This window comes from Convolutriloba macropyga, chromosome 8 (genome assembly GCF_964194025.1).
Source record: "Convolutriloba macropyga chromosome 8, txConMacr16.3, whole genome shotgun sequence".
In the NCBI taxonomy this organism is placed as follows: domain Eukaryota; kingdom Metazoa; phylum Xenacoelomorpha; order Acoela; family Convolutidae; genus Convolutriloba; species Convolutriloba macropyga.
In genome coordinates, this window is record NC_134475.1 from 59,431,673 (window position 1) to 59,575,851 (window position 144,179).

A 144,179-nucleotide genomic window follows, 5' to 3' on the forward strand; every position below is an offset into this window, starting at 1 on the left:
TGGGCGTGTTGGTTGGGGTGTGGTCGGGTGTGTGTTGGTGGGTTGGGCGTGTTGGTTGGGGTGTGGTTGATGCACAAAACATGATTAACACCGTATCACATCTAATAGAGACAAAAAATCAACAAAGATTTTGGAACCTATTTCTCAAAAAAGTTCTCCTATATTTCTCCTATAGGACAAAAATTCGATTTCCAATAAACTCTTTTCTGACCACTTTTATCACTCACAAAACATGTTTCACAATTATTTGCATTGATTCAAACCAAAAAACACAAAAAAAAAATTTTTGACCCCATTTTCCTATAGGGCAAAAATTTCAAAATTTGAAAAAAATTTTTCCGACGATTTTTTTTACTCAAAAAACATGTTTCACACATTTTTACATTGATTAAAGCCGAAAAAACGCAAAAAATTTTTCGACCCCATTTTTCAAAAATTTTTGCAAGTGTCGACGCCCATTAGCGGTAAATTCTCAAATATCAAAAAACTGGATCTGAATACTTTTATCATACACAAAACATGTAATCGCAATGCTAGCAATAGCAGTGCTTAATTTATATCACTGTTCTAAACAAACAAACAGACCCCGCAGCAAACAGACCCCGCAGCAAACAGTTAGTCGTAACAAAAACTGGGTCAAGCTTGTAAACAAATTGAACAAAGTTAAAATCAACCGAAAAGTTTTCCATTTTTGGTCAAAAAAGGAGGGGGACAATTTTTGCAACCTATTAAGTGTCCCACCCCGTTGTAGATGTGCATTGCAAAAATTGTCCGTCCCCCCCCCCCCCCCCCCCGTTGAGGTTCTAGTCAGTTTCCTTTACTACTAAAGTACCTTGTGAGGAATGAAGATCCCTTTAAGATGAAGACAAAAAAGTTCTACCAATCCATATATATTTTAGACCTTTTTAGCAATGTGAGGTAAATGGAAATCTTAGTACGAATAGCTAAACGACCTTTTTTGCTATCTTGAGCAAAAATCAAAGCGTTTACCTACCAATACTAAGACTAAAGTGAAGCTAATACTTTTTTCAAAACTCAATCAAAACTTCTGATTTCAACATGAAACCATAACATCAAAACAAAAAGCGACCGAGTGAGAGAATTCGAGAGACGCACGAGACGAGTGATTCAACGAATCAAGCGATTTTACCATATATGGTTATAAAAAACAGTTCAATGATTACTAAAACAAAAAATTGGGAGGCTGACAACAGAAAAAACTAATTGATCTGACTTTTCTACACTCACTCAGTGACACATAACTAGGCATATGTGATTTTATCAACAAACTTTTGGTACTTGGGTGCATCATAAATTGAGTTTCAGCGAATTATTTTGGTCCTTTAAGCAAATTATGTTGTTGTTGAAATTTTTTGAGAAAAATCCTGTCTGTGACAATAAAAATTAGTTAGAACGGTTATTACATAGTTCCTCTAACAGAAAGGTATCTGCCATTGACGACTGAAACACTTCGAACGCTATAAAACTCTCAGACGTATCGCCAATTGGACTGTTAAATACAAAACATCCACAGAGCCAAAACACAGAAACCATTTTAGCACATTTTTCGAATTTATATAAATTTTTCATTTTCTGTTTGCTGGTATTCAACCGAACTAAAAAACTTTAGAATTCTAGAGACAGGCAACACATTGACAGGGTCAGAAAATGTATTTAACAGAATCCGTCTTGTCAATTCCTGTTAACACATTTTAATCACACGCTACAGAACCTGCCAGCCGCTACAACATGACTCTAAATGACACCAAATAAAATAAAAACAAATCGAATAGTAATTTACTATGATGCCATTTGATCTGAACAGCTTCTTAGGACAATTGGATTCACCTATAGGAAGTCGACTACCGATTTCCTTAATATTTCACTAAATCAATCCGTTTTGAGAGCCAAAAACGCGTCCCAAATGTTACTCGTACTTGGTCTGACAAATATTCCAACAGTTGGGATTACAAATTTATGGGCCTTCTGCCGATTGACCCTACAAGTGGTTTTCGGTCACCTGTCACATTTGCTCACCTTAGAATTTCGATATAAGTGTGTGAGACAAATAAACAAAACTAACCTTAAATCTAATACTCTTTGACCGACAATGTTGTCTGGAGACCTAAGTTAAGTGTCTGTAAAAATTTCCAAAGCCAGATAATCCTTTAGAAAACGTCTTTCATATATGCTATTAGTAGGGCCAAAAAAATGACATCAAGAATAACTGTAGATGGGTTTAATACAAAACCAACAGCCTATGGTAGGTCGTAGGAAAACAAAGCAAAACGATAGAAAAAAAACTGTATCAATGTCATCCAGATGTCATGCAGAACGGGTGCTTTGTTCCACGGAAACCAAGGATTTTAGGCCCAGATGCGCAGTTCCAGTTTCTGCCAAGGGGGTAGTTTCCGGTCAAAAACGTTTCAAATATGAAATCAGGTGGCAGGAGTTGTTAATTTGACCACAAAATAAATTTCCCGCTGAGTTTCTGAAGAAAAGCATCTTTTATTCAATCGTGTGACGCTTGAGGGCATCCACAAGTTGTCAGAGATTTAATTTTTTAACCACTTTTTCGTAGATTTGGACAAAATTTGGTATTTCTGAGGATTTTTTGGCCAATAAATTAAACTGTTGGCAATCATAAGCAGAATATGATCGTGTCCTTTTACTCAATAATCAAAAATTGGCTTTGGAAGCTGTTTTTGGTTCTGATTATTGAGATTAAAAAAAGAAAATTGAAGTTAAAATAAAGAAAGTTTAAGTTACCACATTCTGTGAACAGAAAATGACCTTTTCAATCGCCGGAAAGTAGTTTCTGGTAGGTCATCGCTTACTGGTTTTTGTAGGCTCAGAAATGAGTTTTGAATCTGTATGTATCTTTTTGAGAATTGATCAAATTTGGATTGATTACCTCCATCCTTCTTGCATTTTCCGTGTTTTTGTTGAAGTTTATGTGACTATTAAAGCCAAAAAATCAATATACTGCTAAATTTCCGTTGAAAAACCATCTTTTCATTTCTCATGTGATGCTTGTGGTTACATCTGAGCGTTCACAACATATGTACGTGTGACATAATAATCAAAAATGGTCTTTGGAAGTTGTATTTGTTTGCGATTTTTAAGGTTAAAATACAGGAATAAAAACTGAAGCATAAGTTTCTAAGATTAAGTTGTCAATTTCAGTATACAGAAATTGACCTTCCGATAGATAATCATTGCCTAATTTTTTGCGCGCAATCAATTTTTCGCACAAAACTGAGATGCGAGTCCATTTTAATATATCTTTTTGGGAATTGTTCACTTTTGGTTTTATTACAACCAATTTTCTAGCAATTTTCGGCTTACTGTTGAAGATTGCATGACTTTTAATTCCAGAAAATCAATTTCTGGCTACGTTTTTGTTTAAAACATCTTCTTTGTTTTTTTTCATGTGATGCTTGTAGTTGCCTCTGGGTGTCCACAAATGGTCAATAAATTTTTTTTTTCAGTCAGTTTTTTTTGGTAGATTTTGACAGAATTGGTTATTTTCTGGGCTTCTTAAATTAGTTTTAAAAAATTGTTTGCTTTCATGAGCACCATGTGCTTAAATTTTTTCAGTCAATAATCGTAAATCGACTTTCAAAGCTGTTTTTGGTTGCGCTAATAGGAGTTAAAATAAAAAAAATGCTGAAACACAAAATTATAAGTTAAAATTCTCATTTTTTGAACAGAAGTTGATCTTCAATTCTCCGACAGTATTCTCCGGTAGGTCATATCCACCTAATGTTTTGACAGTAATCTATTTTTGTGATCCAAATTGAGATTTGAGTCAATTCAATGTCCTTTTTGAGAATTATTCATTTTTGTACGATTTATTTCTGAAGTTCTTTTTTCAAGTACCGCATATTTTGAAATTGATAAGGATTTGTTCCAATCGAATAACAATTGGTGTGTTAGCTCCACCATGTGTATTTCTTCAAAAGTGCAAGCCTTTCAGGTTTAGCTTGTCCAGTAAGAAAGTTGCTCTTTTCGCCTATTAAGTAAAACTGTTCTCCTTTATAAGCAGCATATCTAATCCGCATATTTAAGCAGCATGTTTAAGTTGTTTAACTCAGTAACCAAATATCACTTTAAAATTGGTTTTTGGTTGCGATTGTTAGAGTTGAAATACGGACAAATGCTGAAACACATGTTTCTAAGTTTAAATTGTCATTTTCTGTGTCCAGAAAATGATCTGCGACCGTCCAACAGTGGTCTCCGGTTGATTGAATCCGCCTAATGTTTTGCGAGACATCAGTTTTTGAGCTCAAAAAAAAGTTTTGTGACCGTCTTAAAGTACCTTTAAGATTTGTTTACTTTTGGTTTTCTTAAGAAGTTTCTTTCATTTTTCGAGTTTTTGTTGAAATTTTTATTACTTCCAATGCCAAAAAATTAAATTTCCGCTGAATTTTCTTGGAAAAAGCATCTTTTGTTTAATTACCATGATGCTTGTATTTGGTTCTGGGCTTCCACAAGTGGTCAAGTAACCAATTTTTTAAACAGTTTTTCTTGAAATTGGTAAAAAAATTTTTTCCGGCTTTAGCGATTGAATAGGACTGTTGGAACTCATAAGCATCATATATTTGTGTTACTTCCCTCAATAGTTAAAAATGGGCTTTTGAAACTTTTTTAAGTTGCGATTGTGGAGGTTAAAATACAGAAAAACGCATGTTCCTAAGTTTAAAAATATCTGCAATTGTCGACTGTAGTCTTCAGTAGGTCATATCCACTTAATTTTCTGCAAGAATTTAATTTTTGCACTCAAGATTTGATTGATTTTAAAATAATTTTTTTAGAATTGTTTAATTTTTGCACAATTTATTGCCATATAAATTTTTTTGAAACAATGCCTTTTTCAAAACGGTGAGGTTTTGTTCAAATTGAACCACAACTGTTGTGTAACTTCCACCATTTTTTCTGTTTTCAAAATTGAAATCCATTCAGGTGTAGCTTGCCCAGTAAAAAAGTAGTCGTTTCGTGGGTTAAAGTTGCATTTAAGCGAATTATATTTTTCATACATAGACTATTTCGATCGGGTCAAAAAGTAGTTCAAACCAAAAGAAATTGTAGGAGTTCCACTATACGAGAGGGTTCTCAAACCCCAGAAATTTTTGAACTTGAAACCCCTAATTTGTCTTGGAGAGAGATTTTAAAAATAGTTTTTTAGGCTAGCTTGTCTAGAAAAATTTTTTTGTCGCTGTTTTGGAATAAATAAAACGAAAAAACATTTTAAAAAGAATTTTATCGTCTGGTCGAAGAATCGATCAGATCAATTCAAAACTCAAGTCCAAAGTTTGTCTTTATAACAGGTTTTCAATAGTCCAAATAGACCTAATCTAGCTTGTCTTTGGATAAAACCGTGCTCTCGTTAGGGTCCATCCTTGTGTACACTCTTATGAAGGATCAGCAAGGGTATAAAAATGTAAAAAGATAATATACAAGTAAAAACGTTGGAAAAAAGTAATTTTTCAGTCCACCATAATTTACATTATGTAAATAACAAGGCTGTAAGCGAATAAAAAAAATTGATACTTATCATAATGGTGGATTAAAGAGTGTAATCTTTTATCATTTCACCCTAAATTACACTCTTTGCATAGAGTGTAAAAAGAGTGGAGAAAAAAATGTAAATACAGTGTAATTTTTCGAGATTACACTCTTACACTCTTTTCCCCGATAAATAGGAGTGGAAAACTGATTACACCCTAATTCCCTCTAATTAGGGCGGGTGAAATAGGGGTTGAACTTCGGCCGGGGTTAAACTTAAGTTTTCAAAGACCATACTTTATTCATTTATCAAGCCAAGGTTGTTTAAAAAAAGAACACTTTATTAACCATAACAGTCATAACAAGTAACAAGTTTTAAATTCAGTCTCGATGATATTTTTGCATGCTGCAGAGCAGACATATTAGTTTCCATTAGTCAGATGAGGTTGTTCAAATCGTGTTTTTTTACAGTCAACTCCCAGGTCAATGTTTTAACGGGAAAATGTACGAATTGCGGTGGTTAGCCATAAAGATGGTTTTCAAGGGGGATATCATTCGTCTTAACGGCAAACGCGGTGAAATTCGTCAATTTTGAATAACTGTATTGAAATAGGCGTCAAGTCTACTATATCGTAGGCACTTATGCTGTCAATGCTGGCGTAGTAATCTGTTTTTTGTCGATTTGTTCAGGATTTAAATGAGAATCAAGTCATTGTGTGCATGAACAAAGAAATGCAGTTGTTAATTGCGAAAAAAGAATCTATTTGCCCCAACCCCAGTGTTTTTCATGCCCCCCGCCCCCTCTAATTACAAGTTATGTACAAAATGGCACGTGACTTTTGGGGGCATAAAAATTTTGCACCCATTAAATTGGGGAGTGGAGCGCAAAAAAAGCAATTTTTAAAAATTCAGTGCGTTTACTCCAGTTGTTACGTTTTTCAGAATCGCTATTCGTAATAGCCATCCGAGTAACTGCATTCATGGCACTTGCTCAGTGAGATCCCTGATTGTGTTGATAGAAACTCAAAAGAGAGCGAGGTTTGGGCCAAATCTGGTCAACAATTAATGGAAAATGCAATCAGAATCAATAATTTCATTAACTAGTGTCACCCAATGAGCGCAGAGACTGAAATTAAGTGCCAAATTACAAGATCAGGTTGGTTATGGGGATGATACTGCAGCATTGAAAACCCGAATATATGGGTTGCAATTTCAAGATGTGTCGAAATGACAATTTGATCTGTTTTTGATTTAAACTGATTATGAACTAACTTTGATAATCACTAAGATAGAGATATCTAACTAAGGCGTTAGTTTAAATATTAACTTTTCAGGAAATTAAGCGTTCGGAAATTTCTTGTATTCGATCCCCTTGACTCGCACCCCTATGTTGTTGCTAATTATACTTTTTCTCCAAAGTTTTTTGTGAAATGGTAACATTCATCCATCTAATATAAATCACGAGAAAAAAAGAGGGCAAAAAAGTTGTCAAATCAAAAAACGGAAACTGAAAACTTTGTACTTTTCGTAGTGTTCATTGCGTTCTATCAAATTTTTTCATTGATCCAACGGCCCAAACTTTCAGGTCAATAATCTACTTAAGCAAAGAGAGCGTTTAAAGAAAATTGCCTCTTGATTGCTATTGCATCTAGAAGTTATTAAACTGTAAGTTCATTTGGACAAAAAATGCAAGATCTGTTACAGCATATTATTTAAGGTCAAACTCCTTACAATACTTTGTTTTAATTTTGATTCCAAACCCGGAATTTGTTTCCTTTCCAAAATAAGACGTACTTTTTCTGTGTTCCCAAACTTGTTACTTGCTTGCTTCTCATATTAATAGGGATCTATATAGCTCAAAACTCGTAAAATTTTTAATGCTTATCCTAGATGTTGAAAAAAAACATTTTAAACTCCAGCAAAAGAAAGAGCTTTATTTAAGAAATTTAAAACTTAAAACAATAGTACGCAACATATATCTTTCTTATCACTACATACGATTCGCTTTTCTCCAGTCAAGGTTGTTGGTATTGATCAGACCCATTAGGACAACTATTAGACCAATAGAGACAATTAGCTATGATCAGTCGTATAACGACTATATTTTCCATGATCAAGCCACATCCATCGAGAAAATTTGTTGACAAAATTCACACTCTCCAGATCAAATTTAATTATTAACAGTTCAATCGGGACAAAATTAATACGGGTCAACTTTTAACTAGTTTATCATGCGCTCCTTATACCTCGTTTTCCATTTTAAGACAGCGTGACATAATCCGAGCAATCCCTGCAAAAATACGCTATGGCCGAATTTTCTGCTGGACTTGCATGCTTGGTCATTTCTACCTTGCTTTAGGATTTTAATTACAGCCAACATCTGTAAACATTTTTTAACACAAAAATCAGTGTCATCGTAGCTACTTTAATCTATCCAGTAGTTTTATTTTGAAAACAAAATATTTTCAAAATTTTCTCATCAGATTAACTTTCAACCGCCCAGTATTGAAAAATAATTAGCGAAGGTTCATGACTTTAAAAGTGTTCCCTAACTTTGACCATCTTATCAGATATAATTATACAACAAGTTGTATGCTCTAACTTCTGCTTTCTGGAGGCATTATCGCTAGCGCCTGGGAACGAATGCCTTTTTCTCGTTCAAATTTTAGTTAAAAAAATTATACTAAGGTCATTAGGCGATTGATAAAAATTAGCAAGTAATGCTTGATTTATTATTTTAAAAAGATCAGATTAATTTTCTTTTAAAATGTTTTGTTAATCATAAGTCGATGAGAGTACAACTCGCCCGTCACTAACGACCAGGCTTTGGCCAGCTAGTTCATTTTAGTTGGGCATTCTAGTAAACTAAATCCATTGCGCTCTTTTTAGTTTTTATTAATGTTAGGATTTGGAAGCGTATCCGCGAACGGTCAGAGCCGAAAACCATACCATACAACCTGCTAGAAAAGATCAGGCTAGATTTGCCATTCTTATGATGGGTGTTTTTTTGCCTTATTGTTTCGGGATGAAGTTGCATGAATTTTACAAAACCTTGTGCCCTCCGTGTTATGTGATATTAATTCAACCTTTCCGATAGAGTGTTACCACCTACACTGATGATCAGACATAAGCTGGTTAGCGGTCAGATTTTAGATCGTCAACGACAAAACGAGAGCGCGTTAACGTCCATACTTAAGCTCGTTAATGACCAGACTTTAGCTCTTTAGCGTTCAGATTTTAGCTCGATAATGACCAGACTTCAGTTGGTTAATGTCCAGACTTTAATTTAATAGTGACCAGACCTTAGCTCGTTACTGACCAGACTTTAGCAATGACACTGACACTAATTTAGCTCTTTAATGACATTTTAGCTTGCTAATGATCAGATTTCGCTCGCTGTGAGTTTTTAATTGTCCCGACAGAAACGTACAAGTCCACCTGCCCCCCCCCCCCTCCCCCGCCACTCATCGTGAACTGCTTCCATTTGCGGAGGAATTCATCATGGCTTCAGAGTTAAAACAATTCTGTAATGTTTTTACCTGGTGTGGGTCTGGGAAACGTCCAGCTGATAGTTTGGAGTAGACTAGAGATCCATTCACTTTCACTTCAAAGGAAGCTGAAAATAAATAAATAAATAAATAAATTGAATGGCGAGGAAAATAGTTGGCTTAATTGTAACTTTACATAATCCCAAAACCATAAGAACCCTCATTAACATTGGTTAAAACTACCCTAGTCATAAACCGACGGCAAGTCTTAATTATAGTAATGATTCTGTGAAATTGCAAGTCTTGGATCAGTACTGTATCAAAGATCTGATTATGTCACTTTTTAGAATTGGCACGTCTTGAATCATGTCTTAAGTCTTGGCAAGTCTTCAGCAAGTCTTGACTCAAGTCTTGACCAAGTCTTATGACTTGAAACAAGACTTAATCAGTACTGAATTGTCAATTTAATACATGTATTTCAATGGAGAAGTACTGATCAAGACTTGAAACTCGTTCCGGGAGGTTTTAATAACAGATTTTCCTACAGTGCCAAATTTCAAATTCGCAATTTTACACGTTTCAGGGAAGGTTACGTGTCTCTAACAGTGTTCCTTCAAAATTTTTGAACAAGTATGCCATGTAAATGCCGCCAGATAATTCTCCAGTCAATATGCAACTTTAGTTGAACAAAAATTAGAACGAAGATGAGAGAAGAAAAGAGAAGCAAGAAAAGAGAATGGTACCTACCTAATCTGCCGACTGAGCCTGTTACTTTAAATTTGGACTTTCCACCCATTTTCTCAATTTGACTGCGAAGCTCTCTGAACTTAGCAGAGTACCCTCACGAAGAGCTGAAAAATTATTTGTCAGTAATAATTGAAGCAGTTGATTATGGTCGTGAAAATGGCAGATTTATCGAAATATACAAAGAATTATTGCTGGGAAAGTTTTTATATAAAGAATTATTAAATATGAGCATAAGCACTCAATAACACTTGGATGTTTCAAACTAGGTGTAAATACTAACATAAATCTGGTCAAAAATAGAGTTGAGCCTATAGAGAGACATTTTCGCGTGAACCAGCCTCATGTTAAGATGTAGATTCATATCAAGTCCATTTAGCTTCTGAGTCATGACCATGGCCATTGAAGCATGACCGAATGCGGTGAGTTATAGTATCTACAACTAGGCTGCTTTCTGTACATGGTTTGAAATTTCCCGGCAAATAAGATTCGCTGAAAATTCGGATCTGTTCTGTTTCAGCTCCCAGTGTTTTTTGAGTCCCATACAATTTGTGTGTTGTCATGTGGAACTTTACTAGGTAAAAAGTAACACGTACGTCTGGGGCGTAAAAGTTATATGACCACTACAAAGAGGGCCCCCCAATGGGGAAAAAGTTGATCTTGCAAGTTCTTGCATGATTCTGGCAGAATCTTGCAAGTCGATGCATCGTCTTACAGGAATTTCTTCCTAAATCATGCAATATCCTACAAGAGAAACTGTTTCTTGCAAGAATCTTGAAAGATATACATTTTCTTGGAAGAATCTTACAAGATAAACTTTTTCTTTCCAGAGTCTTATAAAATTTTTTTTTCTTTCAAAAATCTTACAAGATTGCTTTTTTCGGTTTTATGTCTCCAGCATCTATTTGTATGACCAATACTTGATGAAAATAATACTAAACGACTCAAGATATGAGTTTACACATTTTTTGGTTTCATAAAATTAAAGCCAAAGAAAACAAACATCAGAAAACAATTAATCTAAGGCGTGAGAAAACAGTGCTCCGAAGTTCGTTTTTCGAAATTTGCCTTGATTTTTCCATTTCTTGTTTTTCTATTTTCTTCAATTTCTAATTTCTTGTGTTTCAGGGTTCCTTGGCGAAGAAGAGGGTTCTTTTAGCCTCAGAAGTACTTAATTTTCTCTTGAAGAATTTGATAACTGATTTGTCTTTGCTAGCAACTCTGTAACTGTATATAACTTATGATTTTGTTTTGGATACATTTTTTTGGATTTAAGCTTTTGTTAACGTGGTTCGTCTATTTGCAAGATTCTTGAAAGATAAACTTTTTCTCACAAGATCTTGCAAGATGAACTTTTTCTTGCGAGAACTTGAAATATAAAGGTTTTGTATGAATTTTGCAAGGTTGTTTAAGATAAACTTTTGGCGTTGACTAGGGCCAAAACAGTATAGATTTGAGATTTCTAAAATTTTTTTCTCTTCGATGAAAAATCAATGATTACTTTATTTCATCTTTAACGACAGATATAATGTTGGCTTTGGAAAATTGTACACTCATTTAGGATCAAACCCATTTAGCAACTTTATTTTAAATATAAATTTCATCCTATAAATTTTGGCAATTTGATTTACAAATAACCAAATGGCCATTACTTTTAGATTTAATTTTTACATTAAATTCAGCTGAGGACTATTTTGATTGATGATCTAAAATAACGCAAATTAGTAAAATTAAAATAACGCAAATTAGTACAAAAGAACTGCCTTTGAACATAATTTCATGAAATTAATAAATAGGAAATTTTGCGAGCACAAAATATGAAAACCCCGGCGGAGTTAAGTGTTGGATGATCAATTGGATGTGAACGATTTCGAGAGACTTTAGTCATTTTCGGCTTCCGGAATTTTGTAGCCGTAGTCAGATAACGAATATTAGACATCAGATAACGAATATCCCCCCACTCACGGTAAATATACCATAATGGGAATACCATTTTGTGGGGGTTTTAATGGCCAAGACCCCTTTTTGAGAAAAAATCATATATTCGAGATTCATTTTAACAAATGATCCAAAACGACAGCGTCCTCGAACAGAATCGATACATCTGCGATGAATGAAAACTAGAGGCTTGAAAAAATTCTGGTTTATACTATGCTTTCAACTGCTCTGTGTGCCCTTAAACTGGAATTGAGCAGTTATATTTATTCAAAAACCAAAAAAAAAATTAAATGAACGACTATTGGGGTCTCAAATCTCTTGCAGCTTGCTTCAGCCAGGGGACAGGATACAGACTTTGAACAAAATTCACTAAAAGGGGCTTCCAAAGATGGATTTTATATAAAGGTTATTATCTACCACTATAAACACTTAAAAAAAAGTAAAACAGAATAAGGCAGTTTTGACTCACTTTTCATTTGACTTCTAGTAGTAAACTGCCACCAATTGAGTTCAGCTGCCTACAGTAATGAATTATAGAGCAATTAGATCACCATAAACGCATAAAAGTTAAGGTTGCAAAAGTAACTCGAGAAGTAAAGATGTAACTTGCAGTAACATGCAGGTTCTTGCAGAACTTACAGTAATTTCTTCAAACATCGTTAGAGAGCAATTAAAAACTGAAATGCTTATATTAGATGTAGAAATACCGTTTGGAAAAATGTATGGAACTAAGACAAAATGGCGCAAATTGACTTGAGTTCACCGAATAAAATGTGGCTAAGAGAAACTGCAGAGAGAAAACTCCAATGAAGGATGTGGTTACCGGTACCCTTCTGATCTCCAAGATTAAATATTGAGCTACAAGCGTCAGATTTGGGGCCAGTGTTTTTCCAGAATTAAAATACAGACGAGTACGGAGATAGCACCCGAGTATATAGTGCACTGATGTCTGTTGAACGTTCCCGTTTTAATCCTCTAATATACGTCTGAAAAAAGCCGAAAACGTAAAAGAAGAACGTGAAGCATTATATATATTACCGGCCTTTTCCTTTTGTGCCCCCACGCCTCCAGAACATTAAGCACTCCCAGCTATAACACACGTGCCATTACATGGTATCCCATTATCTAACATAGGACAAAACCTCTTGGGGAGCACAACGAATAAGATGCACTCACAAAGTTGGAGACAGGACGGAAAAGACCCTATTTTACATATAAGATTTGCGTTTTTGATGTTGAAGTTGAGCATATACAGCATGAGTAGGAAAATGCATTAGCAAAAAAAATGAGATAGGAAAACTGTTTTCTATTAGTTATTCATTAGCCATTTCAATATTCCGAGTATTAGTTTTAGTTAATAGTACAGTCATACCACGTGATGTGGAGAAAAAGGGGAACTTAGCAAATTAATTTTTTTCATATAACTCAGCAAAATATTGCAAAATGAACTGACTTGAACAGTAAATAACAAGTTACAAAATTAAATTTACAGTTACAAAAGCCAACTGAAAAAAGAAATAAAATATCCGGACAGATTTTTAACCGCTGAAATGAACTGGGCGGTGTAAAACTCTCCTCATCACAACCGATTGGTATAGCAGCCGTTACATTTGGTTCGCCGACACACCGGACAGTGGAAATAACTACTGACTAACATAACTCTCGAAGGGCCAAAGGCATCAACGATCAAAACGAAACTTAACATCCTAATTCAAAAACGCAAAGCCAACTAGGCGAAATGCATCAAATGTTCAATGCTAAAGCTAAACTAAAATGATTAAAAGCACTTCTTTTTTTTGGAAGACGGATGATAAACTTGAGAAACCACTGGACAGAGAACCAGCTAGAGGGTTTTGAGCTCATCAAAAACCAAGATCGACCAAGCAAGCTGCAGAATGATTATCAGCAGAAACTGCTATTTGACAACAGCGCTGAAAAACTTCTTGTCAAGAATGTTGATTTGAGTCAAAAACCAAAAATTTTAAAAGAACGCGAATTCAAGAGAGAGGGAAAGTTTCGATTCAAGAAAGCACAGTTGTTACCATATATTCTTGGACACAAAAAAACTCTATCAAATCAACTAAGTCGTTCAGTTCTACATGTCAATCAAGAACAACAAGTGCCTGCAGATAAGTCAAAGCCCGTAAAAGGAAATTTTTTTCTCTAATCGGGAAATGGTAATGATAACGAAGAACAGGGATGCCAATTTTTGCAGAAAACATTGCTCTAAATCTGGAGATTTTCAAAAGGAAGCCCATGACATAAAGGACTGAGACTGAGATCATGACGCTGCTCGTCATGAGATACGTGCAGTTCAACCCAGTGTCAAGAACATTATGTCTACGACAAACACCGAGGAAGCTGTCAGAAACCAAAACAAAGTGCTTACGATTGTAATCAATTTGAATGGCCAGAGTAGTCAAGTATGTTTTTTGCTACGGTGCTTCGACTTAATATCCCTGACTCAGAGAAAATGGGCCACTTGAAAACACATTTAAGTGAAAAATCCGAGTCAGCGATATTCTGTATAGCTTAATCGGGGCCCTTCCACGCTCAAGCTTAGTCACTACTAGAACGGGAGTTTGGCCGTCCACTTCCGATTGTTGACGCTCAGCTTGAGACATTGCGTAGACGACCCTCTATTCAGCCCACGAATCACATGCACGAATTATCTTATTTATTTACTTAATAATGATTAGCAATTTCGTTAACAGTTCAAAACAAAACAATTATGACGGCCATTTACAATCAGGTGCAACACTTCACCTTACGAAAAAAAACTGGGCCAAATATGTCCAAGGTGTTTAAGGTAGACGATTGCCAGGACAAAAGACCTGATCTGATTATTCTTGGAAAGTGGTTAGGAAGAATGGCATTCGGATTCTTCCTAACCACTTGAAGGCATGAAGGATTCCCGGCGTTAAAACTTGAAGAGGAAGACGGAGGCAATGCCATAGGATAAAAAAAAACTCTGCGAGATATCGAACTTCAGTGCTTCTTCTAACGCTAACGAAACGAAGCCTACATAAAGCGGTCAATGTCCGCTAGCTGATGGCATTCATCGTATTTGGAAGTGCCCATTATTCTTGAACATTGAATTAACAACCGATAGTAGTGAGAAAGCAACGCGTATATTATGGATGCCTGAGAAAATGATATACAATAAAAGATTGCAAGGTCAGCGCCTGTTGTTTAACTGAACATTCCAAAAAACACAACCAACTGCTGAAAACGAAACAGACGAGGGCAGTCAAGTGGTTGACGTAAACGCAGCAACAACAAATCAAAGTAACAAAGTAACAAACTTTCTTCCTGTCTCGATCCACAGTGGCTGCAATCGGCTGATCTCATATGCTTTCCTCTGTATCATTTATTGATCAAAGCATTTAAAAAAGTTGAAAAATCGATGCACCGATTTTACTTTTAATATAGCTGGCTTGCATGGAACAAAAGACCTGAAGATCAAAAAATAACTCTGCCAATCAAAAAAATGCATCTGTCAATCTCAGTGGAAAGTTCAAATTATGACTACAAAAAACTACAACAAACTTTTAGACAGAAGAGTAAGTGTATTCCAAACGGAAGTTTCAATCAGATGACTTTGGCATCTTTTTTGGGCAAGATGCCTGCGAAACACAAAAGGCATTAGACTACAAGATACGTACGCAAATTGAACATGTCGGTGTATTAATTGAATTAGGATGAGTAGTCAATGAACCCATGAACGGCAGGAGAAAACAAAATGTTTGTCATTTCGCCTGCAACGAAGACGTCAAAATGCAGAAAAAGTTCAATCGTGGTGGGACATAAAAACATATGCTAAAAAATCATTGTCGTCAATCAGTGAAAAACGGAGCTGCAAAAACAAGAAGTGCTAGAAAGTACGACAAAGTTTACAAGCGATGTGTGGAACTAACCAGCGGGGATGCTATGCTGTGATGTGGGGATGCTGTGGAGTTAACCAGCGCCAAACCTACAGCAATTTATCGGGCTTGGGCAAGTCGTCCTCATTGGAAAAAAATTTCCAAAAGGTCACAGTCCCAAAGAGTTTGTATCACCGGTCAATAGATACAGACGTTGACAAAGAATTCGTGAAAATTTTGAATGAACCAGATTTCAAAAACACTACTGGAAACAAATGCCATACCATCCAGTATTCAATCCAAACAAACCCCGTAAAGCACGCCCTGTATCTAAAGCTGCTTAAAAATATAAAGAATGATGCCTGAACGATAAAGGGATTGATTTAATGAATGTGTCGATTGGAACAAAATTAAGAAACTGCTGAAGACCTATAGCCTTAACAACCGATATCGAATCAATGTTTTTGCAAAACAAAATGTTCAAGAACAAAACAAGATTCGCCTGGGGTTACTATGGAGACCCAAAATTAATGAAACGGTGCAAATTAACAAGTGTCAACGCAGAAATTTTGAGCCAAACATTTACCAACATGCGCAAACTACGCCTCCAAACGAGTCCGCATCGATAAAGAAAATGAGTAACCCATAGCAGCAAAAGTAATCGACAATAACTTATACATGTAGCATTTGATCAAATCGGTAAAATTACCGGAAGGAGCTATCGTGGTGTACAATCAGCTACCACTTCTTCTCTCGAAACATGACTTTGATGTGAAGAAATGGATCTACATCTATGATGAAGCAAAAGCAAGCATACCAGAAAAGTTAAAATCATCTTTCAAATCCAAGCAAGTTGACGTCGAGCCAAATACAGAGGGATCATCTTTACTTGGGCTCCAATGGATTGTTACTGACGATAGTTTTCATGTCTGCAAAGGTATCAACAAAGATGTTGGGGTTCCCTTTTCCCATGGGAAGGTCAGGTCTCGGGTATCTTCAATGTTTTACCCGATTATTCGCTCCATTCAGCGTTCACATGAGACATTTTCTGCAGAACGTCCGGAAAAAATGTACAATATTGGAGCAACCAAGTGGAACCCTGAGAAGTAGCAAAATTGCTAAATTGGAAGGAACAATTCCTAATGTAGCTGAAACCAGCATCGGTAGAAGACACTTCAACACACTGAAGGACAAAAGTGAACAATTTGTTTCCTGACGCATCAGAAGACACGGTGTGTGCAGAGGCTTATCTGTGTTCTCAGCTAATTGAGTGGCACTGATGAAGCATCTTTCAATACCATGTTTGGAATTGCAAGCAGTGATCATGGCAGCGAGATTGAAAGATCACATTGTCAAGGAGCACGAGATAAAGATAAACAGTCTCAACTTCTAGTCGGACTCAGCTACCGTATTGCAATGGATACTTATTTCTCGCCGTAAATACCAAGTGTTTGTGGCCGAACGGGTTGCTGAGAAACCGGACACAACTGATGTTTCACAGTGGAAGCATTTGAGCGGCATTCACAAACAAGCTGATATTGGCAGTAGAGAATTTATTGTTGATAAACTTAGCGGAAGCGAATGGCACATTTGGCCGGCCTGGTTAAGGCATCCCGAAAGCGAATGATATGAGCAAGTCAAACTGATTTTGCCTCAGACGATGAAATACACCCACTTCAGCTTTCATAACGCATGTTTGGAGTTGAGGGAAAAATCTCAAGGACAGTTTGACGGTGAGGGGAAAAATCTCAAGGTCAAAAAAGGAAAATTCGAAAAACCCGCTAAATTTGCAGTTTTCACCTTTCCTTGACAAAATGGGACTTGTCCGTGCCAAAAGAAGAATAAGCAAAAGTCATTGAAACTCAAGACAAGCACGATAAATTGTTACGTTGGAAACATCATGTTTTAGATTTATTCTTGAGTATTGAGCATAAGAACAATCAGCACAAAGGAACTGAACGTGTCAGAAACCTTGCTCGGCAGCTTTTAAGGACAATTGGTGTAAGAAGTGCTTAAAGTTCAAAACAGAAAGTATTACGTGCCGAAAAGGCACAGCACAAACAATGGCTCCAGTGATAACAGAGCTGCCTACAGAAAACCTGTACACTCTTGCAAAAGTTCGAGTAGACTACTTGGCTTTTTTTTCAGTAAAAGTTTGGCGCAGAACGGTCCTGGACGTTCTCAAGTCTCACAGTGCGAGCTGTGCAAATAGATATTGTCCCAAAAAAAGATACTGATAATCGTCTGAACGCAAACAAACAGAGTGATCAGTGACAACGATACAAATTTCGTTGGAGCAAATCGAGAGTTCAAAGTTTATGATTCGACAAAAACGTTTCTTTTTGAGCAAATATTGAATTGACACCTAAACACTTGACACCAGCCAGTTCTGACGTCAACAATTTAGGGATATTTTCCGCTTCTGCCCCCAGCATATTGTGCTCCACCCAGTTAAGGAGCATTTGCCATTACATAGTAAATCAATATGTTGAAACTTTGCACGTGTTTCGGGGGGGGGGGGTGCAAATAATATGCATCCACAAAGTCAAGCAAAAACGGAAAGCATCTCAATTTAGAAATTGTTAACACAAATCATCTTTTGCATTTTTACCAAATTATTGTCTACCATATTTACCATGCACCGACGAATTCGTCGATCATCGAAAAGACTTTCGATAAACACAAGCATACTCGAATCTCATCTGGGACAGATTCTGAAACGAGTATCTATAAGTTTTGAACAATCGAAAGAAATGGAAAAGATAATCATAAAGAAATATGCACCAAGGTGATCTGGTTTTGGTTGGTCGAAGTTAGTGATGAACAAGGAGAGAAAAAACATGATCCAGTTACAGAAGCTATTGCAGGTTTTGACGGAGCTAAAGGATCAGAAGGCCTGCGTCTACAGGAGGCCTGTTGTGAAACTCGCTCCGAAACTCCCAATTGACAAAGATGATTGCACAAAGCAAAACCGGGCCTGCGATGTTGAAGCCAAGCTTTCACAGTATGCGTGGGAAAATTAATCAGCAAAAACAATTGAGATAGGGAACAAAAATTTAAAATTAGTTGTACATTAGTCATTGTAATAGTCCCAGTTTTAGTTATAGTTACTAGTACAGTCTTAGCCACAAAATGTGGAGAAAAAGCGTGCAAAACACTAGCAACATAAAAAGACTCAATAGTATGAACCTTAGCAAACGCATTTCTTCATATAAGTCAGCAAAATATTGCAAAAAAACTGACTTGAGCAGTAAACAACCTATTGAAGTGTCTTGATTTTTAAACACTCTTCAGCAGTAAATTGTTGCTGTTTATTGTATTGAAAGTTATTCTTGAGTAGCATTATTTTTTTGTTGTTGTTTCCCGTATCTAGAATTATTGGAGCTGAAAATCAACTGTTAGGAAAACCAGCTTCTGGTATTTCAACTCGTCAGTACAAAAGGCCAGCCTAACATAATTTACGTTTAAATATTTTTGCATAAACAGATATTAGACATATATCTTTTTCTTCGATTTGTTTCCCTATCGGATTGCACAGGTATTGACACAGGGAATACGTATTGTGTGATCTGTAGCAACCCAGTCCAATTCGGTATTGAAAAATGTAAAAAAGTGAATGGTTATAAACTGAATTGTAAAGCAGCAGTAAGAATTTAGTGGATATACAGTTACAAACGCAAGTTGCAAAGACAAAATATCAGGACCGGTGATTTTGAACCGGTGAAGCGAACTGAATGGTGTAAATCTTTCTCGTTGCAACCAATTGGGATAGCAGCCGTTACATTTGATTTTAAAGCACCAAATTGATCATATATAAATAATTTCACATATAATTCCAAATTGAACCAAAGTGAACATTTAATAACATCGGGCGAATAGCTCTCAAACGACCAGCAAATGGTAGACTTTGTCACTAGCTGACCACAGTTTAGTGAGGCTCGTTTCAACAAGATTCGACTCTGCGACTTTTAGTTTTCTAGCCTTGTTAGTGAAGAAATCAAATAAAAAGCTGATAATTTAAAAATATGCAAAATATTGAAAAATTTAAAAGGAAAGCTTCCAGATTTCACAATGAAAATGTTCAGAAAACTTCCTGTCTCTGGAAATATGTCAAATAACCCGTCTGCGAGACTTGAATAGCTTGGTTGACAAGTAATGATTGTTAAACTCAAAAAACGACAAAAATTTTCAAAAATTTTGAAAACAATCTCAATTATTAACGAAATTTTGATGAAGATGAAGATATTAAAATCCTCAAAACCATTTTATTGTCTTAGAAGATTGTCCAATATCTCTATTTCAACCTTTAAACGGTTTCACTGGCTCATAAAGATCCATTAATTTGGAACATGATAATAATTTCCGAAAATTTGAAAAAATTCAAATTTTATTAAAAAATGCTAAAGCTGAAATCATTGAAAGATAGATAACCACACCATTATCTTCAGACACTATGCGACAGCTTATCATCAGAACTTGGAGGCGGTCCTTAGGGCTTTGGTGCCAGAAAAAAGTAAAAAAAATTCAAAAGATTCAAGATTCCAAAAGCTTGAAAAAAATGCAAATGTTTCAAAAATTGCCGATATTAAGATCTTGAACAACATTCCATTACATCTAGAAGCTATGCAGTAACCTATATTTAAAACCTAGAGGAGGTATTAAGCCTCTTGAGGCTAGAGAACCTTTAAAATTACCAAAAATGTCGAAAAAAATTCAAAATACTAAATTTTATTAATCAAAATGCAAATATTTGTATAATTGAAAAGTTGAAAATAGTTTCATGGCCACAGAAAATTTGCCAGCAACTTATAAATAAACCCTAAATGCTCAAAAAATCTAATCAATAACTACAAATGTCAAAAAAAGTTGAAAAAAAATTTGTTAAAAATGCTGAAATTCGTGATGTTGGAATCTAGTTTTCAACTCTAGTCAATCAAAAAATCGCCGAAAATTGTCATATTTAAAAATTTAAAGCTATTGCATGGAAGAAAATTTTTCGGTAACTAATTATCAAACACAAGGACATTTTCTTGTCCCTGCGTCCGGAGAGACGTGAAAAATGGAAAATGTCAGAAGAAATGAAAAATAATGAAAACGATCGCAAGTTTTAACAAAATCTTGCTAGAATTCAAGAAATTAAAATCTTCAAAACTATTGCATTGTCTTAAGAAATTGTTCAGTATCTCTATATTAAGCTTTAAGTGGTTCAAAAGGCTCCTAAAGATCCATAAACATGGAACATGATCATAAATTTCCGAAAATTTGAAAAACAAATTTTTTTATCGAAAACTCGCTAAAGCTGGAGTCATTAATATATTGATAACCACTCTTTTACTTCGGCAAATAGTGCAACAGCTTATCATCAAAACTTGGAAGAGGTCCCTTGGACCCTGGTGGCGGGAAAAATAATGAAAACTCAAAAAGATTTGAAAACTTGAAAAAATTGCAAATATTTTCTTAAAAATTGCTGATAATAAATTCTTGAACAATTTTCCATTACTTCTAGAAGCTATGCAGTAATTATCAAACCCCAGAGGGGGTTATGTGACCCTTGAGGATGGATAACCTAAAAAAATATCAAAAATTCAAAAAACTTGAAGATAACAAGTTTTATAATGAAAACTGCTAAAATTTGTGATATTAAAAATTGAAAATTAACCCATGGCCTTAAAAAATTTCCATTAACTTTTTTTAAAACCTATTAGAATTTTTCCGATTCTTGAGGACCAAAAACTTCAACAATGACTATAAATTTCAAAAGTTTTGTCAAAAATATTCTAAAATTCGCGATTTTTAAATCTTGAAAAGCATTCCATTAAATTAGAAAATATACTGTAAGCTATCGTCAATTACCTGAAGAGATTCCTTGGTTCTTTTGGCCGGGAAAACCTAAAAACTGACAAAAAACTTCAAAAACTTGATAAAAATTGAAAGTTTTATTAAAAAAAATTGCTCTAGATTTAGTCATATTAAAAAATTGAAAGTCAATCCATTGCAAATAAAAATTTTTCAGTAACTAATCATCGATTCCCTAAGAAAAGTGGCCTTGCGTCTAGAGAGACGCTAACAGTTAAAAATAAATGTCAAAAAAATTGAAAACAATTTGCACTTTTTGCCAACAAAAGCTAAAATTCGTGATGCAAAAATGTTGAAACCATTGGACTACCACAAGAAACTATGCAGTGTCCTATTATAAAACCCTAGAGGAGGGTACCTGATACTTAGGTCTGAAAACTCAAAAAATGACAAAAATTTTCAAAAAAGTTAAAAAAAAATCTGAAAATTAATACAAAATCGCGTATCTTTAGCGATCGGTTGTTCGAACGTAGCCACGGGGGGGGGGGGGGGGGGGGTTGCACGCACCGGGGAGTTGATGTGGAGGGGGGTGGGCAATCGTAAGGGGAGGCAACAGCGCGTGTGGGGGTTGGTGGTAATTGTGGGGAGGAGGTCAACAGTAGGGGGTGTCTTCAATTTCGAAAAACAGGTCTCCAAAACAGTTTGATCTGAAACAGAGCTGAAAGGCTCTAAGAGCACTTAAAGCACTCACATGCACATTTTATAATGCCCGAAGACTGCAGTGCCAGAAGTCAAAATGCCAAAATTTGCTACTTGAATTTGAATTTGCCACAAGTTGAATTTCGTTGACTTTTGTGCGTTTTCTGTGCGTTTCGTGTTTTAAGCATGGTTAAGTGACTCTGCATATGTCACTTCGAAATTCTTACTTGAAATCTCAAACCGCTTCGCGGTTCTCGATAAACGCCAGAAGTTTTCAGTGACTTCAAGCAGAGTCACTTCACAATTATTTAACGCCCGCTGGGCGCTACCTGTTTATCCCGTTTTGGAGGACGAAAAGTCAAAAGCGTCAGACGAAAAATCGGTAAAGCGAAAAAAAGACCCACAGGACTTATATAATTGCTACAAACTTTGTTTGAGAGCAATCAAAAAGTACAGCAAAAAAGTGGAGTCGAAAAAATAGGTTGAGTTCATAATAGAAACCGAGGATCCTTTCCGTTTGCGCCCCCCCCCAGCTTAATGGGTGCATACTATTTGTGCCCCCTAGACGCACGTGCCATGTTTTTACATGATGATTTATCTTATAATGACGCGTGCTCTAAAACTTGGGGGAGCGTAACGTACTGGGTGGTACAAACGGACAAGATCCGAAACCGATGAAAAATAAGTGTCCATTGTTTAATTACAGCCCCCATTTGAGCTATTTTTACGCTTATTGCGAATTGGGGACTGTACGTTATATAATTAATTACATGACTAATGCCGACTAATGGCCGAAAAAACAAGTTTCAGTAAATTTTGCATTTTGTGGATTCGAGTGACAAAAGTCGGTTCCCAGTTTTCTCGATTCAGATACAGTTTTAAACGATGGAGCGTAGTGATCTAGGGTCTTTCCCATTATAGCCCCCCCCCTCAACTTAGTGGTCAGATAACCTATAGCCCCCCCCCATCATGGTAATTTTACCATAATGGGGGGCTATAATTTTATGGGTGGCTATAATGGGAAAGACCCGGGATCTACTCTGTTTCCCTCCCGCTTAGTGGGCATATAAATTTTAATTTATACACCCCCAGATACAAGTGCTAATTTTTCCATAGTAGCATGCTGCATAAGAACACATAAATTGTAATTAGGGGCGTAGAAACAGTGGTGGAAACATAATAGATCCGCATATAATTACCAATTAAGCTTTTTTTTTCATTTCGGTCTAATTGGCAAGCTTGGAAAGAGTTGCTTATAGTATGAAAACTACAGCACATAAACGAATTTTGAAGCAATTTTGAACTAACTTAGCCTAGTTTAACCTGTTCCATACACGCTTATAACTGTAATCTTAAAATATGGGTCGTAAAAATGCGCAATAAAATTGTTTATTTTCGATTATTTGGACATCGGTCGCGTAGTAACAACCACTAAGCTGGGGGTGGGCTATAATGAGACAAACCAATTTCGGATCTATTCTGTTTTGCCCCCCCCCCCCGTTTAGTGGCCTTGTATTTTTTACGCCCCCCAGGCGATGTGCTTTTTTTACACAGGAACGTGTGATATACGACATAAAATTTGTAACTGGTGGCGTAAAAACACTGGGGGGAAAGCGAAACAGAGTAGATCCACAATTTCATATTGAACAAGAACCACTAACCAATATTCGACGGTGACTGTAGTGGTGCCTCTAGGAGAGTGTCGAGAGGAAGAACGAGAGTGGCTGTGATGAGAACTATGGTGGTGTTTGCCTGGCATTCCTCAAATCTGTCTTATCTGTATATGCGTATAGATACTAAACAGCAAAAAGTAAGTTAGCCCACGCAGCTATCCGAGCTATGCGTATTGTTATGCTCATTCACAATGAGTATAGTCAACTGAATTGCAAATGGCCTTGCACAAACTGAGATAGGCACTTGCGTCGCGAATGGCAGGTTTAGTTGTTACTTTCAACTAGATTCTTTCTAGATTGGGCAATCGCGGTGCGATTGACTCTAACTGAACTACTCAGTTCAAACGAGAAGTGTTTTGCAAGGATTAAATTAAACCGAGCGTTAGCGCTGCAAATTGGAGAATGAAAGTTAATGATAATACAGATTATGAAAGAAAGTTTGTTCAGGTTTTAATCATACATAAAGGAAGCAAAGTTTGATTTGTTTACAACGTGAATGAATATATATCCGGTACAGACAGGATGAACAGACTTAACTGCTAAAATGGGAGGAAATATATAGCAACTGAACTTAAATGGCATTCGCCCTTCAAAAGGAACTTACAACAATAAATTAGTTTAAAATACGGATATGGATACATGAAGGGTATCCATTGCCGTATGACATTTCCCCCTCTTGGAGAAAAATAATTTACTAAATTAAAATCAGAAAATTAATAAATATTCACCGGTTACTAAGTAATAAAATATTAAATAATAGATAGAATAAAAGTTTATGAAAGTTTTCTTTATCGAAGATCACTCGCTGTCGCTATTTTCAGCATTTTCGGCCTGGAGAACTGTCATCTCCCTCGGTTGGTTTTGTGAATACTCAGCTCCTTCATTTGACTCTCCCGCAATGCCAGTATCCTGATAATCAGTGTAACCTTCCGTGCTACGAACTTTTTCGACAATTGTTTGCGATTTTTGGGATTTCTTTTTCAATGTCCTCTTGCTTTTTCTAATAGAAGACGTGTCCGAATCCGATGTATCACTGACCGTGATTTTGCGTTTTGAAGTCTTCCGCAAGATGGGTGTAGGTTGTTTTTGAGCTGATGAAGTTGTTTGTGCTCCAGGTGGTCCTGCTGTGTTGGATGATACCACTTGCGGCGCGATTGGACTGAAATTCAATATTTGTGTAAGATCGGGTCGGTTTTGGAATGCCTCGTCGTATTTCGGGTTTCATTTTGGTACTCTCATCTTCAATGATCTTGCGACATTGCTTGCTGTAGATATACAAGATCGTCCCGACGAAACGACACTTACATCGTCTGTTTGTTTCCTATTTCGCTTTATCTTTTTCTCTCCAGTATTTTTTCGAAAAAGATCTCGTTTGTGTTGTTGAATTTTTTGTTCGAGAATTTTTTCGTTTATTTTCTTTGGGCGTCGTTCTATGTACTGTACTAAATCTGTTTCACGTTCAGCCCGCGTCCCAAATTTGGCGATGTCAGAATTCCTAACCCGTACTTCTGGTTTGTAAGGTTCTTTGATGACACTCGTCGTTGGACTTATTTTGCACACTGTGCTGCCAGGTGCTAATACCTCATAGAGGCCATCCAAGTTCTTCTTTTGGCGTTGGTTCTCATGTATCTTGCGGGCCAACTTCACCTGCACGCTACATCTGGCTTTATAAAACAATCTTCCCCGTCGTTCCTTTTCTCTTGTTCTGTTCTTGCGCGGGTACTTGCGGCGCAAATGACTCGCTCAATTTCCGTGTCAGAACAAAGAGCTCTATCCGCCCACTGTTCATCTGTAAGGTAGGAACGACCCGGGATTGTATCTTCGTATAAATAATAATTAATTATTGCATTATAGTTGAGATCTTTACTATCAGATTTAGTTGTAATATTTGATATAGGTGTTTTACATTTTCTACCGAAGTGTGCCTCAAAGGGCGTGGTTGTGATTGTTTTTTAATTTGATATTCTGAGTCGTTGTATTATTGCTTTCAGTGAATTTTCTAAATTAAATTTTTTATTTAATTGTGATTTCATGCAAGATAATTGTCGTTTAATTGTTTGAATGATACGTTCTACTAATCCGATTGCTCTATGGTCATTTGCAGGTGCATTTATAGGTGTAATATTATTTTCTGTACAGAATGTTTCAAACTTTTTTCCTGTAAAACATCTAGCTTGATCTAATCTAATAGTTCTAGGTACTCCATGTTGATATATATATATATATATATATATATATATATATATATATATAATTATTTAAGAATTTGATTACATTTGGACCTGATGCATTATTTACTATTTCTGCTGTGGGGTATTTAGAATATCTGTCTATACTAGTAAGAAAATATTGTTCTATTCCTTTCTCATTTAAAATTGGGCCACCAAAATCTAATTGTATTTCGTCATTTGGTTCACTACATTTAGGTAGAGGTGGCCATTTGGGGTGCGGAAGCACTGATTTTAGATTCTTACCGATTTCCGTGCAAGCTTTGCACTCACTGGCCTTTGCCAGTATGTCTCTGTGGATGTAGGGCCACCAGATATTTTGAGTTAAGGAAAGCATAGCGAAACTGCCTGGATGTGTGGAATGTATGTCTTCCAACACTGCATCTTTGATGGGTTTTGGGATCGCAATTCTTTCATCTAGACAGACACACCCGTGTTTCACGCTTAGATCTCTCCAATATGAGAAGAGATAAGGACTGATCTCTTGTAGTCGTTCTGCATCATTTCGAAGCACACAGTCCCTTACTTCTTTCAATATCGCGTCTTTTCCAGTCAGTATTGCTAGAAACTTCTTACTGAACACTTTATTGAGTGTCTCAGTGAACATTATGTCCTCGGCCTCGTCTATCATACTACCAGTTGGGGTTTCCGTATGAGTTGTTGCATTTGATTCGGGTGTTGAAGGTGTCGTGTCGGAGAAAGTTACTCTCGCTTTAGTAGGAGTCGATTTAGAGCGGGTTGCTTTGGCTTTTGACATCGTGCTGAGACTATTTACTGAATTTTTTGATATGAGAGGTTTATTGAGTTTATTCACAAAGTAGTGTTTCTTAGGCAGAATTTGGGCAAAAAGCGAGTGATTTTTGGGTAAGTGGTATTTATACTTGGGGATTTGTGTTTTCGCGCTTACTTTAGTGTTGTTAGGTGTATTACTTGACTTATTACCATTAATGGGCTGCATTGAGGATAATTGTCCAGATTGTTCACATTCCTTACTGTCTAATATTTGCACCTCTTTTGCAGCGAATTTGCTAATGGAATGTGAATTATTTACTTTACGGTGATTTGGTACAAATTGTAATTTTGTAACTTTAGGTGGCATTTGCGACGCAAATGGATGTACAGAATACGGATTAAGTTTAGAATTAGCATGTGTTAATTGCGGTGCGAATGGAGTTTTCAATGGTGAAAACGTTAATTGTGATGCAAATGCTTTCTCGCAATTAGTTGAATTATCACTTTGTGGTATGGTTAATCGCGATGCAAATGGTTGTGTAACTTTTAGTGAAGGCAAATTCGACTTTAATATGTTTCTAAGTTTTTTAGTTGCTGTTTGTCTATTGGTAATTAGGTGTTTCATTGAATCACGGATTCTAGAAATTGTTGCTACAACAAAATGCTCGTCGTATGTAGACATCTTTTTAGCTCTTGCAAAAGGGTTTCTAGAAATGTAGTCAACGAGTCCCATTTTTGCACCTGGCATATGCTCAATTGTGAAATTGTACGGTAGCAATCCATCTATCCATCGAGACAGTCGACTATTGTATGACTTGTTTGATCGGTGTTCTTTAAGTATGGACAATAGGGCTCTATGATCTGTCACTACCGTAAAGTTTTTCCCGTATAAGTAGTATTTAAAATAATCAATTGAGCAAACTATCCCCAATAGTTCCAATTCGTTGACACTGTAGCGTTCTTCCGTTGAATTTAGGAATCGCGACGCGAATGCTATTGCTTTCCAACCATCCGGTGTATTTTGTTCTAATGCTGCCCGCAATCCTGATCGGGAAGCATCACATTTTACACGAACGTCCAGTTTAGGGTTGTAATGGCTATTTTCTGTACTATTTGCTATTTTTTCTTTAATCTGATTAAAATGTTTAGTGTGTTCGTCTGTCAAGATGAATTTTACTGATTTCTTTAAAAGTGGTCTAAGTGGATGACATAATTGTGCTAGGTGAGGTATAAATTTGCCAATATAATGTACTGACCCTAGAAATGATCTAAGACGTTTTAATGTTGTTGGTGGTGGTATTGTTAAGATTGCGGCTGTTTCGTTTTCTAAAGGTGATATTCCAGTCTGTGTAAACTTGTAACCGAGCCATTCTGTTTTTGATTTAGCAAAATGACATTTCTGTAGGTTAATTCTCAAGTTATCGTCATCTAATTTCTTTAGACATTTGTGAACATAGGCTAAATGGTCTGCTTCAGTGCCGGTACTAACGATTATGATATCGTCCAAGAAACAATATGTGTTTTGTAAACCTATGAGAGTGTAACCCATGGCTTTTTGAAATTCTGCCGGCATATCTGTAAGTCCATAAAAGCCAGTTTTGAATCTATATGTACCGGTAGATTCTCCACATATGATGTTAAAATTACAGTGTTTTGCTGTGTCGTGATGTAGTTTTAATTGACTATATGCATATTTGAGATCTAATGTGGTGAAATATGCTTGTTGACCGTTTTGTGTATCTGTGAGGTGTTGTGATATGGTGTCAATTAACATTTCAATATTAGGCATTTGGTATTTATTTTTATGTATCGCTTTTTTAATACTTTTGAATCTAATGCCAGCTTTATCGACTGATCTTTTTTCACTGTAATTACAATCGGGGAGATGAAGTGTACGTCAGAGCAACTAGATAGCTTTTCGATATGACCTTCAGTCTGTAATCTTTCTAATTCGCTTGATACTCTAGGTTGAAGATTTATCGGAACACGTCGACATTTTTGATGCTTTGCTGTGAACGTTTGATGAAACTTTGATTTTGCTACATGTGTTTTAGATAAGCCAGTTCTCGATACTAGATGTGGAAATTGCGTCGCGATTGACTCTTTAATTTTACATGTAGAATTATTGATGTTATAAACACAATTACCAGTTTCTGGTTGTTGTTGGACAACTGCAAGTCCCAAAGTAGTGAACAGATCTCGTCCGATAATATTTTTGTGTCCATCATCTACCACAGTCAATATTGCTGCTTTGTCTTACCATTGATTGTAGACTACTGTGGTTTCCAAGTGCCCAATGACTTTGATCGGCTCATTTGAAAAAGTTTTCAAATTCCTTTTTTCCGTTGATTCTGTCCATTTAGCTGAGTTTGTAGATCGTAGGATTTTGTTTGCTAGACTTTGTGTGATGATACTGACGGCACTTCCAGAGTCAATCATAGCAGATGTTTGTATTTCCCCCATTTGCACTTCCACGTTTAATGGTTCCAATTGATGAACTGAATCCGACGAAATCTCTGCTACATAGTCGTCAGAATCGCTATCATAGTTTGAATCGTACACCTGGTCGTACAATTGTTGATAGCTCGTTATATAGTTTACTGATTCTTCATCATCACGTTTTTCCGGCGTCTGATCGATTTGGTTTACATTTGCTTTTTGAGTTTTCTGAATTGGATTCTGTGACTGTTTTGGTTTTCGACATTTTCTGGCGAAATGACCCATAATACCACAGTTATGGCATTTTTTACCATTCGCGGGACAAATCTGCTTATGGTTGTGGCTCCAGCGAAGACCACAATCCATACAAATACTCGTATATTGATAGTTTTTAGGGACAGTTGGGTAGCGAGTGAAGTCTCGCTTTGTTGAAGGTCCATTCGCGTTGCGATTGCGCATTGAGTTATTATTGATGAAATTCACAGAAGTATTACCTGACATCAAGTTTTGGTTAATTTTCTGCTGATTCTGTGCTCCCATTTCCATTTGTATGGCGATCTCCAATGCTTTTGGTGGATCTACTGTTTCCTTCAACAACTCTTTCTGAGTCTCGTGATCAAGCATATTTAGTATGAATGCATCACGAATTAGTGTAGTTTCTTCACTACCAAGATTGCAATTCTCCGCCAATTCTATGAGACGGCCGTAGAAACTTTCTACCGTTTCTCCTTTTTGCTGTTTACACGAGTAGAAAACAAAGCGATCGTAAGTGATATTACGAGCCTTTGTGAATGAGTCCTCCATTGCTTGCCACAAATCTTTAAAAGGTTATTTCTCGATCTGAAAATGAGGGTATTTGCTCTTGAAGATCCGCCGTCCCTCTGTACCAATGCTTAGATATAGCAATGATATTGTCTTCTGTTCACAAATTCCCCATGGTTTGTCGCCACAGAGGATCCCGATTTCTTCAATCTTTGCGCAACGATTTTGCCAATTTACTTTCAATTGCTGGTTTCGGACTTTACGATCTGTTTCCGTTGCCTGTGTGTGGTTTTCCACCGGTGCTTCGTAGGTAGGTTCGGGCGGGTATGTCACTGTTGCTGGGGGATCATTCAACAGGGTATCCAATTGGATCCCTTCCTTAGCAAGTAGAGCCAATTTCCATTGCTGCGTCCATTTGATCCACGTCAGAGAAGGTGTTGCTGTCGGTTTCTCCCAGAACTCTTCTATATGGAGTGGTGTTTTCTTTGAGTCCGCTGCTGACTGCGCCATGTTATGCTCATTCACAATGAGTATAGTCAATTGAATTGCAAATGGGCCCTCCCCCCCCCCCCCCCCCCCCGATTAAAGAAAATATAAATTTTACGTCCCGTAGACGCACGTGTTATTTTTTACACAGTAATCTGCTATATAACAACACCCAAATTTTATTGAGAGGCATAAAACAGAATATATCCGGTTTCTTATCATGTTTTCTGATCCCCTTTTGTGTTTTAACTCCAAACAGCCCCAACCCCCCACCCCCACATTTTTACGGTAATTGGGGTGGGGGTATACGTTGCATTAACAATAAGATGAGGGGCTGTAGAGGTAAAGTAAAGACCGGGATTGATTGTGAGAAGAAACTGAAACTAATCCAGAAAATCGATTACTCTAAAACTGGAACACGGAAATTCTTTCCATCATTAAAGAAAATGATGAAGATCGTCTCTTCTCTCCCAACCCACCCCCCCCCCCCCCCCCCCAGATCACTTGCCCCAGATAAAAACTACATGATTGTAAATATGCCCCGCTTCGTGATTTACCATTTCTATGCACTATGCATAGCGTACTAGAACGGGAGGAGGGGGGGGGGGGGGGGGTGCAAACCAAAAAGATCGTTGATTTTATAAAATGATGAATAATTAGCAATTGCGTTTACCAGCTTACTTACTCTTTTTGCTATTCAGTCTAAAAAAATTTCAGATATTGTTTCAGCTGCAGGGGTTCCAGATATCAAGTCAAAAGTCGAATATCTCCGTCAACGACAAACTCAAAAGTCAAAAGTATTGCGGTTTAGGGCCCCAGGGTACAATTTCATCGGTTACTGAAACTTCGCGGCGGAAAGCTTACTTCGAAAAATTGAACTTAGAATTAAAAAAAAAGTAAAAGTCTATTTTTTGCCCTAAACTTAGAGTCCTAATTTAGGACGCTAACTTTAGGGAAAAAGAATTAGACCTCGTTAGAAATCTATCTTTTCACACTTGAATCAAACCGCTATAAATAATCGGCTGCTCCGCTATCGGAGACGGAGACGCTTGGTTTGTTTCAACTCCTGAATAATTTTAAGAAAAAAACTTTTCTTTCTTTAATCTGCAAAATTGTTCTCTTAACTTCAGTTGCAGATGAAATTCAATACTTTGGTACCCATTGGTTCTCTAAACACGTTGGAAAAAAAATCTTAATAACCCTCCGGCCTCATATACAGCACTCGGGCGTAAGCACCTCGCGTCAGGACACCAAGTCCCCCGGGCGCCTAAGATTTTGTTCTAACATATACTTAAATTCTCTTAGAGCCTTTCGGCTTACTAGAATATAGGTATGCAATTCATAAAAATTGGGGACAAAACTTTATAGTGTGAAGGCGGTTCTTAGAGTTTGCATCCATCCCCATCCCCCCTCACCCCTACCCCCACTTGAAGCCCCCACCCAACCCATTCCAACCCACCTCCCTGCCCCTACATCAGCTCCCCGATCCCCCGCGCCTGCACATCGTTGCTGCCGTAATGCAGCTCGACCCCCGTGCCAAACCACCCCAGTCCAACCCCCCCCCCCCCCCCCGCTCTTCATTCCACCGTCCCCTCTTCAAATTTGGAGCTTGCAAGTTTAATATAAACAAGTACAAGCAAGTTTACGATTTCTTAAGAACTTTTTTTGTGTTGAGATAAATGAATTTTATTATCGTATAGAATACAATTATACTACAATTTTTTCAATTGCATGGATATTTGGCCTCGCTAACATCACAATCAAACGATTTTAGATTTATGTTCAATGAAAAATTGGCTGTTGGAATTTATAAAATTATTTTATTGGACCTTGGAGACTTTTGGTGATTTCGATCCTTTTCCTGGTTAGTTTAAGAGTCTTGAACTGACCATTAACCTGATTGTCATAACTTTGATCATCAACAAAACAGATATACAGTTTAACAAATCAAATTTCAGCATAATTCTTCTTTTCTACAGAACGTAGTTTCTTGCTATTTGTTTTTGTTCTCCTCCTTTTGGTCAGGTAAGATCAAGAGCTCGTTATCAACTCGTTATTGGAGGAATTTTTCTGGATCGCTTGAACAATTCAAGTTCTCCCCCTTTTTATCATCTGAAAACCAAAAGATGAGCACCCGTGTTTTCCGTCAGACGCCTTTGAAAAATTCTTCTTTCCTATGTGGAGCTCGAATTCGTCTAAGAAAAAAGTGATAAAAATTGCAAGCGTGAAGTAATTTGCGTTCTTTCTTATCATAGCCTGCTAATATATTGAAAACTTCACGGATAATAGCAATTTCACAGAATTAGAAATTCTAATTTTATAAATCGATCTTCTTATACTCGAATATATATATATATATATATATATATATATATATATATATATATATAAATATATATATTCTTGAAATAACGTTATCAGAATGAAAAAATAGAAATCCAAATTGTTCCAAAGTGGCTTGCATAAGAGAGTGAAAAGTAACAGTAAAGTTTGAAGGTTGGTGATGTGCGTTTGCGCAATATTTCTCTCCTCCTATCTCTTATCCAAGTAAAAAGTTTTGAAAAAACTTCAGTTTCAATTAGATGCAAATATGCATGTATTGATCAAAAAATATTGCTTCTTCCATCTACAAGAGAGTGTTAAATTCTTTTTCTAGCCCAATGGTTGCTGCTTAACTGTTGAACAATTATGCTCTTATTATATTTGCCACTATGATTGTTTAAGTTTTATTAACTTGAGTGTAAGAAACGTCAATTTTGAATTCAAGAGGATGCTACTGACTTTTTTACAAAGTAAAAAATTTGACATATGTAAACATTAATGTCAAACAAAAAAGCTTGTTAAGATAGACCAACCGAAAAAAAAGCTATTCAAAATAACCAAAAATAGCGCTCTCCTTTTAGATGATGAACTAGATTGCCCATTATAATTATATGGATTTTAAACATCTGAAAACTCGAACAAACGTGATTGCCACTATAACTTCTAATGAAAAGTTGGAATTTGAAAAGAACAAAAAAATATAAATAAGCGCAAATATTTTAATTTTTTTTTAAACTGACCGCAATGGGGAGTTTTTTGATAAAATTTGTACTCCATTGTAAATAAAGACAGGTGGATGAACTTGAAAACAGTGGATTTGACACTTAATGAAAGAGACAACTTTTTGAATTGACAAAAAAAAATTGTTCATTTGGATAACAAGTCTGAAGGTAGGGAAATTTCTTGTCAATTTTTCTACCTCATAATTTGAGTTCTAATTTTATTTTTTCACAATTGAAAAAATTTTCCCACTAACTTCCCAAAAATAAAAGCTTTTTTTCAATTAGTTCTGAAAACATATTAACAAAATAATACAAGAAAATTAAATTTACTTGAAAGGTATTAAAGGATTGATTGTAAGTTTATGATAGTAAAGAGCCGCTTTGATTTGTTTTTTTTTGAACTGTTTATAACAACTGCAGCTGAAGCAGCGAAACGAAAGACTCTGGGCCTCAACATTGACTACCACTAACCATTGATTGCACAATTGTTCAAAACATTGAATCAAGGATTTTTTGCGTTTCGGAAATATAAATACGACCTAAAAACGTTGAATTTCAGAGAGAAAAACAAACTTGGTTTGTTGCAAAATGATTTAAATAGTAATGCAAACTGTTCTATTTTGGAGCAACTAGAAAACAACGCAATCAAAATTGATTGAAGCATTATTTTTTCTTAATTATTTTTTTTAAATAAATCTCTTAAAAAGTGTTAAAATTTTCTAAAGCTTACAATTGATCAAAAAAGTATCAAATCAGCAATTGCTGTTTGCATTTCTTTTTGTTGAGCATAATCACAAACTCACATCTAAAAATTTCTCGAAAAAATAAAATTGAAAATAAAATTATTACGAAATATATTTCTGCTCGATTTGTGTCAAATTGTTTCAATATATATGTGATACTACGGAGTCGATTTTATTATGTTTGAGAGAATTTTCAAAGTTTATTTATTGTTTTCAAGAAAAAAGCTTTCAAAATGTTTTGAGTTGTTTGAGTAATAGTTGATTGGTATCTAATTTGCGTTTTTGACTTTATTGTTCAACAAGTGAGCAACAGATAGAAAACTATCGAAAATTCACTCATCTTTGGAAAAAACTGAATATCAATTTGAAAAAAAAGCCTTAACCACAAACAAATGTACAAATGAAAAAACTCATAACAGGGCCGATGAGACCAGCCATTGATTCGAAGATAAAACAAACAAGAAAACCAAATAAAAAACAACCATTACTTAGGTTCAAAACTCAATTTCTATTAATAGCTATAAAATGAGATTGCTCAATGCCTTCATTTATGCCTGCATACAAAAAGCATTGGGGTCTGTCATTGTCCAGAATATCATAAAACTACAAAAACAACGATTACAGGCAAACATTTAAAAGAGTCAATTCATTTTTGCGAGGAAACGTTGTCGAGGCCTATAAAATTATAATCTGTTCAATAACAATACTGAATGAACTTAAATGCGCCTTCGTTTAACTTCATTTATGTCATATTGGCCCCACATTAACGCGCCAGTTATGTGATGACTGGACAATACAGCAAAGTATAACCCCAAAAATGTCAAAAAATAAACAAAAACTAATGAAGATTCGAGTAGTATAAACAACAAAGACAATCATCTCTAAGCAATGAAACAGAAATGAAGAATAACAGATAATTAACATGAAAAAAATGCTAACTCGATTTTTGCTGAAAGTAATGAGAGAAAGGATTGAAAAACAAATCTAAAAAACCATTGGATTGGAGACAACAAATCAAAATCCGTATGAGATAACAACCATAGGGTTATAACTTAAAATGGTTAATAGAAAAACGCGCTACCGCTTAAAAAGCCCCCTGTTCATATCATTAGTGCAACTAAGTCAAAATACTACACATAAAAATGAATAAAGGCAGAAATCAAAATATTACAAACAATTTTATGCAAAAGTTGTTGAAACCAAAACTCCATACTCTTTTTGCTGAAGTTATTATGTTCACTGGAATTCATTTGCACGTAAACATAAATTGTCAGTAATTGAAGTTTTGTCTGAAATCATTCTGATATCAAACTAACAAATTATAAAAAAAAGGCAACAGTTTTTTTAAAGTATATAGACCGCTCCATTACAGTTTGAACAATTTTTGAAATATATTATTCCACAAATAGACCAAAACTGATCTTGCTACCTCTGCTTCTTCATAAAAAAAGTTGTAATTTTACGAAACAGCCCATTTGACCAAAAAGTCATTAAAAAAACGATGACATTTGGATACTTATTGATATACATTTTAAAACACAACAACTTATCGGCAGGAAGCACTAGACGGTTTCTTTAATGGTTTCGTTGATACAAAACTAGACAATGAATTATTTAGAATCAACAATAAAACTACAAAGAGAACACCAAACGCTGGCAAAACTGAAAAACTCAAAAAAAATTACAAAAAATTTGTCGGAGCCGTAAAAACCATGAGATTTACTCAAATACATAAAAATATATTCATTTTATTTATTCCTAATATATTCATATAACAATTTTTCATTGTTTGAACAAAAAAAAATACTTTTCTATTACATTTTGTAAACGGAAAGAAACTTGGAAATGCAAACGATTGTTTTAAAAATCACAGACTCAAATTATAATCCAAATTATAATCATTTTTCATTGCAAAAACCAATAATGAGACCAAAACTAGCCTGGCTATCGCTGCGCCGCTGCTTAAAAGTAAAGTAAATAATCCAAATAGTTGTCTAAAATTTTGCTTATCAAATGAAAATCCTAATATATCAAAATATAACTATTATCCCTTTTTGTTTTGTCATTTTAAACTAGCGAAAGACTGCAAAAATGTTTTTCCAGTAATTTGTCTGAGAACCGAAGGTACCAATAGCTCAGATCTGAGTGCGGGAAGATTGTGTCAGTAGTTTTGTTGTCTTTACTAATTGTCAAACTTGAAGTAGTGCCCCACATAGGATTATTTGTTTCCATTTTTTTATGAAAACGAAATGAAATGCTGAATTTTCAAAAGTTTATCTGATATTTTGATAAAACAGTTGATAGAAACAATTCATCAACTTCTTTATATCTTGAAACATAAAACCAATATGACTATCGTTAACAATTGTTTTTTATATTTGAGCAAAATTTGTTCAAAATATAAACAAAATTTACGAAAAATGTGAACAAAGCAACGGGAATTAGGCCAACTATCACAAATCTTTAAAACTCCGCAAGTCCACGGAAAAAATGAAGTTAAAAAATCTCTTGAATTTTACGTTTGATAAGCTGTCTAATGATACCATGCACAATCCTGTATGATGAATATATCAATCGGAGAACCCGGGTCGAGGTTTGATCAACAAATGATGTAAGATTAGCGGTGAATAGCGGTAAAACAAACTTTTTTCACCGCAAAACGCCCGCGTCTTGTAGCGTTGAATGCGGTGAATTTGTTCTGTTTTTAGCGGTGAAAAATTTATTTTCACTGCATTCTTTGGATTTCTTACAAAAAAGAAACCGCCGTAGACGAGTTCGAACCTCTCACCTTATGCAAGTCATCAACTTGTTATTCCACTATGCCACCTGTCACGTACTTGAAGGATATTTGCTGTGAATTCAACATAAGCGTTGAAGTAAAGGGGTGAATATTTGTAAAATTTTAGTGATGAAAATTTTTTTCGCCGCATTCTGCTGGTAGCGGTGAAAAATTTTATTTCACCGTTTAAGCGGTTAAACAATATTTTTCACCGCTTAAAAGTTGTTTTTGATCGCATTCATCGCATTGAACGCAAATCTTGCAATTTTACTCAAATTCACCGCGAATCCTACATCTTTTAGCGATTATTAGCTGTGAAACCTCGACCCGTGAATTGACAGAACAAAAAAAACCAGTTGAGCCTTTAGTTCTTCTCCCTTTAAAATATTATTTTCCTGAAGCTGTCGATTTAGTGCAGCAACTGTGCATCACCCTAAATATTGTTAATATTATAGGGTTAAATTTGTTGCAGAAGTTAAGAGGCGAGTCGGCCTTGAATAGTGTGTCATCCATGAGCGGGGGCAATCTATAGTGATAAGGTTTTGACTCACCCAATGAGTGGGGAGCCCAAATTTAATGAATTATCATACTAGTTGTACCTCAGTGGCGTGTGAAATGTGATTGCCCAGAACAGGAAGTTTTACCTCAAACAATTTTTTCAAAAGGAAACTATTGTGATTGCATGGATGATTGCATGGGTTGAACTGATAACAATGATCGTTTATGAACCAAGATTTTCTTATTGTAAATTCATCTTCTTTCTCAAAAAAAAGTTATATTAGACAAATGGGTACAAGTAGCCATATATGCTCGCAGTTTTCCGAAATTAATCTGCAATTTGTGGCGAGAAACGAGAAAACGGAAGCTATGAACAAATTTTAAAAATCAAATATTACATAATTTTCTCTGAAAATAGATAATCGACTTTTGTGCAAATGAAACGATGAAAAATTGGTGACAAAGAGCAAAAAGTATTAAGAAACCGGCATCCATTACATCAGAATCTAAACGTTTTTTGTTACATTGGTATTCAACAAGCTAAAGATTCCGAATTCTGATCAATCCATATTCCGGACTTTGCCTCTAACCGTCCAGACATTTGTGAGACCATTGTTCTTCGTGCCAGCATAATTCAATGCTGGATCTTAGAATTAGAATCTTGCTCACACAAGAATGCTCACGTATCACAATCTGTTTCATTCACATGTAGTTGCGTATTTTATTATTCAAAATTCTCAGTAAAAACTCTTTAATTCCTTTGTTTTTATGATCCATAATTTACCTGTTAACGGTGAGGTTTTTGTTTTTGGTGTTTTCAATTGTGGGCTTTGTTTCGCAAGTTGAGGTACCAGACCAAAAGTTTTGAACGAACAAAAATCTGGACATGGGCAACTTAGAACGCAAAAAGTCTAGATACAGGCAACTCTGAGCGACCGAAAGTCTAAGCGTAGTGACCATTGCGCGCACGCAATTTTTTTAATGGAAACAAGAATGCCGAAAACTAATGCGCCCATGTATGGCTAAGCACTCTTACTAGAGTGGTCCCTCAAGTGAAAGCAAAACGTCGAAAAGCAGCAAAACGTCAAACGCGGTAAAAGTTGCATCTAATATAATGGTATGCTTTGGACAATTTCACGCCTAAGGTTATAGAACATTGCTGAAGTTTATTTTAAAAAAATAAACCATTGATAACTGGATCCCTGTCAACCCTTTCAACCACTATATTCATAGAGCACGGTTTATTAGTTTTGAATGTACCAACTAGTTGGGCACTTCATCACAACCACCACCTTAAAAAAATCTATACTTCAAATGAATGCATTATAATAATGTTGTGTACTGGTTATATTAACAAGAATGGAGATGATAGGTATGAACACAAACACACGAAAATCTGGACGTACACACTTCCGAATGCACGAAGAACGCCCGAAAAATCTGAACGCAAGAAAGTCAGGACATAGGTGCTTTTGCATGTACGATATTCTGGACATGAATGCTCAGGTTTTCAAGTTTCGAGCGCACAGATTTTGAACAAAATAATGTCTGAGTATAGGATCCTTTGAACGCACGTGAACACACAAATGTTTTTGTATGGACGAACGTCTGGACGTAGGTACTTTCCGTCTGGGACTGTCTGGACTAAGACATGTATTGTCTGAGAAGGACCGGACAAACGGAATTTCGGTCTGGGACCTCAACTTGAGTTTCTATGTTTGTTTTGCAGGATATGTTTCCGCCTTTTTATTTTGTCTTGTATTTCAGACTGAGAGGGAATATCTTTATCGTTATTTTTGTAAAAAAATCTAGGTATTCGTTTTAAAAACTAATGGAGATCTAGCGCATTTTATGTGCGTACAATCGTTAAGTGCGTCTGATCATAGGCCTCTTTTAAGCGAAACAAACGATGTAAAAACAGATAAAGTTTGAAATTTGAGGCAAAATAATGTTTTGTGACATTTCAACGCCTTAAGTAGCATTATAAGCTTGAACAAGAATTGTGAGCAAACATAATTAAATAACATTTGTACTGAAAAAGATGGTTTGAAACTGTTTATAATTGATTATGAGCAATTTAAGTCAACTGGTAACTACCTCCAACTTTCAATTCATCAAAAATTTAACCCAAAATTTAATTTAGCATTGCGCGCTAACATATTGCCTCAGATGTAAAAAAAAAAATCGAAAACGGGACTGCAATGTGTTTCTGCAAAGTATAGGTTGGGCATTGCCTCGAATCATTTCTCAGAATTGCTTCTTTGTTTAATTTGAGGCTTCAGTGCAGCCCGAAAACAAAACACAATTTCGATCAGATGTTCAATTTACTAGATTCCTTAAAAATAGTGAATAAAAATCTCTTAACGAAATAATAACCAAATACATTTCAATTTGATGGATAGGATATTAGAAGAATAATAGTCCTTCTGTCAGCGATGATAAAAAAACGGGCACTGATCGACGGCATGACAAATCAAATAACGACACTAAATTTTGTTTCAACTGGGCAACAATTGCAAACAATTTTAATTTTAATCCTCCTTAAGTAGTCACGAGCATACATATCAACCCAAACAATTAGGAAATACGAAAAAGAATTCGCAAAAATTTTCAGTCTGGCTCTCTATGGTCATGCCCATCACACATTGCAGTATATATTCTCGGAACAACAGGCCAGTTATCGCGGCCTACAGCTGCAACGCTCGCGATGCGCGTCCACCGGCACCTCAATTAAGACTTAATTGTCAACGAAATTTGACATTTTGCATGTATTAATTTTGTATTTTTATGTATTTTTTCATGTATTTTGTATTTTTTCATGTATTTTTATTTTTTGTACATTTGATTTAAAAATTTAGGTTTTGTTGATTTAAAATTTCGTCCTGTTGAAACGTGCCTGTTAAAATGCGTGCAAAAGTCATGAACAATATGACGATGAAGTATTTGCCTAAAGTTTGGAATGAAAATTTTCCTGAAGTATTTTCAGCCCCTATTTAAAGATTAATTTAAGCTAGTTTTTCGCAGTCGAGTTTAACAGACCAAGCGAAGTGGGGGGATCTAAAATACCTGATCCATTAAAATAAATAGCGCATTCATAAATTTTGGACGCAATTTTTGCTTCTGATGCAAACTAAATTTGTGTAGATTTAAACAATTGATAGCTTTTCACTTCGTGGCTAATTGAAAGAACTTTTTGCAAAAAAAAGTGTGACAAAAAATTGATTTGTTCAAGCAGCTATTTGTCGAGTAATGAACCAATAACTCAATTTAAGGTTCTTTTCCGTTTATGCCTCCGTCCCCCTTGCCAAATTTAGTGGGTGCATATTATTTGCCCCACCTAAGCGCACATGTATCATTTTTACATAAGGATTTACTATGCAATGATACGTTCTTTGTAATTTGGGGGTGCATAACGTGCTGGTGGGCACAAATGGATAAGATCCTAATTCAATATACATTTTCTGCATCGCAGTACATAACCTTGATTGCTTATCGCGAAGCAGATATTGCTGTATCACATGACCAGCTCTTTCTAGATCACTTCGTTCTCTTCTTAGTTCATCAATTATCTCAGATTTAGTTTCTAATTCTGCCTTACCTGAGGAGTCGCATTCGCAAACAAAGAGATTTTACGCAGAGAAGAATCTGAACCTAACTTCTTAAAGCCTAATTCAGTTTGTGAAAGTTGATTCAAAGTTTAGGACAGAATGTTTTCTGTGGAAAACTTTAGGTTCGTAATTTATATATATTCACAAAAAATACGAAATAAAAAGTATCACATATTAACTTTCTTGATCTTTTTCGCTAGCGCGCTGAATATAATATGTGTCAACCAAAAATTTGATTTTTTTGGGAGGAGGGGGAGGGGAAGGTGCTAGCGGAAAGATTCAAAAATAGATTTTCCCAAAGTAGAAAAATAAATTTATACCGAAACTTTTAATCGGAATCACCTAAAGCAATCTGGTCACTTCAAACAAATTTTGAAATTTTCAGGAACAAAATTAAAAATTAAACTTTTTTGTATACAACATATGACAAATTTGGCCTTAAAAGCATCAGTCTCAAAAAAGATAATCTCAAATAAAATAATTGAATGATTTTGATGCTTAGCACAGTTAAAAAATTGAGATCGTCGGTTGAAAAATGACAGACAATAGTTAATAAAATTTAAAATAGCATTTCTGTCCATGAAAAACGTCAGTTTTTCACTTCTTTAGTCTTTTCATTTTTTGAGATAAAGGCAATTTTCAGTTTTTGTAATTCTGCACTTCAAAATTTTTTAAAAAGATAACATTTAAAACCTTAATTTACAGTGCGCTAACATTGACACAACAACACACTAAAACTTTTGAAAACAACTTATATTCAATCTCGTCAAAGCAAAAATTTGAGTTTTGTATTCATTTTTTAAAATTTTAAAATAATTTTGATTCTACGGAGGAGCACACACTAAGAAAAGTTAAGATATACCTTAATATACCTTCACTTTTTGTAATAATCTGCAATACATAGCTGAGTATTTTTAGAAAAAATATGTCGACAAAATGTTGACGTTTGCTTGACAAAAATATACACGCCTCCATTTCTTCTTTTTGAGTCGTAAACATCGATTAACTGGACAAATTCCGACCCTTATCTTGAAAGATTTTGCAACATTCTATTTTTGAGCTATGTGCAATTGCTTTTGCTTTTGTGTACATAAAAAGAACCTTGGACTTGAAAGCTCGATCAATTAGATGTAATATTCTATTGTAAAAAAACAGTTTTCTGTTTTTGGTCCACCCGCTATGGTCCGCTATGGAGTGGGGGGAGGGGGTTATCTCACTGAACAGAATTTCTGGAAAAATTTATTGAGCTTTGGCCTGTTTTACAAATTTTCATCTCTAGATGCTGAAAAATCAAATATCAGTTCATATGCTGATAGTAGTTTACTTCCAGAAAAAAAATTGGCCTACATCCTTAATATCGTTTATATTGTTGCTTTTTTGTTTTATATTGAAATCTTCAAAATTTGTCCTAAAAATTTCACTTTTTAAAATTAGTTTTTTAAAAAGATAATAATTATAATAATTTTGTTTCAACGTAATTTCAGCGGAGCAGCATTAGGCTTTTAGTCTGGAGTGCATTAACAGTAAGCTGTTTTAAATTGTCCTTTTCTACTATTCTCCACATATTCATTTTGTGAGCATGAATGCTTTTTTCGTGACTAGGGGGCCACATTTTTAGCATGAAAATTGTAGGCGAGAAAATAATCCCGTTTATTCATTTTGCAGAAATTTCTCTTGTCAATTTTTTGTTATGATGAGCAGTAGTTTCCTGTTTTAACACGAATTGACAATAGTGTTTACAGATTTTGTAACGCCAAAAATGGTGCTTTATTGTTATACCTGGATTTGTGGCAAATAATGTTGACTTATAAAGAATTTAATTGGAATTTTTATCATAATCTTTGCTGAACGCATTTTATTATCTAGGCATTTGATTTTGCTTGTTAAATATAAAAATTATTCCCCAGTTCAAAGACATACTGAACGGCAAAGCAAATCTCTGTGGCAAAATGGAAGCCATCAAAAATTTGGGAGCGGATTTTTGCGTTTCCAAGGTAATAATAAGTACCACCGGAAACTTAAACGGTGGGCAAAATTATACAGCATTGTCTGAAATGCAGATGAACAGAGGCCAAACCATTTAATACAATGTAATATTTTGAACAAATTCTTTCCTGTAGATTAGCGCGCTTTCATATTCCCGTGGTGTATATACAGAATATTTTACCGTCGGTTTCAGGCAAAAAAAAACGTTGAAAAACGAGGAAGGTTTTAGCAAAAAAGGTATATTTGAATAGATTAATAGTCTAAAACAGCACTGTTTCTGTCGCATACTGTACATCAACCTTTATATAAGACCTCCTCAAATTTCGTGTTATACAAGCGACGCTTTAGCTGAAATATTTATTACTTAAAATTGAAACGAAAATCAGGCAATAAAAATCAAAATGCGTGTTCTATTTGCGTCTCTCGGAGTTATCCTTATTTGGCAACTGGAAATTGTTGCTGGTGATAAGCTGGTTCCAGTTCGGAGAAATTTGACCTACTCTCGGGAATATAAACAGTGTTTGAGCAAAGTGGATTGTCCGCTGGAGAGGAGGGCGGATTCTGACAAGTACGATTATAGACATTTCTGGTGTTGTCAAGGCACGTGCTCACTAGAACTGTGCCAGACATGTTCGGTTAGTATTCTAGTTTCGAAGAACCAGCTTTTAAGAGATTTATATCAAGTTTGAAACCGCACATACATACACGCTAAAAAACATATTAGCGCCACCAAACACACACACACACATACACACCCACTCACACACACACACACACACACACACACACACACACACACACACACACACACACACACAGACACACACACACACACACACATATACACACATACACACACACACACGTAAACACAAAACAACAAACACGCACACTCATACACGAACACAAAAACACATAAGCTCGCACGCACATACACATATGCACACAAACACGCGCGCACACACACATAAACACATACACGCACACGGACGCAAGCACGCACGCACATACGCACACGCACGCACACACACACACACACACACACACACACATACGTAAACACAAAACCACAAACACGCACACTCATACACGGACGCAAAAACACATAAGCTCGCACACACATTCACATGTGCACACAAACACGCGCACGCAAACACATAAACACATACACACACACGGACGCAAGCACGCACGCACATACGCACACGCACACACACACACACACACACACACACACACACACACGTAAACAAAAAAACACAACACGCACACTCACACACGGACACAAAAACACATAACCGCGCGCATAAGCTCGCACACACATGCACATTTGCACACAAAAAGACAAAAACACGCACACACATATATACACACAAACACGCACACACACACACACACACACACACACACACACACACACACACACACACATTAATTCATACACACACACACGCACGCAAGCACGCACGCACATACGCACACACACACGCGTGCGCGCGCACACACATACAAGCACACAAAAAACATCCACTCAGACGCATGCACACACACAAATACACGTATACACAAATACACAAACATACACACACACACACACACACACACACACACACACACATACATACATAAATACACACACGCACGCACGCACACGCCAGCAATCACACACACATATATGAAAACACACACACCTACACACACACACACACACACACACACACACACAGACACACACACACACACACTCGCACGCAAGCACGCACGCACATACGCACACGCATACAAACACGCACACACACATACACACATATACACACAAGTCACACATAAATCGCACACACGCACGCACGCACTCGAACACACGTGCACACAAATCGACAAATACAACCACATACACAAACGTACACACCAACACTCACACGCACGCACGCCCACACGCACATACGCACACGCAAACAAACTTACAGACACATATACACACTCACACACGCATGCACACACATCTTCGCTCAGTAACAAAAATTATGCCCGTTTGCATGGACCCTACTTCATTCACAGATAATACCAATACTTTCGTAGATAGTTATGGTATAACAAACGTACTAACCAGAACAACTTTCTAATTTTTATTAGGAACACTTACAACTTTCTGCAAATTTTAGGCTAGTCTATACAAAGATCCAGCAAAGGTCAAACTTTCAAAAGTTTATATCAGTATCTGGAGCCATTTTTTTTGTCAGCGTTTACTGTTATAAAATTCAGATCGCGCAGAATTTAATATCACAGATGATATGTTTTTAAAAAAAGTTAATTTTTTGTTGGACATCTACAATCAAGTGTTCTTGTGGCTATGCCACCAAAACCTCTAAGTAGGTCTGATTTTGTTTGAATTGATGCAATTGGTTTGCATTGAAGAACAGTCGGTTGACCTTGAGTGAAACGTTGTGAGAAAACTTGAAAACTCTAAATGTTTGCTTGAAAAGAACAATCTTTCTTTGCTGTTGCAGTCTTATCGCACAAGATTCCAATTTGAGTGTTATCTTTGATTCAATTTGCTGTTTAATTTTTTAATTTACTAACTTTTTTTTATTGTTATTACACGGCAATGGAGATGGAGGCCACATCATTAACGTCAACACCCATAGCTCCAGAGGTTGTCGTGAGTACTATTCAAGACACAGAAGTACACACACACATACACACATACACACACTCACACGTAAACACAAAACCACAAACACGCACACTCATACACGGACACAAAAACACATAAGCTCGCACACACATTCACATATAAGCACAAACACGCGCGCACACACACATAAACACATACACGCACACGGATGCAAGCACGCACGCACATACGCACACGGACACACACACACACATACGTAAACACAAAACCACAAACACGCACACTCATACACGGACACAAAAACACATAAGCTCGCACACACATTCACATATAAGCACAAACACGCGCGCACACACACACAGACACACACACACACTCGCACGCAAGCACGCACGCACATACGCACACGCATACAAACACGCACACACACATACACACATATACACACAAGTCACACATAAATCGCCCACACGCACGCACGCACTCGAACACACGTGCACACAAATCGACACATACACCCACATACACAAACGTACACACCAACACTCACACGCACGCACGCCCACACGCACATACGCACACGCAAACAAACTTACAGACACATATACACACTCACACACGCATGCACACACATCTTCGCTCAGTAACAAAAATTATGCCCGTTTGCATGGACCCTACTTCATTCACAGATAATACCAATACTTTCGTAGATAGTTATGGTATAACAAACGTACTAACCAGAACAACTTTCTAATTTTTATTAGGAACACTTACAACTTTCTGCAAATTTTAGGCTAGTCTATACAAAGATCCAGCAAAGGTCAAACTTTCAAAAGTTTATATCAGTATCTGGAGCCGTTTTTTTGTCAGCGTTTACTGTTATAAAATTCAGATCGCGCAGAATTTAATATCACAGATGATATGATTTTAAAAAAATTAATTTTTTGTTGGACATCTACAACCAAATGTTCTTGTGGCTATGCCACCAATACCTCTAAGTAGGTCTGATTTTGTTTGAATTGATGCAATTGGTTTGCATTGAAGAACAGTCGGTTGACCTTGAGTGAAACGTTGTGAGAAAACTTGAAAACTCTAAATGTTTGCTTGAAAAGAACAATCTTTCTTTGCTGTTGCAGTCTTATCGCACAAGATTCCAATTTGAGTGTTATCTTTGATTCAATTTGCTGTTTAATTGTTTAATTTATTAATTTATTTTTATTGTTATTACACGGCAATGGAGATGGAGGCCACATCATTAACGTCAACACCCATAGCTCCAGAGGTTGTCGTGAGTACTATTCACACACACACACATACACACATACACACACTCACACGTAAACACAAAACCACAAACACGCACACTCATACACGGACACAAAAACACATAAGCTCGCACACACATTCACATATAAGCACAAACACGCGCGCACACACACATAAACACATACACGCACACGGACGCAAGCACGCACGCACATACGCACACGGACACACGCACACACATACGTAAACACAAAACCACAAACACGCACACTCATACACGGACACAAAAACACATAAGCTCGCACACACATTCACAAGTGCACACAAACACGCGCACACAAACACATAAACACATACACACACACGTATGCAAGCATGCACGCACATACGCACACGCACACACACACACACACGTAAACACAAAAAAACAACACGCACACTCACACACGGACACAAAAACACATAACCGCGCACATAGGCTCGCACACACACATGCACATTTGCAAACAAAAACACAAAAACACGCACACACATATATAAACACAAACTCGCACACACACACACATTAACTCATACACACACACGCACGCAAGCACGCACGCACATACGCACACACACACGCGCGCGTGCGCGCACACACACATACAAGCACACAAATTACATCCACTCAGACGCATGCACACACACACAAACACACGTATACACAAATACACAAACACACACACACGCACAGAAACGCACACAAAAACACATAACCGCGCACATAAGCTCGCACACACATACACATGCACACATACACACAAACACAGACACACACACACACATAAGCACTCTAACATACACACACACGCACACACACACACACACATACATACATAAATACACACACGCACGCACGCACACTCCAGCAATCACACACACACACATATTAACACACACACACACAGACACACACACACACACTTGCACGCAAGCACGCACGCACATACGCACACGCATACAAACACGCACACACACATACACACATATACACACAAGTCACAAATAAATCACACACAAGCACGCACGCACTCGAACACACGTGCACACATCCACACATACACCCACATACACAAACGTACACACCAACACTCACACGCACGCACGCCCACACGCACATACGCACACGCAAACAAACTTACAGACACATATACACACTCACACACGCATGCACACACATCTTCGCTCAGTAACAAAAATTATGCCCGTTTGCATGGACCCTACTTCATTCACAGATAATACCAATACTTTCGTAGATAGTTATGGTATAACAAACGTACTAACCAGAACAACTTTCTAATTTTTATTAGGAACACTTACAACTTTCTGCAAATTTTAGGCTAGTCTATACAAAGATCCAGCAAAGGTCAAACTTTCAAAAGTTTATATCAGTATCTGGAGCCATTTTTTTTGTCAGCGTTTACTGTTATAAAATTCAGATCGCGCAGAATTTAATATCACAGATGATATGATTTTAAAAAAAAAATTAATTTTTTGTTGGACATCTACAATCAAGTGTTCTTGTGGCTATGCCACCAAAACCTCCAAGTAGGTCTGATTTTGTTTGAATTGATGCAATTGGTTTGCATTGAAGAACAGTCGGTTGACCTTGAGTGAAACGTTTTGAGAAAACTTGAAAACTCTAAATGTTTGCTTGAAAAGAACAATCTTTCTTTGCTGTTGCAGTCTTATCGCACAAGATTCCAATTTGAGTGTTATCTTTGGTTCAATTTGCTCTTTAACTGTTTAATTTATTAATTTTTTTTCTATTGTTATTACACGGCAATGTAGATATAGGCCACATCATTAACGTCAACACCCATAGCTCCAGAGGTTGTCGTGAGTACTATTCAAGACACAGAAGTAAGTGTTTTAAAAAAAGAAATCGAGCTCTTGAAAGCAAAAAATAATATACAAGACGAAGAAATTACGGAATTAAAGGCAAAGCAAAAAAATATTAATGATCGTCTAAGAACGCAAAAGAGATACACGCGCAAGGACTCGTTGCTAATCGTTAATCCGCCCTTCGAGGCTCGACAAATTTTTAATGTAACACACGAAACTTTAAAATTTTTTGAGAAATTCTTGGTGGTCGAAATTACTGAGGACAGTATCAAAGCGTGTCACATTATTCCTAATTCTGGAAAAGAGTTTCAACTGCCAACAGTAATTTGCAAATTTATCTATTTTGCCGACAAACAAAGTGTCTATGAAAAAAGAAAACGACTCAGAAAAACAAAAAACAGGATAAACAACAAGTTCATCTATCTTAACGAGCCCCTTCCAGAATATGAAGCTCAGATCAAAAACGAAGCAAAAAAAACGAAACATGATCACTGCAACACACAATTGCGCAATCTCGGTTTTAGTGGAAAATGGTAGAGAAAAGGCAAAATTCGTTAAAATTAACGAGATAGAAGATTTGGACTCAATCAATGCTATAAAACGAAATAAACAGTTCGAATTATCTTCTACCGACGACGCTATCAACTCTCTTGCATACAAACGACTAAATATTCAAAAGGAATAGAACAAATGACATCTCATGAACTCAGTAACTGTAATAACAAGCTAAAACATAACTCAATTATTTTTGTTTGGTTTCTTTAAAGTGTATAATATGAGCACATCTCAAGATTTAGGGTAGAAACTTTTGCCAGCCTTAGGTGCGTAATTTTTTGATCCTATTTTTAAAACTGTTTTTTTGCTTATTTCTTAAGTTTTTTTAAACTTCATAAAGTCAGCTTATTTATGTATAAGATGACCTCAAAATCAACTAAAAGTCTTTAAAAATTGTTTCAGCACTCTTGTGATTTCCGCAGGCGGCGGCCTGTCGGTTGTGATTTACGCAACCATGCAGACAGGGCGCAGGAGAGCAAAGAGAAAGAATGTTGGTGTGTTGTTGGTGATTTCCGCAAGCAACAAATTAAAAAAAAGAATTAAGCACTGTTATATCAAAATAGTTGTTAGTTTTATGCAAGAAGAAAAAAACCAGACTGCAACGGCAGGGAATTGATAACGAAAAGTGTCTCTACGTCAACAATGACAAATAAAAGAATCTTTCATCCAAGACAGTTCCAATTTGTTCTTCAAAACATTCGATCCGTATCTAAGAACCTAGACGAGTTGGAAGTTTACATTAATAGCATGTCTCAGAAACCCGAAGTAGTTTGCCTTTCTGAGACTTGGTGAAAACCTAGCTACAACAATAACTGTTCTTCTTTGAATGGATATCAAACAATTATATCCAGCAATCGTAAAAAAAGAGGTGGAGGTGTTGCATTCTTCTTAAAAAACAACATAAATTGTCAGATAGTTAAAAAATTAGAAACGAATTCCGTTCAATTACTAACAGTCGCCATCAAAACCATAAAAGAACAAATATGGTTCTCATGTTTTTACATGCCACCAAATTGAACTAATGAAGCTAATTTCGTGACGGTTGAAAGATATATCAACAGCCTAATGATTGACCCAGAAACAAAACAGGTACTTTGTGGGGATTTTAATGTTAATTTTTTAATAAACAGCAAAAAAGCCGAAAGTTTAAAAAACCTTTTAGCCGGAAACGGTCTCAGAATATCAAACAATAATGAGCCAACGAGGGTATCAAATGGGAGAGGTACGCTCATTGACGCCATTTTTTCTAACTTTCTGATAGAAACAAAAGTTACATCAACCTGTATAACAGATCATCACACGGTAGAAGGTTCCTTTGACCTCGTTGGCAGTCCAAAAAAGTATCTTAAGGCTCTAAAAAAACGCAATTGGCATAACCTAGATAATCCAATTATAAGAGAAAAACTCGAAAAGGATCTCAGATGTCAATTTGAGGTCCACAAAGCAGTTTAGAACTCTTACCAATAGACAACGCCTTCAAAAAATTTCACGAAATGCTCACTGAAGCTTTAAACTGTCACCTCCCTGAAAAACATCGTAAACGAAAAAACAACAAAAATTGGACTGACAATGAGGTTAAAAACTTAGCGACGGAAAACGTAGTCTTAAGAAACTGGCAGATGCAACTGGAGGTCCACAAATCAACGGAAATTTTCAAAAAACTTGTAAAAACCTTAAATCGCTCATCAAATTTAAAAAACAAACATTTTATCAAAATCTACTTAAAACCGATTTAGTAAAAAAACAGAAAAACTTTTTTTCAGCTTAATAGTTCTTTAACCAGCAATTCAGAGTCCTCTGAAATTTTTTGCTCACAAAATAAAGTAGAAGAATTTAACGAGTTCTTCTCAAACATTGGGAAAAAATTAAATGAGGAATTTTTAACAAGAAATGCCCTTACAAGAGAAAACCAGAGTCAAAGTATGTTTCTAAAATCGATATCTAAAAATGACGTAAAGTACGCTATCAACAATTGTTAAAACAAATTTAGCCTTGATTGCTATAATTTGAACTATTTTTTCATTAAAAAATTTTCTGACTGTTTAACAGCTCCTTTACAACTAATGTTTAATAGATGCATAGAACTTGGACAGTACCCAGAGAGTTTGAAAATTGCAAAAGTTAAATCGTTCTTCAAAAATGGAAATAAAGACGACTCATCAAATTTCAGGCCCATTTCGTTGCTACCATTTATAGGGAAAGTCTTTGAGCGGATTGTATTTGATAGAATTCAAAACTACCTTAATGTATTTGAAATTCTCTCAGTTTCACAATTTGGGTTCGGGCACGGGAAGAGCACAGTTGATGCCATTGCAACCTTAATAGAGGAAATAAGATCAAATCTCCACAACAACAGCAAAAAACCAAATGCACCTTTCTAGACCTAAAGAAAGCCTTTGATACTGTCGATCACAACATTCTAGTGCAAAAATGTTATAGATATGGTCTACGTGGTCCAATATACAAAATTTTGAAATCATATTTGTCCAATCGAATGCAATATACCTTAATTGGAGAAAAAAAGTCCAAACTGAAGCTCATAGAAATAGGCGTGCCACAGGGTTCCATTCTCGGCCCTCTTTTGTTTAGTATCTACATGAATGACTTGAGTTTGTCCCAAAAAAATCGAATGTTATTTTATATGCCGATGATACTGCTGTGAAGAGCAGAAGTTCTGCATCGAAAATTGACGATGATCACGACAAAGCACTAGATAACGTCAATGATTGGCTCATAAAAAGTAAACTAACGCTGAACAAGGAAAAAACAAAAAGCATGCTTTTTGTAAAGAAAAATAAAAAAATGTTGTGTCGAGAACAGTCATAAAAAACACTAAAATTGAAGAAAAACAAAGTTTCAAATACTTGGGCATCACGATAGATAATGAACTACGTTTCTCAAAGCACTCAAGGCATGTGGTCCCAAAACTTTTGTCGAATTGTTCTATCTTATATAAACTGATAAAAGTTTTGAGAGAATCACAGATAATAAAACCATTTAGAACATACATACAACCAATAGTACAATACGGAGTCTTGATATCCGGGTCAACAACAATCACAACAGTTAGGGAAATAGACAAAGTTATCAAACGTATCATGCGGCTAATTTTTCATCGAAAAAAGTTTGAAAGCACTTACGAAGAAATAGTAAAACATAAGATCTATTTAGCATCAGAGTTACATGCCTATGAGTTACTTAAGCAAACACTAAAAAACATAAGGGGAAAATGTAATATTTCACCAATTTCAAAAGGGTTTCTCAAAGCAAAACTGCCTTAAAAAAAGCAGGTGGTTGATTAAACACAAAATAACTCTAGGTAAAAATCTATTTCACAGTTTTTCAATAATTGTTAGGATAAGGCGGGTCTTAAGAATGCTTCTAGGTTACGATGATGAAATAATCGAAAAGATTGAAAACATGTCTAATACCGAAACAAAAAATTTCTGTCATCAATTTCTAGATAATTATATTTTGGGTAATGAGGACATAGTCAGACTGTTGCATGAGTTTTAATATGACTACTCAAAGGCGTTCCAAAATCAGAATAAAGTTTTTACTGCTGGGTTTGGTGGTACCTTGAAAAACAAAGCTCTTTTTTTATTTTGAATCACTTTCATCCAGATAAACTGAATGAGACACTTGAGAACGGGCCATCGGCCCAATAGTGCTCTCCCACAGTCAAATATGTGATTGTATTTGTACTGGTAATTTTGAAGCTACTTAATGACTGATGGAAACAATTTATCATTATTATTATTATTATTATTATTATTATTATTATTATTATTATTATTATTATTATTATTATTATTATTATTATTATTATTATTATTATTATTATTATTATTATTATTATTTTGAGCCGAGTACGTTTGCTTTTGCTTTCGTGTACATAAAATACAGCCTTGGAGTGTAAAGTTTGATCAATTAGATTGAATATCCTATTGTAAAAGCAGTTTTCATGTTTTTGGTCGACCCGCTGTTGTCCACTATGGACGGGGGAAGTTATCCCACTGAACCGAATTTCTGGACAAACTTATTGAGCTTTAGACTGTTTTACAGTCTCTTCATCTCTAGATGTTGAAAAACCAAATATTAGTTCATATGCTAATAGTAATTTACTTCCCCAAAAATTTTGCTTCCATCCTTAATACCATTTCCATTAATTCTATTTTTACAAAAAAAAAATTTATTTTTTAAAAAATTTTACTTGAAGAAAACATAAGGATGTTATTGTTTGTGACATGCGATGAAAACGCTGGAATTAATCAATTTGATTGTTCTTCTTTTCAGATGGACAGAGATTGCCATTCGTACAACGGAGATTGGACCAACGACAACTACTACTGTTGTGAAGGTGGCACTCTGCTTATTTCGCTATACAACTCAACCGGCAGCAGACCCAAATTGTTACCGTATTTTCTAAAATATCTTGAGAAGTTCAACTTAATTCGCAAATGTTGCCACATTCTGTTTTCATGATTCTCAGAATTTGTTCCAAAATAAAAGTTGGAAAATCAATTACACGCATGTTTCACCATCAGGGAGGGGGGGAGGGGAGGGGAGGGGAGGGGATGGGAGGGGAGGGGAGGGGAGGGGAGGGGAGGGGAGGGGAGGGGAGGGGAGGGGAGGGGAGGGGAGGGGAGGGGAGGGGGAGGGGAGGGGAGGGGAGGGGAGGGGAGGGGAGGGGAGGGGGAGGAGTTCCCTTATCTTTATTAATTCAGATCAGATCCTTAAATATTGAGTATTTATCTGCTATAATACTTTTAGGAGGGTGTACTAAGAAGAAGTGCAGGGACTTTGAGCACATCCCTGATCACTGCACTAAGGATGCAGACTGTGTGCCCGGGGGAGACTACTTCGACAAATATGGATTCGACACTGTCCACAGGTTAGTTAACTCACACACACACACTCACTCACTCCCTAATCTCGATCTAGACTTATGAAAACACTGAAATCGACAAAAATTTGTCGATGAAAAGACCGTGATGAAAAATTTGTCGATGAAAAAAATTGTCGATGAAAAGACCGTGAGCTCCCAAAAGGGGTCAAAGTTGACAGTGTATTGACCAAAAAAGAGCTTCTAGACCATGTATTGACGATTGACGAACACCTTGACCAAACTGACCTTGACTCAAAAGAGAGAACTTATAATGCGTGAGGTTAGCCCATTCATGTTTCATTGCACACGGTCTCTTCATAGGGGCATTTGGGGAAAATGTGCAGTGTAATGTTTCAATTTTGCAAAATAGCTATTCCCAGAATTGGTTTTTTCCAACTTTTTATGTTTAATCATTTTTGTCATTACCTGTCACCTCTTAAAATACTCTCTCTGTTGTTTATTCTTGTCCACTAATAACAAATAACAAAACAGTTATTTTAAAGAAGGAGGCTCGGTAATGTGCGTACGCACATAAGGTTCCGACCCCGCTCATCCACATTCTTGACTTAATTGGCTACCAAATGATGAAGATAAAAAAATTTCAAAAACATACATAACGTTCCATAAACAGCCAATGGAATACAATAATGCCATCCCAGCGGGCCGATGAATGTTGTTGATAATATGACTACTAGACCATAATAAATATCAAACAATAAACATAATTTACGGCCAAAACTCGATTTCTATAATAAATAAAATCATAACAAAATCAAACTCGCACCAGATAAAATCTAAATGACACAATTTAACCTATAGATCATTAGAAAAATATCGAACCTGTACTCAATGCAAATGGTTAATAGGCCGACAAAAAAGAGCAAAGGGGTGCGAAGTTCAAAAATACGTTTCTAATTTAGAAAAGAATTAATTTCACTGAAGTCCTTAAAATGTTCATTTGTATCTCCATAGGAAGCAATTGAGACATGTCATTATCCAATGTTTAATTGTGCAAAATTTCAAAGCCAATAAGACCTATGATTATTATTATAAATTAAAAAGAAAACAGAAAAATCCTATAAAATGTACAAATACAAAAAATCTTAATTATTTTATGAAATCTCGTAAAAACAGCAGTAACAAAGGCGACATACAAATCTTCGAAGCTAAAACCGTTATAGAGAATAAAATATAATTCACTGGAAACAAAACGCGTTGTGACCTGTGTTTACAGAGACTGAGCTACAAATCGGCCAAAAAATTAATTAAAAAAAGACGAAGCTGAAAAACCCAATTATGTTTTTGAAAACAAATATTTTCAAAAGTCATAACAGACTTCAAAAAGAGTTAAAAAAACAGCGATGGATTAAATTGCAATGCCTCAGGAAGCAAATTGAGCCTGTCAATAATGAGACTAAGTCATGACCCCTCAAAACAACGACAAATATATAAAGAAGCCTAAACATCAAACAATTTTACAAGATCACACAGTTCAAGACACTATCAGAAAAAGATGTTACCTGCAAGAACATAGAAGAGTCTTCCTTCGAAAAGATTTACGTAGACATGACAAAAAAAAGATACCCAGGAATTAAACAGTATAGAAATCTTGAATTTTTTAAATGAAATTAATGGTCGAAACAGTCAGTTACAATGCATAATCAAGCTTGAAACGTATTTAAAAAACTAAAATTGACGAAAAAAAATTGAGACTTCCAATTAGTTAGATTGAGTCACATGGTTACGAAAATGAAAGCGAAAATGATAGTAGTATCAAAACAAAAGGACCATTAGTTGAACAAAAAATCGTTACGGACATTAAACCCACAGGAATTTGGTTTCTGTATGTTTTTACTGACACTGCGCCCGAAGTTGAGAGATAGGATAAAATAGTCGCAAAGTTCCAAAATTAACCAGTGTTTTCTTAAAACAAATATATTCAACGCCATAACAGACATTAGATAACAACTGAAAGAAGTGTCAAGGTTCATTTATACCTCCTGAAAAATAAATGGATCTTTGATTGAGGACAATAAGGTATTTGGCTTAAGGATTGGGCAAAAAAGAAAACAAATGAACGAAAAAAATTTTTACAAAATCAACTGGTCAGAGCCATATAAAACACGCGCTTAACTCTGAAACCATAATATAATTTCGTTGGGCCTTGTTTTTTGTAAATAGAATCTGTCATTAATTGAGCCCTGATTTGAAATTCTTGTAAGTAAAAAGTAGTATACATGAATGTCTTTTACAGAGTTGATACATTTTGATAAAAAACTTTTCAATTCTATTAAATACAAAAAAAATTCTATTTTCCAAAAAATTCTTTTTAGAATTTAAAAAATTAAATCTAAAAATAAAATTTTAAAAAATTTATATATTAAAATTTAAAAAAAAACTTTTAAATTTAATTCTGAATAAAAAATATTGTAAGGATTCATGGAGAGATCAAGATCAGGCCAGATGTTGCTGCTTTTCTAACCAATTACTCAATTGGTCAAATGATTGCAAAACAGATCAAATTTTAAAAAAAATTTCAGTTTATCAAAAAAAATGAATTTTGTATATTTAATGAGTCTAAATTTGCAAAAAACTGACAAAACTCTAACTCCAGATTACTCTCAAAAACAATGGTTGTACAAACATCTCGATTTTCAGCTAAAAAAGAATATGGCCTTAGTTTTAAGGTATTTACCTCCAGCAAATTTAAAGCAAGTCGGCTGAAAAAGTAGAATTTTAACATAGAAGAGTCTTCCTTCTCAAAAGGATTACGTAGTCATGACATCGAAAAGATACCCATGAATTAAACAGTATAGAAATTTCGAAATTTTTTTGAAATTAATGGTCAAAAAATCAGTCACAACGCATAACCAAGCGCGAAACGTTTAAAAAAAACTTTAAATTGACCAAATTAATTGAGACTTCCAATTAGTGAGATTGAGTAACATGGTCACAAAAAAAGAAAGCAAGAAAGATATAAATAAGAAAGGTTTCTTTTTATTTCAAGTTGATAGTCATTAAAACAAACAGCTTTGAACTGAACTCTTTAACCAAGCTCGAAACGTACAAAAAAAAGCTAGAATTGACGAAAGAAATTGAGACTTCCAATTAGTGAGATTGAGGCACATGGTTACGAAAATGAAAGCAAAAATAATAGTAGTATCAAAAAAAGGAACCATTAATTGAACAAAACTCGTTACGCAAATTAATCTATTACCCACAGGAAATTGGTTTCTGTATTTTTTTACTGACACTGCGCCCGAAGCTGAGAGAGAGGATAAAATAGTCGCAAATTTCAAAAATTAACCAATGTTTTCTCAAAAAAATTATTAAACGTCATAACAGACATTAGATAACAACTGGACGAATTGTCAAGGTTCATTTATACCTCCTGAAAAAACTGGATCTTTGACTGAGGACAATAAGTTATTTGGCTCAAAGATTTGGCAAAAAAGAAAGCAATTGAACGCAGAAAAATTTTACAAAATCAACTGGCCAGAGCCATATAAAACACGCGCTTAACTCTGAAACCGTAATATAATTTCGTTGGGCCTTGTTTTTTGTAAATAGAATCTGTCGTTAATTGAGCCCTGATTTGAAATTCTTGTAAATAAAAAGTAGTATACATAAAAATCTTTTACATAGCGGATATATTTTGATAAAACAAATTTAAATTCTATTAAATTCAAAAAAAAAATTATTTTCCAAAAAATTCTTTTTAGAATTTAAAAAATTAAATCTAAGAAATAAAATTTTTAAAAATTTCGATTTTAGAATTAAAATAATACTTTTTGATTTAATTCTGAAAAATAAATTTTGTAAGTATTTTTGACAAAATCAAGATCAGCCCAGATGTTGCTGCCTTTCTAACCAATTACTCATTTGTTCAAATGATTGCAAAACAGATCATTTTTTTTCTTAAAAAATCTTTCAATTTTTCAAAAAAAATTGAATTTTGTATATTTAACGAATCTAAATTTGCAAAAAAACTGGCAAAACTCTAACTCCAGATTACTCTCGAAAACAATGGTTCTACAAGTATCTCAATTTTCAGCTAAAAAAGAATATGGCCCTAGTTTTAAGGTATTTACCTGCAGCAAATTTAAAGCAATTCGGCTGAAAAAGTAGAAATTTAACATAGAAGAGTCTTCCTTCTAAAAGGATTACGTAGTCATGACAACAACAAGATACCCAGGAATTAAATAGTAAAGAAATCTCGAAACTTGTTTATGAACTTAATGGTCAAAACAAGCAGTCACAACGCATAACCAAGCGCGAAACGTTTAAAAAAGCTTTAAATTGACAAAATTAATTGAGACTTCCAATTAGTGAGATTGAGTAACATGGTTACAAAAATGAAAGCAAAGAGGATATAGTTAAAAAAAAGTTTCTTTTTTATTTCAAGTTGATAGCCATTAAAACAAACAGCTGTGAACTGAATTCTTCAACTATGGTCAGCTATACGTCCTGTGGAAATACCTGAAATTCATCGGTTTAGGTATATGGCGTGTAACAAAAAAAGAAAGACAAACTTAGGCAAAAACAAAAACACCATAAAAGTTTGCGAGATAACTGTCTCAGCCCAAAAATGATAAAGTATATGACAAAAGCAATTAAATATTCAGATGGGGTTTTTTCATCGCTGTGCATTGTCCCTACTATATTGTCCTTCAATTGCACTTGTCAATAATGCGATAATACGACAAGGAAACAAACTGAACCCATAAAATACGCAGTTATGCTCAAAAAATTGAAAAGGAGTACTATCAAAACAAAGAGACCATTAGGTGAACAAAAAATCGTTACGGACATTAATCTATTGCCCACAGGAGATTGGTTTCTGTATGTTTTTACTGGCACTATGATCGAAGTTGAGAGTTAGGATAAAATAGTCGCAAAGTTCAAAAATTAACCGATGTTTTCTTAAAACAAATATATTTAACGTCATAACAGACATTAGATAACAACTGAAAGAAGTTTCAAGGTTCATTTATACCTCCTGAAAAATAACTGGATCTTTGATTGAGGACAGTAAGTTATTTGGCTCAAAGATTTGGCAAAAAAGAAAGCAATTGAACGCAGAAAAATTTTACAAAATCAACTGGCCAGAGCCATATAAAACACGCGCTTAACTCTGAAACCGTAATATAATTTCGTTGGGCCTTGTTTTTTGTAAATAGAATCTGTCGTTAATTGAGCCCTGATTTGAAATTCTTGTAAATAAAAAGTAGTATACATAAAAATCTTTTACATAGCGGATATATTTTGATAAAACAAATTTAGATTCTATTCAAATCTAAAAAAATTTTATTTTCCAAAAAATTCTTTTTAGAATTTAAAAAATTAAATCTAAGAAATAAAATTTTTAAAAATTTCGATTTTAGAATTAAAATAATACTTTTTGATTTAATTCTGAAAAATAAATTTTGTAATTATTTTTGACAAAATCAAGATCAGCCCAGATGTTGCTGCCTTTCTGACCAATTACTCATTTGTTCAAATGATTGCAAAACAGATCATTTTTTTTCTTAAAAAATTTTTCAATTTTTCAAAAAAAATGAATTTTGTATATTTAATGAGTCTAAATTTATAAAAAAAATTGGCAAATCTCTAACTCCAGATTTCTCTCAAAAACAATGGTTGTACGAATATCTCGGTTGTCAGCTAAAAAAGAATATGGCCTTAGTTTTAAGGTATTTACCTCCAGCAAAATTAAAGCAAGTCGGCTGAAAAAGTAGAATTTTAACATAGAACAGTCTTCCTTCTAAAAAGATTACGTAGTCATGACAACGAAAAGATACCCAGGAATTAAACAATATAGAAATCTCGAAATTTTTTTATGAAATTAATGATCAAAACAATCAGTCACAATGCATAACCAAGCGGGAAACGTTTAAAAAAACTTTAAATTGACAAAATTAAATGAGATTTCCAATTAGTGAGATTGAGTAACATGGTTACAAAAATGAAAGCAAAAATGATATAGTTAAGAAAAAGTTTTTTTTAATTTCAAGTTGATAGCCAATAAAACAAACAGCTGTGAACTGAATTCTTCAACTATGATCAGCTATACGTCCTGTGGAAATAACTGAAATTTATCGGTTTAGGTATATGGCGTGTAACAAAAAAAAGAAAAACAAACTTAGGCAAAAACAAAAAAACCATAAAAGTTTGCGAGATAACTGTCTCAGCTCAAAAATGATAAAGTATATGACAAAAGAAATTAAATATTCAGATGGGCGTTTTTCCATCGCTGTGCATTGTCCCTACTATGCTGTCCTTCAATTGCACTTGTCAATAATGCGATAATACGACAAGGAAACAAACTGAACCCATAAAATATGCAGTTATGCTCAAAAAATTGAAAGGGAGTAGTATCAAAACACAGAGAACATTAGTTGAAAAAAAATCGTTACGAACAATAATCCATTACCCACAGAAAATTGGTTTCTGTATGTTTTTACTGGCACTGCGATCGAAGTTGAGAGATAGGATAAAATAGTCGCAGAGTTCAAAAATTAACCGATACTTTCTTAAAACAAATATATTTAAGATATTTGGCTCAAAGATTGGGCAAAAAAGAAAACAAATGAACGCAAAAAATATTTTACGAAAACAACTGGTCAGAGCCATAGAAAACACGCGCTTAACTCTGAAACCGTAATATAATATAATTTCGTTGGGCCTTGCTTTTTGTAAATAGTATCTTTCTTTAATTGAGTCCTGATTTGAAATTCTTGTGAGTAAAAATCAGTATACATAAAAATCATTTACATAGCGCATATGTTTTGAAAAAAAACTTTTAATTCAGAAAAATTTTCTCTCGTAAGGAACCATGGCGAGATCAAGATCAACCCAGATGTTGCTGCCCTTCTAGCCATTTACTCATTTATTCAAATGGTTGCTAAACAGATCAATTTTTTTAAATAAAAAGTTTTCAGTTTATCAAAAAAAAATGAATTTTGTATATTTAATGAGTCTAATTCTTAAATCTGCAAAAAACTGGCAAAACTCTAACTCCAGATTTTTCTCAAAAACCATGGTTGTACAAATATCTCGATTTTCAGTTAAAAAAGAATGTGGCCTTAGCTTTAAGGTATTTACCTCCAGCAAATTTAAAGCAAGTCGGCTGAAAAAGTTGAAATTTGGGACCAAAAAAGTAGAATTTTGAAAAAATTTAGAATAAATTCTAGCCAACAAAATCGGACCGAACAATTCAGCAACCCTTCTCTATCTTCAGAGCTAAAATTAATAACACTGCAGTTAACAATTTGAACAAATTTTAGCAATATTGATGAAAATTACGTCAAATATACCGAAAAAGTGAATAAAAACGGCTAAAATACGTCTGATCTTCACAAAATTTTATACCACTATAATTCCCTATAAAAAGTAAAAATTGAAAAAATCTTCTAATTCCATATTCTATGCTGGACGGGCTTTTTAATGATACCACTCACAACTCTCTACGATGATTATATCGATTGGCCAAAATTGTCTGAACAAAAAAACCCATTTGAGTAGTTCCTCCCCCCATTAAAGTGGGTCGGAACAATGATAATGGGTGGGTGAATGTATAATGGTAATAACCATAAAATTCCCCCTGACACGATATGCAAGAGTAAGGGGTAAAAGGGGGTACTGAAGTGCGGGATTCGGTTCGCGAGGGATCTAACCCGTGCCGGTATTACCCTAAATTTCCATCTAAGTCATTAATTAAGAATAGCGGGATAACGGGGGTAACATACTAAATGCTATTCCATGCACTTGTTTACAAACTAATTTCAATTGGTGGAGCTTTAACAAGCATATAATTTACACCCCCAAACGCGCGTACCGTGTTAGGATCTATTCTGTCTCAATCACCCCCTCCCAAGAATTACATTTAATGTGTTATACAGCTCGTTAATATGTAAAAATTAGCATATGCTCCAGTGGGCGTAAAATCTATATGTCCATTAAGCTGGTATGTTTACCCTCATTATGGGGTAATTGTTCCCACCCACCTGTAGAATATATAATTAAAAAGGGTTTTTATGAAATTCGTTGTTCTCCACGTTATCGAGGTTTAAAGTCTTGTTAATAATTGACTAATTTTCGTTGTTATTCAAAATTTTTAGGCAATTTTTAAGTAATTTTAGCAGTTTTTTGCCAATTTTCAGAAAATTTTTAAAAAGTTTTGCTTCTAAAGATAAAAAAGTGTCGTTTAACTCTTTGACCTAATTTTTGGGCTAAAATTGTTGATAAATATTTTCAAATTTCATTGTTTTTCGTCAATAAGGACACGAAACAAACATTTTCTGTCCCTTCTTATATATTTGCCGATCAAATACACCTCAAAACTGCTAGCACTATACTTGTTAACACCAAAATAGGGCTCTTTTTGCTTGAGTTTTCATTGAGAGTGATTTTGGTTTGAATTTGATTAGGTAATTGCTAGTTTAACTCGATAATTATCAAAAATGCATCATATAGTTTTGTTATAATGTTTGTCAAAATTTCATCTCCAAAATATTCGAGCAATTCAGTGTTCCTAAAGCTCGAAAAGTAATAACAGGGCTAGCGTTGTTCTAATAGTCACTTCTTACAATCCAAAACAATTCGGAATGCAATCAGTCGGTGCCTGTTCTAAAAGTATGTTCGCAATTTTTGATTCGTTTTATCTTATTTACAGAACAGAACAATTCAAATCCAGGCTTGCTAATGACCAGACGAATTGACTACCAATGAAGTATCAAGGAAGCCTATTTAGATTTTCGTGGAAACCTATCAAGGGAAGCTTATGTTCGATTTGACTTCTAAAAACATTTTTTTCCAACATCAATTACTGAACTTTGTTTTATTGAGCTTTGCCACTCATTTCTGGTAAAATTGTTGCTTAAGGTCAGCAAAAACAAGTTGCAGTGTCTTTATCTTGGATTAAATTCAAAAAACTATTGCGGTTCTACGTTATAAGTAATGTTTTTTTGTCTTTGATACTACGAGTTTTTCAAAAATCATTTTTTGTATTCGAACGTTTTCTCATCTTTAAGGTTTTTCCTTGTCGCCCTATTGACAGGTCAGCTACCAATTTAGTGGCGTATAAAAAGAAAGCGCATTGAACATATCAATTTTTTCATTGAATAGCTTATGGTTTTCTCGGCTTCGACACCATCTTCTAGCACATTTTAACGGCATTTGTAATTTTGTATTTGTCGTTCGTTTTGTAGTCATATAAAAAAATTGGAATATTTGCAGATCTTAGCGACTTAAAATGGATGAACGAAGTAACCTGTTAACTGATATCATTTGATAGCCATAAATTTTCGTGGATTCAAAATCAAATCAAAAAATTATAGACGTAGTTTTTAACTTGGCACTTTGCTGTTCTTTTGTCTAGATGTTTTCTAGTCTCATTAACTACAGGTCGAAAATCAGTTTTTTGTTGTTGAGGAAAGAAATTATGGAACATATCTGATGTTCATATGACATTTGTTATTGTTTTAGCGCCTTCGACGCTGGATTTTCGAAAATAATAATTTTTTTTGATTCTGTATTTGTCTATCTTTTTGTAGACTTTTAATATATTCTGAAGTATGACAGATCTCATTGGCTTTTTTAAAGAAATAAATGAAGCGATTTAATTAATGGTTTTGGTTAATAGCTAATGTGTTTATGAAAGATTTTTTCTTTAACTTTACCGTTTTTTTCTTTTTGTCTACTTGTTATCGAGTCTGGTCCCCTGTTTCTTTTCTAGTGAAGTACATTTTAATTTGTTCAGTTTAGGTTTTATTTAACGCTGTTCTCACTTTGTTATTACATATTTTTTCTGTTTGAGTTTGAAGCATTTTTTGCATACGCCAATTAATTTTGAAGAATAATTGAATTGTTGAAAGTTTTCTATCTCTTCCTCATTTGTTGGACAATCAAACCAAAAATGTGGATGAGTGTGCGAACGCACATTAGAGAGCCTCCTTATCACCAATAGACTCCATCCATGACCTGTTAAACGGCGGTGTTCCTTTTGAGGTAACTTGGAAATCATGAATTTTATAAAGCATAGAATACTCATTACAGGTGTTGTAGTGGACAGTGCAAGTTTGAGAGATGTGTGGACGAGTGGATCTTTAGTGGGACTGTGTTTGGACTGGGTCTCCCTCTAGCGGCCATTGTGATCATCGTCACCATCATCGCTGTCTCCTGCGTCAAAGTCAAGAAGAGTCAGTATCTATCGTCACTAGATTAGGGAGTGGGGTCTTTCCCCAATAATGCAGGGGGGCTATATTTTCGTGCATGATGCTATAATTTCGGTTATAAAAGTCAATGGGAAAGACCCCTTAGATTACTCGCAACCAAATAATCGCTTGCAGTTCCTTTTGCTCTGCTAACAGTACAATACTATCTACAATTTGTATTATTACAAAGTTTTTTTGACTTTGAAAACTAAGATTTGATTTTTGGGTTAGTTATACCACAAAATCTTTGAGATAAAAAAATTCAAGTCTAAATGAACGTCTCAAACCTTATGTTAAACGCTGAGTGTCATCTTTTGAGAAAAAAAACGTACTCAAGTAGCTACCCTCAATTTTTAAGCCATTTTTCAGAACTTTTAATCTGTATTCTGTTGAGAAATTACTATTTCAAGTCAGATAAAGCTCAATTCCATAACGTCTCCACCAATTTTTTTGAAGACTACTATTCAGTAATAATTTCGAGACTATACTCAATCAATTAATTTCTATTGGCTTTTAGTGAGATATCAGCAATGCTCCTGTGCCAAAATTCCAGCAGATCCAAATGACACTGCAGTCACTGGAGGCCTGGCGAACGGGGTGGGTTCTGTAATGGTACCACCATCCGCATTCGACTACAAGGAACTGAAAAACGAGGAGGCTATCAACATCTAATAACAACTTACACTCAATAAACGTTTATAGTATATTCGTATATGTACCCTTCAGACACCCAGACAACTTTATCCTCAACATAAAAGAGAATTAAAAATAGTGTACAGTAACATGCCCTTATAGCGAATTTTCAATACAGTATACTCTCGTTAATAGCAGACACTCAAGGATATTTTCCTCGCAAGATTCAGTGTTTTTATTAAGGTCACTAGCAAGTTCTTGCAATATAATTTATTATTCACGTGCTTACTTAATATAAATTTTAATGAGGAAGGTACGATTCTTGTTATCTCTTGTCAGCGATGGAAAGATTAAAAAATCCGTAGTAAAAATCTTGCAAGTTGTTGAAAATTAATTATTTTTCGTACTAATTTTTATTATTTCATTGTTGAGAAAAATGTTGTATCATGTTGTAAAGGTAGAAAGATTAAACAGTCGTTAGTAAGAAAGTTTCAAGTTCTTTATAGAAAACTATTATTCTCGATTATTTATCAAAATTTTACTTTCGTATGTACTCTGTTTGCCTTTGCATAGCCAGAAAACATAGTATCTCAATAAAAGTTCTCGCTTCAAAAATAATTGGAACTTATTTACAAATTTGAACAAATAGTTAGCATATTTTGAACAAATAGGAACAATTTTATTGGATTACTTATGTACATTCAACTGAAACTTGATGAGCCTCCTTTTAAAATCTTGTTCTAAATCTTTGTTTGATTTTGAGTTGTTTAATTTAAAATAACCTTTTGACTATAGTTCTGACAAACTGTTGGCTATTTTTGCTTTTGCTGTAATCATATTAGAGTCTACCGGAGTTTGGAACTGAAGAAATCAATGTCAAAGAAAATCAGGTGAAAAATTTGACATTATCAGATTTCGTATAGCAATTACATTACCAGCCTTTAGTAAATCAATTAGTAGTAAAAAAGAGTTAGCTTTAATCTTAATAAAAACAAGGCGGCTCGTTAATGTGCGTTCGCACATGATGTTCCGACCCGAGCTCATCTACATTTTTGACTTAATTGTCAACCAAATGAAGAGATAACAAATATAGATGTTTGAATTTTAAAAAATGCTACATTTTAAGTTAATTAAACACACTAAATTCTGCCTCGATGAAATAGCAATCATCGATTTCATTCATGTGACATCAATAACTCATCACAATAAGTCGTAAGGCAAAGAAAAATACATCAAAACCACGAAATTTTTGAGAAAACCCATAGTATCAAAGTCAAAAAATTCTACAGCTTTCAACGGAAGGCATTTAATACGCTAAATTATGCCTAGATGATGTAAAGACTAGGATGTTTGTCATTCAAAAATTATCAATAAGACATTACAACAAGTCATTGACTATGAAAACAACAACAAAAACAAGCAAAATCCAAAAGTTCGGTAGAAAATTGAGAGAAGAAAGTGTAGAAGCTATTTAAAACATAAGCTTTTTTTCTCTGAAAACATTTTCAACGATCCATTGAACGTCTTCACTAAGCCAATGGGAGCTATCAATATTAGGATAATGTAATACGATTTCAAAAGGAACCAAAATTACTAAAAAAAAATCCAAAAATTATAAACATTATGAAAACTCGTGCACCGAAGTCAAAAAAACCAATAGTTAGAAGACAAAACCGCTAACTAGATAAATTGTTGCTGATGTAGAAGAAAAACGGTTTTGTCATTATCGAGACTGTCTTACAATCCACGAAAATAAGCTTAAGATTGATTATGTTCAAAAAGAAATAAAAAAATATTTTTAAAGTCTTAACAGCCATTAAACTCAAAAGCTTTTATAGGAATTCATTGAGTACGCTCAGCTATGCCACGATGTGAATAAAAGGATGTTTTTGATGCCTAGGTAATCAATAAGACATCACAATATGTCTTATGATTATGAAAAAAAAACAACAAATACAGGCAAAAACCAAAATTTCTTTAGAAAAATGGGAGAAAGTGTTGAAGCCATTTAAACCATATTTTTTTCTCAGAAAGTTTTATCTATGATCCTTTGAACGTCTTCACTAAAAGAAGATGTAGCCATCAATATCAGGATGACGTGATAAGATTTCAAAATGAACCAATAAAACGAAATGTCCAAAAAATTATTAGAAAAATTTGAAATCTTGTGGCATTGAAGACGTATAACCAATAGTTATTTGATAAAGCCGCCAATGAGATTAACTTATGTTGCAGTGGTATGAAGGAGTACAATCCTGTTTTAACTGAGACGAACTTACAGTTTACAAAAATAAGTTTATGATTTACTATTTTTAAAAACCTTAAAAATTTATTTTCAAAGTCTTAACAGCTATTAGCTGTCCACTCACAGCACTAGATAGGTTCACTTAATGCTCATTAGCAAATCTATTGCACCTTTAGTCAACAGGTTTATGCAATAGGATTATAAAACTTTAGTAAAACTTCAAAAAATAAATTTCATTTGAAATTACGAAATTTGAGATACGAGTCCAAAAAAAAAACATGAGCGACACCTTCGAAACAAATTTTTTGTTCATTGGGCTTCATTTGATCGTAAAAGAAGTTTGTCATTAACGAAACTTCGATATTAAAAGTGTCTAGTAGTCTCTAGGTGACTTGAAAAAACAAAAAAATTGCAAAATTTTTTTAAAAAAGAGCTCCCAAACCTAATTCGAATTTTTTTTATATATTGAACTCCCCTCTAAGACTAGAACTGGTCTTTATTATCTCCTTTCGTCTATTGAAAACCTAAAATTGATTTACTTTTTGGCGTGAAATCTAGTTTTGAATTAAAGTTTTCGTAGAAAAAACGTTAATTCGAACGAAAATTACGGTAAAAGTGAACAAAAGTGAACCAAATATCCAGTGTTCACATAAAACTTTAAAACCTCGATAACTCCTCGAAAAAACAAATTCAAAAAAATCTTTCTAATTTCGAATTCTACGCTGGACGAGCTTTTTAATGATACCACGCACATTTCTCTACGATGAATATATCGGTCGGCCAAAATTCACGGAACAAAAAAAACCCATTTGAGTATATAGTTCCACCCCCCACAAAAGGGGTCGGAACAAAAATAATAATAAATAATAAATTGTTTCCAGAGTAGTGATTAGGAAAAATAAACTTGCTCTTTTACATTTAGAAGTTAATATCGAAATTCATTTTTGCATTTAATACTCCAGGAGAACACTTTTAGGCCAAGGTTAGCCTGTTTTCAAGTGTCTCTAGCAAGAGAGATCGTAAACATCTAACATTATATGTAAAAATTATAAAAAATTTTACTAGCACCATTTAAAAAAAATGTTGGAAGCTTGGAGTTTAGTACTCGGTTTGGTCTCACATTTTAAACCAAGATAGCAACTCATCATTGTCAATAATAAATAAGTCCAAAAACTTGTGACAAAAGTCTTTTACTTGCCGCTTTGAGAGATCAAAAATAAGGTTGACAAAATTGGGGAAAAATTTTAGCAAGCATTTAACCACTTTACGAATTTTTGGTTGCAGTGAGAAATTTTCGAACTTGTTCTTAAATAAACACAATTTGCGAGAACTGTTTCGAGCCTTTGCTATTTTGAGAAGCTCTTCCCTTGAGATACAGTTTTTTAAAACTGGGATTTCACATTGTTTTCGTATTATTTTTATTGCAATTTTGAGTATTTCATACAGGTGGAGCTCTGATACATTATAGAGTAGCAGTTCCTTCCGCTTACTTGATATGGAGTCAAACTTTTTTTTGAATGATACGACTCTCGCTATTCTTTTCACCATTTGATTCAGGGATTTGAGTACTTGATTGCTTGTGTTAGCGTAAACTAAGACTCCGTATTGAATTACTGGTTGCACATATATTCGATAGACTTGAACTAAATGATTTGTTGTTAGGACCTTCCTAATGCGGTAGAGAAGTGAGCAGAAACCTAACATTCATTTCGTTAAATTTTCAGCATGTTCTTGAAAACTTAATTTATGGTCTACCTGAATCCCTAGATACTTAAAAGTTTCAACATTTTGGATTGTTTTACTGTTAATATACACCCTTTCAGAATTCTTTGGCACTCTTTTCGAAAAATCGACTTATTTTGTCTTCTCAACGGTTAAAGTCAGTCGATTTCTATTCATCCAGTAGGCTGTATTCTGAAGAACTACATTGATTTTAGTTTTACTTGTTTTGGGTTCATTTTTTGTATAAACTACAGTGTCATCTGCATAGAGGATGGATTTTATGTCAGATGTTGCGAGGGTCAGATCGTTTATGTATATAATAAAAAGCAAAGGACCCATTATTGAGCTTCGTTGGACACCAATTTTTATGCTCCTCATAGATGACTTCTTCGAGCCTATTTCAGTGTATTGAAATCTTCTGCTCAAATAGGACTTCAAAAATTTCAAAATATGTTCTCTTGGACCATAACTGGAGCACTTTGCTAATAAGATTTGGTGGTCAACGGTGTCAAAGGCTTTTTTGAGATCCAAGAAAGTGCTAATCGTATTTTGTTTACAATTTAGCCCATTTATTCCAACATTTTCGGTGAGCTCCACCAGTGCATCAATTGTGCTGCGGTTTTGTCTAATACCAAATTGATTTTTATTTACCACTTTTTCTTTATTAAGGAAAACAATAATTCTGTTGAAATTACCTTTTTCAAAAATTTTACCTACCACCGGTAGCAGTGATATCGGACGATAATTTGATGGATCACTTTCGTCCCGTTCCTTGAATATTGGGATTATATTTGCAATTTTCAGGCAATCGGGAAAAAACCAAAATTTAGACAGGAGTTGAAGACTTCACAGAGAAAAGGTGAAATTGATGGCGCAAGCAACCGAAAGCAATAGTTCTTCAAATTGAAAGCATCTACACTGCATTTGTTTTCCATATCACTCAAAATTTTGCTTATCGCCGTTATTGTTTTTTTGGAGAAATAGACTGTTGACAATTTTCTTTGTGTAGAACTCATTGCGTTTAGCTTAAATTTTTCTGTAGGTGTCTTTCCCAATGTTTAATAATATAAATTTAATAATTTAATAATAATATTAATATAAATTATTAAACGATTCCAGTTTTGACTCTACTTTCTTGATCTCAAGGTTTTTGGATTCACCCATTATTTCTTCTACAGCATCAAAAAAATTTCGAGTGTTTTGACCAGCTTTTTCATTTATTTTTGTTTGATAATATTGTCTCATCTTTTTCCTGACAAGTTTCTTAACTACTTTGGATTTATTTTCATATTTTGCTTTGGCTGATGAGGATCTTTCTTTAAAATACAATTGCCTTAAGTGATGTTTTTTTGTAGCAGCAATTTTTACTTCGTTGTCGATCCAGTTTCTCTTGTTTCTAACAGATTGGTTTTTTCCGGAATTATTTTGTTCAGTTCATTGTTTAAAAAGTCTTGCAATTTAATCAATGATTCATTGCAATTGATGGAATTTATTTTTTTCTTGAGCAAAAAAATTGCTGTAAGACACAATTTTTGCTCTTATTTGATTCAGATTATCTGTAGTGATCGCTTACAGCTGTTTTCAGTACTTTTTGAGAGGATTTGAAATTTATAAAAAACACATCAAGTAACGTTTTCGAGTAATTGGTTTCTCTAGTTGCATCTTGTGATGACACAAAAGAGAGCCCAATAGAGCTAAGTGTTAATATTAGCTGGTCATATTTTTTCCTTTGTGAAGAAAATTAATATTCAGGTCGCCACAAAGTATATGTTTGGTATTTGGTTTCAGAACTTTTTCGTCTAAATAACTTCCTAAAGTTGAAAAGGTAGCTTCATCGGTGCAGTTTGGCGCTATATAAACCCATGTTATAACTAATTCAGTCCCTCAATAATTTATCAGAACTGATATAGCCTGAATTGAGACTTTTTCCAGTTTTGCAAGCAATTTTGCATTAGCCGCAAATTTAGAAATATTCCAACGCCACCACCCCTCTTTTTTCTTTGCGAACTAAATAAGCTACTGTAATTTGCTAGATTAAAAATTTGTTTGTTATCTGTTGGCTTTAGCCACGTTTCAGTTAAGCAAGTCGCAATTGCCTTTTTCTCATTTTTTTGAAATATTTTGAATTCGTCAAGATTTTTCGACAGTGATCTTATATTTTGCAGAAGTATTGAGTTTTTTCATTGTTTTTAGTGGAGATTTGAGATGTCATTTTAAAAAATAAAAGAGCAGCGCGTTTTGGCAGCAAATTTAAGCCAATGAAAACCATCCCCCCTCTTCATTGTTTTATTTCAGATCTTCAAAATTTTTTAACAAATAGTTTGTTTTAATTACAAGCAGTTTAAAAAAGTGATAAAAAATTAATAACAAAAAGTTTCTTGTTTCTTTTCTTTTCTTTTTTTGCTTCCTCTGCGGAAATCACAGAGTTTTTTAGTATAGTGTAACCATCTCTCGCCATCAGCAAAACTGCGTACAACACAGTTAGCTAATGACAACTTGCGGAAATCACGAGCAAGACAGTCACGCTTATAAAAGAGAAAACACACTAAGTTAACATTAGCCTATCCTAATTGATCTCTTGCGCTGTTAATAAAATTAACCACACGTTAATAAAATTAACGTTAATGCGCTGTTAATAAAGTTAACCACACATGTGTTATTAACAGTCCAGTTATTGCAATATGTTAACACAAATTATTGAGTTTCACCAAGACTTCTGATATTATGAAGTTTTGTCATTGTCAGTAGTGTCTTGTGTTCTGCTTTTTGTGAGCCGGCGAATAATGATCATCATGGTCATGGTCAGCGTATTTCTCTTCCCAGCCAAAACATTATCCAAGTCTTCAACATCATTGATTTTTTGTATGTTGGTTTTCGGCTTCCTCGGTCAACCAAAATAGAGAGAGTGCAGTTATGTGTACTGACAATCATATTTCTTTGTACTGCTTCAGCTTTTATCTGTGCCTCGATTTCGGGTAGTGGCTCGTTCAGGTATATGTTCTTATTATTAATATGATTTTTGGCTTTCCTCAGCGCTCTTTTCTTCTTGAAAACTTCCAACTTATCATTGAAGTACATAAACTTGCATATCACCGTTGACATTTGGTATTCTGTCTCAGTGTTGGGTATTATATGGCACGCTTTAATGCTATCAACTGTTAATTTCAATCCAAGAAAATCGTCAAAAAATTTTAATGTGTCGTATGTCACATTTTTACTAGTGCGCGCGTTAAAAGGAGGATTCACAATGAGTACACTATCTTTCCGAAAATACCTCTCCTGGGCCCGCAATCGTTCATTGATGTTTTTGTGATTTGCCCGAAGAATTTGTAGTTCCTGATCTTGCTCAATATTTCTTTGTTTAAGATCTTTAACCTCCTTACAGAGTGCTTCAATTTTTTGTTGTGCGTAATTATTACTCACGACCTCAGATGTCACTGCTACTGATGGTTGTTCGTTGCTCTCCATGGTGATAAGACGATAAACAAAAGGAAAAAGAAGTAATGAATAGTCTAGAAAACAAACGTTTAGATATGATATCAATTAAGATTTCAGTAAGAAACAATGTTTTAAGAGATGTTTTTGAAAGGCTTTTGCTGCTTTAAACGCATAAGAGTTTTTAGAGCATTCTTTTTCTCAAGGATATAGAGCATTCTTCTTTCTTCAAAATGAAAAGGCTAGTAGAATTTTGCCTTACGAACTCTAACAAAGTGGAATTTTTCTTCTTGACTCCTTTTCACATTGACTCATTCGTTTCATTCAGTTTCAGACTCCGGTAAATGCTAGGATGAAGACAGCAAAGAAAGTTAACAAAAAAACACAAGTAAAAAAGATTTCAAATAAGAATTATAAAAGACGCTTAAGAAGTTTCAATTGAAAGTAACTAATACAGTGCGAGGACAGACAAATATTGCAGGTTCATGTAAGCTAATGTTTAGTGCTATATTTTGGACAGCTGGCTTGAGTTAGAATAACTTGAACAGGACGAATTTTCTACACTTTAATCTCCGGGGATACTTGCACAATTTCTGGCCACATACGGAGTTTAAAATACACCACAAGCAAATCTCATATGACAACTTTTATTTAAATTCATCTAAATTAGAACAAAACAAAAATATTTTTTGTCTTGCTGGGCCCGCGCTGTTCGAAAGATTTTTTTGAAGGAATGTTTTCCCTATTTCGTTTTTGTGTTTGCAGACCATTTAGCAAAAGAACGCATGGGAGTGCTCAGAACTTGTTGCAAGCAGTGGTACTAGGCTTACGGCTTTGATTGCTGAAAAAATCCCTAAACACTTAAGATTGAAGACATTAGAATCTGCCATTTCTGGTCTTGTGGAACTGGTTTTAATATTTCTCTGTTTTTTGTTCCATGTGATTTTGGGGTTGAAATTTTATGGCAAAAAAATTTTCATTAAAATTCCTACCGTCAGCTTTCATCTTTTCCTTAGAATAAATAAAGAGAAATACTAAAATGTTGTGATGTAGAACTTTAAATTGTGACTTTGAAAGAGAGGTTTTATTTTTCTTTATTTTTCATAAATTTTCAAACTCAGATATTTTCCGTTAGTACCCCCTAGTATTTTATGTTCCACTCAAATAAAAAGCGCGTGCCATTATAATAAAAAAACGTTCTGTAAAAAACTAGCACGCACGACGGGAGGGTTGCAAATAATATGTACCCAATAGGCTGGGAGCACAAACGAAAAAATCCAAAAATTCAACAAATTTGTAAATTTTTATGGGTTTGAGTGTTTGCGTGTGCTTGTTGATGTAGGCGTGTTTTTGTACATACATCAACTGCTTGTGAACATCTCGAAGTTCATTTTTGGAAGGGAATTAGTTGATCGCCCTAAGACATTTTAATTTTGAAAATTAATTGGATTGAAGTTTAGAGGCTGCCATGCTATTTTTTATGATAATTCAAGGTACTTAAGGTACTGGAAGCCCCGTCCTAATTCCATGTTGGAAGCACATCATTAAAAAGACTATGTTGGAAGTCAATAAAAAACAGCTTTGAGTGATATGATCTAACGTTTAATTTCAACTTACGAATTGCTAACATCTTTAATCTTTTCAAAGAATTCTGTTGATTTTACTTGACGTACTCCAATTAGTATTACAACTTAGTAGAGTTAAGGTCAACAAATAAACGCAAATCGGGAATTACATTTATGGTCAAAAAATGAAATCAGAAAAAAATGGAATAGTACAAACTTGCTCCAAGCTTTTACGCACCAATTGGAAAAACCAATTTTAGAACTAAATGTTTGTCCAATGATTTTTCCACTCTCTGAATTATTTCTAATTGTTGGGCCGAATTCAGTGAAAATGATTCCAATAAAATTCAATTAATTTGTAGCTTCTGCTTAATTTGGAGCTTCTGCCTGGAATGAAAACTTAATTTTGATCATGGAATTTATCTACGCTGAAGTCGTGTATTGAGCGAAAAATTGAGTTCTGTTCAGCACCAAATTGTTCAGTCTCTTTTAAAAAAGGAGAGACAATTTAGTTTACAAACCAATTTTTGATACATGAGGACCTTTTTTCAGGCGCTGAAGCACCAAATCTGTTTTCAATGTTGTCTCACAATTTTGATTTGTTGCTTCTACAAGCATTCTAAGTATTCTGATTGTGATCATTGTCTTAATGACTTTCCAAATAAAACAATTTTGCGGTCTTGAGGTTTTATTATTTATAGCTCATAAACAGTATATTATTTTTTGGTTTGTTGCTTAGTCACTCAGATAGCAAGTTCTAATGATATTGTATTGAGGTGAAGATTACCCTATTTACAATTTAAAATGAAGTTTTTCTGTCCTCCAATTTCAAACGTCCATGAGATGTTCGATTTTTACTTTTTGCCCGTTTTTGTTGTTCTTGGTGTTTTTTGTCTTCATCTAATCAAAGATTGATTTTATCAGCCTTCTGTCGAAAAAAACCGTAATTCGTTTAATTCTTTTAGTTTGCAGCTACTGGTTTTACTTCTCAAACGTCACCTTAACAATTGCCGTGCACCATTTTTCATTAGTTCATGTTTTTTTTTATTTTTTTTTCAATCTACAACTTGATGTTATTGACATAAGATTTTAACGTTCAGTAGTATGTTTAGTGTATGGCTTTTTATGTAGTTACGTGTTTTATTGAGATTAATTTTATTAGAGAAAAATTCTTGTTTTTAATTTATTCTTTCAATTCCAACAGTATTTTTGCGTTCCTTAGGTCCTGTGTTTGGTTGACTATCGAAGCTGGTTTCTGGAAAAAAAATTAATTTCAGTTTCAAGTCTTCAGTTCATTTTTTCTTTCCTGTGAATAATTTGATGTTGAAGAATGACTTCACTCAGACTTAATTTGTCTTTTGCCTGCTTTGGTGGGAGGTGTGTATGCTCATAATCCAAAATTCAGATTAACTAAAGCGCCATTTGTGTGATGATTTTTTGGGAACGGTTCGCTTCGATTAGAACGTCAGACAATTTTTTTTAAAATAAAAGCTTTATTTGGTCTCATTAAGTATTGATTTTTTTAAATTGGCTTTATAAAACTATTCATATCTACGACCAATTCGACACCTGCTCAACGTTCAATGAAGCAATTGTTCAGTTTGGAACCGTTACTGTTTCCCACAGCAATCCAGGACTCAGCTTATCTTTTTGTTTTGCCTTTCTAACGACAATTAAGTTTGTTGCACCTACATCTAGCTGAGCAGTTACTTCATTTTGACATACGGTTGAATTCCAAGCAAACATACAAACTTAGTTTTCAAGGCAGTTAAAAAATGCACAGACTGATTTTTAAAGGCAGTTTGGATTTCATTAGAACTGAAATCCAAAAAGTGATTAAAATGTTCATTCTCATTTGGAAAAAGTAATTAATGAGTCCAGTTAAAACGATGTGCTTGCTCAAGACAAGGCAGAAGTTTGCAGGGCGGTCTCACACAACTTGCTAAATTCATTGTTCGAAAACTAGTTGTGTGTAACTAGTGAATGTTAGCAAGTATATCAACAATTACAAAATCATGCATTACACAAAAATCTGTCGCTTATGATGGAACAATCTAATTTTGGTAATTCAGATATTTCATTTGGAACAATTGGTCGGGCAATAAAAATCTGACCTTTTCGAGCACTAAGTTAAAAAACGTGAGCAGCTGATTAATTGAATATCTCGTTCTCAAAAATAGTTTCAATAGAAAATTTGGATTTTCATTCAGGTTTTCGAGAACTGCTACCGAACTATGTGAACGATAGTTAACCAAGTGAGCAAGTTGAAATTAATTGCTTCAAACTTCGTTCAAGAGCAATCAATTATGAATGAGGAAAAAAGCCACGCAATTTTGCACACCATTGGCAACGTATTGCGGTGAATATTTATCGGGGTTGCAATAATTAGCAAAAACGTACAAAATTGTGTATTATCGCTTCGGTGTTTTTTTTTGAAAAGCTAGAATTTGTGGCTCGCCCTTCGTGCACATCTTTAACAAGTTGGACCGAAGTCATGCATTACACGATTGTAATAGAAAGCCATTTAAAATGCAAAAGATTAAAAAGGTGTGCATAAGTGCAAAAAATCCATTAAACTGAAACATGTAAACTTACAAACAAGAGATTAGATTCAACAGTTTTTGGTCTAGTGGAACTGGTTATATTAACTCTCGATTTTTTTCCATGTCGATTTTCGTGATGAAACTTTGCGCAAATAAATTTTTCGGTTTCAATTTCTACCGCCAGTTCTGATCTCTTGCTTAGAGTAAAGAAACTAATATAATTTAAAGATCTCCTAAAGTAGAATTCTAAATTGTGACTTTAAAAGAAAGAAAGGATTCATTTGTTTTTTAATTTCTATTAATTTTCTGACCTGGATCTATACTGTTAATATCCCCAATTCGTTATGTTCTCATCAAATGCAAACCACGTATCATTACAAAAAAAATCATTCTGTAAAAAAATTAGCACGAGCGTCGGGAGGGCTGCAAATAATATGTACCCAATCAGCTGGGAGCAAAAACAAAAAACCTTAAATTTAACAGATCTGTAAAATTTTAAAGATTTGAGAGTTTGCGTTTGTTTGTTGATACAGGCAAATCTTGAATGTTTTGAACAATTCTTTCCATTCCAACAGTAATTTTGCGTTCATTAGGTCCTATGCTTGGTTGACTATTGAAACTGTTTCTTTAAAAAAATTAATTTCAGTTTCCAGTTTCAAGTCTTCGGATTGCAGTTCAAGACCTGTCCTACGTTTTTTCTTTCCTGTGAATTTGTTGTTCAAGCATGAGTTCACTCAGACATGAAGTCTTTTGCTTGCTTTGGTGGGAGGTGTGTATGTTCATAATCCAAAATTCAGATTAACTGAGCGCCAGTTGTGTGATGATTTTTTGGAAAAGTTCGCTTCAATTAGAACGTCAGACAAAGTTTTAAAGGCAGTTAAAAAACCGACAGGCTACTGAGTTTTAAAGGCAGTTTGGATTTTATTAGAACTGAAATCCAAATGACAGAAAAACTGATTAAAATGTTTATTTTTATTTGAAAAAAGGAAATATTGAGACAAATTAAAACGTTGTGCTTGCTCTAGGCAAGGGGGAAGTTTGGGGGAGGAGTGGGGAAGAATTGAGGGGGGGGGGGGGGGGTTAAGTATGTGAGGGGTTCAAATTCTAAGAACCACACTTTACATAAATTGATGTCTCAAACGATTTTGGTGAATCGCACAATCAAGAGACTAGTGAGACGTAATGTTCTAAGATTACAAGTCAAAATGCAAGACCAAAAACTATCAGATAAAAAGTTGCTAGTACGATTAATCGCATAAAACAGACTAGTATGACAAAAAAGATTGCTATAAATTTTGTTGGGCAGTTTAAAAGTTCCCTAAAATGTGCCTGATTGGAGACAAAGAACAATGTTTGAGCAATCAAAAAGTCAGCTGAAATGTGTTTGATCGGAGACAAAAAACGGTTGGAGAATGTTTTGGTAAACGAAATATGGCATGGCGGGCTCACACAACTTGCCAACTTCATTGTTCGAAAACTAATTTGAAAATGTGAGCAAGTATATCAACAATTACAAAATCATGTATTACACAAAAATCTGTCGCTTTTGAAAGAGCAATCGAATTTTGGTAATTCAGATATTGCATTTGGAACATTTGGTCGGGCGATGAAAATATGACTTTTTCGAGCACTAAGTTTAAAAAGCGTGAACAGCTGATTAATTGAACATCTCGTTCTCAAAAATAGTTTCAATAGAAAATTTGGATTTTCATTCAGGTTTTCGAGAACTGCTACCGAACTATGTGAACGATAGTTAACCAAGTGAACAAGTTGACATTAATTGCTTGACTTCGTTCAAGAGCAATTAATTATGAATGAGGACAAAGCCATGCAATTTTGTACACCTTTGGCGACGGACTGTGGTGAATACTTATCTGCGTTCCAATGATTAGCAAATAGTTACAAAAAATTGGTACTATTGCTTCAACGTTGGTACTATCGCTAACAAAAAATTCTGCGAGTTAGTGGCTCGCCTTTCATGCACATCTTTAAAAAGCTGTGCATAAGTCACGCATTAAACTATTGTAATAAAAAGCCAGATAACTAAACTGCAAGATCACTAAACTGCAAGATAACTAAACTGCAAGATAACTAAACTGCAAGATAACTAAACTGCAATTTCTTTTAGTGTTCATTTAACAAAACCTAATGTGGTAAAAGAAATTGATTTGTAAAACAGAGGGCATGTGGTCAACGAAGATGATTTGTAAAACTCTCTCCACTAAAAACGAAAAATGACGTCACACATGCAATTCAGTTGAAATTGCATGAACGAATGAACAAAAAGTGGCTGTGACGTCATATGGTCGTAACAAAAATCATGACAAAATAAAAAATAACATAGCCGGAAGAACTCCGGAAGCGACTCGAAGCGTCAAAACTTCACTAACAACACCGTAATTGCAGCGGAAGGCGCTACCTTTTGTATTAAACCATTAATTCACTACCTCTCCAGGTCTGCTAAAAATTTAAACCACTGTCACCAAGAAACAAAATGCAGCGAAATTTTATATGATTGAAAACGTTTGGTAACGTTAAAAAAACGAAATAATTCAGGTGGTCAAAAAAGTGAAAGTCTGAAAAAGCTGACAAGTTTATCAATTGCCCTCAAATAATTCATGATTCTAACCTGAAAAAGATCGCGAAAGCAAACGGCAGATAATAATCTTAGAAACTAAGTTGAATCTTTTCAAAACAGAAAGCTCAAATTTAAGAATCAGAAAACACCTATAATTACACTTCTAATCACTGCAATCAAGACAAAGATTATCATACACCTGTTCCTTGTACACAAGCTAGACAACATGATTTCAAACTAATTCAAAAATTAAATTGATCATAGAAAAGACATAGGCAGCAGAATATTCAAAGGCAAAAAATCGTTTAAATTAATACCAAGGCCGGAAAAAAAGTGCAGTAAATAGTCATAGGTAGAAATTTTGGAAAAAGCTTGCAATCGAACTCTCAGTACTGCCTAATGTTGAATGAAATCAATTGCAAACCAAAGAAATGACGAAAATCTAAGAAAAAGCTGAAATCATTCATTTTAAACAATATACCGGAAATAAATGTAGGTGCCAGGACAAAGATAGAATGATACTAACTAGAATGTTAAGAATATGGGCACAATGTAAGGAAAACCGTAATAAAAAGACCATCTTGATTTTTGAAAATTAAAAATCCATTTAAAAAGTTCAAGAAAAACGAATACATTTCATTGTGCAGCATTCAAGACATAGAAAAGATAACTAGTCATCCGATACAAAGATCTATCCTCCTGAGGAAAACAAAAAATAGGAAAAAGCAGAATTCATAAATACGAAACATTGAAACATTTTGCAAAAAAAAATGGTCAAAAAAATTTTAAGACAGCATTTATGAAAAAGTTTTAACTGTTTTCAAAAACTTAACGCCAAAAAATGATTGAATTTCTATTGAAACGAAATTAAATTCACTCGTGTTGCACAAAAAGACTATTTCTAGCAATTACAACCAAAATACAAACAAACGCAGACGAAAATCGGAAAAAACTACCAAAATCGGATAAGTATATGTACAATTTTATAAAAGAAAATTATATCGAGAATAGGCGTTTTTCAAAGTCAATAAGTCATTCACTAAACGCAGCGCATGATCAAAAAAACTTCTGTCGCTTAGCGAAAATCTGTTCACCAAGACAGCTTTTCTCACTTTCGCTTTTAGGTCAAAATGCCGCGTGAATAAATCTACTTCCTGTAAAAAAAAAAAGACCGAGAGAAAACCAATACATAGCCGGAAGAATTCCGGAAGCGACTCGAAGCCGCAAAACCTCTCAAACAAAACCCTAATTGCAGCTGAAGCAATTACCATTTGAATTCAACCATTAACTCATTACATCCCCTGGTCTGATCTAAAAATTGGTGAAACTTAAACCACTGTCACCAAGAAAAAAATGCAGCAAAATTTTATATTGTTGAAAATGTTTGATAACGTTAAAAAATCCGAAATAGATAAGCAGGTCAAAATACTGATGGCCTAAAACAGCTGAAAGGGCTATCAATTGCCCTCCAACAATTCATGATTCTGATCTCAAAAAGATCAGAAAAGCAAACGGCAGATAACAATCTTAGAAACTAAGTTAAATTTTTTTTTTTAAAAAAAAAGAATACTCAAATTTAAGAATCAGAAAACCACTATAATTACAGTTCTAATCACTGCAATTAAAACTTCTCCCTTTTTCTGCATATGCTAGACAACATGATTTAAAACTAATTCAAAAATTAAAATAATCATAGAAAAGACAAGCAGCAGAAAAATGTTCAAAGGCAAAAAATCGTTTAAATTAACACCAAGGCCGGAAGGAAGTTGCATTAGAGTAGAGGAAGTTGCATTATAGTATAAAGTAGAGCTTTTGGAAAAAGCTGGCTAGCAAACTCTCAGTACTGCCTTGTGTTGAATGAAATCAATTGCAAACAAAGAAATGACGAAAATCTAAGAAAATGCTGAAATAATTCAATTTTTTAACAACTGAAACAACAAAAAATAATTGTGCCATAAAAAGCTGCCAGGACAAAATTAAATTGATACTAACTAGAATGATAAGAACATGGACAAAATATGAGGAACACCGTAATAAAAACATTCCTGATTTTTGAAAGTCAAAAATAAAAAAAAACAAATAAAAGAAAAACGAATACATTTCATTGTTCAGCATTAGAGACATAGAAAAGATAACTAGTCGTCCAATATAAAGATCTATCCTCCTGAAGTGAACAAAAAAATAAGAAAAACCCGATATCAAACATACGAAACATTAAATATTTTACAGAAAAAGGTCAAAAAACTTTTAATACTGCTTTCATGAAAAATGGAAGCTGAAAAAATCAATATACCAAAAATAAAAATAGGTGCCAGGAGAAAGCTAGAATGATACTAACTAGAATTTTAAGGATATGGGCACAATGTAAGGAACACCGTAACAAAAAGGCATTCTTGTTTTTTAAAAAGTTAAAAATCAAATTAAAAAATCAAGAAAAACAAATACAGTTCACTGCTCAACATTCGAGACCTAGACAAGATAACTAGTCACCCGATACAAAAATCTATGCTCCTGAGGAAAACAAAAAAATAGGAAAAAGCAGAACTCAAAAAAATAAAACATTGAAACATTTTGCAAAAAAAATTATCAAAAAACTTTTAAGACTGCATTTACGAAAAAGCTTCAACTGTTTTTCAAAAACTGAACTCCAAAAAATGATTGAATTTTTATTAAAACGCAATTAAGGTCCCTCAGGTTGCACAAAAAGACTATTTCTAGTAATTACAATCAAAATACAAACAAAAAACTGACAAAAATCGGGAAAAAACTACCAAAATCGGATTAGCATATGTACAATTTTATAAAACAAAAATACACCGAGGTAGAGAGAGGCGTTAAGTATATGAATTATCAAAGGGAAGTTGCCAAATGCACTGATTTTTGACAAAAAGACGGTTAAAAGATCTAAGAATGAAGAAATTAATAGAAAAAAGTCAAAAAATAACTAAAAAGTCAAAAAATATGTGCCAATTTTCAAATTGAAACCCATATTCAGGCTCTGCAAAACACTGTGGCATCAATCTCCGATGTTGGCATTTCAATATAGTATCGAATAAAAATTATTTCTACAAAAAACCAAATTACAAGCAAAAAAAATTGGCCACTTAGACGAAAAAACGGCTAAAAACGGTTATCTATATATGCCATTCAGTCAAAAACTACTTTTCAAAGTCAAAAAGTCATTCACTAAACGCAGCGCATGATCAAAAAACTTCTCTCGCTTAGCGAAAATTTGTTCACCAAGACAGCTTTTCTCACTTTCGCTTTTAGGTCAAAATGCCGCGTGAACAAATCTACTTCCTGTAAAAAAAAAAAAACCGAGAGAAAACCAATACTCCTCTTCGAGTCGTAAAAAGACCGAGAGAAAACCAATACTCCTCTTCGAGTCGTAAAAACCAATAGAAGGCCAATAATAGCCCCAGCTATCGCTGTGCGGCTATTAAAAACTTCTCCAATTGGTTGAAAACAATTTATTTGAAAATCAAATTAACAGCTGCATCAAAATAAGACGGCGTATCACACTCAATTGAAATTTCATCTCCATTTTGTGTTTTTGGAATGTGAATTCTTTTAAAGTGAGCAAACATGATGAGTTGATGCAATGAGTCTCTCTGTATCCTGAGGTCTTTTCTCACATCCTCAGATAAGTTCTGTACTTGGTCTGGAGAACATTTGTTTGCATCTATCAATTTGACTGATTCCCCAACATAGTTCAGCCTAGAACAATTAACACGCCTTAATTCCGAACAAAACAATAAAAATATTACTCTCCTTTTCGAACTGTTGTTCTACCTTTTAGAAGATGCTAACCCGGTGATATGGCAAAGTTCGAAGCTATTAGAACACCAAAAATACGCTTGCTAGGTGCTAAGATATTTGCATAACATTTTAAAACCGTGTTTGCATTTTCAATATTTGCTGGTACAGTACATAAATCCTCAACACTCGGAAAAATAGCACGTCGGCTTAGATATGCGACTACCATAAATTCAAAAATCGTCTGTGAGGGTTTGGCTCAGAGGATGGTTAATAGTAAACCTTAGTAATAAATATGAGCTACCAAACTAATTTTACCAACCACTAACAACTGATCAAATTCGTTCCTTAATCGTTTCGCACTCAACACTTGTTTCCGCTTCAACTGCTTAACAACAGGATTTCAGTTTTTTTGGACCCATGATACTACTCATTATTTCGTGTTCAAATTTCGAATAGAGTTCGTAAATTTCTAATATCTTTGCCCTTACACAACCAGTTATATCCGACACCGTCCTAGGCTCCACGGTTTATGAGACATGCTCTTCATATCATTATTGTCAACAAATTTGTCACTTGGAACGATTGTTGATTGAACGAAAAGTCTCAATTTCTTAGAAAACCGAACAAAGCATTTGAAAGAAAGCCCCGACTTCCGTCAGACTAATTGCTCTCAAGCAACAGGCCAATGTTTTGCTTGTGTTGTCGCTAGCTTACGTTCAGGAGGGACAGCCGAACTTGCTGGGGAGCATAAACGTGTGGCAGCAGAGAGTGGTGGGAGGTGCAAAAAGTTCGAGTACATGAAGCTAATTTCTCAGCAGTTTCGCTGAACTGTACATAGCATCTACCCTACTAAGGCTAAAATAACTCAAAATGATTGCCCTCAGGCTTTAAATGGTTGTCCCGTTTCATTTGACAAACGTCATTTTCTGGGACAGTTCAAGCAAAAAATGACATTAGCACAAAATTCAAATTTAGCCTTTGCACAAAGAATCTCTGCCTCCTCAGCAGCTTCGCTGAACCTTAAATAGCCTCTACCAAAGCTCCAAGAAATCTACTCGGAAAAACAAACAGACTAACGCAGGACAAATTGCTCTCGAGCAACAGGAGGGTGCTGTTGCCTAAATAATTTTTATGGGTGCAATAAACTCTGGCCAATGAGGGGATCCAACCACCAGCCTCCGTCGTAATAGACTTAATCATTATACACTCGGCTATACGGACTTGTTCTCGCTTAACCTAAAATCGCTTTCAAGTTAGCAACAGACTTAATTTCGCAAGAGCAGTTCAGGTGTCGAAAAAGTTACTCGAGAAATGAATTTGAAAGAAAGTTCTAGTCAAGCAAAATATTTGCATAAAAGACACGCACGTTTACAATAAGTCGTCCTAACTTTATTTCAGAACGAGAGCACTTAAATCACTCAAAAAAACTAACAAGCACGACTACGAGAGCTTCCGAGAAGCCATTTAAGAGAATAGAAAAACGGAAGAGAAAGAAAATTAATTGCCCAAATATTCGCCCCAAAAAACTATTCTTTCATTTTCCGCGTCTACTCGGGCTCGAACTCCTGTCCCTTGCTTAACAGTTATAGATCTTAACCTTTACGCTACCGACTGTTGTATTTGTTATCTATTGCCCTACGTGCATAGCACTTCTCGGTCAAAAAATTTGTTGGCCCACATGTCTTCGCAAGGGTTTTAAGAAAGCAAAAACTTGCAAACATTAGGAGCTTAAACACTGTGGTATAGCGCGTCCCAAAACACATGCATTATGCTACGTGCATGTTTAACGAGCGCTAAAACATGTGAATTCGACAAAAAGTCGAGAAATCACAGAATGTTCTAGAACAAAAGCGCAAAAACGGTTTAGGAAAAATTTTGCAAAAAAACGATCAACACGTTTAAAAGAATTGCTTCAAACTTCGTTCGGTCTATTCTCTTTTAAGGCACCAAAAACGTTCTCCAACACCAACTATTTCGTCAGAGTCAGCAAAAAAATAATGCCATAACGCATAAGCAGGAAATTTCACAGGCAATAGTGAAATATTTTACCTCTAGTTTCTCAAGTTTTTATTCCCAGTACTTCTACAAATTGTTAACATTTTTGATTCTCAAAGCGAAGCTGAAATCAACTTATTTTCGTGTTTCAAAGGAAGAAGACGCGTCAGAAGATAGAGTCTATAACAGAGTAGATTCATAATGTACCTACTTCTGTTTATCAAGATTATTTTTCTTAATTTTAATTGCATTATTTGTTTTCAGGATAAAATTAGAAAAATTTCTCGAAGCAATTGTTTACTTCTGAAAATATTAAGAAATGTCGATCTAATTTCTTCTTAAGAAAAACTATGAGACATTACACCAACTGTTTCTAGGGAAGAAATTATATTACTAAAAGAGACCAGAACGTTGGAATTCATCCCTCTATTTTTACGGGTGCTTAAAAGCGTCAAAGTTTGTTTATTACTTTTTGTATCACTTTGTTGTATAATTCGATGGAGAAATAATAGGTTTGCACAAATTGTCTGCTATTATCTGCCTTTACCTTCTTGAGACTAATTTGGCTGGCTGGTTTCACGGAGATTTTTTATTAGCATGTTTTAATAATTTGCTAAGTTGCGTCGTTTTAAAGGACAAGCCGGCCAAATTATTTCTCTTCCAAAAAAATTCCCCTCCACTCTATCCAAAATTTCAAATCCCAATCAAAATTTTTTAAGTCAAGCTCCTATTTTCGAGCATCTCAAAAGATTTCAAAATTTCTAATGAAAAAAAAATTTGAAATTTGGTTTACGCTTAATATGATAGATGTTTATTATTACAAAGCTTTTAAACAACTGTATGCACCAAAATTAAAAATGCATCGTTAAACAAAATTAAAAATGCTTCTTTCAAAAAACAAAGTAATTTTCTTCAAAATAAAAAGAGAAAAACCCTGTTTCATTAAAAATAAAAACCCGGCTTCTTTATAATAAAAATAATACAATTTGTAAGTTGCATTTTTTTCAAACTTTTATGTGAGTTTTTATACGAAAAAATACACCTTAAACGGTCCCAAGAAATATCTTTCAGTTGTTGTTTACGGACAAGAAAAATGTTCTAAAAAATGAAAGGAACAAATCACTGTGTTTAAGAAACATTGAAGCGTTGGGGTTTACATAGTTGCTTCATTTACTCGAATCAACTCTATCAAATCAACTTAATTGTCAGACAGACGGTTTTTGCAACGACCACCGGTTTATTGTATCCAAAACGGTTTAACATTTCTTATCGCTCAAGATACAGCCATCAATTAAATCAATACCAATAAGTTTCGACTAACCCCTTATGAAGAAAAAATGCGCCCAATAGCCAGCAATAACACTGCTATTAAGCCAACAAAACCCCCCCTTTTGCGCAAAGATTTTGATACTTTTGGCAAAATAAGACTAGTAGAGCTCTAAGGGAAATTTTCAGTGATTTAATGACCCATTTATGAGGGAAAAAGTTAAAAGAGTGTGACAAAAAGATTGATCAAGCAAAAAATGTAAAAGAAACAGCACGACCAATACAATTGCTACAAAGTTTGTTTGAGCATTTAAAAACGAAGAAATTTACAGAGTAGGATCTTCCTTCTTCCTATTAGCACCTAATTCCTCGTAAATTTGCTTCAAAAACAATTATTTGGCTTCCGCCAACAAATTTTAGAACAAAGTTTGCAACCAAACTCAGAGAGTAATTTAACCACTAAGATCTGACTTATTGATGAATTTATAACGTGCTTTTTTTAAATTTTTTAAAGATTATTTTCTTCAACAAACCTAATAGAAACATAACCGACTAACGTCGGGCGAATTGCTCTCAAAAGACCGGCGAGTGGTTGGCTTTGTCAGTAGCTAGCCACAATTTAGTGAGGCTAGCTTTAGCTTAATTCAAGGGGCGTGCAGTGAGCGCAGCGACGAGGGGGTGGCAACAGTGGGAGGAGATAAAAGAGTGTGACAAAAAGATTGATCAAGCAAAAAATGTAAAATAAACAGCACGACCAATACAATTGCTACAAAGTTTGTTTGAGCATTTAAAAACGAAGAAATTTACAGAGTAGGATCTTCCTTCTTCCTATTAGCACCTAATTCCTCGTAAATTTGCTTCAAAAACAATTCTTTGGCTTCCGCCAGCAAATTTTAGAGCAAAGTTTGCAACCAAACTCAGAGAGTAATTTAACCACTAAGATCTGACTTATTGATGAATTTATAACGTGCTTTTTTAATTTTTTAAAGTTTATTTTCTTCAACAAACCTAATAGAAACATAACCGACTAACGTCGGGTGAATTGCTCTCAAAGGACCGGCGAGTGGTTGGCTTTGTCAGTAGCTAGCCACAATTTAGTGAGGCTAACTTTAGCTTAATTCAAGGGGCGTGCAGTGAGCGCAGCGACGAGGGGGTGGCAACAGTGGGAGGGGATCTTTGGCTGCACTGCGCCCTTACTTACGGCCTGAACGTGCAGGGGTGCGGATTGGGGGGGGGGGTGAAGTGGGGGCGGGGATCAATTTCTCAGAACCACCCTTCAATTGAGAGCAATTAACAATGATTTCCTAACAAGTGCTAGTTAAGTCATTTGAGATTTAAAAAAAACATTCGTACATTTCTATTTAATTCAGCGTTAATGAGGGTAATAGATGACATCACGCCACATAACAGCAGCTGAAGTGCCGCATCAAGAAAAGAGTTCGGGAAAGAGAGAGAGAGAGACATAATGTGCGAGAGAAAACGTTAACGAGCAAAAGAATGAAAGAAACCCCAACAGACAGAGAGAGAGTTAGGAATATTTTCCACGAGATTGGACTATACAACTTCTACTTCTTTTAAGCCTTGTTAGTAATTAAATACAAAAAGTGCAATTAAAAAAATCAAGAAATCCCAGTGAAAAAAATCCCATCCCATATTTTGTCTCTGGAGTTCTGTCATGTAACCCATCTGCAAGACTTGAAAAGTTTCCTTGGCCAGTAATGGTCGTTAAACTCAAATATTTAAAAATTTTAAAAAACAATTGCGAACTTTATCAAAATCTTGCTAAAATTCGTGATATTAGTATCTTCACTATTTCAATGTCCCAAGAGACTTTCCAGTTTCCCTATTTAAAGGCTTAAAGTTTCACTGGCACAAAACGAAAATTTGATAAAAAAAATCGTTAAAACTCGAGTTATTAAAAAATTGATAACCATTTCATTAACTCTGGAAACGATAAAGCAGCTCATTATCAAACCTTGGAGGAGGCTACTCGGCTACTGCTGCCAGAAAAAATTTAAATCAAAAATATTCAAAAATTTGAAAAAATTGCAAATAATTTTTTTTAAATTGTGATATTAAAATCTTGAAAACCATTACATACAACTACAAACAATACAGTAACCTATTATTAAACCCTAGAGGAGGTTCCTTCGCTTTTGGGGCTTGAGAAATCTAGGAAAACTGACAAATTTCAAAAAACTTCAAAACTTAAAAAAAGTTGAAAATTATTCCATGGCCGATTAAAATTTTCCAGTGAATTATTTTCAAACACTTAAGCAGATTTTCTGGCCCTGGGGGCTTGAAAAACCTGAATGACAATAAATGGCAAAAAATGCAAGTATTGTAAAAAGAATGCTTAAACTCGTGGATGCTACTTGAGAAACATTTGATTACATCCAGAAACGATGCAGTAAGCTATTATTGAACCCGTGGCTCTGTAGGCTAGGTTCCTTGGCTCTTAAAAATTCGGTCAAGCGAAAAATCACAAAAAAAGGCCGACAGGACTAATATAACTGCTACAAACTTCGTTTTAGAGCAATTAAACAACGCATGAAGCCAACCTTTGACTGTACAAATGATCTCCGAGAATGCTCCATCCTTGTTTCAGAGCAAACATGCTAGCAACTCCATCAAATAAATCATCACTTTTCAAAATTGCGTGCACTCTGTTCTCCTTCAGTTTTACGGTCGCAAATTGCCCATTTGACTGCTGGACTACGTTCTTCCTGATTTGCGACGTTGTGACATTGAAGGCCTGCACCAGTTGGTTCACTCCATTAATTTTGAGTTTCCTCGTCCAAAATTTTGTCAGTTCTTCCCGTTCCGGTGATAAGTTTCCAGACCTATGGCCGACTAAAATTGAAGTTATGCCCAAAAAAAAATAAATTTTCTTTGAACAATCGTACATATTTTACCAAGTGTTCATTTTTATTTATTTTTGGTCAATTGAGATGTTAAGAATGGCGAAAAACAGCAGTCATCACTATTACTTTAGCCACTCATACCACTTTCTGGCTGAACTTGCTCGTGAATAAAACACGAGCATATGTGTCTCATTTCAGAACCCCTAACCAATTTAATTATGCTTAGAATCATTAGTAAACTAAGACAAATAAAAATCCGTCATGCACGAATAGTACCCAATTGTAAACAGAGCAGACAGATTGCCGGAAAATAGGTGCGATGGGCTTCCATGAATTGATACAACTAAAGAAATAAGATAGACAGATTGACCACAAATTCCTTATTAGACCACTAGACTTTCTGATTAGATTCGGACTGTCCTTTTTATGAGACACATTTACTCTGTAAGGAAAAAGCCCTAATGTGCTTTTCACAATTAATATTCGAAATCAACAGCTCAAGACTCTAACACTCAAGAACTAGGGCATATATGTTTGGCACTACTTAAAAGCACACTATTGATCTTTAACTAGTAAATGTTCATAAAAGTTCTTTAAGCTACTTCAGAAGTCATTTTTTGAGTGAGGTAATACAAATTTAAGCTGCAAAGCACTAGAAATCACTGGAATTGAAGAAGTCAATCCCAAGAAGTCAGGTTGCAAGAATCATCGATGGAGACGAATTAAAAAACATAGCAAAAAATTCCTGAAATAGTCTAAAGAATTGAATGAGAAACTTAGAAGAACTCTACCGGACCATCAAATCAATTGAAAAATGGCGGCCAAAACAAACAAAATCATCTCAAAAAGTTGAGAATAGAATCAAACAAACCAAAAAAAACAGAATCATTGCTCAAACTATTAAAGCTTTTACCTAGAAGGCAAAATTAGATCCCTTTAAACAAACCTATTTCAAAAATACGTTCAAAACCAAATTTTGTCTCAGAAATCGATCCAATATTATATCTGCAAGAACTGAAAAAAATCATTGGCCCTTTAAGATCGATTGACTCAGAAATTGACAGAAAAATTCAAGAAAATTGATATCAATTGCAAATTTTGAATAAAAAGCTGATGAAAATCAAGATACTAATATTTTCAGAAAATTTCTGTGTCTCTAGAGGCTATCCAGTGACCCAATTCCAAGCCTTAAATTCATTGGCTCATAAAGATCGAGAGATAATATCTTTTTTAATTTCAAATTTCAAAAAAAAAATAAATTCGTTCCCTTAAAATGTCGAAAACCCTGGCTAAGGTTACCTGGCTACTGAGGCAAGAAAAACTGAATAAACGACAAATATTTTCAAAAAAATTGAAATTGCAAATTTATCAGAAAATTTCTTAAGTTGGGAATGTTAAATTGTTGAAAACAATTTCATTGACAGTAACAGCCATTCAATAATTTTTTATCGGACTGTGGAATAGGTTTTCAGGCCCCTAAGGATTGACAAAAATCAAAAACTGACAAAAGTTATAGGAAAAAATTTTTAAAAAATTATTAAAAATGCTAACAATCGACATCAAAATGTTGAAAACCACTCCTTTGCCACCAAAAACTACGCAGTGCCCTGTTATCAAACGATTAAGGAGATTAAATGGCCCCTGAGGCTGGAAAACCTCTTCAAAAGACTTGAAAAAAAACTGCAAACATAACTGACTATCGTCGGGCGAATTGCTCTGAAACGACCGGCGAGCGGTTGACTTTCTCAGTAGCTCGCCACGGATTAGTGAGGCTAGCTTTAGCTTGATTCGACTCTGCAACTTCTAGTTTTCTAGCCTTGTTAGTAAATAAATAAAAAAACTGATATTTTAAAAATTTGAAAAATTTAAAAGAAAAGCTTCCAGATTTCGCAGTGAAAATGCTCAAAACTATTTTTGGTCTCTTGAGTTATGTCAAGTAACCCATCTGCAAGACTTGAAAAGCGTCGTTGGCCACTAATGATCGTCAAACTCAGAAAAGGAAAAAATTATTCAAAAATTTCGAAAACAATATTCCCAGCTTTAAATGAAGATCAATAGACTAGGAACAAGAAAAAAAATTTCCGAAAAATTGAAAATAGAACTTTATCAAAAAATTGCAAAGTCTGGAGTCATTAAAAAAATTGATAACCATTCAACTACCTCTAGAAACTATGCAGTTAGCTTTTATGAAACCCTAGAGGAGGTTCCTTGATGCCCACTAATGAAAGTAAAAAAAAAACAAAAATTTTTGAAAAAGCTTGAAAAAATAGTGAAAATTATAAAACTAGCAGGCCCGCAAAACCATAACCAGAAAATCATTTACACGAATAGAAGTTTTAATAGAAGTAAAGGTTTCTGTTTAACACCAACTCGGGCTAGAACCCATGCCCCTCGTTTAACAGCCATATGTCTCACAACTTAAACTATCTATGTATTGCACTTGTCTTTTGCTCTTTCTACAGCAAATTTCTGGATAATGGCGTTTGTGATTTGCTTGTTTTTGCTATAACGCAAGCTTAATCGGCGCAAAATCAGCGCATATTAGGAGCTTAAAACGGCTAGTAAAGCGCGTCTCAAAATTATTACGCTAGGTTCCCTGATTAAGGACCCCTAAAATACGTTATGAGGGCTGTTGACCATGTGCTCAATTGCGACTGAAATTTACTATAAAAAGGAATATAAGACGAAACGACTAAAACTACTTAAAACTTATTTTCCTAACAATTTTAGCAAATCCATAGCAGTTTCTTAGCAATGAGAGCATTTGAGATCACGCAAAAAATCGAAAGAGAGCAGGAAAAACTTAGTTGAAAGCAAGGAATGTACTAGAACAGCGCAGAATCTGTACGGCTAAAACTTTGCAGAAAAACACACGTTTACAGTAAGAACTTCAAATTTAGTTCGGTAGTAATTAAAAAACACGTAGTACCCAGGGCAGTAAATCCTCCCTCTTGGCGAGCGTACTTCAAGCCCTCTTAGCCTCGTGGTAACTGCAACTGACTAACAGTCTTTTGTCCCAGGTTCGGTTCTCACCCATCTACTTTGAGCCTTGTAGGTCATTGAACTCTCTCGATATGTTCGCTTAACCATGCTGCTCAATGAGGGTCTTAAATATGCGCTTTACGAGGCCCCTTAAACATGCAAAAATTTTGTCCGAATTTAGAGCTCACGTCTTTAATATATAGGATTGCGTCTTTAGCAATCGTGTGTTGTTCGGTAACCACGGGGGGGGATGCATCGGGGGATCCATGAGAGGGGGTGGCAACAGTGGGTTGAGGGGCAACAGCGCGGTGTGGGGGTCAACAGTGGGGGCGTCCTCAACCTCTAAGAACCGCCCTTCACACCATAAGTATAAGTCTCCAAAACAGTTTTAGCTGAAACTGAGCTGGGCTCTAAGAGCACTTAATGCCCCCTGGGCGCTACCTATTTATCCCGTTTTTGAAAAAATTGTTCAAGCGAAAAATCCGAAAAAGACTGACAGGACTAATATAATTGCAACAAACTTCGTTTGAGAGCAATTAAGAAATCAGTATCATTTTGCGTGTTTGTAGTACCAAAACATTAAGCTCATAAAAAGTTCCTAACACGTAAGTTTTTCTCGCAAAAGACCTTCCTTTACATTTAAAAACCTCCACATAAGACTAATCAAATGAAAAACTCAATAATCAGGAAAAATCATGAAAAATTGTACCATTTTGAGCCCAAAACTCCAAAAAATGACCTTTTAACTTTAAATTAAGGCCATCCGAGCACCTGCACCACTCTAAGCACTTTAAGGATTACTGAAACCCATTTGGGCATCTAATGAAACTGAATTCCTGCTGTGCTTTACCTGTTTATCCTGTTTTGAAAGATCAAAGTCATAGAAAAATGAGCGAAAACATCTTTAAACAACATAGCAGGACAAGTCCTGACGTACAATCCAAAGAATTTTCATTCACTAAACAAAAAACTAGACGTTGACCAGACTATGATGAATTGGGAAAACCAGTTCTAACGAAAGCATGAAAAACTTTGTTGAAAGCAAGGAATTCTCTAGAATAGCGCAGAATATGTACAGCTAAAATTTTGGCCACTAATGATCGTCAAACTCAGAAAAGGACAAAATTATTCAAAAATTTCGAAAACAATAGCAAATTTTAAAATCTTGCTAAAAATCAAGATAGTAAAATTTCCAAAACCATTTCATTGTCTGAAGAGACTATCCACTGTCCCTATTCCCAGCTTTAAATGAAGATCAATAGACTAGGAACAAGAAAAAAAATTTCCGAAAAATTGAAAATAGAACTTTATCAAAAAATTGCAAAGTCTGGAGTCATTAAAAAAATTGATAACCATTCAACTACCTCTAGAAACTATGCAGTTAGCTTTTATGAAACCCTAGAGGAGGTTCCTTGATGCCCACTAATGAAAGTAAAAAAAAACAAATTTTTGGAAAAGCTTGAAAAAATAGTGAAAATTATAAAACTAGCAGGCCCGCAAAACCATAACCAGAAAATCATTTACACGAATAGAAGTTTTAATAGAAGTAAAGGTTTCTGTTTAACACCAACTCGGGCTAGAACCCATGCCCCTCGTTTAACAGCCATATGTCTCACAACTTAAACTATCTATGTATTGCACTTGTCTTTTGCTCTTTCTACAGCAAATTTCTGGATAATGGCGTTTGTGATTTGCTTGTTTTTGCTATAACGCAAGCTTTATCGGCGCAAAATCAGCGCATATTAGGAGCTTAAAACGGCTAGTAAAGCGCCTCTCAAAATTATTACGCTAGGTTCCCTGATTAAGGACCCCTAAAATACGTTATGAGGGCTGTTGACCATGTGCTCAATTGCGACTGAAATTTACTATAAAAAGGAATATAAGACGAAACGACTAAAACTACTTAAAACTTATTTTCCTAACAATTTTAGCAAATCCATAGCAGTTTCTTAGCAATGAGAGCATTTGAGATCACGCAAAAAATCGAAAGAGAGCAGGAAAAACTTAGTTGAAAGCAAGGAATGTCCTAGAACAGCGCAGAATCTGTACGGCTAAAACTTTGCAGAAAAACACACGTTTACAGTAAGAACTTCAAATTTAGTTCGGTAGCAATTAAAAAACACGTAGTACCCAGGGCAGTAAATCCTCCCTCTTGGCGAGCGTACTTTCAAGCCCTCTTAGCCTCGTGGTAACTGCAACTGACTAACAGTCTTTTGTCCCAGGTTCGGTTCTCACCCATCTACTTTGAGCCTTGTAGGTCATTGAACTCTCTCGATATGTTCGCTTAACCATGCTGCTCAATGAGGGTCTTAAATATGCGCTTTACGAGGCCCCTTAAACATGCAAAAATTTTGTCCGAATTTAGAGCTCACGTCTTTAATATATAGGATTGCGTCTTTAGCAATCGTGTGTTGTTCGGTAACCACGGGGGGGGATGCATCGGGGGATCCATGAGAGGGGGTGGCAACAGTGGGTTGAGGGGCAACAGCGCGGTGTGGGGGTCAACAGTGGGGGCGTCCTCAACCTCTAAGAACCGCCCTTCACACCATAAGTATAAGTCTCCAAAACAGTTTTAGCTGAAACTGAGCTGGGCTCTAAGAGCACTTAATGCCCCCTGGGCGCTACCTATTTATCCCGTTTTTGAAAAAATTGTTCAAGCGAAAAATCCGAAAAAGACTGACAGGACTAATATAATTGCAACAAACTTCGTTTGAGAGCAATTAAGAAATCAGTATCATTTTGCGTGTTTGTAGTACCAAAACATTAAGCTCATAAAAAGTTCCTAACAAGTAAGTTTTTCTCGCAAAAGACCTTCCTTTACATTTAAAAACCTCAGCCTAAGACTAATCAAAGGAAAAACACAAAAATAAGGGAAAAAAACATGAAAAATTGTACCATTTTGAGCTCAAAACTCCAAAAAATGACCTTTTAACTTTAAATTAAGGCCATCCGAGCACCTGCACCACTCTAAGCACTTTAAGGATTACTGAAACCCATTTGGGCATCTAATGAAACTGAATTCCTGCTGTGCTTTACCTGTTTATCCTGTTTTGAAAGATCAAAGTCATAGAAAAATGAGCGAAAACATCTTTAAACAACATAGCAGGACAAGTCCTGACGTACAATCCAAAGAATTTTCATTCACTAAACAAAAAACTAGACGTTGACCAGACTATGATGAATTGGGAAAACCAGTTCTAACGAAAGCATGAAAAACTTTGTTGAAAGCAAGGAATTCTCTAGAATAGCGCAGAATATGTACAGCTAAAATTTTGGCCACTAATGATCGTCAAACTCAGAAAAGGACAAAATTATTCAAAAATTTCGAAAACAATAGCAAATTTTAAAATCTTGCTAAAAATCAAGATAGTAAAATTTCCAAAACCATTTCATTGTCTGAAGAGACTATCCACTGTCCCTATTCCCAGCTTTAAATGAAGATCCATAGACTAGGAACAAGAAAAAAATTTCCGAAAAAATGAAAATAGAACTTTATCAAAAAATTGCAAAGGCTGGAGTCATTAAAAATTGATAACCATTCAACTACCTCTAGAAACTATGCAGTTAGCTTTTATGAAACACTGGAGGAGGTTCCTTGATACCCACTGCTGAAAGAAGTAAAAAAAAAACAAAAATTTTTGAAAAAGCTTGAAAAAATAGTGAAAATTATAAAACTAGCAGGCCCGCAAAACCATAACCAGAAAATCATTTGCACGAATAGAAGTTTTAATAGAAGTAAAGGTTTGTTTAACACCAACTCGGGCTAGAACCCATGCCCCTCGTTTAACAGCCATAGGTCTCACAACTTAAACTATCTATGTATTGCACTTGTCTTTTGCTCTTTCTACAGCAAATTTCTGGATAATGGCGTTTGTGATTTGCTTGTTTTTTTTTCTATAACGCAAGCTTAATCGGCGCAAAATCAGCGCATATTAGGAGCTTAAAACGGCTAGTAAAGCGCGTCTCAAAATTATTACGCTAGGTTCCCTGATTAAGGACCCCTAAAATACGTTATGAGGGCTGTTGACCATGTGCTCAATTGCGACTGAAATTTACTATAAAAAGGAATATAAGACGAAACGACTAAAACTACTTAAAACTTATTTTCCTAACAATTTTAGCAAATCCATAGCAGTTTCTTAGCAATGAGAGCATTTGAGATCAAGCAAAAAATCAAAAGGAAGCATGAAAAACTAGTTGAAAGCAAGGAATGTCCTAGAACAGCGCAGAATCTGTACGGCTAAAACTTTGCAGAAGAACACACGTTTACAGTAAGAACTTCAAATTTAGTTCGGTAGCAATTAAAAAACACGGAGTACCCAGGGCAGTAAATCCTCCCTCTTGGCGAGCGTACTTTCAAGCCCTCTTAGCCTCGTGGTAACTGCAACTGACTAACAGTCTTTTGTCCAAGGTTCGGTTCACACCCATCTACTTTGAGCCTTGTAGGTCATTGAACTCTCTCGATATGTTCGCTTAACCATGCTGCTCAATGCGGCTCTTAAATATGTGCTTTAAGAGGCCCCTTAAACATGCAAAAATTTTGTCCGAATTTAGAGCTCACGTCTTTAATATATAGGATTGCGTCTTTAGCAATCGTGTGTTGTTCGGTAGCCACGGGGGGGGGGGGGGGGGAAGGTGCATCGGGGGTTCCATGAGAGGGGGTGGCAACAGTGGGTTGAGGGGCAACAGCGCGGTGTGGGGGTCAACAGTGGGGGGCGTCCTCAACCTCTAAGAACCGCCCTTCACACCATAAGTATAAGTCTCCAAAACAGTTTTAGCTGAAACTGAGCTGGGCTCTATGAGCACTTAATGCCCGCTGGGCGCTACCTATTTATCCCGTTTTTGAAAAAATTGTTCAAGCAAAAAATCCCAAAAAAAGACTGACAGGACTAATATAATTGCAACAACAAACTTCGTTTGAGAGCAATTAAAAAATTAGTATCATTTTGCGTGTTTGTAGTACCAAAACATTAAGCTCATAAAAAATTCCTAACAAGTAAGTTTTTCTCGCAAAAGACCTTTCTTTACATTTAAAAACCTCGACCTAAGACTAATCAAAGGAGAAACACAAAAAAAGGGAAAAAAACATGAAAAATTGTGCCATTTTGAGCTCAAAACTCCAAAAAATGACCTTTTAACTTTAAATTAAGGCCATCCGAGCACCTGCACCACTCTAAGCACTTTAAGGATTACTGAAACCCATTTGGGCTTCTAATGAAACTGAATTCCTGCTGTGCTTTACCTGTTTATCCTGTTTTGAAAGATCAAAGTCATAAAAAAATGAGCGAAAACATCTTTAAACAACATAGCAGGACAAGTCCTGACGTACAATCCAAAGAAATGTCATTCACTAAACAAAAAACTAGACGTTGACCAGACTATGATGAATTGGGAAAACCAGTTCTAACGAAAGCATGAAAAACTTTGTTGAAAGCAAGGAATGTTCTAGAATAGCGCAGAATATGTACAGCTTAAATTTTGCAGAAAAACACACGTTTACAATAAGAGTTCAAATTTAGTTCGGTAGCAACCAAAAAACACGTAGTACCCAGGGCAGTAAATCCTCCCTCTTGGTGAGCATACTTTCAAGCCCTCTTAGCCTCGTGGAAACTGCACCTGACTAACAGTCTTTTGTCCCAGGTTCGGTTCTGACCCATCTACTTTAAGCCTTTTAGGTCATTGAACTCTTTCGGTATGTTCACTTAACCATGCTGCTCAATGCGGCTCTTAAACATGCGCTTCAAGAGGCCCCTTAAACATGCAAAAATTTGGTCCGAATTTAGAGCTCACGCGTTTAATATATAGTATTGCGTTTTTAGCGATCGTTTGTTCTTCGGTAGCCAAGGGGGGGGGGGGGTGCATCGAGGGGGGGGGGTTGATGGGAGGGGGTGGCAACAGTGGGTTGAAGGGCAACAGCGCGGTGAGGGGGTCAACAGTGGGGGCGTCCTGAACCTCTAAGAACCGCCCTTCACACGATAAGAATAGGTCTCCAAAACAGTGTTAGCTGAAACAGAGCTGGCTCTAAGAGCACTTAAAGCCCGCCTGGCGCTACCTATTTATCCCGTTTTTGAAAAAATTGTTCAAGCGAAAAATCCCAAAAAAAGACTGACATGACTTATATAATTGCAACAAACTTCGTTTGAGAGCAATTAAAAAATTAGTATCATTTTGCGTGTTTGTAGTACCAAAACATTAAGCTCATAAAAAGGTCCTAACACGTAAGTTTTTCTCGCAAAAGACCTTCCCTTACATTTAAAAACCTCCACATAAGAGTAATCAAAGGAAAAACTTAAAAATCAGGAAAAATTATACCATTTTGAGCCCAAAACTCCTAAAAATAACATTTTAACTTTAAATTAAGCCATCCGAGCAGCTGCACCACTCAAAGCACTTTAAGGACTACTGAAGCCCATTTGGGCTTCCAATGAAATTTAATTCCTGCTGTGCTTTACCTGTTTATCCTGTTTTGAAAGATCAAACTCATAGAAAAATGAGCGAAAACGTCTTTAAACAACATAGCAGGACAAGTCCTGACGTACAATCCAAAGAATTTTCATTCACTAAACAAAAAACTAGACGTTGACCAGAATATGATGAATTGGGAAAACAAGTTCTAAAGAAAGCATGAAAAACTTTGTTGAAAGCAAGGAATGTTCTAGAATAGCGCAGAATCTGTACGGCTAAAACTTTGCAGAAAAACACACGTTTACAATAAGAACTTCAAAATTAGTTCGGTAGCAATTAAAAGACACGTAAAACCCAGGGCAGTAAATCCTCACTCTTGGCGAGCGTACTTTCAAGCCCTCTTATCCTCGTGGTAACTGCAACTGACTAACAGTCTTTTGTCCCAGGTTCGGTTCTCACCCATCTACTTTGAGCCTTGTAGGTCATTGAACTCTCTCGATATGTTCGCTTAACCATGCTTCTCAATGCGGCTCTTAAATATGCGCTTTAAGAGGCCCCTTAAACATGCAAAAATTTTGTCCGAATTTAGAGCTCACGTCTTTAATATATAGGATTGCGTCTTTAGCAATCGTGTGTTGTTCGGTAGCCACGGGGGGGGGGGGGGGGGGTGGTGCATCGGGGTATCCATGAGAGGGGGTGGCAACAGTGGGTTGAGGGGCAACAGCGCGGTGTGGGGGTCAACAGTGGGGGCGTCCTCAACCTCTAAGAACCGCCCTTCACACCATAAGAATAAGTCTCCAATACAGTTTTAGCTGAAACTGAGCTGGGCTCTAAGAGCACTTAATGCCCACTGGGCGCTCCCTATTTATCCCGTTTTTGAAAAAAAAAACTGTTCAAGCGAAAAATCCCAAAAAAAGACTGACAGGACTAATATAATTTTCAACAAACTTCGTTTGAGAGCAATTAAAAAATTAGTATCATTTTGCGTGTTTGTAGTACCAGAACATTAAGCTCACAAAAAGGTCCTAACACGTAAGTTTTTCTCGCAAAAGACCTTCCATTACATTTAAAAACCTCCACATAAGACTAATCAAAGGAAAAACTCAATAATCAGGAAAAATCATAAAAAATTTTACCATTTTGAGCTCAAAACTCCAAAAAACCTTTTAACTTTAAATTAAGGCCACCCGAGCAGCTGCACCACTCTAAGCACTTTAAGGACTACTGAAGCCCATTTGGGCTTCTAATGAAACTTAATTCCTGCTGTGCTTTACCTGTTTATCCTGTTTTGAAAGATCAAAGTCATAGAAAAATGAGCGAAAACATCTTTAAACAACATAGCAGGACAAGTCCTGACGTACAATCCAAAGAATTTTCATTCAAACCAAAAACTAGACGTTGACCAGACAAGGATGAATTGGGAAAACCAGTTAAAGAAAGCATGAAAAACTTTGTTGAAAGCAAGGAATGTCCTAGAACAGCGCAGAATCTGTACGGCTAAAACTTTGCAGAAGAACACACGTTTACAGTAAGAACTTCAAATTTAGTTCGGTAGCAATTAAAAAACACGTAGTACCCAGGGCAGTAAATCCTCCCTCTTGGCGAGCGTACTTTCAAGCCCTCTTAGCCTCGTGGTAACTGCAACTGACTAACAGTCTTTTGTCCCAGGTTCGGTTCTCACCCATCTACTTTGAGCCTTGTAGGTCATTGAACTCTCTCGATATGTTCGCTTAACCATGCTGCTCAATGCGGCTTTTAAATATGCGCTTTAAGAGGCCCCTTAGACTAGATGTTGACCAGACAAGGATGAATTGGGAAAACCAGTTCTAAAGAAAGCATGAAAAACTTTGTTGAAAGCAAGGAGTGTTCTAGAATAGCGCAGAATCTGTACAGCTAAAACTTTGCAGAAAAACGCACGTTTACAATAAGAACTTCAAATTTAGTTCGGTAGCAATAAAAAAACACGTAGTACCCAGGGCAGTTAATCCTCCCTCTTGGCGAGCATACTTACAAGCCCTCTTAGCCTCGTGGAAACTGCGCCTGACTAACAGTCTTTTGTCCCAGGTTCGGTTCTGACCCATCTACTTTGAGCCTTTTAGGTCATTGAACTCTCTTGGTATGTTCACTTAACCATGCTGCTCAATGCGGCTCTTAAACATGCGCTTCAATAGGCCCTTTAAACATGCAAAATATTTGTCCGAATTTAGAGCTCACGCGTTTAATATATAGTATTGCGTTTTTAGCGATCGTTTGTTCTTCGGTAGCTACAAGGGGGGGTTATGGGAGTGGGATGGCAACAGTGGGTTGAAGGGCAACAGCCCGGTGAGGGGGTCAACAGTGGGGGCGTCCTGAACCTCTAAGAACCGCCCTTCACACCATAAGAATAAGTCTCCAAAACAGTTTTAGCTGAAACTGAGCTGGGCTCTAAGAGCACTTAATGCCCCCTGGGCGCTACCTATTTATCCCGTTTTTGAAAAAATTGTTCAAGCGAAAAATCCGAAAAAGACTGACAGGACTAATATAATTGCAACAAACTTCGTTTGAGAGCAATTAAGAAATCAGTATCATTTTGCGTGTTTGTAGTACCAAAACATTAAGCTCATAAAAAGTTCCTAACACGTAAGTTTTTCTCGCAAAAGACCTTCCCTTACATTTAAAAACCTCCACATAAGAGTAATCAAAGGAAAAACTTAAAAATCAGGAAAAATTATACCATTTTGAGCCCAAAACTCCTAAAAATAACATTTTAACTTTAAATTAAGCCATCCGAGCAGCTGCACCACTCAAAGCACTTTAAGGACTACTGAAGCCCATTTGGGCTTCCAATGAAATTTAATTCCTGCTGTGCTTTACCTGTTTATCCTGTTTTGAAAGATCAAACTCATAGAAAAATGAGCGAAAACGTCTTTAAACAACATAGCAGGACAAGTCCTGACGTACAATCCAAAGAATTTTCATTCACTAAACAAAAAACTAGACGTTGACCAGAATATGATGAATTGGGAAAACAAGTTCTAAAGAAAGCATGAAAAACTTTGTTGAAAGCAAGGAATGTTCTAGAATAGCGCAGAATCTGTACGGCTAAAACTTTGCAGAAAAACACACGTTTACAATAAGAACTTCAAAATTAGTTCGGTAGCAATTAAAAGACACGTAAAACCCAGGGCAGTAAATCCTCACTCTTGGCGAGCGTACTTTCAAGCCCTCTTATCCTCGTGGTAACTGCAACTGACTAACAGTCTTTTGTCCCAGGTTCGGTTCTCACCCATCTACTTTGAGCCTTGTAGGTCATTGAACTCTCTCGATATGTTCGCTTAACCATGCTGCTCAATGCGGCTCTTAAATATGTGCTTTAAGAGGCCCCTTAAACATGCAAAAATTTTGTCCGAATTTAGAGCTCACGTCTTTAATATATAGGATTGCGTCTTTAGCAATCGTGTGTTGTTCGGTAGCCACGGGGGGGGGGGGGGAAGGTGCATCGGGGGTTCCATGAGAGGGGGTGGCAACAGTGGGTTGAGGGGCAACAGCGCGGTGTGGGGGTCAACAGTGGGGGGCGTCCTGAACCTCTAAGAACCGCCCTTCACACCATAAGAATAAGTCTCCAATACAGTTTTAGCTGAAACTGAGCTGGGCTCTAACAGCACTTAATGCCCACTGGGCGCTCCCTATTTATCCCGTTTTTGAAAAAAAAACTGTTCAAGCGAAAAATCCCAAAAAAAGACTGACAGGACTAATATAATTGCAACAAACTTCGTTTGAGAGCAATTAAAAAAAATAGTATCATTTTGCGTGTTTGTAGTACCAAAACATTAAGCTCATAAAAAGGTCCTAACACGTAAGTTTTTCTCGCAAAAGACCTTCCTTTACATTTAAAAACCTCCACATAAGACTAATCAAATGAAAAACTCAATAATCAGGAAAAATCATGAAAAATTGTACCATTTTGAGCCCAAAACTCCTAAAAATAACCTTTTAACTTTAAATTAAGGCCATCCGAGCAGCTGCACCACTCTAAGCACTTTAAGGACTACTGAAGCCGATTTGGGCTTCTAATGAAACTTAATTCCTGCTGTGCTTTACCTGTTTATCCTGTTTTGAAAGATCATAGTCATATAAAAATGAGCGAAAACATCTTTAAACATAGCAGGACAAGTCCTGACGTACAATCCCAAGAAATTTCATTCACTAAACAAAAAACTAGACGTTGACCAGACTATGATGAATTGGCAAAACCAGTTCTAAAAAATCAGATAAAAACAGAAAATCGATGTCAAAATGCAGCATGTGAACAAAAAACCACTAACAAGAAAGCGAATTTTTTTCAAACAGCGTTTTCTCACTGTACTTTAAAATTAGAGCGAAAAAACTTCACGCCACAAAATAGAAACACTCGTTTTTCGCTCCACTTCCTGTTTCGGCATGGCCAAAATCACTGCTCCAATTTGACTTCAAAAATCATAAAAATGTGTGAAGAGATCTTAAGACAGCGCCCCAATACAATTCAAATTATTTGAATTGTAAAAAAAAAACAAAGCACCAATACAATCCAAATTCTTTGGATTGTAAAAAACCACGATGTCCCCAATAATAGTCGCTATCGCTTCGCGGCTATTAATAAAGTATCAACATACCAAGAATAAGTTCTGTTTCAAAACACAGCCGTTTGCTTCCAGTTCTCTCCTTGTGTAGCCTCTTCATTAAATCCTGCTTGAGGTCCCGGCATTTACTGAGCAACACCAGACCAGACATGTAATGAGGCGCACTTTTCACTAAGTAGAGTTGTGGCAGATTCAAACTTTCAGCTAATTTGTTCACAAATGACGAATTGGCAAGACGTAGATCTTCACGATGTCGTGAAAAGCGAGCTAAACATGTCAGAAATGAACTATAGTAAAATATCGGGGCAAAGAGATCTATGCACGTTCATTTTTTTAATCTCAATTTTTCGATCTATTCTTCACCCTCGGAGGTTAAAAAAGTTCCCAAAATATGCTGCTATAGAGCACATTATATTGCATGTCTAATATGACTAACCTACGAGGAGCTGCGAAAAAAGGACCAAATTTCTTTATTATCAACCTTTTCCAACCTTGTTCTTCTCCCCTGACAAAAGCATAGATTTTAAAATCAATTCTAGGATTTGACTGTTTTGTTTAAATTCTTGTTTTGAAACACCCATGGTTTAGCGTACAAGCTTTATTCTGTTTTTCTCGGACGTCATCAAAGAAATCGTTCTTTGAGAACTCCGTTTAACATACTTGTATTGGTGGTCTAAAATAATTAGAGAACGACGCGGCGAAATTGTCGATGCTTCAATGGGAGCTGTGGTTGAAGAAGGGAGGCTGTTAGTTTGACTCATCTACTTTCGCCATTAGTTGTTTGTTTTCTAATGCTGTCTGTCTTTTGTTTTTACGTTTTTCTAAGCTGATGTTTGCATATATTATCATTTTATTGATAGATTTAAGCAATACAAAATGCTTTATGAAGGCGTAGTGCTGGTAGGGCCCCGGACCAACCAATATTCACCTAGTGTTGGGGGGGGGGGCATTTTTTAATTTACCTTTTTTCATTATGTAACCTTTTAAATATTAACTTAGAGACATGTCACCATAGAATGTTTAAAAAAGGGGTGTGATCCACCCAATGCCAGGAACAGATTAAACATTACATCAAATTTACCGCAGGAACGCGCTGTATTTTAAACTTACAGCAAAATACAGCAAAGAGTTGAATTAATAATGTAAAAATTAGGTGTCTAACCTTCCCTCCCGCACAACAACACTACAGGTATTACCCGAAACCATAGAATATAATATCTGAAAACTTACAAAAAGCAGGTTTATTCAGAATTACTACGTTCTCATCTTCCATGGCTTTGTTTGCACTGAGAAGCTTTACATATTCATCTTGTGTGATATTAGAGTGCGCAGGGATGCCAAAGCCTAAATGCTTCAACACATGAGGCACCTCAATATCACCAGTAATAATTGACTGAATTTGACTGCGAATGCGAGATCGACGCATCTTTCGTCAAAGAAACCTGAAAAACACTTAAATTATATCCATGAGACAGATTTTAAGTTTTCCCACTTATTGCCCACCGTCTCCGCAAAATTACAGCCTCCCATTATGGCATATTTCAAGGTAGTTGCGGGGGTGGAGGCAAAATAGATCCACGGAGGGTCTTTCCCATTATAGCCCCCCCCCCCCCCCCTCAGCTTAGTGGTCAGATAACCTATAGCCCCCACCCCACCATGGTAAATATACCATAATGGGGGGGCTATATTTTCATGGGGGGGGCTATAATGGGAAAGACCCCAAAATCTTGGCAAAGCAAATTTCTTTTTCAAGTAACATGAGTTAATGTTTAATGCTACCAAATCCGATTACATTTGTTTTTGCAAAGCTAATGCTGAACGTCAAAACTTATTGGAAACAATTCAACTGAACAACCAAAAAATATATAAATGAAAACTGAATGCAAATACCTCGGAATCATACTGGACTGTCACTTAAAAATTGAAAAACTTTAAAGCGAGAAAAGTTTTACAAAAGATGACAATAGGTATCAAAACAATCAAAACAATTAGTAATCAGCTCCCTACAAAATCTGTTAAAACTTTATTCGCTGCCATTGCTCTTTCTCATCTTGACTACAATATCCTTTCTTCATTGGTTTAAGGAAAAGTGTGTTACATTCTCTGGAAAGGCAGATGAATTGTGGGTCTCAAAAACTGTATTTTTCGCTCATTTTTAGTCATCGTCTGAATTGCGCTTGTTTGTGTTTGAGCATTGACAACGCATTCACCGAAATTCAGCCGACCAATGGGTTAGTCTCCTTATCTCCAAAATATTAAACTGATGATATCAAAACTTCAAGACCACAGATCGTCGATCTTTCTAGGAAACATTCTTTCACCAAACTTCGATGAATTGGAACGCCTTAAGAGGCGCGATAAGAAACTTTAGGCAGACTAAAATTTCATTAAGAAAATTTTACACATTTTTTTATACCGGAGTCGAAAGATTGTCCACCAGTTTTTTATGGTTGCACTTGGAAGGATTTCCGCTTTATAGAACGTGTAAACACTAATTTCATCCATTGTGTATTTCAATATCAGTTCAATTTTGTCCCTTCAAGTTATCGCACTCTTAATTTGAAAGAAGCATTGTTTTAATACTTTAAATTGCGCTGAGGTGTTTCTCTCTCTCTCTCAGTTTCTTTTTCAAAACAAAGACAGATGTACACAAAGGGCGAAGTTTTCGGGAAAACAAAAAAGACTTAATACATGAACGTGCAAATTTGAAAAAATATCACAGGTAAAAGAAGAACATGCTTTTGCTTTCCTCCGACAACAAAATAACAAAATTGTTGTAAATGTGATTGAAAATTGAACTTCAAATTCAGGAATAATGATTGTTGGTTTTGGGGATTCAACCGGATGTACTGTTAAAATTTTTAATACAATTGATCACTGTTTCGATAACATCTGAGAGCGATAACATAATTACATACAAATTTAGACTTCTCTCTTTCCCTGAATTTAACCAAAATCCTGCGATTGCAGAATGGAGGAAACTGTGACAGTGTGAGAATGCAAGGATATGCTTGAATCAAACACCAAAAATCTTAGAGGAAATTGTTGAAAAACACGAGCCGGTCCACAACTTACAGATCAGTGATCAAATTTTTATGAGCTTAAAGCCATGGCTAACAAAAAAAATTGAAGAGTCTGATTGCCCACAACCATTATTAAATTAACAAAAGATCAAACAAACATCGTCAATTATTTAAATAGATTCTTTGCTGAACTAGGCGTTCTGAAAAGATAAGACATTGCTTGTAATCACCCTCAAAAACCTAACTTCACATTCACAGCTGTAAGTGGAAGAGGACTGTACTCAGTCTGACCCGCTAGACAATAACTAAGTCTCAAGACCTGGTAAAATAACAGTTCCCCACACAAAGCATTTCATAATGGCAATATGTTTACGTGTGCAGTTCAGTTCATTTGAGCACATTAAGGGACAAAGACCAACTGAAATGAGACTAGCTTACGTAAAACGAGGTTTCTAATTGGTGATCAATTGGTTGGTACAAACAGACCAATTTCTGTTGCTCTAAATTCTGCAAAAAAAATTCGAACGCCACTTTTCTACTGAGATGACAAAATTCAATCATAAGCACAATTTTAATAATGAAGAGCAAATTGCATTTCAGAAAAAGTAAGCAAGTGATGCAGTTTTCTGACTAGTTGCCACAGTTTCGTCAAAACTAGACCAAAGCAAAAACTGCTGCTTTTTTAATGATCTTGCGAAACCTTTTAATTCGATTTCCACAAGTACTCTCCTTTAAAATTGAGTGGTTTGATTGTCCCAGGAAGAACACAAACCTACTTTTTTTGTTTATGACTAACCGCAGACAAAAGTAACACTTAACAGCTTCTTTTCTGATCAGGAAGTTCTAAGTCACTTCCACAGCGAGACCACTCATTTTTGTTCAACTGTTTTAGGACCACTCGTTCTTTTTTTACATGTGAACATTTTTTCAGCAAACATAAACACAACGCAGATGGTAATTCTGTTCTCGGATAGCACAAGCTTTGTCTGTTGAGGAAAGTGGTTTAAATGGAATAGTCAAGAATTTAAAAGAGCACCTGGAGATGAAAAAACCTTATTTGAACACAAACAAAGTATTTTCTAATAAGAATCTAGTATTTTCACGCAACAATTGCTAGTTGGGATCCTTTTTATACAAAAGAAGTTATTTTAATTTTACAAAAATGTTGCAGATTCTGTGTTTTTCAATTCGACAGGTAACTTGAGTTTGATAAGCAGCTGAATAAAACCTTTAAAAAGTTGGCTCAGGCAATACCATCAAAATTCCTAAGACTTCAAAATCCCATGAGCACAAGCATACTTCTTTTGGACTCACATGTGCTTTCGCACTTAACGTTTTTAGCAATAACTTTTGCAAAACTAGTCTCAAGATAAACCTGAAATTCAATAACCATTATCATTAAGGAGTATAGAAGTGTGCTTTCTACGTAAAAATTTGGCCAAACAAGAGATCTGCTAATATCGACAAGAATTGTACTATTAGAGCGCATCATAGCAAAAACGTCACGAATCAAATTTAATTATTACGTAGTCAAACAAGAAATTTTGAAAACTTTCACGAATATCTGAGTCTTCAACAAAACATTCAAACAAAACAATGAAAATAAGACATGTCGAAAAAAACTTCGGAATCAATTCAAGTGTTCAACAATGCGTAAGGAAATTGGAAAAAGTTAAAACAATTGCTTCGGGCTGCGAGAAATGAAAAATATGCATCAGAACACGCTGAATAATTTTTTGTCTCACAGTATGATTTATTCTTTTGAGTAGTAAAGTAGGAGCTTTCAGAATTTAATTTTACTTTCAGGAAGAAAACATTTCTGAGAATTTTATATAATGTGACTCTTAATGAAACTGATTGACGTCTTAAAGTTTGTGCATGAATGATTTGAATTATTGTTTTGTTGCAGGTATTTTTAACGAACATGGTTATAATTTTAATTCATTTGCTGCAAAAAATGAATTCGTACGCATGAGTTCAGCTGAAATGTGATTGCTTTCGACTAAGACGATCTGTTCTTTGCTGTAAATCCCTCTCTGTCGCAAATCTAACAACGTTGCTCTTTTTCTATCACCGACTAATCTTTCCACATAATTAGTTAATCTTTTCTCGACTCCATAACCTTGAATGGTTATGAAAGTTAGACAAGCATTAATTGCCAAATAAAGCTGGTATTGCCATTATAGCAAACACCGCAACTCACACAAAACTATGTTTACCATAATGGGGGGGCTACTCGCCAAAAGACCACTAAGCTTGATATGGTGAATATAATGGGACAAACCCAAAAGAAGATAAATGGCATATTGCTGCAAATAGCTTAAACAGCTTCCAAGATTAAAGAGAAACAATCAATGATTTTCACTAATTGCTGAGATGCCTCAATTTGATTTAGAAGTATTTGAATAACTTGAGTTGTTTGTATTAGCTTACCTCAAAAAATTTCATTTAGAGGAATTCTGCGACGCTTGCCCTTAGAATTCTGCAACATCAAAAAATTGTGTGTCTGTCTATGCTTCAATTGAGAGTTCTGTATATTTTGAAAAAGTGAACGACGGTTTATTTTCACCTGATTAATTTCATCACCCACGTACTATCCATTCACTCAGCTTTAGTTTAAAAATATATATTTAAAGCACAAAACAAAAACATTGTGCCAACTGAAAGGTTCAGCGAGGAATGTAAATCAGCTCTAGTGGAAGGTCAAAATAAATTTTAGCTGATAAAATTCCACAAAAATGGAGTAACAGTGTTTCCTTAAGTGAAAAAGTTCTCGGCACTAATAAACAAAAAAAGAAATTGAAGTATGAAAAAAGACATTGAAGTATTAGTTCAGTTCAGTTCACAGCAACTTCTGATTGTTACAATCGTTTTGCCAACGCCATCGTATACCAGTTCCTGAATTCCTTTGTGCCGAGATCCTTGTTGTACGTCTCTATAATGTTCGAGGGATTTGATGGTTTCTTCACGGATCGTGCCGTTACAATATACTCGAGGATATCTCTTGTTGGCGTCTTCCGTATCAATACGTGTCGTAGGTGGGCTTTTCGACTTCTTGCAACTGTCTCAGAATTTGGTGTTTGTTTGGTTAAGTTATACAGGTTACAGCTCTTTATTATCTGTTTAACATCATTCAATACTTTAAATATCGTTGCTGTTATTACTCTCCTGTAATTAACTTAATCTAGTCCTCCTCAGTGCAGCCTTCCTAACTCCTAGCCCGCAGCTTGATGGCTAATCAAACCCATTGTCCACTCTGCAAGGGTCCCCTACGTAGGGGAGGCGTCTGGTGTCATACATGTTATAAATATTTGCACGTGAAATGCAGTGGTCTAGCCGCAGCGAAAGATTGGACAGAAAACTTCAGCTGCAAAAACTGCTCTGAGATCACCGCAGCCACCTAAACAGCAATCTCAACGCCGTCACCACACAACGCTTTGACCGTTCCGACACTGCACTCATAGATCCTGCAACATCGCACGCCCCCGAAAGTTCCGTCGCCGCAGCATCGAATAATTTTTGGGACCACTTCCAGCCTCATCACGCGGTAACAGTGCGCGAAATATACCTCGAGGTCGTCACTTGGAAGCCCTCGTTCTTCACACTCGGTAAGAACAAGACAGGGGAACAGTTCGCCGAAGCCCTTCACAGTGTCCTCTCCCCGATTGCCGTAAACACGGATAGATCCGATATATCTCTGACACTCTGTACGATACTTCCGCACCTAACCCTCAGTCGAACAAAGAACACGGACGATGGATCGAACAATAAGACCATCAAGCGTAGACTGCAAGCATGGTACAGCTGCAACTTCTCAGAACTGTTCTGTGAAGCGAAGGCAATCCAAATGAGAATGAATTCAAGGAACAAACAGCAGCACTCTGACCTCAAGAAGTTCAACGATTTCATGTCTCGTGGTAAGATCAGTAATGCTATTCGCGTTCTTTCGGATGAGCACAAAGGCGGCGTGCTCGCACCTACCGATCTCATAGACGGTAGACTGGTCCTCGAGATTTTACGCGACAAACATCCTGAAGGTCAACCCTTGGAACCCAACTGCATTCAGAGCGAACATCCACGCACGCTTCCTTACCACCCCGCTGTTTTCGACAAAATCAGTGCCAGGCTCGTCCGAAAGCTTGCAATGAAGACTCATGGCAGTGCCGGGCCTTCAGGTCTCGATGCCGATGACTGGCGTAGACTACTTTCTGCTTTCGGGCAAACCTCCACGAACCTGTGCAAGCTGGTTGCCAAGTTCGCTAAGAGGCTGGCCACGTCCATAATACCACCGGATGATTTCATTACATACAAGGGTTGTCGACTAGTGGCTCTGGATAAATGTCCAGGTGTGAGACCTATTGGTATTGGTGAAGTAATGCGTCGCATCACCGGACGCATAATCGTCGACTGCATCAGGCAAGATCTAGCAACCCTCGGTGGAAACATGCAACTGTGCCTGGGCCAGAGATGTGGCATAGAACATGCCATACATTCGCTTCGCCACAGTTTTGATGATCCCGAAAACGAGGCAATTCTTCTAATTGATGCCAAAAACGCTTTTAACGTGCTCAATAGACGAACAGCATTAGAGAACGTGAAAGCCTTATGCCCATCTTTGCATGTTGCCTTACAGAATTCCTATAGCCACCCGTCTCATCTCTACATCGGTAAGTCGGCCATACTGTCTCAGGGAGGTACGACACAAGGCGATCCCCTTGCGATGGCAATGTATGGAATCGCAATCCTACCCCTAATAACAAGACTTCATATTGACTCTTTGACACAAAAATGGTATGCTGATGATGGTAGCGTCGTCGGTAAGTTAGAAGATATCAGGGCACTCTTCGACAAGCTCACTGAGCTCGGTCCCAAGTATGGATATCTTGTCAATCCTCCGAAGTGTCAGTTGATAATTAAGCCAGGAGGCGAGCGCCAAGCGTCAACTGTGTTTGCAGGCACAAATGTGGAAATCACGCAGGGCGCTCGAGTCCTGGGATCAGTTATCGGAAGCTCTGAGGCCAGTAAAAATTTCCTGAAAGATGCAGAAACTAAATACACAAAAAGTTTAGACAGACTTGGTCAATTTGCTCTCACCTCTCCCCAGAATGCCTATGCATGTTTGACGAAGGGGTTTCAACAGAAGTTGAGCTTCCTCTCGCGTACTACACCTTCCATGGACGGGGTTCTGGACAAGGTGGAGGAGCGGCTCGGCCGAGTCATACCGAACATCGTCGGCAAAGAAGTAATCCAAGAGGAAAGAGAACTTTTTTCTCTCCCTCTCAGAATGGGTGGGCTTAACATCGCCCTCCCACAAGATCTTCACAAAAATCTTGAGCAATCATTTGAACTCTCAAGACCATTGGCGTCATTCAATAATATTCAACAATGTGAAGTAGAACAAACCAAGATCAGTCTCAGACAGAAAGCAGACAATCAACGTGAACTCATCTCGAAAAAATCCAGAATCGAAAACACTCTACCAGAAATGAAGTATACCATCCAGCTGGCCTCGGAGAAAGGAGCATCAAGCTGGCTTAACGCGCTTCCGTTGTCAAAACAAGGTTTTGACCTCACAAAGACTGAGTTCCGTGATGGAATAGCACTTCGCTACACCTGGGAAGCGAAGAACACGCCAGCCATATGCCCATGCGGGAAAGAATTCAGCCTCACCCATGCCCTCCATAGCGCCACAGGCGGTTATACGCACCTTCGACACAACGAAATTAGAGATGTGTTTGCAAACCTGATGGATGACGTTTGCCGCGATGTACAGATAGAGCCAAAACTTCAGTCGCTCGAAGGAGAAATTTTCTCGAGTAATTCCACCACCACTGATGATGACCCTCGACTGGACATCAAGGCGAACGGTCTGTGGGGCCCCCGCTTTAATCGCACTTTCTTCGATGTGAAGATTTTCAGCCCTCATGCGAAGAGCTGCCCTAAGACCATAAAAGATGCATACAAATATCACGAGAGCATCAACAGAAATAAGTACGAAGAGCGAATCCGCGAAACCGAATACAGCAGCTTCAATGCACTGGTTTTTGCTTGCTCGGGTGGTCCAGGTCCATCAGCATCGCGCGCTATGAAACAACTCGCAACCAAGATCAGCGAAAAACGCGGAGAGCCGTACGCCGACATTATAAGCTACATCCGAACGAAAATCAGCTTCGCACTTCTGAGGAGCTGTGTTCTCTGCTTGAGGGGATGTCGTGCCCTCAAGCCTCGTGTTCTCAGTGAGACTTAGATTAGCGCCGTCGTGGAGGAGGGAAGGTTGCACTGAGTGTCTGGCTGCTTATCTTTATTTATTTGCTTATTCCTTGATGTTCCATTTTTATTTTAATCCTTCCATTCTGGTTCCCTATGTGTGTTGTGTGCTATATATATATATATATATATATATATATATATATATATATATATATATAGGTGCTTTCCTCTCCACTTGTTATTTATTTTTGTGACTGGGCCGTCTTTACACTGTCTGGAGGGGAACAGCTTGGAGTGCAGCATCCGGCTACTAAGTGCTACTCATCATGCCCTATTTTTCGACCTACATCCATCGATGCCAGATGGCGTACACGGCCCTTTATTGTTTTTGTGTTTGTTATAAAGAGGAGAAAGTATATCTAGACATTTTCTGAGTTGTTTTCTATGGAATGAATCATTTTTAGTGTTAATAGACTTGTTTGCAACCCATGTCGAGCTATTATATAGTAAAATTGATCTCACATATACATTATAGATAGTCATCTTGTCTTTCACGTTGATGTATCGATTTTTCCAAACTTTTCTGTATTTGAGCAGCGCCATTTTTGCGAGTTGTTTCCTTCTTTGTTATTCTGCAAATTCATCTTGTGTTGTTCCCAGCTTTTTTGTTTTTCTTAGGTCCGTGTCTTTTATTATAGATGGTATATTCGGTCTTGGATTGGTTGAATTGGAGATTGAACTTTTCCAGGACTTTTGCGGCGATTTGGACAGTTTCCTGTGCTTTTTCAAGACTGTCACAGATGAAATCTACGTCGTATGCATACTCCAAATGTTTGGTTATCGATTCTTTGTTTCTTTTAGCATAATCATGATCGTGTATATTGGGTCTTGTTCTTTTGGTGCTTCTGTCGTAAGCTCACGGTCACTTTCGCGGAGGGCTTCGTCTGGATATGGGGTAAAAATTCTGGGTGATAGCACAACCCTTTGTTGGACCTCACTGTTGGTGTTGAACGGTTTTCCTATCGTTTTACTATTTTTGCTCTCAGGGTTGTTTGATTGAGTATGGGTTTTATGATGGTGACGTTTTCTTCCTCGATACCTCTTTTTCTCAGTATGTCTATCAGTTCTTTCCTGTCAACGGTATCGAATGCTTTGGACATGTCTATTCCTGCACAAACCTTCGGGGTCCTTTTCGTTGATGATCCTGCGAGGAGATTTTTGTGCGCTAACATAATGTCACCTGTTGATTTCCAATTTCCGTAGGCATTTTGAGAGGTTAGAATCGATGCTTCGATTTTTGGGTTGATTCTTTCCAGAATTATGAGTGAGCTGAGCTTCCGGTAGGTGGATAGTAGATTCACTGGTCTGTAACTAACTGGTTCGGTTCTGTCTTTGCCTGGTTTCAGAAGTAGTACCATGTAGCCGTTCGTATGCTTCCCGTCTCTTTCTCTGAGCATTTCGTTCAATGTTTTTCTGACAGTTTTTTGGTCGGAAGTTTTCAGGTCTTCTGAGGTCACTTCGTCTGGTCCAGGTGTCTTGCTGTTTGAGGGCTTCTTGGCTGCTTCTCTGACCTCTGATTCATTTACCAGTCCAAAAAAACTTGTCAACCCCTTTGCTAATTCTTCTGCTTCCGGATTGGTGAAGTGACTCTCGAAGTGTTTAGTGATTTTACCTAAATCTATTTTCTGTTTCTCTGTTCTTTCTTTCCCTTTGATGATCTTCTTCAGGACTAAGGCTTGAGCGTTGTTTTTTGTTTTAATATTTTCACCTGCATCTGTTATCATTTCCTTTGTTGTTAGAAATGCTCTTCGTTGTTCGATAGCATTTGTTATCCTGTTTTTCTGTTGTTTCAGGCCCGCTAAATTGTCTAATTTGGCTTAGCCCATCCTTTCAAGGATTTTTTTTGGTCTTCAGCTCTATAAGCACTGGATCGTCTGTTGCTCTTTTGGCTTGCTTTGCTTTGCTTCTTTCCCAGTCTAATTTGCAGTGCATCTTCACTGCTACAAGTCTGTGATCCATTTCGACTTTGTTGGCTTTGTAGCTCTTCGCATTTATGACTAAAAATTTGCGACATTTGGGGATTGCACCGTAGTCTATCTGGTTGTAGACTCTTTTTTGGTTGATTATTCATTCACATGTCGTATTGTGACTGGCCTTGTGCTTCAGAAAGGTGTTTGCCGCTATAAATTCGTGCCTGTCTAGGATTTCGTATAGCATTTCCCCGTTAGCGTTCCTCATTCCTCTTGCGAACGAACCCACGGGTCCCCCTCCTATACATCCCAGTTTGGCATTGAAGTCACCTAGAATTCTGATGTCTTTTCCTTTTTGAGTGATTTCAACAGTACATCTAGGTCTTGGTAGAATTTCTCTCAAATAGAAAAAAATTGACTTTATTTCAGATAGAAAAAGCTGGACGATGTAATTTAAAAAATTATTCTGGTACATCTTAATTCGCAATTTTGTCGACCCCAACAAATAAAAAATAACAACAGATAGGAATGAAAGTCAGAGCTTTTTTCAAGAATGGAAAACAATGCACCCGGTTTTTTCAAAAACACTGGAATGAAGATTGAAGTAATTTGATAGTAATAAGTGAAAATAGATTGTTGTAAATATATTTTTAACTGTTAATAATTTCAAAAATTCGTTGCTATTTTAACTCATTTCTTAGAATTAGAGTCTAAAATAAGTTTATATACTTTGTAAATGATTTTGTTTGATTTTAGACCTGGCGATGAACGCAATGTTGAAAAACGTTCATTTTCATAAATAAATGGGTCTTTCCCATTATAGCCCCCCCCCCCAGAAAATTATAGCCCCCCCAAAAAATCAAGTTATAGCATACAATTGAATTCATAATTTATGCTTACAATTGTTGGTTACAAGTTTTTGTTTCGTTCCAGTATCGAATGCTGGAATTTTCCAATCGCCGTCATTATTTCATGGAACGGGTCCAGGTTTCTACAATTTTCATTAAGTTCATAGGAGCCATTTCGTATTATCTCTGTAGCAGCTGAAATGCGGTTATGAGAAGTCAACTAAAATCAATTATAAGGGGCAAGCCCATGTCATCATCCGGCGGCTCGCCTACAATGATTTCTGATTTTGTGTTAAAGGAAGTGGTTATTAATTTCCATGGCTCGCCTACATCGATTTCCGATTTTGTGTTAAAGAGGTGGTTATGAATTTTCATCAGGGGGGGGGCTATAGGTTACATGCCCACCAAGCTGGGGGGGCTATAATGGGAAAGACCCAAATAATTTTAAGTTTCATTGACAATTTTCTCTTCTCTGCAAAAAAAAGGAACATTCGGATGTCCGCCTCAAAACACTCGCAACCAAAAAACAAAAGTCGGTGTTTTTAAGTCCAATGTCTAAAACATTTGAAATAGCCAAGAAACAACAAGCCTCCGAAAGTTCTCAACTAAAAAAACTCATAACCCGTGCATTTCTGTTGCCCCCCCCCCCCAAAAAAAAAACACAGGTTGCATTTTTGTTACCAACATAATCAGTTTGTTTGGATTCTAACAGAAACAAACATTGGCTAGGAACAAGACTACTTAAATTGAACCAATTTTTTTTTCCGAAACAGTGTGTAGCAGTCAAGAACAAATCCATCATAATTGCATGAAGTTAAGCCATGAGTACTTCAATTCAGTCTGCTTAGTCACTTTTTTTCAAACTTTTACTTTAATGATTTGAAAGAATATAAGTGAACAAAGAAATAATCTTTTTACAATTTACTGATGAGTTACCTCTTTTACCTCAACAATGTGGGCAAAAACTCGATGAATGACTTGCAACAGAGCCCTATCCAGGTTCGCGATTGATTTTCGTAGCATCAATTATCCGCGAACACAAAATTTCTTTCTGCTTGCATAACAGATCCTTGTCTAACAAAATCATTATTTTAAACGGAAATTCAATAGCAAAATAGCGACGAACGGCCTTATCTTCGACTTTCATTATATTAAATACTATGTTTTCAATTTAAAGTTTAAAATTTTTTTAGGAAAAACGGCATCACTAAAAATAGATTCCTTTAAATACTAATTCCTAGCTTCCTCCTTTAAAGTTCTATATAACTCCTGGCTGCTCTCATATTTTACCCAGGTCGAGGTGACCAGACCGAAGTGACCCCTGATCAGACGAGTTTCGAGCGCACACATGTTCCCGGTGCGCTCGAATTACATGGTCTGGAAAAGGCTTCGAGCGCACTTTTGTCTGGACAATGGTCTGGAACTTGCCTGATCAGAGGCCACTTTGTTCTGGGACGGTCTGATCAGAGGTCACTTTGGTCTGGGATGGTCTGATCAGAGGCAGTTTCAAGCGCACACAAGTCTGATCAGAGGCCGATTCGAGCGCACACTAGTCTGACCAGAGACCAATTCGAGCGACATTTTTTGAAGTTTATTTTTGTTTTCTTACTGACTTTTGTTGTCTCGGCTAGGCGATAACAATAAAACAGCATTCTGATCGGAACTTCATCTGAAAATCTGATGGGTTTGATCAGAACCATGGGGTCCAGCTGATAACAACTGCCGGTCCCCTCAAAAAAAGATTTTGAATCAAAGTAGATCAAGACGTTTTTATGCAGAGCTGTCATTTTTTCAGATAAAGTTCATTTTTTCAGATAAAAGCATAAAAAATGGCATATTCAGTAATTTTTTTCTGATCATTTTTTTTTCGATTTACTTTCATTAACAATACTTTCAGGATTGGTTTTTCGTTAGTTGAATATAAGATTGATAAAATGATAGATGAAATGAATATATTATAACGATATTGAGAGATTTTTTCATTTTTAAAATCATTCTCTGATCAGACTATTTCGAACGCACTTTAGTCTGGACAATGGTCTGGAACTCGTCTGGACAATGGTCTGGAACTTGCCTGATCAGGGGTCACTTCGGTCTGGAACTCGCCTGATCAGAGGCGGCTTCGAGCGCACTTCTGAGCGCACAATGATCTTCGAGCGCATTCTCGTCTGATCAGAGGTCACTTCGGTCTGGGCGGTCTGATCAGACGTCCTTTTTGTCTGGGACGGTCTGATCAGAGGCGATTTCGAGCGCAACCTCAACCTGGGTAATTAACGTGTATTGTAATTGTTAGTGTTATACATGAAATCCCTGGGGAAACAACAACTCTAAAGTACTATTATAAACACTCTTAAAACTATATGGTAATGTATAAATATTTTATGTCCAGTAGCAACGAGTTGATCTTATGAATTCATGTATGTTAGCGATGTGTCATTTGTTAAAATTTTTATAGTATCACTAGCGTTAAATGCGAAAAAGCGCAGACCGAAATTGTGAAAAGGTGTGAAAAGCTGCTTCAAAATTGAAACCCGCGAACCTTTTAATCATGAATGCCATACAAGTTTTAATCACATGAGTGAAGAAATATACCAGTATTTTGAAGGCCTTATAGACATTAACGTACCTCGTATAGCACGACATCGTCAGAGTCTCCCACCGTGGATAACGTCTAGCACTTCTAATCTTATGAAAAGACTACAAAGCCAACAGCAACTACTTAGTACAAAGCTCAAGAGCTACCGCAAAAGAATTGTAGAGACTTTAACAGTTAACGAATCTCTGCGAAATATTCTTCTGGCCATAGATCCTAAATAAAACTCGAGGTCCTGAAGGCCTACCACCAGTTTTCTACCAGAAAACTTGTAACGAAATTGTCAAATGCCTGAACAAAATTTTCAGAACGTAAAGCCCCTAAGAAAATTACCTAATGGTTAGAAAATTGCAGCCGTTTCCTCAATTTTCAAGAAAGGCGGCCGATGATCAGTTGGAAAATACAGACCAGTTTCTCTGTTGAACATAAGTGAAATCTTCGAAAAATGTGTTTACTATGCCCTCCATGAGCACTTTCTCAAATCCTTGAAGAAGTAGCAACAAGGTTTTGTGAAGAAAAGATCTGTACTGACGAATATACTTGCCTTCCTGCAGAGAATATCTGAGATCCTTGATAGAAATTCAATGGATGAAATAATTCCGCATTACACAGATTTCTTGAAAACCTTTGATAAGGTACCTCGCCGTGAACTTCTAAAGAAAATAGCCAAAAGGGGCGTTGGCGGCTGTCTACTTCAAGTTTCAGATGAACACCTGAGATACAGAAAAGAGTTTGTAAGAATCGACATTGTTAGCTCACAAACCCTAGATGTAACTAGCGGAGTGCCACTGGCTCCCTTCTGGGTCCACTGATGTGCAGTATTTTTATTAATGATCTCCCTGACGTGCTACAACTCACTTATCTTTACATTTTGCTGATGATTTGAATCTGCTGAGCGATAACAGATGGCAGGATTAAATACAAGCTGACATAGATGCAATCAGCAACTACGTAACCGAAAACAAAATGGGCTTAGCAAGGGACAAGTGCACCATGATCTATTTTAGAGGAGCTAAACGATTTTTCTACCTCCGGAGTGAAGTGTTGGACAGCAGTGATGCAGTAAGATTCAGATATATGAAAGCCTATGCTCTGAAAAGCACGTTGAGCACCGAGTTAAAAAAAAGCAAATAGTGTTCTCTATATCCTTAAGTGCAATGTTTCCCCAAAAACGGTCTCTAAAAGTCCGTAATTTTTCCAATACTAGTCCACAGATTTTAATGCGTTGCGCTCACAAATACAGATTTAACTGTAATTGAGTAATTTCAAAAAAGGTGCGTAGAATGGATAAACGGAGTCCAAACCAGCTACGAACTTCAATTAAAACTGTATAGTCTTCTGCCTCTTTCTATCTATCTGCAATTTAATGATATTTTACTGCTACAAAAACCAACATCTGAGAAAGTTAGGGAATCTTAGCTTCCTGAGAGGGAAAGAAAACGTGGAAGAGCTCAGAAACTGTTTAAGACTTTGAAAACGAGAATTGAAAAACCGAGAAACGAATTTATGTTTAGATCGGCCCCCCAGTCAACAGACTTTATAAGCAAATAGATTTCACGAAAATGATTGTTCTAAAAAGCGAAAATTGAAGTCATCATCAAAAAACGATCATGTCAAAATTAGTCGATAAAAAGTTTTTAGAAACACATAGCTGCAGCTGGCGAATCGTCTGTAATCGTAACAGATGCAGGAACACGAGGAAAAAATTTTAATAAACACGAGAAGAGAGAGATGTCCGCCAGTCACCTGACTGAGAATCCACATCAACAACAACAGCAGCCAAAAACGAGGTCAGGATCAAATAATTTCACGCCAATGTTGCTTTCAGATGAGGAACGGACAGATAACGTAAATATAATTTTTGTTAAGTGGTAACGAGTTGATTATATGAATTCAATTACGTTAGCGATGTGTCAGTTGATCAAATTGTTTTTCTTTCGGTGTTTTAATATTGTCTGGTCACTGTTTTTTGTTCAGCGTTTATTGCCAAAAGCGCAGATTGAAAGAGTGAAAAACTGCAAAAACGAAACAAAGCTTACTGAGAAAATCGATTCTTATCGAACTTGAATTTGGTCCAAAGGATTACAGCATAACATGGCGCATCCAACAGTCAAATCGGCTACAGGCTTTCCAGTAATTTTGGAATCAAGACCAAATTCTCCCCAGGAATGTATTATCTGGTTCTTGACATTTAGGATGGCCGTAATGGCAAAATGAAGCAACCACGTCGAAAAGCTTCTGAGAATTAAAATTGACGCTCAAAAGAATTGTGCTATCCAATCATCCCGGTATAGAAGGAAACCCGAGATAACTCTACGGAGGGAGGGGATAAAAGGCGATAAATTCTTAATGAAAGAAGAAAGGTAGATAGAGAGAAGGAGTGAAAACAAACCAGAAAAAGACTCCCAAACATTGACAGACACACGTGGAATGAGGCAGATGTCGAAGTAAGAAGTATATTAATCTTGTCCATAAAGACGGAAGTGACAAGGATTTACCACTAACGAAATTCAAAAGCGGTGATAGATTTGTGTTCCACACATGAATCAGTCACATAAACTAGGACTAAAGTTTACCCGTCTCACAAGTACTCCACTATGCATTTTCTAGAATAAGAATGATAAAGAGAGGACAAGAGAATATAAGAAAATCTCCGGACCAAAAGACAACCAATATCAAATATTCAAAGAGATTCACAATGTTGGAGAAGCGATGGCAGTATTGTCAAGCAAAAAATTCTGCAAAACGTACAACTGCTTTGACCACAGAGATATTAAAGTTGCTTCTGAAGTACCATATCTAACGTTGAAATCTTTAGTGGACACGGCAAGAATCTTTCATAAAGCAAACTACTAAGAAATACCGAACTTATGAATTGACTGCTTTTTGTCCCATCCTGTTTCACTAATTTCAACAATTTGCATCAAGAATTTGAACAATATTCTATAAAAAGGTCTCAATTTGCGTCCCGAATAGGACAAGACAAGGTCAGCAGCTGCTATCGTGGATCCAACCTTTCACATCTAATTTTCTGAAAAAGCTTCAGACACAAGAAAAACTCTTCAACGCAAAATCGAAAAAAAGACAAATGTTCATGAAGTTAGAGAGATTGAGGCAGAAAAAGCAAACACATTAAACAGATATTTTTTTTCTGTTTTCTCGCGTAAAAGAAACTGCAACCTGCTGAAAACCAATTGAAAAAAAAAACCCTGAAATCTGAAATTTCAGCATTTCCAAAATCAAAATTCAATAAAATCTCCGTTCTCTGGAGACTAGTAAGGCTAGCTTGTCCAAACAACATTCCGCCAATCTTCCATCAGACAACGAGTGAACAAATGACAAAAATCATGAATATAGCTTTCAAAAAAATCAAAAGACTACGGAAACTGCACAAAACTTGGAAAGAGGCATTGGTTTTACCATTGTATAAAAAAGGAAACAAAACCCTTGTGAGCAACTACCGTCCCGTATCTTTACTCGATGTTGACAGCAAACCTTTTGAGCGCTGCATCCACGAACCCCTCAACCATTTTTGGCCAATTATTTAAAGAGCAAAATAAATTCGTGAAAACCAGATGAGTGCGGACAAAAATGCTCACGTTTCTTCAGCGTATCAGTTTTTGACAAAAAGTGACTAGCAAAGTGATGGACTGGCTTTCTACAACGACTTCATCACTTTAAATTCATCAAGAAGATTGCAGGACCAGGATGTTGCATGTAGGCAATTCTGTCTGATCACTTCGAGGACCGAACTCATTTTGTACGCACTGGTGCTTGCAAATTGTATGCGTTCGTTTTGTACCAAAAACATCTGAAACGAAGCTCTGAGAATTAGCAGTCTTTTCATCTTTCCAATGATCTAAAAATCTTGGCAGTGAACAAGAACCAGCTTGAGATTCAGACGGACCTGAAAGCCCTCGAGAGATGGTCTACGGAAAACAAAATACTATTCACTATCAATTAATGCGATTGCGCGGCAAACAACAAAGACATAGACATTCAACAAAAGGTCTTTTTGAAACTAAAGTCAGGCTCATGGACAGTAAAAATATGCCAGATTATGGTAGTTGACATCAAACGCATAATCTAATGAGTCGCGATATCCGTGGCAAAGTAGAACTTTCAGTACAACAAACAATTCCCCAGAGATCAGGTAACAAAATTATTTCAATTTCGAAGATTGAAAAAAGCGAAAACATTGTAAAGGTGTTTAAAAGGAATGAACGGGACACGAAAAATCAAAAAACTAAATCGCAAAATTATTATTCAAAAGCAAACATTACCTATGTCAACGAAAAGGAAGGAGAACACCATTACGCCTCCTTAAGAAAGTAGAATATAAAATTAAAAAACTAATAAACGACAAACAAATAATCCCTCTCAAAAAATGCAAGAACGATTTGTTCGTAAGGCTAGTGATAACTACAGGAAAACAGACGAATCTGTTAAATTAGCACTAGACTCAAAAAAGAAAAAAGACAATAAATAAAAACAAATACTAAAAGCAAAGCGTTGATCATCTGACGGACGCGGTAGCTTTATATATTTCGGAACGTGGTAAAATACAAAGGGAGCCATGATTTTCAAAAGAATGACTTATAGTATGCATAGAACCAGATCACTCTGGACGAATCAAAAGCAATACACTGCAATTTCATTATACTAGGGGGAAAGCAACAGCAACCTATAGTTTCATAAACAGCCTATAGAAATTGACTGACCAGCCAGCAAATTTTAATAGAAAAATCAATAAAAATGTTACAAGGCATATACTCTAAATTTGAAATCATCCATGATATAATAATCATAACAACAAAAAACCTCCAACATCATGAAAACGAGTGGGACAAAGTATTTAACAAACTGGATCAAAAACAACAAGCAATCAACGTACAAAAGTATGAAATTTCCAAATCAACATAAATTGGATCGGATTCCATATAAATCCCCAGGGAGTTAGACCACTAATAACAAACACCGAAGTAATCTCAAAACTGAACAAACCAGAAACACTAGGACAACTTAGATCTCTCCTGGGGAGGGAGTATCCAACCCCTTATAAAAATCATTCCTAAATTGGCAGAAGTTTCCAAACCTATTTAACTATGACTGCAAAATAGAGAAAACAATCAAAATAAGCTAGTTTGTATTGATGAACAAACAATAGTTTTTAAAAAACCAAAAGAAAAATATTAAACACATAGTCGAAAACAAACATTTAAAGAAAAGTCAGGGCACTTGTATAGAACAAGAACACTCAGGGAGTGTTTGGCAACATATTTCATACAACACTAGATTTATAAATGAGTACGAACAGTGCTATAGTACAATTGAATTGGAAATACTGTCAGTAATTTAGGCGTTAGATTCTATACAACGCTATGTAATAGGGACAGAATTTTGCATATTTTTCGACAAACAGACCATCAGGCGCTATTAACCGCTCAAAAAGACAATAGAGGAAACTAAAGATATCAAATTAGGTTAACCAGATGCGTGGATAGATTAATACCGTTCATTTTTACTGTCGGACATGTCCCACGGACTAAAATAGGGTTCGCCGATTACTTAAACAGAAATCCAAATCAAAAAGCTCCCGAACTTTGATAAGAAGATACCCATTACATAATTAATTAACGCTTTCATAGTTATGTTAAAGAACAATTCATTCAACGTTAAGTACGCACAATTGAATTTAATGTCAGACTTTAATGAAACGAATAATGACGTCACTGAATGCAAAATATTCAACAAGGAAGAAAAGAACGCTTTTTCGCCTTTACACGCTCATGGAACAGCCGCTTAAGAATTCAAACAGCAATTGCACTAAAATTAACTCAACTAAAAAAAGTTTTGCAATCTAAAAAAAATGTTGGCTACTATTTGTAAGGGACCCCATCTCGAAACGTACATTAAACAAATTAATAAAAAAAACCCTCAGCCCAGCGCAGAAAAATATTATTCATTAACACTCAGATTGAAGAGTCCAATGGTGGCAAGTGCCCAGAACTGTTAAAATAAGACCATGAAAACGAAATTTTTTCCTTGAGTCTTGAAGTTAACTTGACCGAATATCGACGCAACTTAGCCCGGATTTTTGGAGAACACTTTATGCCCCAAGCACCCAAAAACAACAAATCCCTATGGTCCATTATCAAGATTAAAAAAGACAGATTTTAGCCCGTGCTTTTATTCACACAAAATAGACCTGTCAGTTACACCAAATGGTTTAATCTTATGCTTATGATCACTAAACAAATTTATCAACTTGTGTTTGATTCTTTACATGAAATACACTTGAGACAAGCTGGTAAACTGAAATAAGCTGAAATAGTCTGGTTTCTTACATGCATTGCGACGTGACCGCGCGGGCCAAAGCATGCCCCGACTGCATCAAACAATTTGAGAAATTAAAAGCACCTATACTTAAAACATATCTAGGAATTCTCCCTCCATTAAAGAAACCTAATAACGAAGCAGAAATCGATTTCGCGGGACCTATCCTATTCCGTAATCACAATAACAAATACTACATAGTAGTAACTGTAGACAGATTATCTAGATACCCAAATGCACAAGTATACAAAGATTGAGATACCAAAACAGCAATCTAATTATTAGAAGATTATTGTGAATTTCACGGAATCCCATTGATTTTAAGATGTGACCGAGCAAAAGCGTTCAAAGCACCCGCGTTCGAAATATATTGTAAAAGCAAAAATATAAAACTTATTCTAGCTCCAACTGGAGATCATAGAGCAGCGGGTATAGTAAGATGCAGAAATCAAATCATAAAAAGAATACTCTTGGTAATGGATTCCGAACCACTATAATCGGATGCAGATTTAGCAGAAATTGTCAAAAATATAATTGAAAATATTAGACTAAAACAAAGCAAAACGACCAAAACTACTCAATTCGAAGCTCATTTTGGTCGGAAACAAAACACAGAAATGTTCAATGTAGTAACCAAACCATCATCTTCCAACATAACATGCATACAATTTAGTTTGTCCCGCATTAGATTAAAAAAAGGTCCTCAAAGTCACAGTAATCCCATGAGTGCTGATATGAGACTTTGAAAATGATTCAGAACCAGAGCTCGAAATCCAATACCGCGACAAAAATGAAACCAGCGTACAGTTCCCAGGGATCAACCAACAAAACAATGATTCCGACGCGAGCCTCTGTTAAGAAGTCTCCTATTAAAAATATCCTCAAAGTTAGAAGTTACCTTTTAGTGACAACACTCAAACTGTAATATTTAATAAGAAAATTTTAGTCAGATTAATATTAGCTAGCAGAGCAACTGAACCCAGTGGTACTTTTAAACACCTCTGGAACATCATCCCAGACGGCACAATCTTAAACTACTCATAAAACCACGTATTACCAAATTAAACATATTATCAGATTAAACACTTACAAGAAAAAACACAGTATTACGTCAAACTGATTTAACAGCAGTAACAGAGAAAAATTCTCGACCTATAGATATGGTTGCTTATAAGACAGTAGCGGAGTACAAACGAAATGCAGAGAAAATAAAAAAAAAGTCATTAGAAGAAAAAGCAAATAATCAGCCGTGGACTCAACCAAAATCTGCGACAAAAACAGACGGGCTACATCAACATGCGAACCATTGACGTCAAAATTGAAAGCCGCGAACAAAGCGAAATAAGGGCCTATCAATTTCACGCCAATATCGATTTGAGATGTGTTACGGATGGCAAAACAGAATCAACAACAACAAAGTTGGCGACCTATATTACAGCCACGCGAAACAAAAAGCGTTTAACAAGCCCGCCCTACAAAAAATGGACGAGATTCACTGGGAACGAAAAACAACCCCCATTGAGATTCTTCTTTACAGAAAGAGCAAAAAGGAAGCTAAGATCGAGTCAATTAGAACAAGAGACAACATTAACTTTCGGAAAATCCAAGTTACGTCCTTAAAAAAAATACAGATCGTTTATTCGGATATCAGATACAGAGATAAAAGCTTCAAGTTCGGAGAACATACACGACATCGAATCATATTCGCCAGTACAATCACCTATTTGAATCTATAAATCGTCCGATGCCTCGGTCTTTATTGAAACGTCAAGCAACAGTCATTCATTCTCAGAACTCAAAGTTAAAGAAAGCCGCCACGAAATCAGAGAAAACATCAAAGTCCATCAATAAAGCAACTCCATAAATGGGTCGCCTCGTATCAGAGATTTTGGAGAAATGCCCTTCTCAACAACACAAAACGACTCCCATACAACTGGCTCATTTAGACACCACAAACACTATGAGCAACAAAAGCGATATGGCAGGGAGCAATACAAATCCAAACCAAGTGAGCAGGACAAACAATGAAAGAGCAGAAGGATATGATGCCATTGGGAACTCATCAGTGAATAGTTCAAATTCGGACTTGAAATAAAGAGATGTCTTCGATCTCAAAGAATTTTAAATTCAAATAAGAACTGTAAAACCAAGAATTTTTTTTCTCAGCAGAGGGAGTGTATACATGAAATCCCTGGGGAAGCAACAAAGACTCTAAAGTACTATCATAAACAATCTTACCCAGGTTGAGGAGCCATCCGGAAGTGACCTCTGATCAGACCAAGTCCAACGCACACGGTGTGTTCCCAGACCAAAATTACAGGGTCTGGGATTTGGTTCCAGCGCACAATAGTATGATCAGAGGTCACTTCGGTCTGGGGATGGTATGATCAGAGGTCACTTCGGTCTGGGGATGGTATGATCAGAGGCCACTTCGGTCTGGGGATGGTATGATCAGAGGTCACTTTGGTCTGGGGATGGTATGATTAGAAGTCACTTCAGGATGGGAATGGTCTGATCAGAGGCGGATTCAAGCGCACATTAGTCTGATCAGAGACCATTTCGAGCGGATTTTTTTTTTGATTTTTTGTTTTTTTACAGAGAGATGTCGGCTCTGTCAAGAGGCAACAAAAAGCAGCATTCTGATCACGGACACATCTAGAGTCTGATGTCTTTGATCAGAACCAAAGAGGTCCAACTGATTGAACATGTCAGTCCCTTTACAAGGAAACTTTGTTTAACTGTAGAATACGACGTTTTATATGGAAAACTGTCAAAATTTATTCATTGAGTTGGAAATATGCACTAATGTATACTAAATAATTTTTTACATAGCAGTTGGGTTATCTTTTCTTTAGCAATAATACTTTTAGAATGGTCTTTTTTTAGATGAATATAATAATGCAAACATCATTTTGTATGAAATGAATATATTATAACAAAATTCGTGCTGTGAGGTGATTTCGAGCGCACAATAGTCTGATCAGGAGTAACTTTTGAGCGCACAATAGGCTGATCAGAAGTGATTTTGAGCGCACAATCGTCTGGACAATGGTCGGGGTTTGAACTGGGCCATGGTCGCACAATCGTCTGGACAATGGTCTGATTATGGTCTGATCAGAGGTCCTTTCCTCTGGGAAGGTCTGATCAGAGACAGTTTCGAGCGCACTTAGAGCGAACACGGTGTTTCGAGCGCACATTAGTCTGATCAGAGGATACTTTGGTCTGGGAGGGTCTGATCAGAGGTAACTTTCGTCTGGCACGGTCTGATCAGGGGTCACTTCCGGATGGCACCTCAACCTGGGTAACAATATATGATAACCATATATAGTTTATGGTATAATGGTAATAAGATATATATGTCAAGTAGCAACGAGTTGATCTCATGTATTCATTTATGTTAGTGATGTGTCATTTGTTAAATTTTATATTTTATTGGTGGGCAGGTATTGTCTGGTCACCATTTTCTGCTCAGCTAGCGTTTTTTATGAAAAGCGCAGATCAAAATAGTGAACAAGTGTGAAAACTAAACACATTTAACGAGATAATTGATACTTATCACTTTTGAATCTTTTCACCTAGAGTACAGCATAATATAGAATACCATCTAATTTAGTGCTTATATATTGGCGCAAAACCTACCAGCTTCCAATGTATAAGAAAGTCAGTTTCGGCAAAAAAAAGCTAATTGAGACAAAAAATCTTCAGTTTCTTCATCAACATATTGGGGAAATTTTTTTTCAATTAAAGTGAAAAAATATAAACCGGCAAAATACTGCCCAAATTCAAAACTAAATAAAAATATCTTTGCGCGCTATCATTTACCTTATTTTCTGCTATCTTATTTTCTGCTAGAAGCCTTTATCAGAAATGCATCAATGACTAATGCAACGATATCGTGGCAACTGCCTTGCTCGATTTCTGAATCAATTAGTTATCAGGTAGTTTTTTGAAGCTCATTTAAAACTACAACTTCTTGTTTTATTTTTTTTCTTTTGGTCTTAATTCGTGTTATAATTATATAAGATCACGTTAAATTCAGCGCAAAATTATGTAAGATTGGTGTTGAATGAGAATTAAAACAAGCTCTACGCTAAACTCAACGCAAAATCATATAAGGTCTACGCCTAATCCATCGCAAAATAGTAAAGACTGGCGATGAATGCATTGAATCTATGTTAGACTCACGCTGAACTCAACGCAAAATATGTAAAATCTATGCTATTTTCAAAGCAAAATATGTAAAATCTATGCTATTTTCAAAGCAAAATATGTAAGATCTACACTGAACTCAACGCAAAATTGAAAATCTATACCAATTTCCACGCAAAGTATATATGATACACGCTAAATTCAACGCAAAATAGGTAAAAATGGCGTAAATGCGTTGATTTTTTGCAGAGAGTGAAGAATTTTCGTTTAAAAATCGAATTGATTTATAAAACAAACGATTCCGAACATTGCGTTTGGCGTCAGGTTTAACAATCGAATTAAATTATTGAAGAAAATATGAAAATATAATTTTCATTTTTTCTCCAAAATGGAATCAAACAGTAATAAAAAATTTGCTATCGAGTTTTTTAATATCTTAATATCTTTCTCTCTCTCTCTCTCTCTCTCTCTCTCTCTCTCTCTCTCTTTCTCCCTCTGATTCTCCTCTTCGGTGCTCTGTTTCTTCCTCTCTCTAAATTCTTTGCTGTTTCTCTCTCTCTCTCTCTCTCGCTCCGCCTTTCTTTCTTTTTCTCACACTCTCTGAGGCTAAATCAAATTTTGTACATATGACAGCAGTGTGAAATTGAAACAGATAAATTGATTCAACGCATTCAAAGCTAATCTTACATAATTTTGCGTTGAATTTTGGCGTAGATCTTACATATTTAGCGTTGAATTTTTGGCGTTGATCTTACATAAATTCAACGCAAAATTATGTAAGATTAGCGTTGAATGCGTTGAATTTATGTAAGATCAACACTAAAATTCAACGCTAAATATGTAAGATCTACGCCAAAATTCAACGCAAAATTATGTAAGATTAGCGTTGAATGAGTTGAATTTATGTAAGATCTACGCTAAATTCAACGCTAAATATTTAAGATCTACGCTAAAATTCAAAGCTAAATATGTAAGATCTACGCCAAAATTCTACGATAAATTATGTAAGATTAGCGTTGAATGCGTTGAATTTATGTAAGATCTACGCTCAAGCGTAGTTTTTACATAAATTCAACGCATTCAACGCCAATCTTACAAAATTTTGCGTATTTAGCGTTGACACCTCGGCCCGGGAAATGACCAATCGAAAACTGATGGTTATACAAAATTTTGTATCCAGATACCAGAACAACAAATATTATTTTCATTCCTTTCGGCCTACCAATTTGCCACGGAGCTTGATATTTGAGTTACTAACAATGGGCCTAGTTTGTTTCAACTTCATGTCACTTTTCAAAAATACTGAAGAGCCAAGCTCAGGAATACAATTTTAAGTGTTTTAATTGTGTCTCTAATAAAACTGCATAAAAATTGTGATGGCAAGTACTGGAGACATTCAAAAGGAGTTCGCTCGCGTAATAGTTCAAGTAAATTTCTTCACTTTTAGCTTCTGGAGGTGGCTAAATTGTTTATATTACAAGTTTGCAACGAAATTTCTCAGACCTGATGCTCGACCACAATTGACATCTTTAAAAAGAATGGTATCATACGTATTTGCTAGCAATGTGAGCAATGTGACTGCTATCAGACAACAAGGACGTGACAATAAATACAAATTTGAAATTTTGAAGAAAACATTTTCCGCTCAAAATAAAATTTTTCAAATAGTCTCCAAAGCAAAATGGATTCGCAAGCTAATTAAACAGTTTGCTGTCCATCATGCAAGCTCTCTCTCTCTCTCTCTTTCTCTCTCTTTCTCTCTTTCTCTCTCTCTCTCTCTCCAAAACCAGCCTAACTACTCTGCATGTGATAGGAAAGCGCTGTAATGATCATAATACCAACAGGCAGGGCAACTTTTATCAAAATGCGATCACCAAGGAGTTCATTGCCCTTACTTCAAAAAAAAGCTAATTTGAATCCCATTTAGATCACGAGGCCAAGCGTTAAAAAATTCTAAAATTCCCAACAGTGAAGCAAAATTTTTGCATAAAAGAACATAGCCCCAAGACTTCAAGATTAACTCCAAGTCAGAACTGATTGAGACCCCTATCAATTACTCACTTAGTTTAGGACAAGAATGACTTGATTCAACGAAAATTGGAGAAAAAATAAAGAGAAGTGAGAGAAGATGAATGTTTCCGAACAATCTTCAAAAGAGATTCCAGACCAATTATACTCAACAAAGACAGAGACAATTTTCTTCAATTAAAAGATCCCCTAACTTGTCTATTTTTATTAAACAAAAAACAAAGAAATCGAAAAAAAACGTGAATAGAAGGAGACGAAAAGTGAATAGAATAAATGAATAATCAATTATTCAAAACTTTTTTTGCATCTTTCGAATATTTTCTTCAGCTTGTTTAATGACGAAATTGTTCTATAATGAAGAAGTTAAGAACAATTAAAACACAAAGAGTCAAACAAGCCAAAAACATCATTAAAAAGTTGTTATAATTATTTCAATAGCGTGTGACCTGTTAGATGTTCAAGTACCACCTCTTAAAACACGACTAGAATAGATCTACATAAGAAATTAAACAAGAGGACTACTCTAAAACACAAATAAGCAGAAAAACATCAGCTAAAAAGAACAAATAAGCAGAAAACAGGCAGAAGTTCGAAAAAAAATTTAAAAAAGGCTAAAAATAGAATTAGTTTAGTCAAATTTTGGTGACTAAACAACCTAACAATGAGCCGAAAATATAAAATTGAATGAATTAATTTTTATGACAAAATTGTCTAAAAATGTGCTAAATCAATACATAGTGTCATCAAATTAATTGCCATTTTGTGTTTTATACGATAAATTTGCCACAGACTGCAGGAACTAGAAAACAAAAGGCTGAAAAAGCCTCAATCAAGCCGAATGTTTAATATATGCCCGAAAGAGACAAAATTGCTCGCAAAGGTACAATTATTTGTTAATATATATGAGAAAGCCATTTTGGCCGAAAAATTTGCGGTTGAATTTCTGCCTAATTTGGAAAAACAGCATGTGATCATCAAAAAATTTGACAGCTTAGCAACGATTCCTTACCGATACTTATTCGTCTCTCAAAAACAGGTATGAACAAAGCTACCATTCTCTTTCTTTCTCTCTCTCTCTCTCGCTCTCTCTCTCTCTCTCTCTCTCTCTCTCTCTCTCTCTCTCTCTCTCTCGCTCGCTCTCTTTCTCTCTCTCTCTCTCTCTCTCTCTCTCTCTTTCTCTTTCTCTTTCTCTCTACCTTTCTCACCTTTCCGTTGACCACTTTTGTTTTTCAGCAAATGAAAAAAATATATACTTACGTGCAGTATTGAATTTCACACCAAGTTTCACAACAATAACTAAGCTCACTATAACTCCTCTCCGAGTCGTAAAATGCTACGAAAATGGCTGATAATTTTGTTACAGAGTAGGGCTTAACTTTGCAAGTTTTTCTGCTACCCCTCAAAGAAGTATTTTGCCTTTAGATCATCAATTTGAGCGTTTTCATGTTTTTACAAAATAATGTTTTGCTTTGTGTTTTGACCCCTCAGGATATTTTCCTTTTTCCGTTTTTTTCATCCCCCCCCCAACGACGCACAGGTCATATTTTTACATAAGGATTTACTATGTAATGACACGTGCTCTGTAACGGGGGTGCATATCGTACTGGGGCTGGGTACAAACGGAAAAGATTCTTTATTTTTATAGCCTACAAACGACACAAAGCAAATTACACGATCTATTAACTAACTTTTAATCAATTTGTTTTGACAAATATTTGAACTCAATTAGCAACAGTCGATATATTTTGAATTCCAGCAGTGATAAATGGAAGCGTTATTCAGTAACTAACAAAGCCCATCTCAGCTAAATGCACAATTTCTTGGGGGTTGTCGCTTACATCTTAGCGGGCTAAAAAGGTATTTTGTTGGAAATGTATTCAGGCCAAAATGTCAACACTCGAGTGGGGTTCCCAAAAGACATTCTGGTCCAGAAGCCTCTTTGATGCACTTTGCATTCTGTTTACAAACTTTCGCCACGGGTCCCCTTATTGTTTGCCCACAGGGGGCATTTTTATGGACACTATTCCTCACTGATACTCCCGCTATTTTAGCCCTAAACGCGGAGAGAGAGCCAGAGAGAGTCTTACGATATCCTAACAGCTAAAATAACTCCAAAATAACGCCAGACAATTTAGTTGCTCTCTTATAAAAACTGCTGGAGGAACTATCTTAAGTACTCAATGTGCTTAGAGCTTTTTCCAAACTTTTGCTATTTTGCGGACGCCTTTTTTAGCTTTTAGATATTACATTTTGTAGTCACGGTGTAGAATACCCTAAAAAGGTATTTTAAGTCACGCCGGCCATGGTATTTCACGTCTGCTATTGGGATTGTTTTGGCAATATTTGTAGCCTCTTTAGACGACAAGAAGAGGAACATAGGCGAACACAGCCTCAAAAATTCTTATGTAAATTCAGCAAATCCCTTTTTCGACAAGTTTATTTTGTATCTTTGGCTGTAGCTACTCAAAGCGAGTCTAATTCCAAGCAAATCCTCTCTTTATTTCAACTATTTCCTACTGCTCCGGAGGATTTGAATAAATAAAACGGATCAACTCCCCTCCTTTCCCAAGCCATATGCCGCCTATGTCGCCTTGCCCTGTTCCTACATTCCATTTTACCCCCTCACTTTTTCTCTTGCTCTACATAGGTAGAACTTTATATGTTCAGTACGGCGATCGTCGAATTAGCCGGAAAAGGGTTTAGCCAACAACCAAAATTTGGTAATTAATAGCCGACAACCCGACAGCACAGTACTTGTAATGGTTGAACGAACTAGTGATATTTCGACCAATAAAGTTTGTCGACCAATCAGAATCAAGTTGTCCGGCTGTTTTTCATTTTTCATTGTCGGCTAAGTCCACTGTCGGCCAGTATTCGTAGCACTGCCATGGCAACTTACATTGACTCTTAAGCGATATCTTTCTTACATAATACTGCTTTTTAAAAACGTATCTTATTAGCTATCACTTTTTTACCTCTTTGAAGATGCAAAAATTAATTCAACGGCAGAAATTATTTAAAAACATGTTAAGTTATTCAAATAACTTGAGCAATAAATATATTTAGTAAATTTGAAGCAAAACTATCACTACGTTCTGAACATAGAGGTATTCGTAAACAATTTGTTTAGGGTTTGAAACGCAAAACGTGAACAACAAACATTGATTGAGGTAATGTTGCAACAATACATCCTATAGTTCGTTTTAGCACCTTTGTGATACCCATTTCATGAAAAAAGCGCTAAAATTGAAACAAACACACTTAAATTGGCCAGTCAAAAACATGTATTTAGTTTCTAGATAAATATTTGGTCTGATATTGAGGTCGCATAGATTTTGGTATTCGAAATATTGCCGGATTTCACCACATTAGAATTCCTTCAAGTTGTTGAGCTGTTGGTTGAAGGGCACCAGCTGACTGCAAAAAGGGCAGCTGGCTCGGAGGTGGTGGGGGGTTGCCGGATCCAATTTGCCCAGATGGCCCGTTTGTGGGAGGTCCGCCCGAACCGGGTTCCACTTTGCACCCGCCAGGTAGCAATGGGTGGGGAGGGTAATTGGCGGCGGCAGTTCTGTTTCCGGCTGTGAGTGCGGAATGAAGAGATGATATGGGTTCTTGGTTGGGGGCGAATACGAGACTCGAGGGTGGAGCTGCGCCCGGGTGTAAGGAATGAGGGAAAATGGGCGATGGTATGTGAGGTGATGCATTTGGTACTGATTGATACATTGAAGTTGGTTGAGGGGGTGTCATCTGGGAATTAGCCAGACGGGAGGCCAGAACTTCCGCAGCGATACTTCCTCCATTGGCTGATGACGTTGGTGATGCAAAAGAACCCCCCAAGTTTCCAACAGGTGGTGTCGGGACGTTGTCCGGAATCGCTCCGGGGTACATTAAGTTTCCTCCGGGGTTGTTGACAAGTTGTGAGAACCTTGAATCGACTACGGCATGTTGTGATGGTGGCATGGCATTTGCCAATGATGCTGTCACTGACGCCGCCACAGATCCGATATCGCCAATTGGACTTAACAAACCCGTTGAGATCGGCATGTACGGTTTCAAGTTCGGCGGAGTCCCGTGAGGTATTCCTTGCATTCCTGGAATCGGAAAATTGTCTCTGAACAAAACTGGTTGAGAAATTTGCGGTCCGTACCCCGGAGGGAACAGCCCGTGTTGCTGCATAGCTGCGGCTGCGTTATTGTGAGAAGCCATCAAGCCAACATCTGCTGGAAAAGCGGCTGCTCCCTGTGGAATCTCAATCGGCTGTCCTAATATGTTCGAGGGTGATTTTTTGGCTCGCTTTTTACTGGATCCAGGAGTTAATGGTCCGTTACCTGGTGAGAAGAATTGACTGTTAGAGGCAACTGCCAAACGCCGTCCAGCATCTTTCTTCAGTCTTTTTTCTTTGGCTCTCCTGTTCTGGAACCAGACCTGTACAACCCGCATGTCCAGTCCAGTGTCTTTGGACAATTGTTCACGAATATGTCTGGCGGGTTTAGAGCTGTTCTTGTAGGCTGCTTTCAACACTTCTAACTGTTTGGCCGTAATGGTGGTCCTTGGCCGTTTGTTGGACCCCGTCAGGTCTTCGAATTCTGCTAACAACCCATTTATATTAGTACGAGCTATTCAATTATAAAAATGATCAATGAAACTTTCTCACTGTTTTCTAAGGTGTCAGGACAAAATACCCAATGACAATATATCCAAGGCCATACCTCAGCGTCCCGAGGGTCTTGATATGAAAATATCACAAAATCAACATGACAAAATTATCTGCTTAGGTATGTTAAAACATGCTATTCCTGTAATAGCGACTGCTAATTTGTAATCGGATTAATGAACGAAAGATCAAAGGGAATAAATTGGGTATAGTGGCAACGGGTATTTTGGCACATTGGGTATTTAATTTTTGGACTTATCAAGCATGTTGTCCGACCGTGTTTAGCCGACAAGGAAAATTTAACAACGAGAGGCAACTTCTGCAAATAAACAAATAATTGTTGAAATTGTTGCTGGTTGAAATTTTTTAAAGAAATGCGTATGTTAACCAACCTTTTGACTTGGCCATTTCATAATCATTCTTGCAGACCAGCTGCTGGTTTTCCATGAGGAAAAACTCCTCTCCCGTCTCCAGTAACTTGCCACATATTAGGCACTTGAAACAGTCGAAATGGTACACGTGATCATTTGCCCGCCTAATCACCTCTGTGGGGGCAACACCCTTCTCGCACCCCGAACACTTGGCTCCAAATTGGCTGAAAACATTTAGCAGTTCTGTATCGATGACGTCATTATCTTTATCGATATCAAAATTACAATCGTTATTGTGTTCATCTTCGTCATCAAACGTGATCAAGTTCTCGTCCAGTCCGTAAGAAGCCGATATCGACTTTCTGGACCGGTTTGCTAATGATAACTGTTCGGTAAAGTCCAGGTTGATTTGGTTTTTAAATCAATTATTTTTCAAAAATTTAATTAATTTTGCATAAAATGGTAATGGTAATTAATTGCTTTCCGGTTTTTAATTAGAAAAGCTAATTAATTTGATAAAGTCCTGTTATTTGGTCTGCATTTCTTTCATTAGCTCCACAATTGAACTGTTGATTATGTCTGAACACAGGCGGTTAAAAGGCTCACAAGCGCTCAAAATGACAGGTATTAGCCAAAAACCGATTATGTCGTTCGAAAGCAATGAAAAATTTGAACTGTACGTTTAGCTGAGGAGTTTTCTGTAAATTTCAATTAGTCAAAGAAAAAATCATTAGTTGGTTCAAAATTAATCAAATTGAGGGAAATTTGCGGGGCTTTCCCATTATAGCATTCCTTTACTCACCCTCTTCAGTCAGATTCTTAAAATTGCCCTGGCTATAATAATTTGAATAAAAAATTGACCTATAAAGCAATATTTGCACCAAATGTTCATGCTTTTTTAAAAAATTTAAACTCCTAGCAACGGTAACTGTGATATTGAAAATCCACGACGCATTTAAGAACTCATTGAGATCACAAACTTGCTTGACTTTTGGGGTGGAAATTTAGCGATACCTGACAGCTCGTAAGGAAATAAAATAACACGAATGAAATTTTCAACCACCAGCTTAGTATGTAACCCAAATAAAAAACATAGTGTTGTTGAGACTGCGAGGATAATTGAACTTACTTGAAGAAGTCCTTTTTGCAGAGAACTTTTCCATCTTTTGTGAAGTAGCACTTGTCAGTGAGAGGGGAATGACAACTGTGACACAGGAGACACTTAAGATGGAAACACCTCTCGTTCACTTTGTTCACAAACTGGTCTCTGATCTCAGCCCCACACGCGAAGCAGTACGACACAGGTTCATTACCAGCTGAAATACAATTGAACTTTATTAATAAATGAAAAAATATAAATAAATTGTTTTTTGATCAGAAAAAAATGAAAAAAATCACGAATCTTTTTGGTTTGTGTCCCCTAGCTAAGTGATTACAAATTTGTAACACCCCAAGTACACGTGCTATTATTTTACACAATGATTCATGTAATGTGGCACGTATTCTGTAACGGGGGGAGGGGGTGCAAAATTTACTGGACGTGTGGTTTAACGGAAAAGGTTCGAATAACTTAGTTTACAAGGTGCACACAATCGTTTATTTTTTAATCGTTTACGAAGTAAAAAAAAACACAACCCAGTTTTGCTTTGTCGTTTTCGCAAAGTGGTAACAAAAATTAACGATGAAGTAAATATTAAAGTGTTGGAACAAGCTATTCAAATCTCCCTGTTTAAATACCTAGGTTAAGGCTGTAAAAAGAGCCCACTTTGGTTCTGACTTAATTTGAATAAAGAAAAAAGCTCTTCCAACACTTTAAAGATTTCTATTTGAAACATTTAGATAGCAAAAAAAAGATTTTTAGACATGTTGATAGCATGAATTCCCATCAAGATTCAAAAAATTGTAAGAAATACGAGAACACGAGATTTTTTTTACTTTTGGATGTTCTTTTGAGACACATTCAACCAAATTATGTTGGCAGATTATATAAAAAACTCTGTTCTGAGCAGGAATGGGTTTAATTAGCGCGGAAATAAGAGAGTGAGTTGTCAATTGTTATACAATTCTGTTGTATTCGAGTACATTTTTAAAGTAAATTTTCTAATGCTTACGGCAGAGTTTGTATCTATGATTGGTAGTTTTTCAGTTAACAACATGTCAATGATTAGACATGTTGGTCCAGATCGGAAATTATAGATGTTACTAATAAGGAACTGATGAAAAGTTACTAAATTCTATTAAGCATCAAATAGTAAAGCTCACTTCAAAAAAACTTCTTGAAATTTCAATTGATCTGCACAAAAGATTGCTTCTGATTGCGCTGAGGTATCATTCACCCAAATAAACATTATAAAGAAAATAGCATTCCTAGCACTCCACGAAGTTTCAGGGAATTCGGAATATGAGATTGAAAAACTACAAATTTCTTTTTTGGTTAATTATAATGAATTTGAATTATAATGAATGGCTGAAAAAAAACCAGCCAATGTATACGTAGAATATTCTGTCAACAACAAAACACTGAGATTTATGGTTTTTCTGGGGGTAGAAACTGACTGTACGCTTTATCCGATTGGCAAAAACTATCATAAAATTTTTTCTAGCCTTCGAAAACCATTTCTAAAATTTTGGTTGATAATGTTAGTGAAAAAGTTTCTAAATAAAACTTTTCTTCAAATATAAAGTGTTACAGTTCATAAATTTTTTGTTGGCTGATTAAATTGTGTACCGCGATAAAAACGTTGAAATGATCTGTTTTCGCAGGTTTTGCATACTGAAAAATGGAATAATTGCCAGTCACTCTTTCTGAAATTTTAAACGCTGACTAAATTTTTCTTGTTATTTGTGAGTGCTGTTAGAACCAGTTATATTTTGCTATTTTGGCTCAGAGTGATCAGCAAGCTTTTTAAATGAGATTAAATTTTTTCATCCTCGGTAAGGTTTTAGCGCGACATAATGAGGCAAGTGGTCCACGTTGCGGGAGTTTTAATGTTCTCTTCTCAATATAGCTATTATTTTATTTCTTAACTTACGAGCACAACCAATTAAATAAAGTATTATACACCAATATCTAGTATTGCAGTCTTTCAATACTTTAGACGAAAATCTCTTCTCAAGAATCAACTGAATTTTTGCCAACCAGTTATGTTAATTATAAGGCAGTTCTCATATAGGCAGTAAAAATTATCATGTTGCTGTAATAGTTAACCTAATTTTAATTGTTTCAATTAAAAAAAATCAAAAAAGGTTAATTAATACAGAAAAACGGTGAAAAAGTTAAGAGAATCAGCAATTTAGTTCCTTGGGTTTTTTTGAAAATTTAAATTTTAAAACTTTTCAGGGAAAATTTTTTTGAGCTTAAATTAATGAATGGATGATTTTTTTTCTGATTCAAAATAACTCAATTTCAAAAGAAATGCAATAATACACCTAATTTATTGGTTCGTCAGAACAAAAACGCGTAAATTTTCGAAGTCATTAATTCCGCAGAGTTTGGAACTTAATAATATAGACTAATAAAAACGATTTAGAGGATTGATATGTAAATTTAAGGAACAGCTGCAATGCTGGTTACAGTAAAAAATAACTAGCGAGACAATTGAATATAATCATGATTTTGGAATGGATTTTATGATAAATTTTACTGTGATTTCCAAAAATGCCAAAAAATATGATTTTGAAGTTTGATTACTTATAGGAGGAAGATTAACCAACCAAATCCTAATTAAATGTTTCGAAAAATACTTTTACGTGCAACGATTAGTTTCGGTCATTCTTGCATATTAATGTTGCAAAATTTTTATAAATGATTTATAAAACTGTTAGCAAAAGTTAGAAAAAGACACAATTGTAATTTTAATCAACTTATTATAATCGTAGACACCACTCAAGCGGCGAAACGCAGAATCAAAAAATGGGACTTCAAATCAACTTACCGAGCAACTTTCCAAGACAAAAAGAAACGCTAGTAAGTAGAGCAGAACAGCATTTAATAAACTAAGTTACAAATCACTAACCAGATTGAAATGTGTGTCTTGTTCAGTTTGTTTTAAGAAAAAAAACAGAAACAGGAGACCGAACCCACGAGGCATTTGCGTCAAAACAGGAGATAGATTTCGGGGGTGGGTGAGGTGTGTGTATGTATGTATGTATGTGTGTGTGGTGGAGGTTGTTATTAAAAGCAAATGTTAATTTTAATCAAAAACCTATTAACTAAAAGTTTCTTACCCAACGCATTTGAATTGGAGTCGCAGTGAATGGTCGTGATTTCCTGCATATTAGCCAAATTGCAAAAAGTAATTTTCCTAATGAACTCAGGGAGTAGGTTCTGTTCACGTTTAATGCTGCTGAACGAATTCTTTATTTGAACAAAATTCCCCGATGTGGGTAAAAAGTGAGGGAGAGAGAATGGCGAGAAGGAAGAAATGAAGGGTTAACAAAACACAATACAATAACAGGTAGCAATAAAAGTGAAAGAGCGACCAATTGATTATTCTTTTGCACTAAACTGAATCGCGGTACTTAAGAATGTCAATTGCCCACACAAATACCCCAGATGACTTTCTTTAACCTAACCCTCACCTCATTGGCCGATCTCTCAGCCAATCAGAATGCAGCATTCTTCACAAACATTTTTCCACATCATTTCACGTGGATAACAGGCTTTCTCCGTATGCATAAGTGCAAGGGCTTTATCTTATGGAAATACTTTAATCCATGATATGTACTGTGAAAGCATCCTTAAATGATTAAATACAAAAGGAAGCTAATTTGTTATGATCCCTTGTTTGTTTTTCATCAAATAATTTGCAATTAACCTTGAGTGCAAATTTCATAGATTAAAAAGTCTGAAAATTAGAAAAAAACTTCCATGTACCTGGAAATAGTTGAACTATATGAACAATAAATGCCAATAAATAAAACTTATGTCAGCATTCTGCAAATTTTTGAATTTTTGGAAATTTTTGTTTTCCGCCAGATTTAAATTAATATTAATGAATGGCATTGGGTATATTGTCTTGACTCTTTTTTGTTTCAAGTATCTTTAACCTTTTGGGTTATAATCTAATATAATTTAGATGTTTCGAGAAAAAATTCCAACCAATGTTTATAATACTGCTACGAGAGAAATTAAGTTAAAATATGAAGAGAGTTAATCATTAACAGTTAAAAGTATTCATATTACTTGCGTATCCCTCAGTTCATATCTTAGCGAACCAATTTTTACACCTTCCACAACTGTCAAAAGAAGTTGGGTAAATATATATACTTGTTTGCGACATGCAGATATTTATGTACAAGACTGTAGTAACAAGAAAACAAATTTTTGGAACCAAAAGAAAAAAATATATAAAAACCTGACCTTTTTGATCCACTTCAACGATACGAAAACAATAGCCAGTTGTACTGATACGACTTTTCATCACGCGTCGTCTGGATAATTATAAATTAATAAATATTATTTCATAAAATTAATCAAAAACCAAGAAAAATTAAAATTAGATATCGCAGGAGTGGAATGCGTTGACAAACAAATTTAAGACAAAAATGCAAAAGTAGAAATTAAATGGTCGCGTCACGTGTTGCATTGTTTAAATTAAATTTAGAATATCATTTCATCTCAAAAATTCCACACTTGCAATGACCAGCCTATAACTCTAATCTATATAGCTCCAAAGATTAATTGGATGAAGGAGAAATGACAATGTTTGATTAGTCTGTTCGGACGACTCCTTCTTGTCGTCTTTTCAACATATTGCCTTGCATGTTATATTACCAAAAAATGAGGCGTATAATGGCAAAAATTATAGGTTGTTTTTTCGGATGTATTCCATTTCGGCCCCTCCAGCTTAAGACATTTACGCCCCAGGGGCACGTGCTAATTTTTCTTACTTTGCAACGTGTTACATAACAACAGAAATTGCATGTGGGGTCTTGAAAAACTCTGCGGGGGATAGATTAGATACTATTTTCAATCCGACCCCTCTTGAGGAGGGAGGAAATATATACTCAACTGGGTTATTTTTTGTTCAGACAATTTTGACCGATCAATATATTCATTGTAGAGAGTTCTGAGTAGTAACATTAAAAAGGCCGTCCAGCGTAGAATATAGAATTAAAAAGATTTTTTTGAATTTCATTTTTAGAGCGAATTATCGATGTTTAAATTTTTGTGAAAATTAGAACGATTTGCGTTATTTTTAATCACATTTTCCGGAATTTTTGCTCAAAATTGCGTCAATTTTGCTAAAAGTAAGTTAAGATTGATAATAGTGTTGTTGATTTTTTTAAGACAAAGAAGTTTTGATGACTTTTTTGATTAATTTTTTTTGGAAGAATTTTGTCAACAGAAATAGCACAAAATAAGATTCTTTATTCCGCTTTCATTAATAAATTTGCGGGAATTACACACCCAAAAACTACTAATACAACCTTCATAAGCTCCAAAGGGGGCTAGTCCTACTTCAACATCCGTTGAGAGTGCTCTGTAATTGAAATATTGCCAATTCTTGCAAACAAAATATCTTTATCAATAGCATTGAAAAAATTATTCCCAATGGATGAAACGCATTAGTGAGGGTAGTTTTGGACCAATATTCAACTGTTTGAAAAAAATTCGGATAGTAATCAGTCGGTCTTTTTTTTAAAAAAAAGCGACCTGCTTTTTACTAATTAAAGAACAGAACAATTCAGATCAAAGCACAACGTTTATAGGTCCACTTTGTTTCCTAAGCAGCCCTAAAATAAAATATTATTTTTTTACTCGAAACCCATTGGTCGTTTTGACTTTTAGAAGTATCTGATATAATTGATTTTTAAAAACCCAATGGCTTATTGAGCTGTGCCGTGCTTTTTCTTGAAAAAAATTTGATCAACATGTAGCTTCGTGTCAGCAAAGAAAGAATGCTTTTTCTTTCGACTGAAATCAAACGTAATCGTTATTGGGATTTACTCGTTAGGTTAGGGTTTAGATACAACTAGATTTCACTTTTTTAAATTTTTTTAGGCGCTTGGCCATTTTTCAGGTTTTTTTCACGATTTATCACACTATCACAATTTTGACAGTTCTAATATAACACTGCTGGTCTTCAAAGTAAAATTCGATTCAAAATGTTTGAAGGTATAGATTATTTTTTAAGGGCTTCGACACCACTCTCTCGAAGAATTTGATTGAACTTGTTACGTTTGTCTTGACTGTCATTTTTACTTTGTCTTTTAGTCGGGCGAAATTTTCTGGATGAAGAGGATAGTGGAGGAACAGATGAGCCAATATTCTGATTTTGGTAGACAGCTGATGGCTTTCATGAATTTGAAAACAAATGTTTTCAAAAATAAAAAAAAAATTCTTTCTCATTTTTATTCTTTTATTGCCTATTTGTTACCTAATCTTAATCAATACAGGTCATAAATTACGTTATTGACGTCAACGAATGGCGCAAGTGTACAAAACTAAATGTTTTTAGGAATTCATTATGACTTTACCGGCTTCCATACGGGTTTTTCACAAAGAGTTTAAACAAATCTTTGATTTTTTTTATATTTGACGTTCTTTTCGTTGATGTAACACATATTCTGAATAACTTGAGGTCTCCAATGTTTCCTTTGGACGAATAAACGGATCCATTTAATTTCTTCATTTTGTTGCTAATGGCTTTCATGTCTTGGAAATTTTTTTTTCGAAAAATACGAATGGATTACTTGATTTTGCCCTTTTCTTTTTCTTGTCAACATGTTACCTGGTCTCATTAATGAGAAGTCACATGCCACATTATCGGCGTTCCAAGAAGGCGCGTTCGAACATATTTTGAGAGGCGAATTATGACATTGCAGCATCGAGAACGCTTTCTCGCAAGTTTTAGTTGAATTTTTGTTTTTTTTCCATTTGTTGTTCTTTTTCTAAACTGGATATTTAAACTTTGCTGTAATTTGTGTTTGTTATTGTTATTTGATTTTGGAGTTGGTTTTGATTTGCTTTCTTAATAATGGCAGATCTCGTCAATCTAATGCGCATTGTTTTTCACTTCACTGAGTTGTTTGCTTTGTAGGCTATATTTTGTTCATACACCATTTTTTTTTTAAATTTTGGGGGTTTAGATTTTGGGGGTTTTCTATCTGTTCCTCATTTGGTAGACAATTATGCCAAAAATGTCGATGAGTGGGGTCGGAGCAATATGTGCGAAAGCTCATTACCGAGCCTCCTTGTTCTTGTTCTAGGATACTCTGAGATGCTTCTGTCGATTAACTATTAGTTTGAAAACGCGTCTATATTTTTTAAGTCGGCCAAAAGCCTACAAAATAAATATTTTGTCACGAGATACTTACTAATCACAATATATCTCGTTAAGAAAACAACAGGATTTACTTCTCAGGAACAGCTGCAATATAATCAAGTTGAGGTGCGCGACAGAAGCCGGCTATGATCAGATCGATTGAGGTCAAGCACAAGGAGTAAGGGGGGGGGGGGGTTGAGTATCGACAGAATCTAGATGTCTATATTCTACAGTCTGGGTAGTCTGATCAGGGCACTGTCCAGAGTCTGGCCAGTGTGACCACTGCACAGTCTAAAATCTGGATGTCCTGATCGTTTGAATAGAGCTCTCGTCGGATCCTGTAGTTCTCATCAGAACTAACAGATCCAGCTGACTAAAAGTATCAATCAAGCACTGAAGAGACAGTGAAAAGCCAAATCTCTTTTGAACAGCAAAAAATACCACCCTAACAAGATTAAGTACAAACTTTGGATCTTTTCCGTTTGAGCCCCCCCCCCCCCCAGTAGATTATGCACCCCCCCCCCCAGTTACAGATCACGTGTCATTACACAGTAGATCATTATGTTAAAATATGGCACGTGCGTCTGGGGGTTGCAAATAATATGCACCCACTAAGCTGGTGGTGGGGGGGGGGGGTCACAAACAGAAAATATCCCAAACTTTTTTCCCAAGCTCACTATG

General features: G+C 35.8%; 3 protein-coding genes and 1 long non-coding RNA gene across 6 annotated transcripts in view; 1 reads left to right on the forward strand and 3 right to left on the reverse strand.

Moving 5' to 3' along the window:
• Positions 1 to 31,128, reverse strand: part of LOC142344227 (uncharacterized) — a 46,894-nt gene extending 15,766 nt beyond the window's left edge. The window contains exons 1-4 of the long non-coding RNA XR_012759254.1: positions 31,042 to 31,128; positions 23,698 to 23,832; positions 9,744 to 9,847; positions 9,048 to 9,124 (exon numbers count right to left, since the gene is read on the reverse strand). This is a non-coding gene — a long non-coding RNA (uncharacterized LOC142344227). The remainder of the gene's footprint in view (positions 1 to 9,047; positions 9,125 to 9,743; positions 9,848 to 23,697; positions 23,833 to 31,041) is intronic.
• A 9,885-nt stretch (positions 31,129 to 41,013) lies between these two features.
• Positions 41,014 to 65,499, forward strand: LOC142344228 (uncharacterized). Of its 2 annotated transcripts, XM_075395781.1 has the most exons (6): positions 41,014 to 41,094; positions 43,325 to 43,649; positions 53,651 to 53,714; positions 54,128 to 54,248; positions 64,299 to 64,441; positions 64,974 to 65,499. In XM_075395781.1, the coding sequence occupies exons 2-6, from the start codon at positions 43,416 to 43,418 to the stop codon at positions 65,126 to 65,128; spliced, it is 717 nt and encodes a 238-aa protein (XP_075251896.1). In that variant the 5' UTR covers positions 41,014 to 41,094; positions 43,325 to 43,415; the 3' UTR covers positions 65,129 to 65,499. The 2 variants fall into 2 exon arrangements, with proteins under 2 accessions (XP_075251896.1, XP_075251895.1); XM_075395780.1 differs by lacking the exon at positions 41,014 to 41,094 and having other exon boundaries at positions 43,189 to 43,649.
• A 17,147-nt stretch (positions 65,500 to 82,646) lies between these two features.
• LOC142344229 (mitochondrial mRNA pseudouridine synthase Rpusd3-like) lies at positions 82,647 to 104,488 on the reverse strand. Its single transcript, XM_075395782.1, has 4 exons — positions 104,277 to 104,488; positions 103,080 to 103,313; positions 88,759 to 89,050; positions 82,647 to 82,894 (listed from the first exon to the last, which is right to left on the reverse strand). Exons 1-4 carry the CDS (start codon positions 104,470 to 104,472, stop codon positions 82,648 to 82,650), a joined length of 969 nt encoding a protein of 322 aa, XP_075251897.1. The 5' UTR covers positions 104,473 to 104,488; the 3' UTR covers position 82,647.
• A 28,693-nt stretch (positions 104,489 to 133,181) lies between these two features.
• LOC142344884 (LIM/homeobox protein Lhx1-like) lies at positions 133,182 to 139,740 on the reverse strand. 2 transcript variants are annotated; one of them, XM_075396928.1, is made up of 4 exons: positions 139,456 to 139,740; positions 136,358 to 136,544; positions 135,250 to 135,452; positions 133,182 to 134,789 (listed from the first exon to the last, which is right to left on the reverse strand). In XM_075396928.1, the coding sequence occupies exons 1-4, from the start codon at positions 139,502 to 139,504 to the stop codon at positions 133,564 to 133,566; spliced, it is 1,665 nt and encodes a 554-aa protein (XP_075253043.1). In that variant the 5' UTR covers positions 139,505 to 139,740; the 3' UTR covers positions 133,182 to 133,563. The 2 variants fall into 2 exon arrangements, with proteins under 2 accessions (XP_075253043.1, XP_075253042.1); XM_075396927.1 differs by having other exon boundaries at positions 133,182 to 134,792.
• Between the last annotated feature and the right edge of the window lie 4,439 nt (positions 139,741 to 144,179).

Coding starts and splice junctions, on each gene's coding strand:
- LOC142344228 (XM_075395781.1), top strand. CDS start 43,416: ATGCGTGTTCTATTTGCGTCTCTCGGAGTTATCCTTATTTGGCAACTG. Junction 53,715..54,127: donor CAACTACTACTGTTGTGAAG/GTGGCACTCTGC, acceptor TAATACTTTTAG/GAGGGTGTACTAAGAAGAAG. Junction 64,442..64,973: donor CTGCGTCAAAGTCAAGAAGA/GTCAGTATCTAT, acceptor ATTGGCTTTTAG/TGAGATATCAGCAATGCTCC.
- LOC142344229 (XM_075395782.1), bottom strand. CDS start 104,472: ATGCGTCGATCTCGCATTCGCAGTCAAATTCAGTCAATTATTACTGGT. Junction 103,314..104,276: donor TCTGAATAAACCTGCTTTTT/GTAAGTTTTCAG, acceptor TGACATGTTTAG/CTCGCTTTTCACGACATCGT. Junction 89,051..103,079: donor TGAAACAGAACTTATTCTTG/GTATGTTGATAC, acceptor CTTCAATTTTAG/TCGGCCATAGGTCTGGAAAC.
- LOC142344884 (XM_075396927.1), bottom strand. CDS start 139,504: ATGCAGGAAATCACGACCATTCACTGCGACTCCAATTCAAATGCGTTG. Junction 136,545..139,455: donor CTCCAATTCAAATGCGTTGG/GTAAGAAACTTT, acceptor ATTGTATTTCAG/CTGGTAATGAACCTGTGTCG. Junction 135,453..136,357: donor TGCAAAAAGGACTTCTTCAA/GTAAGTTCAATT, acceptor AAATGTTTTCAG/CCAATTTGGAGCCAAGTGTT.